This window comes from Panthera onca, chromosome B1 (genome assembly GCF_046562875.1).
Source record: "Panthera onca isolate mPanOnc1 chromosome B1, mPanOnc1 haplotype 2, whole genome shotgun sequence".
In the NCBI taxonomy this organism is placed as follows: domain Eukaryota; kingdom Metazoa; phylum Chordata; class Mammalia; order Carnivora; family Felidae; genus Panthera; species Panthera onca.
In genome coordinates, this window is record NC_138342.1 from 132,944,857 (window position 1) to 133,070,707 (window position 125,851).

The 125,851-nt window shown below is 38.2% G+C and overlaps 1 protein-coding gene and 1 pseudogene across 8 annotated transcripts; one reads left to right on the plus strand and one right to left on the minus strand.

Moving 5' to 3' along the window:
- Positions 1 to 26,185: 26,185 nt before the first annotated feature.
- LOC132693239 (ragulator complex protein LAMTOR3 pseudogene) lies at positions 26,186 to 26,544 on the minus strand (annotated as a pseudogene).
- Positions 26,545 to 39,819: 13,275 nt separating this feature from the next.
- Positions 39,820 to 100,991, plus strand: GUCY1A1 (guanylate cyclase 1 soluble subunit alpha 1). 8 transcript variants are annotated; one of them, XM_060653915.3, is made up of 10 exons: positions 39,820 to 39,899; positions 68,804 to 68,957; positions 70,151 to 70,519; positions 74,083 to 74,144; positions 77,329 to 77,387; positions 78,693 to 79,402; positions 80,807 to 81,292; positions 85,211 to 85,354; positions 89,374 to 89,528; positions 100,097 to 100,991. In XM_060653915.3, exons 3-10 carry the CDS (start codon positions 70,265 to 70,267, stop codon positions 100,296 to 100,298), a joined length of 2,073 nt encoding a protein of 690 aa, XP_060509898.1. In that variant the 5' UTR covers positions 39,820 to 39,899; positions 68,804 to 68,957; positions 70,151 to 70,264; the 3' UTR covers positions 100,299 to 100,991. The 8 variants fall into 8 exon arrangements, with proteins under 8 accessions (XP_060509898.1, XP_060509899.1, XP_060509908.1 ...); XM_060653916.3 differs by lacking the exon at positions 39,820 to 39,899 and adding an exon at positions 40,104 to 40,487; XM_060653925.3 differs by lacking the exon at positions 39,820 to 39,899 and adding an exon at positions 40,580 to 40,662.
- The last annotated feature ends 24,860 nt before the right edge of the window (positions 100,992 to 125,851 follow it).

The following is a 125,851-nucleotide window of genomic DNA, read 5'->3' on the forward strand; positions in this document are numbered from 1 at the left end:
ATTAATCCCAATGCAGAAAACACAGAGAGGGATCAGGTTTTGGAACAAGATGGGAAATCTGTTTGGGACATTTTGAGTGCGGCTCCCTGGAAGGCATTCCGCTGAAAGTATCCAGCAGGCAGGCACTCATTTAGATCTAAAGTTATGGAAGAAGGAAAATCCAAGCCAGAGAGATATAAATACGGGAGTCATCAGGATACAGTTTGTGTAAACTAAGCTATAGAGTGACTGATGTCATCCAGGGTGATGGTATGAAAGGAGAGAGTATTAAAATTTAATGCAGCACAACATATTTTTCTTGTGCAGAGATTTTCTCCGGCCTTTATTGAAAGTGTGCTCCCCATACTTTTATTAGTCCGCTGGTAGAGGAAGGGCCATCGTTCTCTGAGAAGGGCCCTAGGTTCTTCCTCAGGATCGCCCCCAGCACTCATCTTAGTGTGGTCAGACCAATTCACTAGTGAGTCGTGAGGTTTGCGTCTCAGTTCCCAGTTTTGCTCATAGCAACCATGTGTTCTTGGAAAAACCTTTAATCAGCCCTGTCTTAATTCTCTCGTTGGTGACACGTGGGTGCTAACACCCCTATTCCACACTAAGTGAGGTTGTCAGAACGGGCAAAGCTGAATAATATAGACGAAAGCTCTTTGGAAGCTGAAAAGTACCTTTTCAATAGAAACTGGTATTATAATGTTCACTCTAGGAGGGGAAATTCCTAACTCTATTTCGAGGTCTCATAAAATACGCAGAAAATAGAAAGTTCTTTGCCAAACCTCATAAAAGAAAAATTGACAACATTTCTGACATGACTCATTCTTCCTTTGAAAACCAAGTATCAGATAAGGGTCAGCTCCTTTTAAATAGAAACTGAAGGAAAACAAAAGTTTTAGGAAGTCTTTTCCATGTGAGACTGCTGTTTTTCACGTTGCTCGTTTTGGACGTGTCTATTACTTCTATATGTGTTGCCCTCTGGCCCTAACCCTAACCTTAATCTTTGTCTTTTCCCCCCTCAGGCAGATACGCTTGAATGGTGGATAAAATAGTTCCATTTTCCAATTACGTTACCAAATCTTCAGCAATCTTTCCTGTGGAGCTCTGTATGAACCAAAAACTTTGAACACCATCGTACTTATAAAAAAAATTAATTCCAGAAGACTTGTTTAGAGGCCAGAAACCAGGAGTTGAGTGTTTGCACCCCCAATGGCCCAGTGAATGTGTTTCCTATGACTTATATTTTCCAACAGTAATTACAACCTCCTTTTCAACAATTTTTATTTATTTAGATTAGAGCCAACCTTCACTATCGTTGTTTATATGTTTTGTTATTGTCAACTCAGATGTAAAAACTCTTTAGTACCCACTATCCAAGCAGTTTATAAGAAAGTTTGGACTCTTGGTTGTATGTCAAGTGTTATTTTTTAAAGTGTTACTTTAAGTATTCTGTCAAGAGTAGGATTTATGCTTTCAGTGTACTGTAATCTCTTTGTTTTATTTTCACAAACCCAAATTGCCCCAAACCTGAAAGCAATCTGAAAGTTATTTTATACCACGGAAAGTATTAAGTGTGATTTAAAGAGAAAAAGAAATAAAACCTTCACTATACATACAATTAAAGTTGAGTTTTGAGGAATAAAATGCTAACTATATATTAAGGGATATATAATTAGAAATTTTGGTCTTTACGGTTCATTTCTAATGTAATTTAGCTCTAGAAATAATATATATTAAGTATATGGGCCATCACCCACCACCCCCACCCCCAAAGTCACTAACTTGTCATTATATATCTTCTCAAAGTGTCCTCAGAATTTCTCTCAACACAACACAACAGGCAGCCACTACCAATCACTTAGAATTGGCAAAGAAGAGAAACTGATTTGCCGCTCTGAGACCAACAGTCTAGATAGTGGTAAACACCGAAACATAAACGTATTTCATCCTACTGTATAGTAGATACATCTTGTATGTAGATACAATCTTTGAGTGTAAAAACAAATCTTTCTTGTAACTTAAATTATGCTATAAGCGTGAAACTCCTATACAACTACTTTTTACAGGTATTAACACGACTTATGGAATATTGAATTATTACTTTTGGCCAGTATCCTCTCTGTCACCCTTCACTGCCATCCAAAAAGAATGAAGTGCTTGCTAATTGTTAATCATTAAATGCTCATCTAACAATTATCACTGCGCTCATTTCAAGTAAACTGTTATTTTAGAAATGGAAGAACATGTTGACTTAAAATCTTATGCAATTTATCACTGCCATGACTACAGCTTATTTTTTCATATTTCAGCTTATCTTTTCATTACTGTTTGTAAAGCAATAACAAAATGGACACTTATTATGCACTAATGTGGAAAGTTATCATTATTCTTCTGGAATACATCCTTTTGCTTCTTATTGAGAGGCGTTTGCCTCTTTTGTACATTATTTTAGGCTCTTTCAAGCGAAACTCCAGTAATTGCATTGAAAATCACATCAGGTAGCTTTTAAGATCATGCGGACGTGTGTTGACAAAATAGCTATTCCAAACTATGTACATTGCCTTGAAAAAAGTGTTTTAATGACTGGGAAATGAGATTTGTTAAAGAAAATGAGTTGACTGAAGATAAGCAGCTGTTTCTGTTTTAAATATTCCACCTGTTGAACCACATTTTATATCTGTCCCTTTTTCAAGTCAAATTTTCAACAGATTCATCTTTTAGTATTTATTTAACAATACATGTCTGATATTTATAGTTTATGATATATATATCATAAAATATACGTATAGTTTATATATATATGTATATGTATATATATATGTATATGTATATATAAACTATATATATAGTTTATAATATATATATATCAAGCTGTGTGATGAGAGTTATACTGGACCTCTTGGCTGGGGTTGCTTGGAAACTTTATTACAGTGCACAGTTCTTGGTTGACAGCATGAAACAGATTTCCAACTGCCATGGAAAAATGCAATAATATCTCATTGTCCATAGCATCATAATGTGAGATCTTACCTAAATGTGAGGCAGGAAACCATCAAAATCCTAGAGCAAAACACAGGCAGCAACTTCTTTGATCTTGGCCAGAGCAACGTCTTACTAGACACGTATCGGAAGGCAAGGGAAACAAAAGCAAACCTGAACTATGAAGACTTCATCAAGATAAAATCTTCTGCATAACAAAGGAAACAATCAACAAAACTAAAGGGCAGCCTACAGAATGGGAGAAGATATTTGCAAATGACATATCTGATAAAAGGTTAGTATCCAAAATCTGTTAAGAACTTGTCAAACTCAACACCCAGAAAACAAATAACACAGTTAACAAACGGGCAGAAGAGGGGTGCCTGGGTGGGTCAGTCGGTTGAGCATCTGACTTTGGCTCAGGTCATGATCTTGCAGTCCTGGAGCTCGAGGCCTGTGTCAGGCTCTGGGCTGACAGCTTGGAGCCCGGAGCCTGCTTCAGATTCTGTGTCTCCCTCTCTCTCTGCCCCTCCCCTGCTCATGCTCTGTCTCTCTCTGTCTCAAAAATAAAAATAAACATTAAAAAAATTTTTAGAAAAAAGAAATGGGCAGAAGACATGAATAGACATTTTTCTAAAGAAGACAGCCAGATGGCAAACAGACACATGAAGAGATGCTCAACATCGCTCATCATCAGGGAAATACAAATCAAAACCATGATGAGATACCACCTCACACCTGTCAAAATGGCTGAAATTAACAACATAAAAAATAACAGGTGTTGGTGAGGATGTGGAGAAAAAAAGAACACTCTCACACTTGATGGGAATGCAAACTGGTGCAGCCACTCTGGGAAACAGTATGGAGGATCCTTAAGAAACTAAAAACAGAACTACCCTATGATCCAGCAATTGTACTTTTAGGCATTTACCCAAAAGATGCAAAAACATAGATTTGAAGGGGTACATGCACCACAATGTTTATAGCAGCATTATCAGCAATAGCAATGTTTATAGCAACATTATCAAACTATGGAGAGAGCCTAAATGTCCATCAACTGACAAATGGATAAAGAAGATGTGGTATATATATGCAATGGAGTATACTCAGCCATCAAAAAGAATGAAATCTTGTGATTTGCAATGATGTGAATGGAGCTAGAATATATTATGCTAAGTGAAACAACTCAATCAGAGAAAGACCAATACCATATGATTTCACTTATATTTGGAATTTAAGAAACAAAACAGATAAACATATGGGAAGGGGGCAGAAATAGAAAAGAGAGGGAAACAAATGACAAAAGACTCTTAGTGATGGAGAACAAAATATGGGTTGATGGAGGGAGGTGGGTGGGAGATTGGTTAGATAGGTGATGGGCGTTAAGGAGGGCACTTATTGTGATGAGCACTGGGTGTGATATATAAGCAATGAATCACTAAATTCTACTCCTAAAGCCAAAATTGCACTGTGTGTTAACTAACTAAAATTTAAATTAAAAAAAATTTTAACTAGCATGAGATCTTAGAAATGTAGTTCCTTAAAAACAAATCTTAATATATTGGCTTTGTAACAATACTTAATATATTTCTTTTTAGACAGTCCACATTTAAAACTCACTTTGAATCAACTTAATAAGTCCTTGCTATGAAAACCTTTTATGGCTACTTATCAAAGGATCTTTAGGTAAAAAATAATTATAATTATCATAAATTGTTATTTATTTTTTTTATTATGAATATTGTATGATTGTGGGAGTATAATCATTAAAACACATTCAGATCATGGGGCACCTGGGTGGCTCAGTCGGTTGAGTGATTCTTCGTTTCAGCTCAGGTCATGATCCAAGTGCAAGGCCCATGCTGTGCTCTCTGCTGACATCATGGAGACCGCGTGGGATTCGCTCCCCCTCTCGTTGCCCCTCCCCTCCTCTCTTCTCAAAAATAAAATAAAATAAATATATGTAAGTTATTTATACAAATCACTACTTAAACATCTAAAATAAATGGACTGATTCACTCAATATTAAGTGATTTTTTTATTAGCAGTATTTCTTAAAAATACACGTGCCTAGTCCCACATAGAGCCAAAACGTCAACCACGTAACATACACCTTTTCTTCTGCCAGATTTAGAGACACACAGATAATAAGACGCAGTCCCTGTTTTTAAGGAGTTTATAATTTGGTGGAGCTTGAAGTCAAATAATCAGTCTGTTAAAAAAAAAAACAAAAACAAAACAAACAAAAACAAAAAAACAAAAAAACAAAAAAAAACCTTGAGCAAGATTTATTCACCTACTTACCTTGTCTGTTGACAAAATTAATTGAACAAATCACCGAAAAGAAATTTTTTTTAACAAATCATCGGCTGTAGTTTGTTTGTTTGTCTTTAATAAATTATAGGAAACTAATCTGGTGAATGCACTTGGAACTGTCTGGAATGCATTACTGGTACATCAGGGATCTTTAACTTGGTAATGACATATCACATAATACCCTGGGAAGGTCCACAGAGACTCCACGTGCAGCTACGATTTACATGAGTACAGGTGACTGGTATGCCCAGAGCTGTGCAGTATGCAATGTGTACAATCTTCACCTGTCCTGAGAGCCTGCAAGTGGCTTGGTATTAATGTTTTGATTAACAGGTTGATGATTAATATGATTCTCACTTTTATGTCACGATTGGCCCTACGTTTGCTAAGAGAAAATTTACTCTGTTCCATTCGGAGTGACTGTGTTAAACGAGACAGAAGTTCTAAATTACGGTTTGTTAAGATTGAATTGTGAACCGCGTTCAAAACCTGACCGATTTTTAGCAAAATCCTCAAGTACGTGCAAGCTTTGCTTGAAAAATAAAAGTAGATTCAAGGTTATCCCTAGAATAGTGTCACTCTCATTTGCATCTCAAAGTGCTTTCTGGAGTAGCTGGTGAGGAATGACACCATAAGTGAGCACCTCTAGGACTGTCTAATCAGTGCCCCCTTCTGCCTGTACCACAGTCCCTACTAGAGGTGGACCCATGGGAATGTGGGGCACAATGTGTTGGGAAGACAAAAAAAGAGGAGGCCTGCTCTGAAAATGAGTTAGATTCACAAATACAGTCTAGTCAAGATGAGGTTCCGACCTTTAAGAATAGGAAAGTGAAAACAAACAAACAAACAAACAACCTTGAGACCCAGAGTCACAGGCAGCAGATTTGCATTGGCAGCTGTTTCTGGCCCGACTCAATGCCCCCTTTGGCCACCTTTCCATGGTTATGGCAAATGAAGACTTTCTGCTGACCAGGCCACTCGTCTTAGGTAAAGCCTAAAGGGAATGAATTCAATGTCAAAGTTCTAATTCTCTAGTAACTACATAAGCTTTATTTTACTCATCCATTCAACAAATATATTTATTAATTTCTAATGTATAGAAATTCTTTCTCAAACAGCTCATAGTCAAGTAACGCAGACTGTTGTAAACAAAATAGTGCAATATAACATCCTAAATCCTAAATCCATGTACGTGCAAAACAAAAAAGAAGTAGGCTCGATCTTTCTTTAGGGTTTGGGCATAGAGTGGGAGACTTCGCAAGCGACGGGAAGTTAGAGCAGCAAGGGGAGGAGGACCCATAAGAATGTCAGTGCCATGCTCGGCTTCTCTAACCTCTGGAATAGAAGAAGAAATCTCCATGGAAGAGTGTACAAGGGGCTGAGGTCGGGGCTTCTTCACAACAGAGCCAAATTCCCCTGCATCCTGCAGGTGGTAATGTTTTCTGAGAAGAAATACAAATTTATAAGAGAATAGAGTACAACATGGGTCCAAAGTGGACATGGAGATCAGAGAATGTGATCTCTGACTCCCCCCTGGACTACTGCGCTTTGAAACACAGATCAAAGTCAGAAGGTGTTCTTCTACATTGCAAGGCCACCATGTCTTTCTCTCTGCCATTTCCATACCAGCTACCTACACTCGTCTCCCTTTCGGTTCTTCCACCATGCTTTGTTTCCTATCCTCAGGGCTCTTGCATATACTGTTCCTTCTGTCAAAAAAAACACCCTTCCTTCCCCAGCACTCCATGAAATTCCCAAGCACAGATCACATCTCAGCTTCAACTTCACTTCCTCTGGGAGGTCCCTGACCACCTATCCACCTCCCATCTGAGAAAATCAGATTGCCCCTTTGTAAGTTCTCATTCTTCCCTGTTCTTTGTTTTTTTCATAGCACTTAGGCTGTTTTTAATTATATGTTTGGCTATTGTTTCCCACCTCACTGAATATGGACAAAATATTAAACTGTTTGGCTCCCCACTGTATTTTGTTAACATGTATTTAGTCTAGACTTTAGTTAATAAATAAAATATATGCTTAAATATATTTGAAAAAGTTATCTTTGATATACTCCTTTGTTATGACTCCTTCAGTAGTACCCTTCATTTCTGAATCTCAACATAGACTATTCAGATCAGATGTTTTATTTATTTTCCATTGCACCTTCTAGTATATAATCTCTAATTTTCGAAAAGGAAAATTATCTTTGCTTTTTCAAAAGTAAGGCTTAAGGGAAAAATCTTTACTGTCCACTTTTTCATTTTTGCTGTTCTTTTGATACATCTAACTTGGCAGTTATAAAAATTTTCTTCTGAGAAAGAAAAGACCTCTGAGCCACAGGCCCTTCTAAAGTGAAGCATAGGAAATTTCTGTTATAAACAGAGGAAGTTGGATGTTTCCTTTTCCATAACTTCTAAGAAAGTTATTGCTAACATCTATTCCCACCTAGGAATAAAAATAACTTAATAACAAATCCAAGAAATCCCTCGCACAGAAATTTACTTGCTCCTTCTAAAGAAATAGATACTAAACAACATTCTTATCAACTTGATGGGAATATTTGCTGTTTGTACCTAATATAGGTAAGTATATTTAGTTATTGGCAAGTCTACACTATTTTCTGTGAATGCAGGATGATTTTATATTTATCAAATATTTGAATATGGTAATGACAACTAGATAATGAGTCATTGTAGATGAAACAGAATACATTATAGTCAAACACTTGCACAGGGCTCTGTAACTGTAGGTTCTCAAGTTTCCCCATACCATGTATAGTCCAATTCAAACACTTTTGTGATGGCAAGAGAATGCTAACAGTAAAATTAAAATTATATAAATATAACTTTCAAAATGTTTAATTTTTTCTGATAAGACACTTTTAGTATATTGTGGATTTTTTTTAAAAAAATACATCTGTTTTCAAAAGTATTTTCTTCTTAAAAGTAACATATCTGGGGGCACCTGGGTGGCTCAGTTGGTTAAGCGTCTGACTCTTGATTTCAGCTCAGGTCACGATTTCATGGTCGTGAGATCGATTGAGCCCCAGGTTGAGCTCTGCACTGAGCATGGAGCCTGCTTGAGATTCTCTCTCCCTCTCTCTCTCTCTCTCTCTCCTTTTGCCTCTCTCTCCCACTGGTGCTCTCTCGCTCTCTCTCTCTCTAAAATAAAAAAGTAACATATCTATATAAATTAAATCAAAGTGATATTTTTAATCTTTTTTTTTAAACGTTTATTTATTTTTGAGACAGAGAGAGACAGAGCATGAACAGGGGAGGGGCAGAGAGAGAAGGAGACACAGAATCTGAAACAGGCTCCAGGCTCTGAGCTGTCAGCACAGAGCCCGACGGGGGCTCGAACTCACGGACCGTGAGATCATGACCTGAGCCGAAGTGGGACGCTTAACTGACCAAGCCACCCAGGCACCCCTTTTTAATCTTTTTTATACTGACTACTTTGAATGTAAGCTGAACTTTTAGCTTCAGCTCTGACATGTAAAGAGCTAAGAAGCTGTCACTCCCTGTTTTCACAAAAAGAAAAATTCCAATAAACAGAATATCAGCTATTGTTTTAAACTCACCAGAGAACTGAGGTGGCACGGCAAATCACAATCCCCAAATCTAAAGAGATAGGAGAATTGGGGGATGACATAAACTGGTAGAAACATTCACATGATCATTTTGATTAATCACCAGATGTTGAGAATGGTCTGGGATGAGAGTGAGAAACTCCTGAAGGCCACAGTCTAATAAGGGTCCCCATACATGTGGATTTTACCTCCAGGCATCTCTTCATGTTCTCATAGTGAGGATCTGGGAAAAATAGTAGAGGGAAAGACAGAAATAATTGTGAAATATGCCCACTGCCTCCTCCATGACAAAAACCTATTCTCTGGGGAAAAAGTTTTGCCAGAACCTTATCTTTTCTGGAGGAAGGCATTCCTCCCACTCCAACCTCCCAGTATTATCTAAGGGAGGGACAAATGCAACCACTGGAAAAACACTATCAATGTCACATCCTAGAGTCACAGGCCCACTGACAGACTGAGATTCAATCATAAGATTATAGAACACTTTCTCATCTTCCACATCTCACCACCACACCGACAGAGCTCTCGCATAGCAGTAGTGGATCACAGCTGACATTGCCACAATATACAAACTCGGGGAAGCCCAGAGTCAAGAGGAGACATGAAAACAAAAAAAAAAAAAACTAAAGGAATTTGAAGCCTCGGGCACCTAGAGCTAAAGCAAACATCAAGCACCCCAATGTCTTTCCTAACATAAATTTTCACACTAAAGTCCTATTTTCTTCAATTTCTATTACACAGTGTAATATGTACAGCTCTCTCCAAAAATTACAATGAAAGGAAACAACAATGATAAAAACAAGCAAACAAAAACCCCCACAGTCTAAAGAAACAAAGCAAGTTGGGGCACCTGGGTGGCTCAGTCAGTTAAGCATCTGACTTCGGCTCATGTCATGGCCTTGTTGTTTGTGGGTTCAAGCCCCCTGTCGGACTCTGTGCTGACAGCTCAGAGCCTGGAGCCTGCTTCGGATTCTGTGTCTCCCTCTCTCCCTCCCGCTCATGCTCTCTCTCTCTCTCTCTCTCAAAAATATATAAACATTAAAAAAAATACAAAGCAAGCATCAGAAGCAGACTCAGGTGTGACACCAATGTTGGAATCATTAGACCAACTAATTTTAAAACAAAATTAGTATATTGAGGGTGCTAATGAAAAAAGTGGACAACTTGCAAGAACAGATGGGTAATATAAGCAGAGAGATGAGAACTCTTAAGAATGAAAAGAAAATGGTAGAAATAAAAAATAGGATAATGGAAATGAAGAATGACTTGGACTGATTTATTAGTAAATAGGACTCAGCCAAGGAAAAAATCAAGAAACTTGAAGACAGTTTAATGGAATCTTTACAAACTGAAATTCAAAAACCAAAAAAAAAAAAAAAAAAAAAAAAAAAAAAAGAACAAACAGAATAGAACGTTCAAGGACAATGGGAAAATTTCAAAAGGTATAACATAATTGGATTAGTAGAAGAAGATAGAACAAAAGAAACATTTGAAATAATAATGGCTGAGAACTTTCCAAAATGAAGGACAGCAAACCACAGATGCAGAAATTTTAGGGAACACCAAGCAGGATAAACACCAAAACAAGCAAACAAACAAACAAACAAAATTAAAAAACAAAAACAAAAACACCTAGGCATACAATATTCAAGCTGCAAAACTACAAAGGCAAAAAGAAACTCTTCAAAAAAAATTGGAGAGTGGTTGGGAGGGAGGAAATACTAACTGTAGAAAAATGAAGAGAAGAATCATACTGGACTTCTCATCAGGAACACGCAAGAAGAGAGTCAGATATTTAAAGTATTAAGTGAGGGGCACCTGACTGACTCTCAGAGGAGCACGTGACTCTTGGTTGCCACTGAGATTGTGAGTTTGAGTCTCACGTTGGGGGTAAAGATTACTTAAATAAACTCAAAAAAAAATAAAGTATTAAGTGAAAAAAAATCCACCCACCAACTATTACATATCCAGCAAAATTAACCTTTATAAATGAAAGAGAAATAAAGACTTTCTCAGACAAACAAAAACTGAAGAGATTCATTGCCAACAACCAAGTAAGAAATGTATAAAGTTCTTCAAAGAGAAAGACCATGATATAGGTCAGAAGCTTGGATCCACAAAAATAACATGTTGGAGAAACAATAAAAGTATTTTTTCTTTTTCCTATTTAAGTTTATGTAAAAAAAATGATTGTTCCTTTAAAGTAACAATAGTAAAAGTGTGTTGAGTGATTATAGCATATGCATAAGTGACATGAATGACATCAATGTCATAGGGATGGGAATAGGAATAGAGAATATTCTAAGTTACCTACACTACATAAGAAGCAGTCTAGCATTAGTTGAAGGATAACTTGTATTAGTTAAATATATATATATGTATTTATATATATGTGTGTGTATATATGTATTTATATTTATATGTGTATATACATATGTGTATACATATGTATACATATATACACATATGTATACATATACGTATATATGTATATATACACATATATACATACGTATATATATATTTAACTAATACAAGTTATCCTTCAACTAATCTTAGACTGCTTCATATGTAGTGTAGGTAACTTAGAATATTCTCTATTCCTGTTCCCATCCCTATGACACTATGTCATTCATGTCACTTATCCATATGCTATAATATATATATATATATATATATATATATATATATAGTTGTTCATATAATATTATGAACAACTTTATATATACAGGGGGGTGCCTGGGTGGCTCAGTTGGTTGAGCATCCAACTTTGGCTCATGTCATGATTTCATAGAGTGTGAGTTCAAGCCCCACATTGTGCTCTGTGCTGCTAGCTCAGAGCCTGGTGCCTGCTTCAGATTCTGTGTCTCCCTCTCTCTCTGCTCTTCTCCCACTCATGCTCTGTCAATCTCTCTTTCAAAATAAGTGATATTCTATTATATATATATTAGAGAGTTTAGGGAAAACCCTAATTTTTTTAAAAACAAATATAACTGATATGCTAAGAAACAAGATAAAACAGAATCATGAAAATGCTCTTTAAAACCAGGAACGGAAAAGCAGGAAGGAAAAAGAAACAATGAACAAATGTAATGAATAGAAAAAAGTTGCAGGTGTGGTGGATATTAGCTATACCAATAAATACCTTAAACTGTATACATACACTAATTAAAAAAAGATAATTGTATGAGCGGATTGTCTACAAGGAACCCACTTTAAATATAAATGGAGAGGCTAAAAGGAAAGCAGTAGAGAAAAACGTACAATACCAACACTAATCTAAAACAAACTATAGTAGCTGTGTGACTCTCAGACCAAGTGGACTTCAGCATAAAGAAAATTATCAGTATACAGAGTGGCTTTTGACAATAATAAGGTCAATTCTCCAATAAAGCATTACAGTCTTAATGTGAATGTGCAAAACAACAGAGCATGAAAATAGGCAAAGCTGAACTGAAAGGATAGGTAAACAAATGAATCCACTACTATTGTTGAAGACGGCAACATCTCTCATTTAATAATTAATAGATTAAGCACGCAGAAAATTAATAAGGATAAAAATGACCTGAATAGCTCCACTAATTAATTTGATCTCATTAATATGTGTAGAATAATCCACCCAACAATAACAGATTACACATTCTTTTTAAGCCCATATGGACCATTTGCCAAGATAAACCACATTCTTGGCCACAGAACTCACATTAACAATTTTAAAAGAATACAAATAACATTAACAGATTTAAAAGAATACAAATCATAGGACATATTTTCTCAGATCACAATAAAATTAAACTAGAAATTATTAGCAGACAGAGAGCTGGAAATTCCCCAAATATTTGGAAATTAAACAATGTATTTCCGAATACGATGGGTCAAAGAAGTCTCAAGTGAAATTTAAAAATATTTGAGCTAAATAAAAGTGAAAAGTAATGAAAGATACTGAGAGGGAAATTTATAGTACTCAATTCATGTATTAAAAAAGAAGAGATGTAAAAATAAAATCTAAGCTTCTACCTTAGAAAACTAGTGAAAGAAGGTCAATTTAAGCCTAGATAAGCTGAAGAAAAGAAACAGCGAAAATTAGTGCAGATGGCAATGCACTTGAAAGTAGGAAACAAAAACTTGAAAGTGAACCCAAATGTTGATCATGTAAAAAGATAAATAAAATTGATAAATCTCTTAGGTGAATGACGAAAAAAATAGAGAATACACAAATTACTAATACCAGAAATGAGAGAAGGGTTATCATTACTGATCGTATGGACATTAAAGAATGAGAAAGGAATATTATTAACAGCTTTATGCCCATAAATCTGATAACTTGGATGAAATGGACCAATTTCTTGAAAGACAGAAGTTACCAAAACTCACACAAGGAAAGATGAATAGTCCTACACCTACTAAAAAAATTGAGTAAAAAATTAATAACCTTCCAGAAAAGAAATTGCCAGACACAGATGGTTTCACTGGTGAATTTTACCAAAACTTAAAGGAATAAATGATAACAATTTCCAACAATCTTTTTCAGAAATAGAAGCAGAAGAAATATCTCCTAACTCATTCTATGAAGTGAGTATTACCCTAATATTAAAGCCAGAGAGACATTACAAGAAAGAAAACTACAGACCAGTGTATAGTATAGAAAGAGAGCATGCTCGATGGGATTCTGAAAAAAAAATAAAGTACACTATCTCATAAAAACTAAGGGAATATTATTAGTCAATAATAATTTATCATTATTGGTTTATTAATTATACCAAATGTGCCATATTAATGTAAGATGTTAATAATAAGGGGAACTGAATGTAAGGTATATGGGAACTCTGTAATTACTTCTGAAGTTTTCTATAAATATAAAACTGTATCTTTTAAATAAAGTCCCTTTAAGAAATTGTGCTCTACAAAAGACACTATGAAAAGAATGAAAAGTTGCATCATAGACTAGAAGAAAATCTTTGCAAACCATATATCTGATAAAAAATTATGCCCAACTATACAAGAACTCTTAAGACTCAACAGTACAAAAGCAAATAAGCTAATTTTAATTTTTTTTTTAACGTTTATTTATTTTTGAGACAGAGAGAGACAGAGCATGAACGGGGGAGGGTCAGAGAGAGGGAGACACAGAATCTGAAACAGGCTCCAGGCTCCGAGCTGTCAGCACAGAGCCCGACGCGGGGCTTGAACTCACAGACCGTGAGGTCATGACCTGAGCCGAAGTCGGCCGCTTAACCGACTGAGCCACCCAGGTGCCCTGCAAATAAGCCAATTTTAAAACGGGTAAAATATCTGAATAGGCAAAGAAGATATGCAGATACCAAATAATCACACGAGCAAAAATGCTCCCATTATTTGTCATGAGGGAACTGCAAGTTAACACAAAATGATACTCTAACACACATTATAATGCCTAAAACCCCAAAATCTGGCAATACCAGTTGCTGGTGAGAATGAAGAGCAACATGACCTTTTATTAGCTGCTGGTTGGAATTCACAATGGTACGGCCACTTTTTTTTTTTTTTAAGTTTATTTATTTTGAGAGAGAGAGAGAGAGAGAGAAGGAGAGTGCAAGCAGGGATGGGGCAGAGAGAGGGAAAGAGAATCCCCAGCAGGCTCTGTACTGTCCGTGCAGAGCCTGAGGTGAGATCAGGACCTGAGCCAGAATCAAGAATCAGACGCTTAACCAACTGAACCAACCTGACGCCCCCGAATTTTAGTTCTTCCTGCTTTAAAATTTTTATTCCATTCTCAAAATAGCTGTTGGAAATTGACATGACACATTTTCAGATGTCAAACAAAAGAGTGGTAGTGATGGACCTCTTTAAATGGCTGTCTAATGATTTAAATGGTCTATCAAAGGCACAGCAAAGAGGCGGTGAAAATACCTGGCATGATACTATAATATATGTCATAATACATGTGTCCAAAGCCAAGAGTGAACCCTAGCAAAACTGTGAACTTTGCAGATGATGGGTAATGTTGGTTGATCAATGATAACAAATGTATCACTGGGGGGGGGGGATGTTGATAATGGGGAGGCTATGCATGTATAGGCGTAAAGGGTATGTGGAAAATCTCGGTAGCTTCCTTTCAACTTTGCCGTGAGCCTAAAATTGTCCTAAAAAAGATAAATCTTTAAAAAATTAATTAAAAATATTATCACATTCAAACTCTAAAATAATAAAATTTTTATAAAAGATCACAATGGTTTGCTAAACAAGTATAGATTATATGTTACTAAACATAAATGGCCTCTTAAAATTTTCAGTCAGAATTAAATATATGAGATAAAGGCATTTATTACTCTGAAAACAAAATTACTTATTTTTATTATTATTTAAAAAAAATTTTTTAATGTTTATTTTTTTTTGACAGAGAGAGAGACACACACAGCATGAGCGGGGGAGGGGCAGAGAGAGGGAGACACAGAATCCAAAGCGGGCTCCAGGCTCGGAGCTGTCAGCACAGAGCCTGAGTGGGGCTCGAACCCATGAACCGTGAGATCATGACCTGAGCTGAAGTTTGACACAATTGACTGAGCTACCCAGGTGTCCCAAAATTACTTATTTTTGAAGACTTAATTTTAATGGAAGGTATTTTTTGGATCTAGTTACATATATAGTCTCTGAAGATATGTCTTTGCAATAGTGCTGTCCCCTTTACATCCAAAATGCCAGTTTTTATATGTAAATATGACTACCAATTTTTAGGGGATTTGTCCTAAGTCCATCTAAAATTCTTCCAATAGCATAAAACTAGTCAACTTTAGATTGTTTAAACCAACTAAACAATCTACTTGGAACAAAGTTTATTCCTGGAAAGTAAGTTTTTTATGGGATTCATTTATTTTCCATTTAAAATAAAATAATATTTTTTAATCTCATGGGGAAAATTATATTTTAGTAGTACAGATTTCTTGTACTTGATTACACAATAGCATGTCGGTGAGGAAATGTGTACTGCAATTTAGCCAGACAACAAAATGTTATCATTCTCTTTTTGAGAACTGGTCCCCATGGAAGCTGCTTTCTAAAAAATCCCTTACTTGGAGTTCTAAAATTCACAAAATCATCTTTACCAGCATTATTTGATTTTATTCTTGAAGCAATCCCTTTGAAGTACAGGTATCATGTTCTTCACTTTATATATGGAGAAACAGAGGCTCAAATGGTGACTGGTTCAAGTGCGAATTAAGATGTCTGCAGTTTATTGTCCTCTACACCACATTTACTGAGCTCCAATGGTGTACCCATGTTATGCCCCAGCTCTCGGAATAAACAAGGCATGCTATTGGACCCTTTCACGATCTATGGTCTCTCCATCCTGTAATTAAGGATGTTCTTTACATTGGGCTGAGGCAAAGCCCAGAGACCGCCCATTGGGCAGGTAGAAATAATACCAGCTTCTTTGGTGATAATCAGGTCAGGCTGCCAGAGCATGCTTGCTCCTTCACTCACCACCCAGTGAGCTGGTGTTTGCAGTGCTGACATCGTGACCTTCTCGCGTCCACGTGGTCATCCTATTCTTGTGCCTTAGTCCTATGCCTGGGTCACATAAGCGCATGAATATCACAGGACAGCCTTTCTCCACCAGTATTCCATGAAAGACTTAAGCCCTATTCTCCAATGAATGTTATATAACTAGTATCGGTCTAGATGTATATGAGAAAAGATAATTCATCAAATAATATTTATTTATTTTTGAGAGAGAGAGAGAGAGAGAGAGAGAGAATGAGTGGGGAGGGGCAGAGATAGAGGGAGACAAAGAATCCTAAGCAGGCTCCAGACTCTGAGCTGTCAGCACAGAGCCCAATGCAGGGCTCGAACTTACGAACTGTTAGATCATGACCTGAGCCGGGTCGGACACTTAACCAACTGAGCCACTCAGGCGCCCCAGAAGATTACAAATGTTTAAAAAACTGGACACAATTTCGAAATGGCAAGGTTCATATGAATGAAATAAATACGTCCAGAGAGTTTTACAAATCTGTTTTATTTCCTTTTTAGTTATCATATGTCATTCATCTTATTTTATAAGAGTTCCAAAAACATAGGGCAGACTATGTTTTATTCCAAGAATATTGAAACTCCCATAGGCTTTGAACTTGTTCCATTTTTTATATCCTCTGATGGCATATGTAGAAATACACTGCAGCATTTCACACAGCATGGATTCTGAACAACTATTTCTTGCCTTGGTTTTATTTCAAAAATTTTTCTAATTAATTATATGTTTATAATGGCAACACTATTACACCTGATAATTGTGCTTCAGTTTCCCTATGAGGATCGTTGCTAATGCTAGAAGAAATAGTTCTTTCATAAATGTGTAAGTTGTTTAAAAAACATCTATGGCTTGGGGCACCTGGGTCTGTTAAGCGTCCAACTCTTGGTTTCAGCTCAGGTCATGAGCTCACGGTTTGAGAGTTCAAGCCCTGCATTGGGCTCCATGCTGGCCGTACAGAGCCTGCTTGGGATTCTCTCTCATTCCCTCTCTGCCCCTCCTCAGCTCGCACTCTCCCTCTCTCTCTCCCTCTCTCTCTCTCTCTCTCTCAAAATGAATAAACTTAAAAAAAACAAACAAACATGGCTTAAAGACAATAGTAATCTTTGATTCAGCAGTTAAATTTTGGGGAATTTATCCTTAGTAATTACCTATTAATGTTTAGAAATATTTAGAGTACTTAATAGCAAGGAGAATGTAATGTCATTTTAAGAAAGAAAATATGACTTGATTGCTGACTTGAAGTTTAATGGCAGGCATATGAATGAATAAAATAATAAGAATATATCTGCCAAAATATTACAAAATGGTGAATGTTACATGAAATTTTAATTTTAATTGTTATGTTTCTCTATAGTGATCATTTCTTTCTTCCGCTAAATTTGTGTTGCATTATTATTAAATAATAAATAAATGAATGCTATATGAAATTCAAGGTTATATTGAAATGATGACGTAGCTAATCTCCATTATCACAGTTACAGAATCTCAGAGATGGAATGGGGTAAAGTAAGATGTCACCTTCCCTAAGTATCTTCCCAGCACAACCCAGCAGCCCTGACAGAGGGTGAATCAGCATCTCTTGGTAATACTTCCAGGGAAAAACTGTATGGCTCTGTGCTCTTGGGCTATGATTTTGGATTATAATTCACTATATGAGAGATTTTTCACTTCACTAGGAACCACTTTGTCTAGAGAGGTTCTTGAAAACGAATTATCCCAATATAAATAATTAGTATTTAAGTTAGAACGTTTTTGTATGTAACAAAAGATATTAAAATAAGCAAAAGCAATTCAAGTCACCTGCTTTTTGGCTTTCCTAACAAATTTAATCTTTTATTGGCATATAAAAGTTGCTGTGTATTTAAAAGAGGTAATGTAACTACTTAAAAGTTGAACAAGAGAAGTTTCAAAAATTCACTTTAACAGAGGTGATCAATTTACCACAACTCTGATTATAAAATCAACTGTTTGATTATGACTGCTATTTAAAGTGCAGAGAAAAATGCTAGCAGCCTAAAAGAAGGCAATATGAAAGAAATAAATCATTAGTCTGGCTCTCTGGTAATACACTGAGAGAATATGCTTTTAAACAAGAACTATTAAGAAAACTATTAGAAACTATTGTAACCAGGAAAAAAGTTAAAAGGATACTTCAAAGATAATTGCAGAAATATACTTTAAGAAATAAGTGACTAAAAACCATTCTGGCAAAGCTATAGTAAAGTTTAACATTTTATTGGAGAAAATGTTAATTAGACACACAAACATATACATACATATATATATATATATATTACATATATATGTACAAATATGATATAGATATGGAGTTATATATGAATATACAAAGTTATATATATTACATATATTGAATTATATAATGTACATTTAATATGTTTTATATAGAGTGTGTGTAGAGAGAGAGAGAGAGATAAACAGAGGTGGAAAGAAAGACAGAGAAAGATAGAAACACACACACAGAGAGTGAGCTGTGAGTCCAAAAAGGGATTTATAACAAGTGGTTTGGAAATGAAATATCAATCAGTCTATGGTGAATACAGTATCACTAGTTGATTTCTTTATACTATTTAAAAACTAGCAAATGTGGCAAAATATTTATTATATATAAATATATATAATAACAAATAATAAATATATAGATCTATCCTGATGCATGAAGAAACATATCAATATAAGTAGAAGCCTAAGAATAAACCAAACTTTGTTGTAGACAAATTCTTGAATATGTATTTTTAATAAGAAATATATTTTAGGGGCACCTAGATGGCTTAGTTGGTTAAGCGTCTGACTTCAGCTCAGATCATGATCTCACAGCTCATGGGTTTGAGCCCTGTTGGGCTCTGTGCTGACAGCTCAGAGCCTGGAGCCTGCTTCGGATTCTGTGTCTCTGTCTCTCTCTGGCCCTCCCCCACTTTCTCTCTCTCTCTCTCTCTCTCTCTCTCTCTTTCTCTTTCTCTTTCTCTCAAAAATAAACATGTAAAAATTTTTTAAAGAAATATATTTTAATAATTAATATGTTCATTTTAAGCAAAAATTGGTCTTTCACTCATTTTTAATTTTGTAACCCTTGTTGGAGGCTGGTTGATTTCTTTAAAATTATGATACTCTGTGAGACTATCTTTTAAAATGACATTGATCTTTCCAGTGGAAAAATAAACTAGATTCATTGAAAAGGAAAAGATAAAGAATAGATTTTATTTCCATTGTTTGGATACAGCACAAAATGAAGTGATAATTTTATGAGACTATCAATATTGCAAATGGCATAATGTAATCATTATCACAGTATCACAGTTACAGACTCTTAGAAATGGATGAGGTACAGTTGGAGATCACCTTTCTTAAGTTCCTAATTTCTTGTGTTTATGACAAGATAGTCCTGAAATCCTTCACCAAAACTTCATGCAAACTAGAGTTTACATGAAAACTGTCCAGTTGTTAATAACTCGGTTGTAGTGGGTTGAATTGTGGCCCCTTAAAGATAGGTCCATCTGCAACCTCAGAATGTGACCTTAATCGGAATAAGGGTCTTTGCAATGTGATTAAGATATGGATCTCAAGATGAGATCTTCCTGGAGTAGAATGGGCTCTTAATCCAATGACAAGTGTCTTTATCAGAGACAGAAAAGGAGAAGACATGGAGACACAGAGGGGGAAGTCCTGAAGATAGAGACAGAGATGGAAGTGATGTAGCAACAAGCCAAGGAAGGCCAAGCATTGCTCCTTCTCAGCAAGGAGAAGCTCTGAGAGAGGCATGGAAGGGGTGCTCCCTCAGAGGCTCCCACCTTGGAGCCAACACCTTGACTTCTGACTCTTGGCCTCCCGACCTGTGGGAGAAGATATGTCTGTTGTTATAAGCTACCAAGTTGTGATAACGTGTTATGGCGGCCCTAAGAAATGAATTCATGTGGTGATTCTCAGAAGATGAATGAAGGGGAAGATGGTCTACAGATTCAGGGTTCTATAGCCCTGTCTTAGGTTACAGGAGTATGAGTATAGCTGAACAATAATAAAAGCATAGCATCAAGAACGTTTAGTTTGTTCTCTTTTTTCAATATCTAAAACAAGAGTATGTTCTTAAGGAGATTTGGAATTATCTTAAGGCTAATGCTCATTAAATTTATTTATTTTGAAATTAAAAAAATAATTAATTCCAGAGGCACTTGGGTGGCTCAGTTAGTTAAGCATCCGACTTCGGCTTGGGTCATGATTTTGTTGTTTATGAGTTCGAGCCCGGCATCGGGCTCTGTGCTGACAGCTCAGAGCCTGGAGCCTGCTTCAGATTCTGTGTCTCCCTCTCTCTCTGTTCCTTCCTGCTCATGCTCTGTCTCTCTCTGAAAAATAAACAAACATAATAATAATAATAAAATAAATAATAAAAATTAAATAATTCCAGTATAGTTAATATACAGTGTTATATTTGTTTCAGGTGTACAGTATAATGATTTGACATTGATTAAATTTAGTTGAGTAAGATGAATGTTGGGAATCTGAGTGAATCGGTTTTGTTTTCTAGACAGGCTAAGCTTGTGGATAATTCTGATATCTTCCTTCTTGTGTTGTGATGAATAAACTTTGCCTCTCAATATGGTGAAATTCATATCGTATCACCTAAAAAAAGAGCTAAGACCTTCTGATAATTGTTTTATCACCACAAAAATATGCTCTTGTGCCAAGCACTCACCCAAACGTCCACAATAAAAATAGCCATTTATACAAATACATTTATGTTTTCACTATGAATTTCTGACAATAAGAGCAGAAAGTGGAGGTGCTGAAATGAAGAAGAAAACACTGGAAAAGCTGAGCTATTGTCTTTCCCAAAAATAACAAAAACCACTTTTTCTTACAGAAGTTAAGACGTAAGTAGAAGACGAACTTTAGTGCTTTGTATAACTATTCAATTTACCAGGAAATTTAAATAATTCTTGAGAGAATCCAGCTTACAAGACGTTACATTCACTGAGAAAGTTTCATTCCATGTAGTTATGGAATAAAATCAAGGCTAAATTAAGCAAGTCCTAAAAATAAAGTTTATGCTGAAAGAAAATAAAATTCAGACTAAATTAAGAGTCCAATGTTAATGTTTTACTAATTCCAGGTAATAGTTCCTGCAGTTTTGCAATGTTACAGAAAGTTTAAAACACGCTTCTTGAATTATTTAATGTCCACAGTAATCACTGTTACCTGAAGTGAGCTTTTCTCTCTGCAATAGAAGCATTAGAGAAGGTGTACAAAGTGTTATCCTATACTGTTCAAAGAAAATCTGGTGGAAGAAGCATTACCTACACCTAAAAAAAATCGAATTGTACAGCAAATTTTACTCCATCAACCTTAAGTGTGCCCCCAAACCATGCTTCCAAACTGTCATGGGAACTTGAAATCCCGTACTCTATTATAATATTCATCTAAGAGAGTCGTATTTATTTTTTTATGAAACTCCCTATTAGCAAGGAGAATTATGAAGTATTTCCCATTTTTAAAGGACACCTCAATGTCTTTCTAGGTTGGTTGAGTTAATTAAAAGGAGATGGACGGGTTAATAATCAGTATATTAAGTGTCATAGAGACGGTGAGCAAAATTTTCTCCTGAGGACAAACATGGTTTTATAACTAAGCGAGCAAGTAAAGTTTTCTACAAAAAATTTAATGTTCTCAAAATTGTATCTCAGTTGTGTATATTGAAACATATCCTTCATATAATAAGACCATTCTTCGCTTCTTTTTGGGAATACAATGAAAATGAAACAGCTTTTGGACATAAGACACACAAGAGGTATAAATTATACTTGTTATATGAACACAGGTGCACACATATTTTCTAGCTTAAAAAAGAAAAAAAAAAAAAGCATTGTTTACCCAACCCTTTGCTTCACGTGTTAAAGGACTAGCATCGCTAACTGTTTAACTTCTGTTAAAGGTGTTTGTTTTTGAAGCTTTATCTTTTCTTGTCAACCTAATTTTAACAAAGGTTAAATTACAGGCATTTAAACTTACAATGTTTATTTTCTACTGAATAGAAGATTTCTTCTTTAAATTTCTGCATGCCTATTTCCAACACATACAAAAGAAATGAAAAAGAATATACTTTTTCTGATTTTCATCCCAGCCCTTTAAATGTCCTCACAATACTCATGTGATAAAAAGCTCGCAACCCAGGAGGGTCTATGGAGATGATTCAGCCTTACTCTCACCCCACCTCCAAAGGAAAGTGAAAAACACTGGGTGCTGGAAAGCTTATACTTTGCTAATAGTCTCATTGCCAAATTGGTGTGCGTGCCCTAGGTTGAGTTACTCACCATGATATAGTTATAGATAAATGCTCACAAGAATAATTTAAAATTTTAAAATTTTTGAGAAGTAACTGAGCAGCTCAGTGTAAAACACAGATAATTTACTGGAAATTAATGCGTATCTGAGAAGGGTTAATAGCCAGCAGCAGCCCAAATTACAGTAGTCTTTTTATTGAAGCAACAGAAGATAAAAATTACAATCAAATAAAATAAGTAAAATACTAACATTAATAATACGTTAACAGTTAATCTACTGCACTGTGATTTACCAAGACCAGAAGGAAGTCCAGATATCAGATTATATCATGTTTCATTTGCATAACCACAAAGCCGTATCTGTTCTTCACTCTCTTTTTTATTGTTTTTCTGGTATCTTTAAAAATAACCTATATGGATACCTTTCCTTCCTTAATATTACACAAAAATCCAATCTCCTCTCTCTTTTCCTGACCCACAACTCTGACTTCAAACATAGAAAATCCTGTTCTCCAGAGACCATTGTTTTCTGTTCCTCCATCTACCATTTCCTCAGATCCCTTTACCACAAAGCCCCATATCTCTGTGAGCCACATTTATGTAGTACATGTAGCTGCTGCTAATTTGCTTACCGCATCTGACAGGAGAAACCATAGGCAAGAATAATATGGCCAACCAGTCCATCATGACTTGGACATTGTAGGGTTAGGGGAAGACGTCCTGAGTAAGATGGGAGATGAAAGAACCCTTCCTGATAAGACTGGAGAGATGGCAAACTAAGAAAGGATTCCAAATTTGCAGCATCTGACAGTCTAGAAGAGAATATGGGTGGTGGGAACAGAGGATTTGTGTTCAGTAAAATGTAGTACCTTACAATCCTACCACACTGTAGGGGGTAGGAGGTGAGGCGCCTAAGAGTGTTATGGGGAAAGAGATAGAGACAATTTCCCCGGGGGAAATTCTTGTTTTATGTCCATTATCCTAACGTAATAATTGCTCTTATCTTTTTCATTCTCATAAATGGCTCAGTTTAGATAAGTCAGCCTTCCAACCTTCAGACCCATCACCAGTTCTGACTTTTTAATAATTTAATATAGCCAATATAGCCAGGCCTTTTTATTTGCTCATTATAACTGACTTGTTTTGCTCATTTTCCATACCAAAATGCCAGATAAAGTTGATTACTAAATATGTTAAATTATTTTGCATTATAAATTATTTCTATATTTCAGCTGATGGTCTTAAAGTCCTTAAAAATAGTTCTATTACATGTACCAAATTAACTTTGTACAAAGAAAGAAAAATTAAGCCATGGCAATTTTGCTACTCTTACTGTTTTTTCTATCTAGCCACAATTGTTCTTTAACATATCAAATTTCTAGGTACTTTAATTTACCCATTTTAATACCCAAAAGAAAAAGTTATTATTTGTAGAAGAAAAGCGTATAGGTAATAGGATAAAAATGCTCTTGCTGCTCCATTATAGTTAAAATAATTAATTTACTTGAAAACTCGTCAAAAGTGCCTGGACACTTGCTATTTACTTTCCATGGTCTCTAGGCTAAAATAATTGTTTTGTAAAAGCAATAGTCTGAGTTGGTTCTTATATTTTTGATCTCTAACTTAGATTACAAATTTACAGGAAAAACAGAGAGTATTTGGGAATTCTTAATAGCATTTGTTGAATTACATAAAGCCATAATTAAGATGTATGACTGTAGTTGTGAATTTTCTTGAAGGTTTCGCTTGCCTTCTTGGTTCACCTTGTTATGATCATCTAACATAATTATGTAATAGACCCTTTAAGCAGGTTCTATTTCTTTATTCTTTTTTTTATTACTGGTATTGTTTGGTAGGTTATTATCACAATAAGAATGTTGTCTTATTTCAGTTTTTTAAGTTTATTTATTTATTTTTGAGAGAGACAGAGACGGAGCAAGTCCAGGAGGGGTAGAGAGAGAAAATCCCACGTAGGCTCTGCACTGTCAGTGCTGAGCCTGAGGCAGGGCTCAAACTCACAAAACACGAGATCGTGACCTGAGCCTCAGTCAGAGGCCACACAGGTGCCCTGAATTTTGTCTTTTTTTTAAAAAAAAAGTACATCACGATTCTTTCAAAAAGAATCTGAATCAAGCACTAAGCATTTTCTAAAATTTGAAAATATAAACCTTAGAAAACTTCAGTAAAGTCAGTAATACCCTCATCCCCATTGCTCTGGACACTAAATCACCCTTCACCCTTCCATCCATTCAATAAATATTCATATTAGGAGTCCCTGTTCTGTGACCGACACTATGCCCACTGTATGGCTTCGCAAAGTTAGCCTCTCAATCTTCAAGTCTTGGTCTGTAAAATTGGAATAATAATTTATACTTCCACTTAGAAAATTACTAGCCAGCCCTGACATCTCAATTCAAACATCATCAGTTCTTCAAATTGTTCATGACCCTTCATGGAGTCCTAGAGCACTCTCTGAGTATTTCTATCAGAGCATTTGCATTTCTGCATTGCAATTATCTTTCAATTTTCCTTTCCATTTTTAAACTGTGAACTTCTGGAGGGCCATAATTAGATCACTTTTGTAAAAAAAAAAAAAAAAATCCCAACAGTTAGGTTAATAGGCAACTAATGACATATTATTGAATCAAGTGAAAGAATTAATTAATTAATTGAAGCATTATTATTAGTGGCATTAGTTTATCTCCTGAAATGGTAGAATGTTTCAATGTGTGAAATCAATGAATAAATCTGAAATATAGCTGATTGAATTAAATTTCATATTGCACTTCATGATTTAGATTTTCTTGGTTTACCAAACAGCTCATAAAGGGCATGGCAATAGAGCTGTCCTTTGCTGTCAGCCTTAGCCCCATCTCCCCACAATGTTCTCTTCTGGCTTGCTCTTTTTCTCCTTTATTCTTCTTTCTTTTCTTTTCTGTTTTCCTTTTCTTTCTTTCTTTCTTTCTTTCTTTCTTTCTTTCTTTCTTTCTTTCTTTCTTTCTAGTGGTTGTACCAATTCTATTACTTTTACTAAGTCATTTTATTTTCCTCACATTCAATGCAAAGAAATAAAACAATATAAAGAAAAATGTGTCCTCGTTATTATTCACAATAAAAAGGGTCTGCTTCCATTCTGCAGTCCTGGGCATATTCTATAATAAGCAGCACTTAATGGCCCATGTGGATCAAAGCACCATTTTGATTCTGACCCGCTGAATAGAACCTCGTGCATATTTGGTGACTGGACTAACTTCATGGGAGTTGTGATGTATTGAACTATTTCTGTGGTATCCCCAGATCTCACTGAATAAGAAAAGACCCTACACACACACACACACACACACACACAATTAATCTGTCTATAAATTACATCTTTTGGCTCTTTTCTTTAGTGTAAGGTAGAAAAAGGGGCCCTTTCTTGAGTACATGAAATTCAAGTATTATTGTCGTCTAAAGATTGTTGGATTGCTATTGCGTCTGTTATGATGAAAACAGGGTGTACATCAAAACCACTGCCAGATTAAGAAACTTCCACAACTTGTCCCAATTCTTCAAATAACGGAGCAAGTTCCTTTTCTAAGCTGACAATTAGTTCTGTACTGGCATTGCTGCTGGCTATGAAAGTCACAACCAACTGTAAATGATCGAATTGAACCACCTGGTGGATGATACTTTTATTTTTTTGAAAGAAGTTTGCTCCTTTGGTCTGTTGCCAAGGCAAAGGTAGATAAGAAACCAGTTCTCAAGGCATGCTCGGGAGCTTTATTTTTGGCCACTTAAATAACAGGAACTCCATCTCTATCTGACATAACAATTGCATGGAGTCCTTCAACACTTGGTAATTTTCTATACAGGAATCACTTTAGGCCATCCGCCATGATGAACCCCTTTCTCTACAGAATCAATCTCCACACCTGGCTTACTGGGCTGCCGTGTTCTCTCCACTGTGAATTCAGGAAGAGCTTCAAAGAGAGTCTCCCCTGAAAGCCGTGCTCACAGGATTTGTACCTCCTCTGTGCTCCAGGAAGCACTTCCTCTGCCTTTGAGGCCCGGTGACAGAGGCAACCTGCTCTTCTTCTAACCCCATCTCCGTGCCCTGAACTTCTGGCTAACTAACTAAAAACTGGTGGGTTTATTTATACCTTGGATGAGCAAATTCAATGTCCCATAACAAAAATATTGCATAAGCTAATAGGACAAAAACACACTTATGCAGTTTTTGCAATAATAAATTTATTTCAAACTTTGTTGTTATGCCAGTCTTGTAAACTGAACATCAGCCCTGCCCCTTCCTGTATTCTTGCAATGCAAGGATGCAAGCTGGAACATGGAAACTACAGTTCCCAGAATCCCTCACCCACAGGATTTAGTTTGAATCGTGAGCTTCAGATGGCAGAGAAAAGGAGAAGTGCCATTTCCCTCTGGCAGCCGCAGGCACCTGCATTGACAAAGAGACTCTTGAGATTTGTATCAGCCACATGCATGCCACACGCAGCTAACATCCTCAGTGGTATCTTCCTCTGATCTGTACTTTCCTCCTCAGGGTCTTCCGGGAGTTCTCCTAACACCTCTTTCTGCCTGAAATGCATGATGATTTCTGCTTTCCTGAAGAAAAAGATTCTGACATAGTGGTTATGCCAAAACTTAGATATTTGATAGCTGAGATATTTTTTTTTTTAAATCTTCTTGGTTGAATAGTTGAACCTCTTCCTTAGCACCTCACCTCCATCTTCCTTCTCTGCTTGATTTTTCTCCATAGCACAAAATCACTGTCTGACACCCTGTATCTTTTACTTTTTAATCTTTTTAATTGCCCGTCATAGTAAAAGTGCCATGACGACAAGGACCCTTGTTTATCATACTGTTGAGTCCCCAGTTTCTAGAACAGTGCCTGTTATTGTGATTGTTACTCAATACAAGTAGTTAAATAAATGCATGAATCTGAGGGAGTGCTTTTTCATTCTTCCTGAGTGTCAGTAAACAGGAAAAAAAAAAAAAAAAGGAGAGAAAGCCCAACTAGGGTAAGAAGAAACAAAGCATGCATGTTTTAATTTCAAGCAAGTTCTTATCCTATTTGACTAGTCCTTCAGCCATGTTCTTCCTTCATTGTCTACTATGGTCACCATAAGTTTTAACTCACTTGAAAAGGGTAATAATCAGCCCAGCACTGAGTAGTGTTTTTCTCATGGTTTATCATTAAATTCCATTGTGATCTGGGGCACGTGGGTGGCTCAGCCGGTTAAGCATCCGACTTCGGCTCGGGTCATGATCTCATGGTCCGTGAGTTCGAGCCCTGCGTTGGGCTCTGTGCTGACAGCTCAGAGCCTGGAGCCTGCTTCCGATTCTGTGTCTCCCTCTCTCTGACCCTCCCCCATTCATGCTCTGTCTCTCTCTGTCTCAAAAATAAATAAACATTAAAAAAAATTTTTTTTAAAAATTCCATTGTGATCTATAGTTGCTTATAATTTTAATCAAGAAGAATTCAATTTGGGGTTGATAATTTTGATATTTCAGAAGAATATTCTAAGTATATAAGCAGGTCCTTCACACGAATTAGGAAGAAAGCACTAATACCTCAACCAAGGGCAAAGGGCATACACTGACATTTCAAAAAACAAGAGATAATGACCATAATAATGACCACATAAGTATATAAATAAAGTATTTAAAATCGTTTATGAATAATAATTAAGATTATTCTTAATTATTCTTAAGATAATAGATTATTCTTAAGATAATTAATAATAATTAAGATAATTAAGATAAAAGATTATTCTTAAGATAATTAAGATTATTAATTATTATTATTATTATTATTATTATTTAATTATTAATTAAAATCTATGTATCTTTGGTTGGGTCATTTCATCAAATGCTTTATAAGTGGATTTTTAAAAACTGCATCTATCCTTTCTGAAAATTGTTGGACTAACAAGAGGATAGGACGATGGGAATTAAATTCTGGAAAACTTTATCAATTGTCCCTTTTAATATCCTTTTAAATACCTTTAAATATCTTTTTAAATACCTTCTACTAGATGTCTATTCCTTCTTAGTAGTATCTTCACCTGTCCTTTATATTTTTACCCAACTAATTATCTAAGTTGTGTATCTAATTGTGTATCTAATTATCTAAAATTATCTAGATCTATCTAGATCTATTTTCCAGTTTATTAGTATTCTCTTCACTTTAATCTGCTATTTAACTCTCCCAGCAGAAGAATTATTTTCAATCATTATATATATATATATATATATATTTTTTTTTTAATGTGTTTTTGTTTTTGTTTTGAGAGAGACAGAGTGGGAGCAGGGGAGGAGCAGAGAGAGAGGGAGACACAGAATCCGACGCAGGCTCCAGGCTCTGAGCTGTCAGCACAGAGCCCGATGTGGGGCTCGAACCCACAAACTGTGAGATCATGACGTGAGCCACAGTCAGATGCTTAACTGACTAAGCCACCCAGGTCCCCCTCAATCATTATATTTTTATTCCTGAGAGTTCCTTTTGGTTCTAGTTTCAGACTGGTCAAGTTTATATTCTGGTCTCTTTCTTACACAATGAATATATATTATTTTATAAAATATATTAAACATACTTATTTTATATTTTTTGAATAATTTCTCTTTGTAGGTCTGACTTCTAATTTATTGAGTTTTTTCTATAATATGGTTGTATTTTTCCTCATGTATTTGGTGACTTCCTTATTACAGGCTCAGTTTTCTTAGGGCTATATCTGTAGAAATTATTTGAAAACTTTCTTTAAAATGGATCCCCCCCAGGGGGGGATTTGTGTCTGCTTCTGCCAGGTTCCTTGTAGCATTCCCAATGCACGACCACTTTAAAATACAGGTTCTGCCTGCAGATTTTCAAGCCACTGAATTTGTATTAATTTCCAGTCCCAAACTGGCTTGGGATCAGGAATACTTAGGAGAGACTTGTTTTCCACCCACCCCCACCCCCCTCCATTCTGAGTCAATACCTTATGAGAGAGAGTTACCTTATGAAAACATGGCCTCCAAGATTCCTAGTAAGTGTGCTGTCACTTCCTCTTTGCATTTGGTTTTGTCTTCTAGGTCACATGTTGTCCAACAACCCAAGCTCTGGCCCAAGGTGGATAAGCACATGACCATTAAACAATTGCCAGCTACCCAGCTACTGTGCTTGCCTCCCAGGGAAGTCTTTCTTTCTCACTGTATCTAGCTTGGGCTTGTTACACTTTCCGGACATCCAGCCTGGTGAGACCTTAAAGTCTTGTTTAATTTTTTATCCAGCATCGTCTAGTGTTGTGTCCCAGGCAGGGTTTCTCTGCACATCTGCCATAGTGTTGGAAAGGGAAGACCTGTTTTATTACTTGCGTTACTTTCATAATCAGACCCAAATAGACTATTTTAACAAGTAAGAAGAGATTTGGTAAGGCACTATTTCCCTTAGGTACTATTGCCAACTATTTAAACACATAATTTTATAAATATAAAAGCAGCAGCTATAACTGTCATCTTCACAAAATGAGATTTCAACAAGTCTGCCTGTGCATAATTTGCCTATTTTTTTTTCAGTGTCAAAACAGAGTTAAAACAGAGTTACTCTGAAAGTTGAATTCGTCCCTTTTTTTAATCTGTGGCACAGGAGATGCCTTTTGGCCCCGTCTGGTGGGACTATCATTCAAGAGCATCTCAGTCTCCTTGGCTGCTTTTTCCAGTTTCGAGATCCATGTGCTCAGAAGGAGAAGCGTACATAAAACACTCTTACAAACAAAGCTCCAAGAAAACATCTTGGCTTTGGAAGTAAATTGCAAACCGAAAGCAAAATTGATCCCATTCAGCAGATTTTTTTTTTTTTTTCAACGTTTTTAATTTATTTTTGGGACAGAGAGAGACAGAGCATGAACGGGGGAGGGGCAGAGAGAGAGGGAGACACAGAATCGGAAACAGGCTCCGAGCCATCAGCCCAGAGCCTGACGCGGGGCTCGAACTCACGGACCGCGAGATCGTGACCTGGCTGAAGTCGGACGCTTAACCGACTGCGCCACCCAGGCGCCCCGAGCAGATGTTTCTGACACATTAGTAGAACTCTCAATCTAGCTCATTAGTAGAACACATCACCAGTTGGTGAGTGTCCTGTGTTAGAATAATGAAAACAACTGGGGACACGGTCACACTGGGCTGCTTAGTGAGAGGCATATTATGCTTCTTATACCATATTTTGTGGCTTTGCATTATAATAGAGTAATGCAGGAAGCAGCAAAGTTTTTATGTTACAACACTTAAAAGGAGAGAGGATACCTTTACTGACTAAAGTATACTTTTCATTTCATTTACCATTATTTAAAAAATTAAAAATATGTCTTTGCACACAGAGGGCTCTCTTTTCTATGGGTCAGTAGGTCATGTTGCCTTGGAATGTTTCTTTTAACATTGAAGGATTGATAGATGTTCACATATTTATATTCACATATAAAAATTATCATTTTGATTAAATGCTCTCCTTTATAAGTAATATTCTATTAAGACTGTGATATTTTTAAACTGTATTTTAACCCAGCTATACGGGAACCCCTTGAGATAGTGTTGTCACCCTGTGGAGCAAGATTTCTTGGGAGTTTCACTTACAGGAGCTCTGGGGTTGTTTATACATATAGTGCCTAGAGATAAAAAGTGTTAGAGAATTTTCAACTCTCTGTATAGTGCATTCATTTAATCGATGATTATTTTTTAAATGTTTATTTATTATTCAGAGAGAGAGAGAGTGGGGGAGTGACAGAGAGAGAGAGAGAGAGAGAGAGAGAGAGAGAGACCCCCAAGCAGGCTATGCATTGTTACCACAGAGCCCAATGGGGGGTTTGAACTCGTGAACAGTGAGATCATTACCTGAGCTGAAGTCGGACGCTTAACCAACTGAGCCACCTAGGTGCCCCAATGATTACTTTTTTTTTTTTTTAACGTTTATTTATTTTTGAGACAGAGAGAGACAGAGCATGAACGGGGGAGGGTCAGAGAGAGAGGGAGACACAGAATCGGAAACAGGCTCCAGGCTCTGAGCTGTCAGCACAGAGCCCGACGCGGGGCTTGAACTCACAGACCGTGAGGTCATGACCTGAGCTGAAGTCGGCCGCTTAACCGACTGAGCCACCCAGGCGCCCCACCAATGATTACTTTTTAACATACCTTGCTTCAAGAGAAAACAAGAAGAGATCAACCTTTATGACATTTGAAGGATTGGGAGAAAATTACCCAAGTGTGTTTTCCTTAATAGTTTCTTCTGTGAGATGCTTTGCTTACCAATATACTCCCAATGCTTTGCCTACCTCTTCAGCAATCTTCCTAGCTCTGTTCTTCCCTTCCTTCATTCCTTCTCTCTCTGTTTCCCTTTTCTTTCTATAAATACATAATTCATAGAGAACATACTACCCTTATTTAATTAACCAGTCTATTAAAAAATAGAGCTATTGACTTTTGTTCCCCACTGCTTACTTGGTAGCTTAAAACTAATGTCAAGCAAAGAATTTAAGAGAATATATACACAGTTTGAAGTGCAAGTGTTGAAAATCCAAACCTATTGCATAATTGTGTCAGGAATATGTCCCTGTTCAAAGAATTCTCAACACTACCTTGAAATATTTGTTTCTGGGCATCATACTCAACCATCAAAATGATCCACAGGTGTTTGTTAAAAAGCAGGTTTCTGGGACCTACCAGTACCCAAAGAAACTGATTTTTTTTTAAATTTTTAAATGTTTATTTATTTTTGAGAGACAGAGTGCGAGTGGGGAAGGGGCATAGAGAGAGAGAGGAGACACAGAATCTGAAGCAGGATCCAGGCTCTGAGCCGTCAACACAGAGACCGACTTGGGGCTCGAACTCAGAACAGTGAAATCAAGACCTTGAGCCAAAGCCGGACACTTGACCAATTGAGCCATTCAGGCGCCCCATCAAAGAATCTGATTTAATACATCTGAACCAGGGTTCTTTATTTTGCATAATTAAGAAGCTCTTTGGAACATAACCAGAGTAATTCACACCTCAGGATTATGAACCAGATGGCCTGAGTCTGAGTCCTGTTTCTGTCACTTGTTAGCTGTGTGCTTTTGGGAAAGTTACTTAATCTTCCTATACCTCAATTTGTCATGTGTGAAGCAAATATAATCATAGTGCTTACCTCAAAGGATTACTGGAAGAAAAGAATGACCTAATGCATGTAGTGCTTTGAACTGTGTCTGGCACATATTTAATATCTTACCATGCCAACTATTACGATTCTTCTTGACAACTAAAATGTTAGAATCCCAGAAGTCATCCATTCTTCTTTTGATAACTTTGGTTGTTGTTAATGTTTTCAAATCAACTTTATTAGACAAATGTACATACGATAAAATACACTCATTTTAAGTATGTAGTCCGATAAGTTTTAATAGATGTATATACCCTCAGAACCACCGCCACAATCATGACATAAAACATTTTCATCACCCACAGAGTCACCTGTGCCCCTTTGCTGCCATCTTCCCACCCTGGCCCCAGGCAACTACTTACTAATCATCCCTCTGTCATTACGGATTAACTTTGCCCTTTCTAGAATCCCATACAAAGGCAATCATGTAGGACATGTATTCTTTTATGTCTTCCCCACTTCCCCCAGCACAACGTTTTTGAGATCTATCCTTGTTATTCTTTGTATTAGTCGTTTCTTTTTTTTTTTTCTATTGCTGAGTGGTATTCCATTATATGAATATATCATAATTTGCTCATCCACTTATCTGTTGCCGGATATTTGAGTTGTTTCCAGTTTGGGGCTATTTTAAATAGTCCAGATAACCTTTGCTAGAAGCTGGCACTAGTTTTTCTATTTAAAAAAATAGTAAAATAAGAGGCTCAGAAAACAGAATCTGTCTTTATATGGTCAATTATTTTGGAAAGTCTAGAAATCTTACAAAGGCATGGTAGGGAATGGGGACTTAGCTAGAGAAGAAATAGCAATATTGAAAAATAAGTGTGTTTTGAATTAAGTTAGAATGATAGCTTAACCGTAGCTATGGACTTTTTGTTTTGTTTCCACAGACATCATATCTGTGTATGGCTGAAATGTTCCTTTTACATGTGTCAGTTTTTACTTAAATGAAATATGTTTTACAAGGTGAAGAGTTACACTCAATAAATATCTTTGAGCAAGTGTCTCAAGTGTTTCCTTTGCAGTATTCATCAACACATTCATCTTAAGGACTTCTACATCACTGTCTCCACTCTACATTTTCTTGTCAATTTTCTGAAGTCAACAGCAGTAAATATATGGAGGTCTGTAGGCTACGACGTTGGCCGCCTTTTGAAGCGCAATTCATCGAATACTACTGGTGCTATGTAACGATATTGGGGCTAAAAGAGTCAATGTGACTAGTACTTTAGGACATGAGCCTAGAATCTGGGGATCTGTTGTATCAGTATGTTCAACAGATTTTGCAAATATGAGAATCGAGAAAGCCGCTCCATGGCACCAAAGTACAGGGACATTACACGGACCTGGAAAAGGGTGGAATGGCATCTGTTGCAGTCTCGATGAACTGAGGATGTCCGAAATCACCAATCCGGGTTCCGTTTTGCTTCATAGTTCCTCCTTTCAATTTCTCTTTCCTCTCACATTTGATAATAAGCAGCCAGAAAAGCCCAAGCCACGCGTTCAACACTTTGCTTAGAAATCTCTGCTAAACGTTCAAATTCATTCTTTCTGCAAACCTGCAGACTCCAGTTCAGCTAAGTGTCCTGCCAGTGTATAAGGATAAGCCTTTCCTCCAGTTTCCAGTAACGGATTCGTCATCTCCATCTATGTCCTCACTGGCAGCGCTTTTAACATCATAATTCGACCAGTCAGATCGCGACACGTTAAGTGCTCTGTAGAATGCTATAGGCTTTCCCAACCATGCTTCTACTTCTCCACCACGTGGGGTCCTCACTAGCAGAGTTAACAGCCATGTTTTCACTAACAGCTCATTCAAAGCAACTCAGGCTTTTAAAAAATCATATTCAATAAAATCCTTGCAGGCTTTGCTGATGCCCCATTTCAAAGCCACTTCCCCATTTCTAGGTGTTACCACCGCAGTTCACTCTCCAGTACCAATGTTGCCCACTGCTGCTGCAACAAATACCTGCAAACCTAGTTGCTTGAAACAAACAAACTGAGACTCTGAAATGAGTCTCATCAGATTAAAAATCAAAATATTGGCAGGGCTGCTTCTTTTCTGGAGGACTTCAGGGAGAATAGGATTTCTTACCTTAATCCCGTTTCTAGAGGCTGCACACATCCCTTGGTAATAACCCCTTTGCATCTTCCAGCCCAGCAATTGCTGGTCAGGTCTTTCTACACTGCATCCCGCTGACTCTAACCCTGACTGTCTTGTCTCCATTTTTCATTAAAAAATATTTTTTTAATGTTTATTTATTTTTGAGAAAGAGAGAGACAGAGTGTGAGCAGGGGAGGGGCAGAGAGAGAAGAGAGGGAAACACAGAATCTGAAGCAGGCTCCAGGGTCCGAGCTGTCAACACAGAGCCCAACGCCGGGCTCAAACTCATGAGCCATGAGATCAGGACCTGAGCCAAAGTCGGATGCTTTACTGACTGAACCACCCAGGCTCCCCTCCAGTTTTCATTTATAAGGACCCTTGCGATTACAGTGTGTCATATGGCTCATCTAAGATAATCTCCCCATCTCAAGGTCAGTTGATTAGCAACCTTTTTTAAAAAAAAATTTTTTTTCTTTTTCCTTTTAAAGTTTATTTATTTATTTTGAGAGAGAGAGAGAGAGATACAGCAGGGAGAGGGGCAGAGGGAGAGAGACAGAATCCCAAGCAGGCTGCACGCTGTCAGCACAGGAGCCCCATGCATGGCTGGAACTCATGAACCATGAGATCATGGCTTAAGCCGAAATCGAGAGTCAGATGCTCAACCAACTGAGCCACCCAGGCACCCCAAGCAATCTTAATTCTATGTGCAACCTAATTTCCCCTTGCCATATTGTAACATAGTCATAGTTTTCAGGGATGGCATGGGCATCTTTGGGCAAGGAGGGCACATTATTCTGCCTACCACCCTATTTACTGATAACAAACACCATCTGAGACAACATGGTGAACATTTCTGTCACCATTAGAATCTCTTGGAGTCCAAACTGCTTCATGAATGTCTATACCAGAGCTGGAAATTTAGGGACTCCAACTCTACATGGCCTTTTCCTAATTAATACTTCACATTCTAAAAGGGACATTTTGGAGTACTAACATGGCCCCCATAATTACAAGTTACTAATGTAAAGTCTGTCTAACTAGTTGTATTTCAAATGAATTGAAAGTAAATAAGCATAAATAAACATTTAAAAAATTTAGGAAGTAAATAATCTTAAGAAGGAAGAAAAAAAGAGTAATAAAGGGGAAAAAGATAATGAAGTTATCTTTCTTGTGTTTGACAAGTTATCCTGATTTGATAAACAGTACAATCAAGTAGTTTGTTTGCTAAAAAATAAAGTGAAGCTCTGCCTGTGACATATATTTAAAAAGGATATAAAATACAAAAGTATACAATGTTTCTCATATCTTCCCTCCTGCCACATTGCGCCCGCCCCCCCTCATTTCTCTCTCAATTCCCTTTGGTTTATGAAGTTGTGTTTGGTTCTTAAGTGGACCAAGAAGCCAGCAGAGATGACTTAATTAGTCTCATTACTTTATTTAAACTGACTTGGTAATAATATTCCAGAAAAAAAAAAAAAGATGCTCGTTCTCAAAATTCCTAGATTTCAACAGATTCATGCAACCTGTTTCTAGGTCTAGCATACTTAATGCATTGATATTAGATCAGGGCTTCTCGAACTTTAATATGCATAAGACTCACCTGAAGATGTTGTGAAATGAATATTCTGATTCAGTAGGTTTGGAGTGAGGTCCAAGGGTCTGTATTTCTGACAAGAAGACAGGTCATGCTGATATTGCTGATATCTTGAGTAGCAAGGCGTTAGATCACATGTCTGGTTGCCATTGTCATTTGTAAGTGTGCAAAGAATACACATTTAAATGTTTCTGTGCTATCATCAATTGTGGATACAGGAAAAACAAAGCATTTTGAGAAGAAAAACTTGAGCTTTTCTGCCAAAGCTGACAAGAATACCAAGGATTGCTTTCAACCAAATATTTGTCCTTGTTAACATTTTTATTAAGTTGTCATGACAACTTTCTGATTCTCAATAAAGTGGAGACAAGTAGGCTTTAACCTACACATTATAAGACAGAAGAGCAGACCTGGAAGATGATGAAACACTCATATATGCATTTAGCCACTCAATAATTATTTTACTGAATCCCTCTTAGGAACCGTATACATTGCTACGCACTTAGCTACAAAGATTCCTTCCATAACAGCAGGGAACTCTTAACCTTTTGTCAGGGCGTATCAAACATTCAGATTAGAACATGTTTTTCACAATCACCCGGCACCCTAGATTGGCTGCTTTTCCCACACACCCCATTGCCTGGAAGTCGTAAAAGATGGGAGAAGGAGAATACAAGCTGAGAGTCTACCCTTGGTAAAACTGGTAGGCCCCTGCAGAGAGGACTGAAGTTAAACGTACTATGGATTCTGGTGTGCTATGGGATACCAGGATGGTAAAGGCAGAGAAGAATGGGTTAAGCAAGTCGTGTTCCAGGATGAAAGGAATATTGACAAGAGTAATGCCAGTAAAGGAACACAAAAACACAAACGCTGTTTTTATACAAGTCTTCCATGCAGCAACTAGAAGACAGGCCAATGAGATCATTTGGCCCCAACTGATGTTTCCACTTTATCTTCCTATACTTTTTTTTTTTTTTTTTTCCCATTTGCTTGGCATTTCTACCTAATGGCATCACTCTCTGTTTCTTGAATATTGGTCTTGATGCCTTCCCACCTCCATGCCCTTCTTCACAAGTTTCCCTTGGCCCAAAAACAAAACAAAATGAACAGACATTTCCTGTATTTCATCTTTTCTTAAAGATGACCAAACTTTTAAGGCCTAACTCTAATGCTGCTCTGTTAAGAAGTATTTCTCCTGTCAGAAGATAGCTGTTTGTCCTCTGAGCTTCCACATCATCAAATTTATTTTTTAACAATTATAGTAAGGGCCCTCTTCTAATGATGGTGTCCACTGAAAGAAAGCCAACCCCACAGTAGGTTGTCTTACTGAGGACTATAGCCTGGGACATAGTATTTCAGATTGCTCCGAAGAATTACTTCAAAGCTTGTTAGCTACAGAGAATTATATATACAAAAGGGAAAGGGGTACATGTGCTCACAAGTACTTCTCCAGATACCTGTACATCATAAGGTATAATTCAGTTGTAAAAATATGTCTATACAGTTGTAAAATATAATGTAGTTATAAATGTAATATAGTTGTAAAAATTAAGGTTTTGTGCTTTCTACATAGACACAATGAAGATCCTTAGTCATCTCAATACATTATGTATCTATCATATCTGGTTGTGTAAAAATATTGTTTGCATGCCTCTACCTAACTGGTTTTCCAGTTCTTCCTGTTCTTCATTTCTCCTTGAGATCGCTTGAGACAATCACACAATGCTAACAGAGTCACCTACTGCAGTTTTAGTGAACAATTCATTACTTGGTATTTATTTTTATTTTTTATTCTAGGTCTTAAATTCTAAGAGCACTGAAGACAAAAGCCCTACTGACTTAAGACATTTTCATGGGTTGGTTATAGGGGAAGAGAAGGTTTCAGATATGGTAGAACCAAAAAAATTCAAATTTATAGCTCTGAACTTTTTGCCTGATACTAAGGCAAAGTTTATTTAAATGCCTTTTTTAAAAAAATTAAATGACTTTTTTTCCCCTTCTTTGCTTATTCTGACTAATGTCTGCCACGAGGAGAGCATAGTCGACAAGGCTGGGAGAAAATTTTGCAAATGTGGTGAATCTAACATGAGACCAGATTATGTGGTGGGGTTTGGGAGAGATTTAAGAATTGTAGATAACCAAGAGCAATGTTTCAGAGTTACTGAATTTGAAGAAGGATCACACGGTAATCATGATTAATTATGAATTCACAACGAAATAGCATAATGACATTTTTAAGTCAGAAAATTGACTCAAAATCAATATCAGAATTTATTTTTCTGTGCTGGGATACACACACACCCAGCAGAACTAAATGCACTGAACCAAGCTGTATCAGAACTCTATTGGGAAGATGGTATATACTGTGCAACCATAAGGTTGCATTTGCAAAGGCGTAGATTGTTTTTAAACCTTTAAACCAGGACAGGAAAACCATCTGTGCTGAGATTAACTTCTCAGCAGAAATGTTGGAGGTTTTAACTCCTGAAAACGACAGATCTTCCGGAACAATGCATGGTGGAGAAGATTTGGGGGGCGGAGGGGGGAGCAGATTTTCCTTGAGTTCCCTCCTTTTGTCTTTGTTTTGTTTGTTTCTCTTTCTTTGTCCCTGTCCCTTCGTCTCAGTCTCCACACAGTAAGTGCTGGGATGGCGATGTGACGGCTGGAGAGGCCAGGACTCAGGTCCCCAGCCCTAGTCTGGGCGTAGTGGGTGGGACTCCAACACTGAGCTGATTTTCCAAAGCAGGTTTTTTCGAAGCTTTCCGACAGTTTCGCTGCTCTCGATCCCAGGCAAAAAGCCGAGAGCAGCTTGGGAGCCGCCCTAGGCGACCCATACCTGCTGCAGGCTGGGTCGGGGGAGAGGGGGCGGGGAGCGTCACGAGCCTCGGCAGGACCCAGACCCTGAGTGACCTCACCATGGTGCGTTTTAGTCGCTACTTTCTTTTTCAGTCTTTCGGTGCAGAGAAGGGGAGGGATTCTGAAAAGAACTTGAATGCAGTAGGGAAAGGGATTATAAAGGGATCCTTCGGGGTCAGCAGACAGATACGGAGACAGGGAGGGACCACGGCCAGAACCGATTGAGTGTTTGGGAGCAGCGCGGGGAATACGGTTTGCAAGGCACGTCGCGTCCCGCCCAGCCTGTTGAGCAGGTAGACGGGAGTGAGCCCGAGCGTGAGTACCGCGGTCGCCTGTGCCGTAGGTGCACTCGAGTACGGACTGACAGGTGCCGCTGTAGGGTCCCCTCTCCCGCTCACCCTCGCTGGTTCCTGACGCCCACTCTCTTTCTGCGTTGGCAGTGGGGATTTGCGAGGCGCGCCCAGGAGCTGCCGGAGATCCCGAAACGCAGCCGCGAGGTCTGGGAAGCCAGCGAGTAAGTGGTCGTTGCGTGCCCACGCGGGTCGGGGCTCCCCAGAGGGGCACGCCATCTGCCGGGGCTCCAGGGCTGGGTTCGTCCCCCTTCTCCTCCCTGGGGAGACTTCCATGCGCTCCCAGCTGCTCAGCCCCCGGGGGCCGGGGCGCGGTTCCCACGCTGGGGAGGAGCGAGGGAGCAGAGGAGACGGCGCCCGGGGGCCCGGCTCAGGGCCCGGGGGAGCTGCGGGGCCAGAGGGAAGAGGACTGAGGGGGTAGGCGCCGGGCCGCGCAGCGCCAGCGGCCGGGCTCGCACGGCCGGGGCGTGAGAACGCGCGGGGCGCGCTGGGGCCGCTGCTCTCCCACGGCCGGGGCGCCCGGGCCTCCGGCGCACGCGAGGTTCAGCTGCGGCAGAGCAAAGGGCGGCGAGGACCTCAGAGCCGGCCGGGGCTCTAGGCCGCGCCCCGGCTTTACCGCAACTTCACCCCGCCGGCTGCTGCGTGGGCGAGCCAATCGCCCTTCTGGAGAGCAAACCGCGAACGATTGCTGAATTGCTTAGACAAAGCATCCAGCAAACTTCCAGCCGGGCTGCTCGGGGCTCGACCGAAGAGTAAGTGTGTGCGTGTGCGTGTGCGTGTGTGTGTGCCCGCGCGCGCGCGCGCGCTCGCGGTCTAATTTGGCAGTCTAATTTCTGTTTTCATTGTGACCGCCGCGCTTCGGGGTAATGGTAAGCAGGGGATCACAGCAGCCTCTGCGCGTCGGGTCTGTGGCTGCAGCCTGTAGTGGTGAGCTGAGCAGCTTCGCTGTGGCGGTCGGTCGTGCGAGGGGCTGCGGTGCATCGTGATCATGTGATTCAGGCTATGGATTTCGTGCGTCTTTCTTTTGCTCGCTTATTTTCTTATGGTTCTTCCTTCATTTTGCACTTGATAAAACAGTTTGTGTCTTCTGAAATAAACCACAGTGAACCTCTCACTTAATGGTAACTGGTCAAAGGCACCTTGGTTTACAATATATTGAAAATCCGTCTAAGTTTTAAATAGAAGAGGAGCTCTCTCTCTCTCTAGATATCTATATACATATGGGTTTTTTTGAGCTTTTGTTTTGTATCAGTAGTGATTTTTTTCAGGCTCAGCCCTCCATTGGTGATATCATTAAAGGTCTACCTACTTACTTGAACTAGTCTTGGTGGGAACGTCATTAACCCTCTGGTGACAGATACATAAACGTTGAAGCACTTAATGGTGGAGATTTTCATATCTTGGTTCATAGTGCAGAAGTAATCTGTTGCTTTTCCGAAAATGGCTATGTTTTCTTTTCAAGAGGGGTCATTTCAGGTGCTATGTTATGAAGAGTGGTAAAAATCAAGAGCAACAAAAATATCACAACAGTATGAAAATCTAAAATTTCGAAGCAAACTTTAATTTGTCAAAAAGCCATATAAACTCTATTACTTTTTTTGTGAGATGGTCTGTGTTCTGTTTAGTTATTAACCAACTCAAGTCTGTATATCTGCTTCAAAGGGTCATGCAGCCCCTGATACTGTATTTAAACATTTGAGTCGCTCTATTTTTAGGTGGTAGTCCAGAGGGATCTTTGACTCAACAGAAAAATAAGAACTACAAAGTTAAAATATATAAGCTTTACTTCTTGTCACAACAATAGGCTTTCTACATAAAGACTGCAGACATAAACTAGGAAAATTCTAAAATAATTAGCGTTGTAATATTTAAACATTTCATATAACACTTGCATGTTTTTAAATGTATCAGGCAACTTAGGTTGGTGAAGTTTGTTTAGTAGAAATTTGTGATGAATAGATAGGTACATTCTGTTTCTTCTTGTACTGGGAGATCTCTTTCTAGTGTATGACATAGAAAATAAAAATTATATTTTTCTCTATTTGGAACCCAACAAAAAGATAAAGTGCTTATACATGGTGTGGTGTTTCAAAGTATGTGAATATAAATAATCTCTTAAAGGCCCTTCCAGGTATAATATATCTAAGATAGTTTTCTGTCATTTAGAGAATGTGAAAGAAACTGTAAAGGTATTTGACTTATATCTGGCAACACCAAAGGAGAAAGAAATGTGGTAAACTTCAAAAGCCTTAGTCCTTATATCTCTTATAACTATGGTTTATGAAACAATTTTGTTCTAAGGTGTCATTTTGAAAAACTGTTTTAATTAATATTGCACTAAAAGCTAAAGAAGTGATTAAACCATTATCATATGATTATGAATATGCCAATAAGATATTTTTGTGCCTAAATGTTAGCTGTTTTGTTGCAGACATTTTTCAAACAAAAAAGCCTAAAATCTTTAGTTAATATCATTTTTTTTTATAAATTAAGATTAGATAACCTTGAATTTTGTCAGAAACCATGTCAGGGAAATTAAATCTTATATTTACACTTATACATTACATTTGCTAACAATTCATAATGACTATAGAGGGGATAATACTGATTTTTTTTACAAGTTAGTTTAAAACAATATAGATACCCAAAATGTCTGTAGTTAGTATTTTTTCAAAAATAGAAAAAAATTCAAATTAGCCTTAATGAATTTTTCCAGGTAAAGAGAAGTGGAAAGCTAAAGCAGTATTTGAATAAAGCAAAAAGCATGTTATTGATGGGAAAGTATTTTGGAGGAAATTAGTTATTCAGAATATTTTCTATATGTCAGATTTGCCAGGAAGTTGCTTAGCTTTTCTATTTCATTTGCTAGGATATATAACTTTTATGGCACTAATTTTTACACCATTTGATTATAAATATTCATCCAAAAGTTGTTTAAGCAACTTTTCTTAAACATCACTACTTATTATTTTTCTGCATATTTGCAGAAAGATATTTTCTTTGTAAAATATTAATAATTGCAATAGTTTTTAGTCTCCAGAACATCTAGATTTATTCAGTAAGTATTTATTAGGTGTTTATCCAATAAGTTTGTTTTGACCAATAAGTTTGTTTATCTCTATCTTGACCTGATACAATAAGAACTTTGGGCAATTTTTAGGGCTTTCTATGAACAAGTTTAGTTGTTCGTAGACTAGTTGACTTATTTGGGGTTGGGATAAGTTTTTGGCTATCCTGAATCATATTTGCTTATTTTATTTCTTTCAAACAGTTTGGAAGTGTCTGACCTATTTCATATTTTTTTTCTCTTTCCTGGGTTCAAGCCAACAGATTTTATCTTCCTATAGCCATGAGGGTTATTGAGTATGAATAGTTATTTGCAAGGAGTGAAGATAGGCCAGCTTCTTCCTCAGCCTACAGTAGAAGAGAATGATTATCTTATAAAATCTGAGGGTCTCTGGTCATGATTCCCCCTTGTTACAAAAATGTGATTTTAACTGCTTGTAGTTACTCATGTCAATGACCTGAAATGCTTTCTGGCAATTCATACTTTTTTATAAAATGTACTCTCCCTTTCAGAAAATCAAAGGCAGCTAAAATTAATTAACTCACAGACCACCTCCTCCTCCTCAGTGTAGTAGGAATTAGCAAGAAGCCAACAGAAGACGATGGCTTTGAGAGGGAGCACCCTGGGGAAAGGAAGTTGGGCGAAGAAAAACTTCTTAATCCTGAAATTTTTTCCAGGTCTGACCTGTCTACATATATATCTCCTTTGTCTGCATCACACTGCATTAAAAATTCCTGTTAATATGTCTGTATTGCCTACCAGACTCCCATCTCTTTCAGGATATTCAAGCGTTGGATCCACAGTGCCTGGTACATAGTAGGTGTCTAATAAGATTAATTATGTTGTCTTTGTAATGATTGAATTAAGGTTTTTTTATGTCTTGATGCTATAAGTTATTTTGTTTAAGGATATAATTTTTTAAAAAATATATTTGTTTTCCACTGACCTTCTGTGGAATATTATGGTCTTCATCATCCAGAGACACTGCTGTGCTTTTCTCTCATGGCATGCAGTCTGTTCAGAACTGCTTGTAAACTGTTATTTCTTTTATCATCATCCAGTTACCCTTTATCTTTTTTTTTTTTTTTAAGTTTATTTATTTTTGAGAGAGAGAGACAGAAAGCAGGGGAGGGGCAGAGACAGAGGGAGACAGAGAATCAATCCCAAGCAGGCTCTGTGCTGTCAGCCCAGAGCCCGACACGGGGCTCAAACCCACAGACTGTGAGATCATGACCTGAGCCGAAACCAAGCGTCAGACACTTAACCGTGTGAGCCACCCAGGTGCCTCTACCCTCTATCTTTTTAAATTTACATCCTTCACTCATGTTACCCTCGCCCCATTACCAGTGCTTTTTGATATCCTGAACATTCTCCTTTCCTCAGGAATCTAAAATAATGAAGGGTTTTCATCAGCTGTCATTGTTCGAAGACTCATTCAACATCTACGAGTCTGGCTTTCACAGCACCTTGGCCTGTTCTACTTCTGCTGGTCTCCTGGAGTCTGCTGGTATTTACCCATCTGGGTCTTCTCGTTGCTCAGGATTGCCCCAGCTGAACAGAAAGCTAAGAGTTTCGTGTCCTTTCTTCCACAGCCTCTTATCCTTCCGATCCTTCCACTCATGCACAACTACCCAACATCCTTCTCTCCCGTTATTGTTCATTGGCCACGCCCAATTTGCGCATGTTTTCCTCTCTTTACTCACCACACTCATCTTGGACAGCAATGTCAACTCTGCTGCAGACTTCAGATCTCTAGCCACTGTACCTACCAGAATCTAGTTCATTCTGACTTCAGCTTAAGGGATGATTAACAGTGCTAGGAAGTTCTTTTATCCTCTCTTGGATAATTCCGTATCAAATTCTCCATCGTGCTTGTTTTAGATGTTTCCAGGTTTTCCAGCCCACCCACATTATCCTGATTTTTTTCATTCTTAGTGGATGACCTTATGTCCAGATTCACAGAGAATAGTAAGATCAGTCTAGGCAAACTATTTGTCAGGAATTATCTGGAACTTAGGAGGCATTTCTTTATTTGACCCATCCTAAGCATAAGAACTATTTTATTTTGTTTTATTTTTAATTTTTTAATGTTTCTATTTATTTTTGAGAGAGAGAGAAGAAGAGAGAGAGACAGAGCATGAGCAGGGGAGGGGCAGAGAGAGAGGGAGACACAGACTCTGAAGCAGGCTCCAGGCTCTGAGCTGTCAGCACAGAGCCCAATGCGGGGCTCGAACTCGTGAACCGTAAGATCATGACCTGAGCCGAAGTCAGACAATTAACTGACTGAGCCACCCAGGTGCCCCAAGAATCCTTTTCTTATATTGAATGAAACTATTTAACACTGCAATATTCGTATCCTGATTTTTACGTCTTACAGCACTTATACAAAATGCTTTTATATATGACAACTCCTGTGTCTCTATGGTAATATCCGGTTCATTCAACTCATCCTTAATTGACACGGTTTGTAAGTCTTATCATCAGGGAATTTCTCTTTTGGATGCATTCGTGTTTTTCTTAAAATGTGGTGCCCCGAGCTAAACATGGATGAGTGGACGGATATCATTGGATATATCTGATTATCTCCTCTGGATACCATATAGTAAATCATCCTAAAAATCGAATCTGTTTTTCCCCCCACTTTTTTTTACATCCACACTGTACTGTTTAATTATACATCCTTTTATCCATACTCTTCTGAAGATACACTTCTACTCAGTTGTACATTTGGCCACTTAAGTTGGGACTTTTAAAGATGCTGCAATTAAATTTAATTTTTACCTTTAGTTAGCCTGTTGTTCCAGAAGGTCAAGGTATTTTTGGATTCTGATTCCTTGATGAAGATTAGCCATTCTTCCCAATTCAGAGGCCATAACAGATTTGATTATGATACAGTTAATGTCTTCATCCAAGTAACTGTTAAAAATGCTAACTGGAAGGACATCTGTCACGATCCTAGATACCTTCCTCTTCTTTATATGAGTCCGTGAGTTAGTAGTCCTCTTTACATGGATGTCCAACCAGTTACATCGTCAAGTAACTCTCTTTCTTTGGAGTTTGCATTCCTTCGTGTGGCCCAGGAGTGACAGGTGATAGACTTGGTCAAACTTCTTTCTAAAATGCATTTCCACTTTCTGCAGAATAGATCCCAAAGATCTTATTAAGAACTTTTAATATTAAAATCCCAAAGAACTTATTAAGAACTTATTAAGATCCCAAAGATCTTATTATTATTAAGAACAAAAGGAAGGGGCGCCTGGGTGGCTCAGTCGGTTAAGCATCCGACTTCGGCTCAGATCATGATCTCACCGTGCGTGAGTTGGAGCCCCGCATCGGGCTCTGGGCTGACAGCTCAGAGCCTGGAGCCTGCTTCAGTTTCTGTGTCTCCCTCTCTCTCTGACCATCCCCCATTCATGCTCTGTCTCTCTCTATCTCAAAAATAAATAAACATTTAAAAAAAAAAGGAAATAACACTAGATCAATTTAGAATGATATGCTCCTTGAGACACTTCACTAGCTTGTAGGTAACAACACCTCACATTTTGAGTTGCCATACCGTACCATAGATTTAAAAATCTCTTGGGAATCATGCCTGGAATGAAATGTCAAGCTCTCTAGGCTGTAGTTGGTGGAATTCACCTTCTCTATTTTGAAAATTGAGGCAATGACTGGATTCTTTGTTCTCTATCAACACTCTTCTTCATTGTAATATTTTTAAAGATGATTTTAACTCTCCCCTTCTTTCTTTTTTTCAACGTTTTTTTTTGTTTTTTTTTTTTATTTATTTTTGGGACAGAGAGAGACAGAGCATGAACGGGGGAGGGGCAGAGAGAGAGGGAGACACAGAATCGGAAACAGGCTCCAGGCTCCGAGCCGTCAGCCCAGAGCCTGACGCGGGGCTCGAACTCACGGACCGCGAGATCGTGACCTGGCTGAAGTCGGACGCTTAACCGACTGCGCCACCCAGGCGCCCCGTCTCTCCCCTTCTTTCATCCGCAAATGCTTTCAGTACGTTGTAATGCAGTTTCTTCAAATGAATGGATTTAAACTCATTTAGAATATTTACCATCATTCCATATCTTGAACCTTAAATTTGTTATTTTGATTTTGGTCTTACTTTTGCCAGTATGAAAATTATTTTCTTGAGGAATGGGGATGAAATGAAAGTGGAGTAATTCTGCTGGACCAGTCATGTGCCATCATTTGAATTTTCTCACAACCCCCCCTGTCTTTGAACTCCTCATACACCTAATGCAAATGCCATCATCTCCACTTGATCTGGTAATAATAAAGAATTGAAAGAACTTTTTTTTTTTTGAATTTGTAATTTTTGGAAGCTTCGGCTTATTTTATGTATTACGATACTCTTCTCAGAGGCTCAGTCCCTTTTTTGTACTTCTCACAATAAAGTTTATTATGGATTATGGTTGTCACTGTGGGACATACAAGCACAGTTTATGACACAGCCCCCGACTTGAGGGAATTTAAAGTCTGCCCGTAGAGATAACAGAACCCAGAAATAGTCTCAGAATTACACACGTCAGCACTTAGCAATGAGCTTAATATTCGTGGTGCCTTTTTAATAAGTTCTGAAGAACTTGAAAGAGAAAGCGCTTTGCAGGATGGAAACATTGAAGGCTTTCTAGAGAGGATCTGGCTCTTAGCTGAGATTTTAAAAGAGGACCCATGTAGGACTTTGCAGGACCCGTAGGACTTAAATATAGAGAAGCGTGGGAAGAGTGTTCTGGGCAGAGGAAAAGAGAGGCGCGGTGCCGGAAGCAGGTGAGTGGGATGAGTGCGGGGTGCAGGTGTGCATGTGCGTCCACGTGGAACCGGGGTGTGAAGGGGGAAAGGGCACACCGAGACTTCTCAAGCACAACTTGGCAGTATTCCTTTGTGGAAAATCCTTCTACTCCTCCCTCTGCTTCTAGATCCCTTTTCCCTCTGCTCAGTTATCGAGAGGCCCATACCTACTCATCCTTCAAACCTCAAACTAGGCTGTACTTTCTCAGAAACTTTCCCTGACCTTCTGAGTCTCTGTGGAGTGTTTTGTTATGTTTTCCTTCAAGGCCCTGCACTTGCCCGTCATATGATCGTATCGTCCTGTAATTGCTTGCCGAATTGTCTGTTTTCACCATTACACTCCTTCCTATTCGGTGGCCAGAGGCGCCATTGCTGTTTAGTTCTCATTCTGTTCACAGACACCTAATAGAAGTGTCCCATGGATCATAAGCACTCAGTAAAAATGTGTGATGTGAGAGGGGCCTGCTTGGAGTGATGAGGCTATGCGGGGACTTATTTATAAAAAGATTTAAGGTAAAGAGAGGTTAGATTACAAAAGGCCAGGATGTCAGGCAGAGTTTTCGCTTTATTAGGTAATGTAGAACCATTTTGTTTTTTGAGTCTGGGGACAGGATACGGTATATTCCTGACTTTTAATTAGACCTTCATAAATCAATTAAAACTATTCAAAGCTTGATATGCATTGCTAGCTTTAACGAGGGATTATTTGGCTCCTTACCTTGCATCAGGTGTTTCCATCTGTGAGGTCGGGAAACCCTGTGACTTTAATGCCGTGTGTTTTATTAGAGAAGTTTTGTTATTTCACTAGTCTAATTTTGTTTGTAGGAACTGAAATTATTAGCTGCTAATTGTGCTCAATTTTCAATCATTTTGCAGCTTCAGATACTTACTATTATAAGTAGTCAAATGTTCTTTGGTTTATATTGTTAACACACAGGACAAGGGATTTCAATGTTCCACTGACATAATATAAACATTTAAGTTGTGTATTTGTGAACCTAGAGTTTAATTGATACAGCACAATGGGCGATTACAACTGTAGCATGGAAGAGATTTGGGTAAACACATTAACATTGTCAATACTTGATATGTAGTATTTAAAACAAGATATTCTTACACCAGATTAACATTCATTTGTAAATGTGATTAGCAAAGGCACTTTTCTCAGTGAAGATTCTTTGGGTAAAATTCCGTTTTTTAAATGTTTTAAAATATTCACAGTCACTAATTGTAAGTAACATTCCTCTTTCTCCACTTCTACCCCAAATAATAATTTAATATGCCATGCGTCTATTTCTGGTTCTTTTTTTTGTAGTGACTGATTTACAAGTAATTCTTAAGCTCATGTTTTGTTGTCTTATGCTTAAAAACATGTATATTGGCAACAGTATATAGAAAAGTTGTGATATTTCTTGCTAGAGTCTGTTCCTTGGGTTAGATACTAAATTATACCTAGTAGAATTTGCTGTCTTTCCCCCTCTCTTTCTTCCCCATCCTTGGAAGCTATAAGAATTTATCTTGACTTAGACTGGGTTACCACATGCAACTCACCTGATGGCTTGGCCAAGGGCAAGAAGGTTGTATAAGAGGTATGTATATAAGGGGTATCATAAGACCATCTACCACAAAAGTTTTTCTTCCACTTGTCCTATACTCGGACAACTCCTTTGGATCGATGTAGTCCTTTGGATTTTATTTCTAGGAACCCTAGAATAACTTTGTTACTCAGAAGAGGAGTATAAACTTGTTTGCCCAATACCAAAAGTCACATTTATTATGTTGCCTTCTACCGTCAATCAAGAGCATGGTTTCGTTGATGTAGACTTTTAAATATAAGAGAAAAAGAAAATTGAAAGACGTAGCATGCATGACATAAATAAGAAAGGTAGATACCAGTAGGGGACATTGGGTGGCAATATGGTGCTCAAACAGGAAGAGTAAGGTTAAAAAAAGTAAAGAAGGTCCTGAAAAGAGTTGTTGCTTCACACTTTTGTTTCCTGTCCGAACTGGGGGCAGTTAGAACATCTCCCTCGCCAGCGTGTTGTGGCCTTGGTTATCTACACAAATCAAACCAGAGTAATATTGGTTGAGTTATTTTTATCTTAACATTGGATCTGTTTCAGTACATAGTGGAAATGGGTAGTTGAATGTTGTCTTAGTCTATTTTACACACAGTGAAATGGTACTTGGCTATGTTTCTTTACATTAACTGTCCTCGATAAATAGTCATTGGTCATTGTATGAGTATTAAGAATTTGCTGCATGCCACGTGTTAAAAGCCATTGTAAGTGATGTAAAAACATGCAGTGTTCATAATTTCAAGCAGGTATTCTGACAACCTAACTTTTCTGTCTAACTCTGCTGTTCAGTGTTTGATTATTCTCTTACTTGAAATCTGTGTTATAGCCATATTGTCTTTGCTGTAACTGGACACCAAACTCTTTTTTTGTTTCTGTCTTTGTCTTTCGAATGTATTTTTCTACTCCTTGGAATACCTTTCTTGTTTTCTATGCCTTATTATTTCTTACTTATTCTACAAGACTCAACTCTTTTTTTTTTTTTTTTTTTGACGAAGCATTTACCAATGTACCATGTCAGATTTAGATGCAGATTTTCTGGGTCCCCATCACTTGTCACATGAGATCACATTTTAATTGAATTTCTGTGTTTTTATTCTGTCCACACCCCAATCCCTACATGACACATTCCTTAAGGATCTAGTGGTGTTTTGTTTTTGTTTCTTTTTGTTTTGAATTCTTGAAACCTCATGTCTTAGAATGCAATGATAAAGGTGCTTAATAAATATTTCCAGGATATATGAACACATAAATGAATGGTTGGATGGATGAATGGATACATTGAGGGATTCTAGTAGAAGAAAGAGTAAAGATTTTAAGGGAAGATGAGGTAATTATAAAGAATTACCCTGGAGAAAGCATGTTGCTTTAGAGTCTAGAGCCATGCATAGACTTTGAAGAGGAAAGACATTGTCTTGTCCAGTATCACAGGGAAGGATCCACTGGATATAGAATTAGTGTCACATTAAGGTACAGCCTGTGGAAGAGTAAAGTGGTGTTACCCAACTGATTTGTGAGATATAAACCGAAAGTATATTATTTGTAAGCACTAAATGTGCATTTGGTATAAGAACCCACAATAATTATATAATTGTCTGAAATAAAAAGTAATATTTTCTTAATATGAAAACAAAATATATAATTTATTATATTAAAACATATTAAAATATATTAAAACAAAATATAAAACAAAATCAGGTTTTTTGAAGTATATGAAAAAATTCCAGCCTTACTCTGGTACACAGTTGAAAAGGGAGGAGTGATTTAATAGTGTTTTCAGATAATTGGGGGGGAGCCTGAGTGGCTCAGTCAGTTAAGCATCCGACTTTGGCTCAGGTCATGATCTCACAGTGTGTGAGTTCAAGCCCCACATCTGCGCTGACAGCTCAGAGCCTGGAGATGCTTCAGATGCTGTGTCTCCCTCTCTCTCTGCTCCTTCCCTGTTCATGCTCTGTCTCTCTCCCTCTCTCAAAAAATAAATCAACATTAAAAAAATTTTTTTTAAAGATAATTGTAGATTTTTCTGGTGTAAAAAATTTCAAAATTTGAAATGATCATAACTTAAAGGTTACTTGCAATATGGGATACGAAACCACTAAGATCTGTGTTCTGTGAACGGATCCTTTATTAATATATGATTTTGTAACATCATGGTCATTGGAAAATACGGGTTCACTGAGCTTTTCAGATCTTCCAAATGTTGACACACTTTGCATTTTATCAAAAAACCACATTTGTTAATATCGCCGTGGCTGTCATCTGGAAAGAGTTTTAAGTATTGGGAGGATGTCAAGTCCACCATGGCAGGCGTAGATGGTACATTTGTGGCCTGAGAAAGTCTTCCAGTGTCATCTTTTCAAGCCAAGAGTGCATCCTTAAATATATGAAAGATACAAATACATTTCCCTTTAAATTGAAATAAATATTATCAACTTCTAAACTAACAGCTGAGTGAAAATTTAAAATTTAGAAAACTTTAACATAATTTAATATTACTACAAAACAAAACAGCAGAGTATAGTTGCTTTTTGTGTATACATGTAGGTGTAAGGAAGACTTGGGAATTTTAAAATAATAACACTGCACAATGATGGGGGTGCAGAGATAATAGCGAGTGTAACCAGTGATTGCTGAGAAGAGCACAGTGCAAGTTCTAAGAACAAACTGAGTTAATCCCTGAACACACATATATTTGTACACTAAATCCGCTACCTTAGAGAGTTCTTCACAAGCACACATTCCATTAGCTGGGAGAATGAGGACATTGTTAGATGTTGCATAGTTGGTGGAAAGCTGTACTGTGTGCCTTTGAGAGAATGAGAATGAAAAGCGCACATAATATCTCAGTACTGTAATGAAAACAGCTCTGATCTTACACACCCTTTAAAGGGTCTCGGGGGCATCCCCAAGAAGTTACAGACAACACTTTGAGAACTACTGTGCTGCTGCCTTAGATCAACCAAGCCTTGAACAATGTAGCAGAGAGGTGCCAGACTAATTTTGTACCTAATTTCAGAAAATAGGAGTCAACATTTTATTAAGCACATACTATATTCTAAGCACTGTTAAAACGGAATTAAAACGAAAACTTTACCGAGCCCCTTGAGAAATGTCCTACCTTATCACTTAATGTCCAGGTGACGAAATGGAGTCAAGAGCGGAAAAGTAATTTGCCTTAATGTCATACCTTCAGTTAGTGGTGGAACCAGTGTTTGTAGCTAAGCAGTGTCCATCCTCTTAAATACTATGCTTCACCATCTTTCCTGGATATATATGTTTTTCTGGTGGTTTGTAAATGATTTTGCATATGATCAATAGCATATTTGCTTTTACAGGGTCAAATGAGACTCTAGACTTAGGTTTCAAAGACCTGTGAACTTCCAAATTAAGGCATGAAACAGAAAATTAATGCATTTGAAAGAATTTTGATAGAAATTCAGCCAAATGAAAATAAAGTATCTTTAAGTTTTCCATCAGTCTAAAGTTATGATTGCAATAGTCAGGCAACTCTTTTCTTCACATATATTAACTCTTGAAGAATATTTTGTTGGATGTATAATTTAAGGGAAACAGGTTTGTTTTTTGTCTGTTTCCTTTCCTCAGTCCTTAATTTTTTGTTTCATTATTTGCTAGTTTCCATGATTCTTTGGCTGTTTTTTTTTTCCTTTTTATCTTTGAATTATGGAAGTTTGGTAACAATATGCTTAGGTGTGATTTTCTTTGTATTTATCGTGCATGAGGATTTGCTGAACTTCTTGGATCTGTGAGTTAGTGCTTTATCAAGCATAGACTATTTCTAGCTGTTTCAAATATTTCTTCTTGTATCCCCACTCTCTCCACCCACCCCCCCTCCCCGCCAGGAGTCTAAATACATGTATGGCAGACATTTTGACATTGTTCTATAGATGTCAGGTGCTCTTCTGTATTTTTGCTGTTTATTCTGTTCTTTTGTGGTTCTGTTGGAGTTGTTTCTATCAACCTGACTTCAAGTCCACTGATCCTCTCTTCTGATGTTAAGCCAATTAAATGGGATTCTTTGTTGCAGATTGTGTATTTTTCATTTTTAGCACATTTCCAATTATTTCATTTTCTTTGCTTTCTGTTTCTCAGTGGATACTCATGCACACATGTACATTAAGCTGCAAGTGCAGAAGACTGAGTCATTATAAATTGTGGGGCTTCTCCGGATTCTAATCTGTCATACGGCAGTTAAAAGTTTGATAAACAATTAACCAACTTTTCTTGACCCCTGCCTGGGGGAGATTCTGTAACCTTCCACTACTTCATCTGGGTTGAAAATAGCCCCTCATCTCTCCTAGACCCTTTATTTACTTATTTATTTACTTACTTATTTAGGAAGATAGTTCATTGAGGTGTATCTGAGTCCTTGACTTTAAAAAAAAAAAAACTTAACCAATGTATAACTTACATACAATAAATCCCACATATGTAAAATACACAACTGGACTCTATTTGATAGATGTATACACCTGTGAAACTACCACCAAACTCAACATAAAAAAAGATTCCCATCACCCCTTAAAAGTTTTCTTGTGTCTTTTTCCAATCAATTCCTCCCTCTTCCTCTGTCCCCAGACAATCACTGATCTGCTTTCTGTGCTTACAGGTTTGTTTGCAGTATCTAGATTTTATCTGAAAATGAGATATTCCTGTATGTGTGGTCCCATTCACACAACATAATGATTTGGAGATTTAGCTACGTTGTTGCATGTATCTGCTGACTAATTAATAGCTCTTTACATGTATGGCTATACGACATCTTTCTTTATTTGTTCACATGAACAAAGACATTTAAGTTGTTTCCAGTTGTTGGCTATTACAAATAAAACTGCTGTAAATGTCTGCATACAAGTCTTTGTTTGAATATATCTTTACCTTTCTTTTGGGTAAATGCTTAGTGATGGAATAGCTGGGTGGTATGAGAAGGCATGTTTAACGTCTTAAGAAACCACCGAACTGTTTTCCACAGTGGTTGTTCCTTTTTACATTCCCACCAGCAACATATAAAAAAAATGCCAGGTATCTCACATCATCACTAAGTCTTGACATTGGCAAACTTTCAAATTTTAGACATTCCAGTGGGGTTTTGCCTCATAATTAATATTATTGAACATAGAAACAGACATTTATGGGCTATTCTTATATCATTTTTAGTGAAATATCTGTTCAGATCTCTTGCCCATTTTTAATTGAATTGTTTGCTCTCTTATTTAGTGGTAAAACTTTATATATTCTGGATTTAATTACTTTGCTGATATATATGTGGCGAATGTTTTCTCCCAGTGTGTGACTTGTCTTTCTGTTTATTTAATGGTATCTTTTGAAGAGTAAAATATTTAAAATTTTGATGAACTCTAATTTATCATTTGCTTTGATGTTTCATGATTTATTTTTTCTATTTAACCATCTTTGCTTTGGGGTACCGGGGGTGGCTCAGTCAGTTAAGAGTTCAACTCCGGCTCAGGTCATGATCTCATGGTTCATGAATTTGAGCCCCACGTCGGGCTCTGTGCTGACAGCTCAGAGCCTGGAAACTGCTTCAGATTCTGTGTTTCCCTCTCTCTCTGCCCCTCCCCCGCTTGTTCCCTGTCTCTCTCTCTCTCTCTCTCTCTCTCAAAAATAAATAAACTTTAAAAAATAAATAAAAAGTAAACATCTTTGCTTCATACAAGGTAAAGATTTTCTCCTATTTTCTTCTACAAGTATTACCATTTTAACATCGACACTTATGGCTGTGATCCATACAGAATTAATTTTTGTATGTGGTGTGAAATATGGGTCAATGTTCATTTTTTTCCATATGCATATCCAACATCATATGTTGCTCCAACATCATTTATTGCAAAAAAAAATTTCCTCATTGAATTGCCTTGATATGTTGGTTGTATAAATGAACATCCAAATCTGGATCTGTTTTTGGATTCTCTAAGAGTCCATTGATCTCTGTGTTACTCTTTCAAACCAATATCCAACTCTCTTGGTTATGTTAGCTTTATAATAATTTTAAAAATAAAGTGTATAAATCTTCCCGTGTTGCTTTTCTTCTCTAGTATTGATGTAGCTATTCTGTGTCTTTCATTACCTCTTAGTATCATTTTGTCAATATCTACCAAAATGATTCCTGGGATTTTCGCTGGGATTGCATTGAATCTGTAGACTGTTTATGAAAAATGGATACATTAACAGTATTAAGCACGATATACCTCTCCATTTCTTTGCCTTCCTTATCTTATCTTACCAGTGTTTGTGGTTTTCAGTATAGAGGCCTTGCAAACCTTTGGTTTAGATTTCTTTCTTTCTTTTTTTTATTAAATATAATTTGTCAAATTGGTTTCCATACGACACCCAGTGCTCATCCAAACAAGTGCCCTCCTCAACGCCCATCACCCACTTTCCCATTAACCCCCCATTAACCCTCAGTTCATTCTCAGTATTTAAGAGTCTCTTATGGTTTGCCTTCCTCCCTGTCTGTAACTCTTTTCCCCCTTCCCCTCCCCCATGGTCTTCTGTTAAGTTTCTTAGGACCCACATATGAATGAAAACATATGGTAACATATGTCTTTCTCTGCCTGACATATTTCACTTAGCATAATACCCTCCAGTTCCATCCACGTTGCTACAAATGGCCAGATTTCATTCTTTCTCATTGCCAAGTAGTATTCCATTGTATATATAAACCACATCTTTATCCATTCATCAGTTGATGGACATTTAGGCTCTTTCCATAATTTGGCTATTGTTGAGAGTGCTGCTATAAACATTGGGGTACAAGTGCCCCTATGCATCAGTACTCCTGTATCCCTTGGGTCAATTCCTAGTAGTGCTATTGCTGGGTCATAGAGTAGTTCTATTTTTAATTTTTTGACGAACCTCTACACTGTTTTCCAGAGCGGCTGCACCAGTTTGCATTCCCAACAGTGCAAGAGGATTCCTATTTCCTCACATCCTCTCCAGCATCTATAGTCTCCTGATGTGCTCATTGTAGCCACTCTGACCAGTGTGAGGTGGTATCTCAGTGTGGTTTGGATTTGTATCTCCCTGATGAAATGTGACATTGAGCATCTTTTCATGTGTCTGTTGGCCATCCGGATGTCTTCTTTGGAAAAGTGTCTATTCATGTCTTCTGCCCATTTCTTCACTGGATTATTTGGTTTTTGGGTGTGGAGTTTGGTGAGTTCTTTATAGATCTTGGATACTAGGATGGTTGGATTTATTTCTAAGTACTTTATATTTATTTATATTATTACATATAGGTTTTTAAAAATGTTATTTCCCAGTTGTTTACTATGAGTACAGAAATTACAATGGAGTTTTGTAGATTAGCATACATAAGTACATAGGTATAACTGCAACCTTGCTAAACTCACTTCTTAATCATAGTTGTTACAGACATACCTCATTTTGTGTTTCACTTTATTGTGCTTCACAGATCCTGTGTTTTTACAAATTAAAAGTTTGTAGCAACCCTGAATCTAGCAATTCTACTGATGCCATGTTTCCAACATTTGCTCACTTCATACCTCGGTGTCACATTTTGGTATTTATCATGATATTTCAAGCTTTTTCATTATTGTATTCGTTACGGTTATCTGTGGTCAGTAATTACAACTCACTGAAAGCTCAGATGATGGTTAGCATTTCTAAGCAATAAAGTACTTTTCAATTAAGGTATGTACAGAGACATAATACACATTTAATGTACACTTAATGGACTACAGTATAGTGTAAATACAACTTTTACTTTTATTTGTACTGGGAAACCAGAAAAATAATTCGACTCACTTTATTGCAATTTTACTTTATTGCCATTGTCTGGAAATAAACTTGCAATGTCTCTGAGACATGCCTATATTTGGTAGATCCCTTGGGAATTCCTATGTGAACAGTTATATATACATATAGCAAACGGGGACAGTTTCACTTCTCTTTTTTTTTCTTTTATTATTAATTTTGAGAGGGAGAGAGACAGAGTGTGAAGGAGGGAGGGGCAGCACAGAGCCCGACCTAGGGCTCGAACTCACGAATCATGAGATCGTGACCCAAGTGGAAGTTGGGCCACCCAACTGAGCCACCCAGGTGCCCCTTCACTTCTCTCTTTCTAATCTTTGTGTCTTTTATTTCTTTTTCTTAACTTATTGCAATGGCTAGGATCTAACTTCAATGCAATTGATTAGGTGTGGTGAGAGGAGGTATCCCTGCGTAAGTGTTAAATCTTTAACTTGGGGTATGACTTTAACTGTAGTTTTTTTAGATACCCTCTGATAGGTTTTTTAAAACTATGATTACGTAGTGTATCGAGTTAGTTCTCATCATTGGGGCTTGAGTGGGAGTCTCTTGTGATTTTCTACAACCTAATCAGAAGTGAAGACTCCGTACTGTGACTTTGAACTAACTTGATACAGTATGTAGTTAGTTAAGTATTTCTGTTTACAGAAGACTCTGTACTGTGACTTTGAACTAACTTGATACAGTATGTAGTTAGTTAAGTATTTCTGTTTACAGAAAACTACCAATAAACATAAACAAAGAACAAAAGATTTCATATTCTCAAAATCCTTCTTTCAAACTTGCTGTTTTTCAGTGTAATCTGCAATCAGTTACACTGTAGTATTTCCTCATCATAACCCATTGTTTTCTTTACTTTTACCCTACTATTCTTATTGAAAATTGTCTCATAAAAATTATAATTTTTTTTTAATCTAAAAGTCAGATGATATTTTCTCAGTCCTCCTGGTGTGGACTGAATTGTGTCCCCACCAAAGTTCCTATGTTGAAGCTCTTAAAAATCCCCAATGTATTTGGAAGTGGGGCCTTTGGGAGATAATGAGGCGTAGATGAAGTCATGAAGGTGAGACCCTCATGATGGGATTAATGCCCTTATAAGACGAGGCAGCTTGCTCTTCAACCATGCTGACACCTGACCTTGGACTTCCAGCTTCTAGAACTATGAGAAATAAATGCCTATTGTTTAAGCCACCCAGTCTGTGGTATTTTGTTGTGTGTGTCAGACTGAGCTGACTAATACACCCCCTTCCCCTCTTCAGACTTGCAAAATGCACACTTCTTTTTGAACATGTGTTCTCTTTTGTTTCCATTCTCATCATAGTTTTCGTAATTTTTTTTTAATGTTTATTTATTTTTGAGAGAGAGAACGAGTGGAGGAGGGGCAGAAAGAGAAAGACATACAGAATCTGAAGCAGGCTCCAGGTTTTGAGCTGTCAGCACAGAGCCCAACATGGGGCTCAAACCCACGAACCACAAGATCATGACCTGAGCTGAAGTCATATGCTTAACCCACTGAGCCACCCAGGTGCCCCTTTTGTCATAGTTTTCTGATTGCTCCTTCTCCATCTTAGTCATAATGTCCTTCTCCAACTCTTAAATAATGAATGTTCCCCCAGAGTAATGAGTTTGGCTATTTTCCCTCTCTACTTGCATCCCTTTGACAATGAACAGTTTGAATTAAAGTCGACTTTAATAGCTTCCTCAGTGTGGCAGACCACACACTCCTATCTCTAATCCTTAATTAAATATTCCAGTTTTCAAATGTATCTCTGCATAGATGCCCTGCCAGCAGTTCAAGATGTGTACAAAACAAAATTCAACATCCCTTCTCTCCAGCCTACTTCTGTTACATCTTTCTATTAATGGCACCATTATCTTTCCAGATAAAACCTCAGTCATCTTGTTCTTCAGACCTAGTCATTGGCCATGTGATGCCAACTTTAATTTTATAATATCGCTATCACCCATGCTTTCCTGCCCTTTCCCACAACTTCCTTCACTCACATTCACTTATACTGTTCTCCCTCTCTGGCATGAGTTTTTACTAATGACTTTGTGCCCAAACCCTAGTCATTTTCAAAACTAAGCTCAAATTTCCTGCATTCCAAGAAGTTTTCCCTGATCACCGTTTTGCTGCTGTTGCCTAAAAGCAATGTTTTTTATAAACATCATTAATTTTCTATCTCTACCTATTCTCCACCTTTTATTTTAGCCATTTAAGAAAATGTATATCACCCATACTAGACTTTGAAAGAAATAGTTTTATCTTTTTCAGAAACTTAGTGAATATTGATTGAATAAGGTTGATTTATTAATAGCTCATAAAACTTGTTTTCAAGAGGCAACACATTTTATATGTTCCAATCTAGCCTCATTTTACTTCTATTTTATACTTTCTTGTCTGTGTTTTGTCCTTTATATTGGTTATAATTAATAGCCTGATAATAGCGTATTTTATTGATGAAAGAGTTCATATTTATTGAATACCAAATAATACGTGATACTGTGCTCAGTGCTTCTGATAAAGCAGTGAGGTATTGGACACATGTATGGTTTTTCATTTAGCTAACTTAACAGAGAAGTGGACAAAGAGCATAGGCTCTTGACCAACCCCCTGCCCCATCATGTCCCCAGGGGCTTCCAGAGAAACATCTTTCTTGGGGTCTTCAGGGTGGAAGTTTTGAGGGAATTGTAGAAGATGGAGGTCTTTTTCAAAATACAGCCATTACATGCCCTCCCCAGGGATGCTATCCACCTAGCATGTCCATGCATTCAGCATCTAAGAAGCTCTCCAAAAGTCTGTTGGTTAGGAATTTTCATGGAGACTTCATTAGGTAGGAATGATTAACGAAATCATTGACTGTTAATGATTAATTCAATCTTCGGACTCTGTCTTCTCTCCAGATACCACCGTGGGATGGAGAGTTCCAACCCTCTAATCACTTGGTTGGTTCCCCTGGCAACCAGGCCCCATCCTGAAGCTATCCAAGGAGACTTATCACTTTGGAGATTCCTTGAGTTTTAGTAGTTGTGTGCCAGGAAACAACAGGCAGAAACCAAATATATATCCCTTATTCTGTCACAGCACGGCTGTGTTCCAATGAAACTTTATTTATGGACACTGAAATTTGAATCTCATATAGTGTTCGAGTATCGTGAAATATTCTTCTTTTGATTTTTTCAAACGTTTAGTGACGTAAAGACCATTCTTAGCTCTAGGGCTGGACAAGAAAGGCAGCAGGTTAGATTTGGATCACAGGCCATTTTATGCCAGAGTCTGCTTTAAAGGGTCCGAAAGGTCCAGTGCGTTCCTGAGTGGTGGTTTGTCTTTGTCTGCCCTTGCCAGCCCTGGCCCAGTATGGGCATCTCCTTCACTGCCTGAGCCTTTACTATTGGTATATCTGTTCCTGTTCTTGTGTTTTCTCTCTTTGTTGAGAGAAAAGTGCTGTATTTTTATGGCTTTATTAGTTTGTGGCCCTTTTTCTCAAGGATTTTGAGAAAAGTTTCAAGGGCTGGAGTAGAAGAATCATGAGGGTCACTATTGTGTCTTCCAGAATTTTCTCTCCAAATACGACAAATTAAAGCCCAGATAAGTGCACTTTTGTCTACCATAGGGTGAATTCTGTGCCGCACGGATTACCCCTTTATTCCCTTCAAGGATGAGGCCACTTTGATATCTCCTCATTGTTGAAATGTTAATTCAATTGCTCTGCAGGTATGACCGTGAAAACCAGAATCCACTTTATTTACTCTTGCTAGAAACCTTGTCATCTCCTATTTTAATCAGACTTTGGGTGACTTACCTAGATTTCACAAATATCCTAAAATTAACATTGCTGGTTAGTGTTTCATATCTTCCTGCCCATCTCTTAAGCCTTTATACAAAATAAGTAAATATTGAGGAGATAAGTACATAAAAGAGTTAACACTGAATCAATATGGAGAACAGTTGGCTTATAAAAGCCACGATTGGAGGCAAGAGTGTTTGTGTAACAATACTAATCATTTGTCAATCTAACATTCTAGGAAAAGAAAATCAGATACCACAGAATTTCTGTTTAAGCTCGGTTGTTATGGGTTTATTTTGTTTAAAAATGTTTCCACATTAGAAATAGTGTGGATTTATGGAAAATACTATGTACTCCACTGATGTCAGGCTTGCCTGATTTATTTAACAGGTTTGGTTTCATGAGTGGAAAAAGAGATTTAAAATCTAGCATCGTCCTTCAATTTTTATTCTAATATCATATTAAAGAAATTTGACATGCAACTTATTAGCTAATGGAATTATATAAGATAAAACCAAATTAGAATCTTACTAATCTGGGCTGTGCTGTAAACTCTATTATTTTGTAATTCAATAAAATAAACCCTAAGTATTGACATAGATGTTATTTTTCCCTGGTATGTATTAATGTATTTCAAGGGGAGAATGTTTTCCAAATTTGTAGAGTACCAAGCACCTGCTATATATTAGTTTCCTGAAACTGGTTTTGACAAGTTATTCTATATTTCTGAGAAAATAGAATAAATTTGTCATTCTTCTATTTAGTGACTTCCTTTAGCATGGTTTACATCTTGCATCTTGTACAGTGCCTTTGCATAGATTTTTTTCTAATCCTTCCTACATCTCTATTTAATCTTTTTTTTTTTTTTTTTTTTTTTTACCATTTTACAATCGTGGTAACAGAAGCTCAGTGAAGTTAAGAAACCTGCCCACGGGGCACCTGGGTGGCTCAGTCGGTTAAGCGTCCGACTTCGGCTCAGGTCATGATCTCGTGGTCTGTGAGTTTGAGCCCTGCGTCGGGCTCTGTGCTGACCGCTCAGAGCCTGGAGCCTGTTTCAGATTCTGTGTCTCCCTCTCTCTGACCCTCCCCTGGTTCATGCTCTGTCTCTCTCTGTCTCAAAAATAAATAAACGTTTAAAAAAAAAAAAAAAGAGAAACCTGCCCACTGCCGCCCTCCTTCTAAATAGCAATTGAGATAGTCAACATTAATCATTACATGTTGGGTCCAGGTGCTTATTCTAAGTCCTTTACTCTTATCCGTTTGTTTACTTTCACAACACATTTATGAGATAGTGGCTGTTCACGTCCCTATTTTCCAGATGGAGAAAGTTGAGGTGCAGTTACGAATCTAACTAAGGTCACAGAGCTAGTGGAGGGTAGAGGCAGGGAGCAGACACAGACCATCTGGTCCTTGGTCCTGGAGCCTGAGCTCATCACTGCTGCACTAACTCCACTATCTCAGGGCACACCTGTGCGTGGCACCAACATTTGTGTGAACTGATCTTCCCAACCACCAAGTCTCTATCACACTAAGTATCTTCACAGTGATACAGATAATGAGTAAACAGAGAGTCTCAGACACTAAAAACAACCCACCGTTGCAGGAGAGGGAAAATAGGTATGTCTGTGCATGTATGCAGGTTTATCAAGTCGAACATGTGCTTCCAGGTCTTCCTGACTGACCAACGTTAAAAAGAAAAGAAAAGCGAGAAGTAATGATGTTAAGATAGTCGAGAGTTTTGTTATGCTACTTAAACGAAATGTACCAATCAGCCCAATTGTTTCATCATCATGGACGTGTTTTCATTTTAAAAGTTTCATCCAGTTGTAGTACCTAGATCATAATGGAATCTATAGCGTCCTCAAGAATGCGGCCTCATTGGGTGTGTTTTCCAAGTAGTTATGTCCGCTTTTCACCTTGCAAACTGAAATCAAACATTGTCGAGAGCACAGGCATTTCTGAAACAACACATTACATATGTTCCTGAAAAACCTCGCATGCTGCAGAACCACACTAAAAATAAAAGGACTTGTGGGAAGAAAATGTGTTAGGGTAAAAACCAGTCGACACCCTGAGCGCCAACAAAAGCAGTAACAATCATGAAAACTGTATAAGCTTGTTAAGGAGACCAGTTGAATTCTGAGGAATCCTGCACGAGAGCAATTATAAGCCTGACATTAGGGGGAAGGGTGAAAGCAGTTTGATGGGAAGGGGCTATAAGAAAGTGCTGAGCCTGCTGAGTGTCGGAGACCGGGAAAGAAATAGAGGACAAGCGTAGTAAGTACTTCCGAGATAGGACACATGGTCAAACGGAGCTAGGAGGAAGACCATGGGGTAGATGGAGACCCAGCATGACTACTCCTCTAGACCGACTTTGTTCACCTCTTTATGACTGTGTCTGAGCCAGTTCACATCACAGAAATACACAGTATTTATCTGAAAACAGATAAAAAACCAAAATGGCTTTTTATGGGGTAAGAAGGAATTCCATTTCTCATTTCACTCCTTTCACAATAATTGTTATATTTTCAGTAAATATGTTTTTAAAGGACCAAGCCTCTAAGGAACTATTTTAGTAAAAAACAAAACAAAACAAAAAACCCCAAAAAAACTATGATGGCAATTACAGAAATAGCTGCAGGAAATTGTTTTATATATCACAGGAACAAAAGATTGAAATGGTTATCTGATTTCCTCATGACTGACATGACCTGCCATCAGTGGTAATGATATTGAAGACATACTAACTGCGTGTATTCAAGTTTCGGTGATAATCACACTAGAGAGTTTTAAACATAGAGATTTAGGATTTATAGTCCCAAAACTTTTGCTGTATAAAGTATGCTGTAAGCATTTTGCTATAAAAACTGAGAATCCCATAATGCTAATTCTCAGAGATAAAATCTCCCTACTAGAGTATACTAAACTCTGCTATCACTTCAAAGATGTCAGAGAATTGCTCCCTATTCCAATGAAAAAAGATTGTGAATCACACCCCTATTATTCTTAATAAAGAATTAATACAGTTTGTTAAACTGTAATTATCAGTATTAAATACAATTGTGGCAATTATTATTAAACATAGTTTGAATCGGTACCGTGGCTCTGACGAGGTAGTTGCTATCAGGTGAAGGGGGATTTCTGGCATTTTGGGCCCTAGCATTGACATGGCCATTGCCTTTATTTGGGATTTTTCTTGTTTCTTGAGATAGGCCTGGATTGCGATGTATTTTCCTCTCAGGACTGCCTTCGCTGCATCCCAAAGCGTCTGGATTGTTGTATTTTCATTTTCGTTTGTTTCCATATATTTTTTAATTTCTTCTCTAATTGCCTGGTTGACCCACTCATTCTTTAGTAGGGTGTTCTTTAACCTCCACATGGCCATTGCCTTTAGAGTTGATTTCTTTGTGTTCGTGCTGCTGAAGCGAGCACTGGAGTTGACTTCTTTGTTGTGGGAAGATTAACAGTATGGGCTCTCTAGTTACAAAAATTCAAGGTAAGTATCCCCTACTCTTCATCCAGATAGAAGATGCACCTTACACTTGCATGTAAATGCAGTCATGGAAGGTGAACACTCTCTGCTGTGACATAAACTGGAGTCAGCTTTCCCACGTCTGGGCTTCTGAAGCAGGAGAAATTACTTTCCAAAAGGAGATTTTTAGCAAGAGAGTTGGAGCATTCTGACTCCCACAAGGTGTTATGTAATAGTGAGAACCCAAAATCTGGGCTCGGTTATGATTGAATAACCGATGTTGTGGGAAATGGATTATGGACCCTTGATTGCTCCCCATGGGGCCTAGAGTCTTTCCTGGGCTGTGGTATTGAGAAGTAAGATCAGAGGAGTATGTCCTCACTGTCCTTCAGACCCCATATGCAGTCAGTAGCCAAGGGCTGTAGATTTTTCTATCTGAAATACTTCTGGAATTGATCCACTTTTTCATCTTCAGGGTCACTATTTTAGTCCAATCCAGATCAGCCACCTGTCCAACTCTGCCACATTTCTCATTCTCCGTTCCAAATAATCTTTAAAAAATACAACCTAATATGTTCACATCCTTACCTCTTAGATTTCAGTTAGTTGCCCTTGGAATAGAGTTTTCCTTTGTTTAGCAAGGTTTGGAGAGCCCTCCACAATTGTGACCTCTCACTGTCTCAGCTCCCTCCACCGTCACCCTGCTCTCCCTGACCCCATGCTCTAGCCATTCTGGAATTATTTCAGTTCCTAGAACATGGCTAGGTCTGTCTTGACCTCCAAGAATGCTGTTCTTTCTGGAACTCTCTTCACCTGCTTCAGGGTCATAGCTCAGCTCAGATGTCTCTTCCTCCTGGGACTGGGTTTGGATCCCTGATTTGCACTCCTAGAGCACTATGCACTTCCCCTTTCATTAGCACGCATCACACATGGAACTGATGTGTCAGAAATGGTTCTCCTGCTGGATTGTAGACTCCACGAGGGCAGGTGATGTCCTTCATTCACTGCTCTGTCCCTGCGTCTGTAAGAATTCCCGACACACAGTAGGTCATCCATAAATACTTGTTGAATAGAATGAAAAGTGAATGCAGTAGAAGGTAATCCGGTGTATCAAAGAATCTGTGGGAGTGGAGATTATAAAAAAGAAAATGCAAATAGCATTGGAGAACTCAAGTATGTTACAAGCCAAAAGGTTCATGAGCTTTAACTTTTCAGAGGTCGTCGTTGACTTGAGCAAGGTGCATGGCAGTAACCCAGTGGAAGCAAAGGCCAGGGAGTTGTAGACTTAGGAATTACTATTTTGTAAGGAAGTGAACCCAGCACATAAGGCCTGATCTTTTAAGAAGTGTGACCATAATGAGCAGAGACAATGGCGAGGCGAAGGAGGCATGGTGAGATGAGAGAGTCTGACATTTGCTTGCTTTTTTTGTTTTTTTTTCAAACTTAGTCCTGGAGTAACTTGGACATTCTCAACCAGTTTTTCTAGTACTTTGTCCTGCTTTCCTGATATATCACAGAGGAATGTCCTATAAATATTTCCTACTGCAAAATGAAAAGAAACACATTTTGAAAGTTTGACTTACGGAGTTTTAATTTTTTTCAATTTTTGAAGAACAAAAACTGAAGATTGTCAGCCTACCTGCAAAGTAAGCTCTTTCCTTGACATCGGTTTATGAACGTCATGATTAGTTTGTGCTGCTGTGTGCAGACTCTACCCTTACCAGGGCACTTTGTGTTTCGAGCCTCTCTTCTCCCTTCAGGTAAACTTAAAATTTTGGACTTTGGAATTTGATCTTAAAACACTTATATCTCCTTAACCCCAGATTTTGGCACGGCCAGGTCCTCGGCCTGATATTGGACACTCGATGTAACTATTGACTTCTACTAAGGAGACTTCAATTCTTAGGCGCCCCCTTCCGAAATTTCTAATTTGAAACCTGCTCTTTACGACCTGCTGTTCTATTTAAGTTGCTGCAAAAGGGGCTTTCTGTGTCAGAGTCCTTACTGTGAGTGTTTTCCCTCAGGTCTTTGATAGGGAGAAAACAAGATTCTTGTGTATAACTCTGGAGTTTAAATGACGGACAGGCCCCTTACCTGAACAATAATGCATCCAGGTTATTCATATGAGGCCAGTAGCTGAGTCCTTTTTCTCACTATAGAAGAGTTAATCACTTACTAGCTAGAGGGAGAGAGCATTCAATATGTTCAGAGGCTGTTTAATCATTAACCTTGGGGATAGCAAATAACATCTCTGGGTTTCTGAGAACATATATCCCACTGCTTGCCAAGGCCTTGTCACCAAGCTTATTATTTTAATTAATTTGTTTTTCCCTTACTGTGTTACCCTCATTTCTATAACCAGCTGTGGCCTGAGTTCAGCCATTGACCAAACCACTTCCGAAGTCACTGCTAATGTTACACATCAAAATCACCACTCGTTTAGTCGAAGAACGTATTCTGTATTCCTAGCAGGCAAACACAAGACAAACATAGGTTTCCAAGGTATCAGCACTGAGAGCATCTGTTTCATAATTTAATTTCATCGGTTGAACAGATGAAGAATGCTAATTAGTTTGTTTATACATATGTGATTTAATGAGACTAAACACTTAGCTGAACTTAAAGTAAGCACAACTTGTTTCCTGTTGCTGTTTTTTCTTAATAAAAAAACAGCATTAGACACATTTTCTGGAAATTATAGTGATGTGCAATACAGGAGAAGAAAGAATTTCAAGGTTGACTGGTCAGTTTTATCCTTCTGCAATGAGATTTAACAGGAAACTGAGAGTCAAAATGTTGGGTTCAGAGACAAGTGTTGAAATCCAACATTAATGAGAAGGTTAAACTTAATGGGAGACTTCAGGGCACCCGGGTGGCTCAGTCGGTTAAGTGTATGACATCAGCTCAGGTCATGATCTCAGGATTCCTGAGTTCAAGCCCCACATCAGGCTCTCTGCTGTTAGCACAGAGCCCACTTTTGATACTCTGTCCTGCTCTCTCTCTTAACCCCCCTCAAGAATAAAAAAAAATAAACATTAAAAAGAAACTTAATGGGAAGACTTTATCATAAACTCTTTTATGTCAAACTCCTAAATCCCAAACTAAAATTCTAATATGTACCAGAATTACTTATTTTAGAAGTTCTGTACCTTCATCAGATCCAACCTAAAATCTTCAAATTTTTTTGGCTTTTTTTCTTTTTTTGTGTGTACTCTCTTCTTCTAGTTATATTTTGATATGACTGAAATCATGGCATTCAGTTAATATAGCTCTTCTTCCTGAAAATTAACATAAAGTAATGTATTATAATTGTTATAGTTATTTAATATTATCTTCTACACTGTCTTTTTTACTTACAAGTTATACTAAACTAGATTCACATGGGCTACTATATTTTGGGAGTGGAGTGGGTGGAGGAGATGAGGAAGTGACTCTGGTCCTGTAGTCCAAATTATACCTGGATTAAAATGCTTCAGTTAACCTGCTCAGCTTTTTACGACCAGGGGTCAGCAAGCCATGGCCTGATCCAAATCAATAAGGCCATTCTGAGGGCCAAATCCACAGCCTGTTTTTGCAAATAAAGTTTTATTGGAACACATGCATACCATTCCTTTGTGTATCAGCTGTGGTTGCATTCATGATGTAATGGCAGGAGTTAAGTCACTGATAGAAACTTGCAAAGTTGAAGTTATCTACTCTCTGGCCCTTCACAGAAAAGTTTGCTGCCCACTGATCAAAAGCATGTATGAGGACAGGAGTGAGTGAAGAGTAATAGTTATGTTCGGATGCATTAAAGACTGAGAAACATATATTTGTGGAATTGAATCAAGATAAGTGTGCTTGAGAGCCTTGGAGTTTTAGGTCTTTCAAAATCAAAGTAACCATTCACTCTATTACCAAATTACCTTTGGGTCATTCTAGCCTGCTGAGATAGATGCTTCTTTTATTCTGGCAGGAAATGGCCTCTGCTTGTGAATATATAGGATCTTCCTTGTGTCTTCTTGAAGATTCATAAATTACATGTGATCACAGATTTGGGGGATTTTAAGTAACAGAGAGTAGCACCCGCTTCTTCTGGCCTGTCAGCATCCATAATCTTCCCCCATACCTAATACCTCATGACGCTCCCGAGGGCTATCACGTGGTGAATTTAGCTTCCTTATTTGCCCCAGTTCAGAAAATGAATTGCCCATTGTTCTAAACTTACTAGAGAACATATCTGTGTCAAATTACAATCTGTTGCTGGTGTACATGAAGAACATATTAAGAGCATTAAGGCACACAGAAAAGAAAAAAATAAGTAATTGAACTCCAGTTCTAACGACTGAAATATAAGGTTTTATCCTGGATGATTCAACTACCACCAACCAACGAGCAGGAGAATTATGTTTTTGTTTGCTTTTTAATATAAACTTGCAAACCATATCTTTACTCCTAGTTTATGAACAAAGCCTGATTATTTAGAAACTGGCCTAGGAGTTTGGGTTGACAGAAAACACATTGGTTCTGATGTCAGATGGACCTACTTGTGAACCCTGGCTCTGTCACTTTCCAGCACATCAAATGAAAGAAAATAGCCTAAACTTTTGAGCCTCTGGATCGTTGGGGATTGTGTCGTCTGGCTGTTGGGAGGATCGATGGAACAGTTCCCGTGAGGCTTGACTGTAAATAACAGAATCCCCAGCCCCGTGCCAGGCACGTCGTAGGAAGTAAGTAAGCTTGGGCTCTTTTGCACTCTTTTTGTGTTTTTGCTTTTCAAAGAATGAAGATGGTTGGTGGACCCAGTTACTAAAGACTTAGTATTGCTGACAGTTCATGAGACCATTTGAGCGACAAATAACTAATTATAAATGGGTTGTAAACTGTGGGTGGGAGGATTTGCAGTCACGCGTCGGCAAAAACAAAAGTATGAAGGGAACATGCTGAAATAGCCACGTATATGATTTCCGTGGGCCCCTGAGAGGTTTACTCCAGTGTCCTCTAGATTTGGATCCGGAGACCCCTGCAAATCCAGTGGCATGTGCTTAGGGATCAGGAGTTCTTGGAAAAAAATATTATTTTCTTACATTTTGATAATATTTTAAAATTATTTTGCTATTTATAGAAACAAGTGTCTTCTTTTGTAGAAATCATTTTTTTAAATTTTTTTTAACGTTTATTTATTTCTGAGACAGAGACAGAGCATGAGCAGGGGAGGGGCAGAAAGAGAGGGAGACACAGAATCTGAAACAGGCTCCAGGCTCTGAGCTGTCTGCACAGAGCCTGACGCGGGGGCTCGAACTCACGGACCGTGAGATCATGACCTGAGCCGAAGTCGGCCATTTAACTGACTGAGCCACCCAGGCGCCCCTGCAGTAATCATTTCAGTTAATTTTGTTTTCCTCTAAAACTCAGTATTTCAGCCAAAAACATATATTTGAGCATCATCACATACTTTTTTTTTTTTTTAAGTATTGGAGACACTAGTTTCTGCTATTCTGATTTTTCAGGAAGGGAAACATAATGAGAATGTAGTAAGACTTAGCACTAAGACACAGATTTATACTTGGCTTCTGTCATGAAACCATAAAGTTCCACTCTTGTGAAATCAAACTTAACGAAGTGGGCTATCTATAAAAATGGAAATCAGTAGTTTGCGGTAAGGACATTTTGGAGAAGATTATATTCCATTTGAAGAATACAAAACCCGAGTATTTAGTATACTAAAATGCACACATATTAAATTAAGGTCTTTACTAAATGTTTCATCCATATAGTAGCTGACATGTCCACCAGAATTTTCTTTTTACTTGAAAATGGCATATGGACCTGTGGTCTTTGCCTTTTTTACACCTGTCTTTTCCAGTTTACACAAGTACACGTCCTCACTTCCCTTTCTCTTCTGACTCTCCATTACCCATAGACACCGCAGTCACCAGTACCTTTGATCTGATAGTGGCTTCTGTTTGTCAGTCCCGCATAAAAAGAACAGCTCATCGGGAGGCTATCCACAGCAGGGCGAGAGGCTACCAACACCATGTTCTGCACGAAGCTGAAAGATCTCAAGATCACAGGAGAGTGCCCTTTGTCCTTACTGGCACCGGGTCAGGCTCCCAAAGAGCCCGCAGAAGAGGTAGCAGGAAGCTCAGAGAGTGGCAAAACAACTCTGCCCATCTGTCAGGATGTTCCTGAGAAGAAAGTACCAAGAAGTCTTCCTCAAAGAAAGACCAGTAGGAGCCGCGTCTACCTTCACACTTTAGCAGAGAGCATTTGCAAACTGATTTTCCCAGAGGTGAGTGCTTGCTCTTTTGAGATTTTCCTGATATTTTGAATATTGTAGAAGAGCATTTTTTAAGGGGAATGTAAACACTTGCTTTCTCACTTTCAAGGATATATGTATATAATAGATGTAGAGTATTTCCTAGAAACATCTAAAAACACTTCTTAAAAGCAAACATGTTCTTTTTTAAAAAATATTTTTTCTTAATGTTTGTTTATTTTTGAGAGAGTGAGAGTGAGCAGGGAAGGGGCAAGAGAGAGAGACAGAGAACCCAAAGCAGGCTCTGTGCCAACAGCAGAGAGCCCAATGCAGGGCTCGAACTTGCAGACTGTGAAACACTTAACTGACCGAGCCACCCAGGCGCCCCAAGCAATCATGTTCTTCAATTGTGTTTATTCTTAAATGTTTAAGATTTTGAATTCTTTTCTAAAGGATCCTGCCTCGATGGCCTTTATGACTTTGAGCAAGTGCTTAAGCCCTCTTATCCTCAGCTTCCTTATCTATAGTACCTACTGCCTAGAGTTTCAATGAGCATGAAGTGAAATAATCCATAGCTCTTGCCATACCTTAAGTGCCTGGTAGTTGTTAGCTATTATTTTTAAATTAAATTTCTTGAAGAATAACTTATTTTCTGCCAGTTTTCTTCTAATTCCAAAGAGCATCGTAGGTTCCCTGCCAACTTGTTGAGGTGGGAAAATCTCCCGTTTCCTCCTCTGGCTCTGAGTGTGACCCAGAAGTCTCTGTTCAACCCAGAGTCCTTGAGCCAGAGTCATGGCCCTGTGCTTGCAAATTACCTCTGACACTTCTCAGTATAGCTCTGTGAGCTGTGTAGCCTAATGCCTCTTCAAGATCTGAAGCACCTTCTGTTCATCCACCTATAGGAGAACCTTGGGGCCAGGGCAAATATCTAATGAAGTCACATATTAGGAATCACAGAGTATATGGAGAGCTCCTCTCCCCCTGGGGGCTAAAGAGAAGAGCAGCTGAAAAGGTCTTCATGATGTCTTTCTCCTTCTGGCAGTGTTTACAGTTCTATGTAAACTCACTTCATCTGGGAGATTGGCCATTGATATAATCTGACTCCAGCTATAATAATCCGTTGAAAATGTTTAATTGACCCAGCACCAACCCTCTGCTTTGTGTGGAGCACTGAAGAACCACAGATTGCTGACTTTTAGAACTTACTGGAACTTTAGAAGTGATTTTGTCTTACTCCCAGGAAGGATTAGAGAGGTTAAGTGACTTGACTAAAGTCACCCAACTTTTGCAGGGGTAGAGCAATTACTGCTGTCAACAGTATGCCTAGAGTGACTGTGAAAGAAGAGACTAGCACTGTAGCTTGAAAATGGAGAAAGCAGAATCAGCAGAAAGTTGAGGGAACTTACTTCAAATACAGTATTAGCACAATCACGCCTTGGTTAATGGCCTTTGAAATGGGAATACTTCATTATTCTCACCCCACCCAAGTCACTAGACAGCCAGTTTTGGCTGGGATGAGCGATGTCGCCTTTCTCAGGGTGCTGGTTGGCATCATAGTCCGGGAAGTGATTGAGACTCTTATTTCCAAGAACTGAGTGAGATGAACAGATGGTGATGATGGGGATGCTGGAGAGCTTCCATGCTCTCCTTGGGTCCTGTCATTACCATCCTGGCTTCATTATTTTGTTTGATAAATTTTGAATTCCTGCCATAGAAGTCAGACACATTTTGGAATCTCTTTTAAAAACATTCTGAATACCAAATATAAATGATATTTTACTTTTTTTTTCTTTTTCCTTTTTCTAGAATAATCTGTGTTGTTTGTGAACTCATAGGAACAAACACCAAAATTTGACTGTAGCATCATGTAGCAAGGAAGGCAAAGCTATAGGAACTCTAGAGGGTAAAAGAGGTACATTTGGCATTAGCAACTAGAATTCTGACAACTGAGGCCATTTTGCCTTATAACAATAAATGTCCCAGTGCTGGATGCATTTGGACTGTCTGGTGATCAGTGTAGATTACTCCATCAGCCATCCAAATGTCAGCATGTCTTTGATCAAATACAGCATTTTTTTTTGTTTTTGTTTTTACTGATTCTTTTTTGAGTGGACAGATTTAATGCTTAGCCTACTGTTTAGTTTCAGTTCTACCAGGGACCCAAAGGGGAGACTCAAAACAGCATTTGACAACATTATAGCTCTTGCTTTTTAGATAATCCGATTTAACTCCACAATCATGGCTTTTTTTTTTTTTTTTTTTTTTTTGGCAGGGGGTGGGACACAGATCCATAGCAAATTTAGAGTGGGGAGGTGTCATTCCAGAATAGTAGAATAGAAGGGCCTGGAAAGATGCTATTGCTCATCCAATGCAGACTTTTCATTTCTGGTTTGTTTTTTTTTTTTTTCCCAATAAATTCTAGATTTGTTTCTAAGCTCTATATGCATTTTAAAACTGGAAGTCCTTTTCATAACTCATTTTATTGAAACATAAGCTTGCTCTATTTTGCTTAACAGTGCTGCCTCACTTGACCAGTGGAAACTCTAAGCGTGATATAAATAGTTCTTAAGGAAAAAGGAATTTCCTAACTTGGAACATAACCAGAAAATCTTTCACTTTCCTCTGGGCAAACTACAGAAAGAGTCAACAATGATATATACACATATAGATACATATGGTTTTTATATGAAATGGAAAACAAAAAAAAATTGGCGGTGCTGCTATCCAATGTTGTACTTGCCACTTACGACCTAGTTAAAGAAAACAAGCTGTTAAGAGAGATTAATTGATAGGCAGGTATTTACAAAGTATGGAGACTTACAGAAAAATAACTTGCCACGTAGGGAAACTCATGAAATACTCAGAAATCTAAGAGAGTAAAAGTGTAAGTATTTGATGAAAATTAGTAGTTCTAAGAAGGGAACTTAGTACACGTTAAGGTAAATCCGAGATTTGTTTCAAATCAGTGACCAACTGACCTTGGTGAAAGCTTGGATTTAAGGGATTAGAGAATTAGAGAAGTGGGGGGTGGGGGGCGGTACAGGGATAGCTTCAGAGTTTTCTAGGCCAGGACATGTAAATGAAATAGGCAACATAAATTCCCATTTGTAGTTGAGGGCGGGGCAAAACAGTGGGGTGGCTGGGTGTAGGGTTTGCGAACAGAACAGAAATTTGCTTGGCGAGAGCCATACTGAGATTGAAGTGTTGGCAGCACATCCAAGAGGATTTCCTGACCCAGAGGAAGAGATCTACAATTTCTCCTTGGAAGACCCGGCGTTACCAAACTGGAGTCTGCTGTTTGGATTTCGGTTCAACTTGACCTTGTGTTGTGGCTGTCAGGGAGACCACCCACAGAGGGCAGAGCCCGTGAGCCACAGCCCACATCCAAACTCAAATTAGTCTGGGCTCGTCGGTTCTTCTAGGCTTGAGAAACTTCTAGAAAATCAGTCTCTGTTTCCAAAGCGTAAATTCGCCACACTTAACAGTAATCGTGTTTTTGCTTGAGAAGAAGCTTACAGTACAAATGTGTAAAATCCGTGTCTTCAATTAAACTATTATTTAAGAGAACGTTTAAAAGCTTTCTTTTCAATTTTTAGTTGGAGCGGCTGAACCTTGCACTTCAGAGAACATTGGCAAAACACAAAATAAAAGAAAGCAGGTAAATTGAACCACTTACTTTAGCTGTGTGAACTCCCCATTACAATCACTGATACCATTGCCAATGGCCATCACTTAGTAAATGCATCACCGTGTTTCGAATCACTGCCAGAAACTGGATTAGGTGTTTTAGCTGCTGCTAATGTGAAAGGAAGTGTCTTAATTTTTCACAGTTGATACATCTAAGCTCAGATTTATGTGAAATGTTTAGGATTTTACAGCCGTTTAGGAAAAGGCAGATCTGAGTTGCAAGCCTGGGTTTTTCAGAGCCTGTGGCTTTAACCATGTTGCCATATACCGCTGCTTTTGACAAGTCATTAAACCTGTTCTTTCCTACTAAGAGGTAATCATCCCCACAGTACTTAACATGGAAGGCATGGATCCCGGATGCTCAATACAGACTCTGTGCCTGAAGGATACTGCCAAAAGGTAGAGCAGGGTCCCAGTGGCCCTTGCCTCCCACGGGTTCAACTTTCAGCTGCTGGATCAGGAGGAGATTCAAGAAGAATCAAAGTTGGGAGGCTGTTTAAAGGGATGGGTTGCCTCAGGGGGTTAACAGCAGCGACAATTTATCAATCCTTAGGGAGGTGTTTCCATATTTTCATAACCAGTTGGGTTATATTTGTGTGCACTGGCTGAGTGTCCGTTCCTTTTATACTTTTTTCTTGTAGTCTGAAAATTTTTTAAAGAATGCTTTCTGTAAAGGCTTAATATATAACGTGATTTTTTTTTTTTTAGAAACCTGCTTTATATAGTTGATTTTTCAAATATATCTTGGCACATCCACTACTGGTGGATAATTTGATTGGCTTTTTTATTCTTTGATTCCATGCAATCTCAAGGATTATTCCTTTTGCAAATAATGGAATAAGTACTCGTATTCAAATTTGCAGAATTGAACATTGCAGCTTTGCAAACCAGCACCATTGTTGGGAATGTTTTATAAATTCATTCATCCGTCTATTTCTCATGAGTGGATTATCTGCCCATAATTTTCCTTGTTGACTAACTGGTCCCAAACTGCAGGCAGCAGGCAAGCCAAGAAGGGGTCATGAGGGGTCCAGAAGGAGAGAGTGTGAATCTGTGTGTCTGACAGAAGCTTTGTTTACACGAGTGATGGGAAAAGCATTCCAGAATGCCTCTGACCTTAATTCTCAGTCAAGCTGATAAGATAGCCACAAGTCATTGTAGCTATGCTACTGTGCCTGTCTCCTTAAGACTTTGGCAGCCAGTTTGCTCAGAATTTATTCTCAGGGCTTTGTGTTCTGAAATGTTCCTAAACTAGATGCAGGGGTTCAGTTAGGATGTACTCCCAGCGTTCTATCTCTTTAAAAATTAAAGAACTTAAAACAAAGTCATTTTCTTTGGAAATCTTGAAAAATTTTTTATCCCTGCCGTTATTTCTTCAAGAGCTGATCATACTTTTAAACTGTCCTAATGATAATTACTCAGTTGTTGAAATAAAATAACAAACCTTTTTTTCTCATGACTGCCTGCTCATATGCTAAATGGCTTCTCTCTGCTTTGCTTTTTTAGTTTTTGGATTTCTTTTTTGTTCCTGTTTCTCCCCCATCTTCATTTTGGAAAGTCAGCTGCCATTTCTACTGTTCTCAGCTTGCCTGACCATAAGTTAACTCTTTTTTTGTGGAACGTTCAGTATCTTGTGTGATTTGAAAAGCAAAGAATAAATATATTAAAGAATAAGCTGTCTTTAAATGAAAGACTGGAGCTCCCTGTACCCCACCTTTTAAGTAAATGAATTTTAGTACAGTCATTGTGATATCTCTCTCGGTTGGTTTCACAGAGAGCTTTTGCTTTGTTTCTTTCCCTGGGATCTTTTGACCACATCATCATATCTGTGCATGGCTGGTGTGTGTGTGTGTGTGTGTGTGTGTGTGTGTGTGTGTACAAGCACATACACATTTGCTGGTACATATGCAAGCTTACTCCTTTTTTTTTTTAAGTTAAAGATAGCAAACTTATTTTTAATTGCGTTATGTGCTATTTGAACTAAGTTTTGCTCACATCGCATATCATGGATGCTGGGAACTGGCAGAATTAGAGTCCCCTGAGCAGAAATGCTCTCATTCTTTAGGAAAAAGAAAAGAAAAAACAGAGATTGCTTAAATGATAAAAATAAGCAAATCTGAAGAGTGATTAATATAAAATAATATATAACAAGAGGTTATAAAATTATGTGAACTAAATAGAAAATTAGATAGTGACCCTCAACCAGTTTAGATAAGAAAGTGTTTCTCCATAACATTTTAAACAGTTAAAAGCAATGTACCTTTATGTGATAAAGTAGTGGACTGAGCAGTTTTCCTTCTTGAAAATATATCCTTTGGAAACTTTTCTGCATGTTTTGTGTTTTATTGGAATCTGTCTAATATTTAGATTTTTGCCTGTCTGTAAACTTGGCTTATCTAATGGCAAATTGAAGTACAAATAGAACTTTGGGTGTCTTTTAAAATTTGTTAGTAGTTTGGCCAACTTGGTCAGAAATCAGTCACTATCAGAAATCATAAAAAAACAATTAGGCAAACATAAATCAATAAGTTATCCAGTTGAAATTGCCAAAACTTTTTGTCATTCAAAATGTATGCTATGATATTATCAACCTCTATGTGATAAAACTGAATGCGGTAATTGAATGAAGAATAGATTTCTTTAGTTACTAATTTTTATATGTGGATAGTTAAATGTAATAATGCCTGAGAGTTAAATGTATGGAACCTTAAACTCAGAAGCAAGACATGCTACGTATTTGCTTTGGAAAAAAGATGGTGATACTTAAAAAGTGAAATCCATCAGTATGTAATTTTTTTCTTTTTGGTTGTGTTATCAGACGACCCCTTGGCTGATTTATTACCATCCCCTACTTGGCCACTTCATACTTCTGGTTGGTTCCCTGCCAGTGTAAATACCCACAGTATTAGCCTAGGTAAAGTTAAGTTAAAAGGTAAATATGCTTCAGAAGATGATGAAACACTTCAAATCAGGTATAGTTTGGGGTTTTCCAACATTGTTTGGGTTGGCTCCTTTCCTGTAAATTCAACAGTCAAGATTCACCTCTGCAGAAAAGGTAGTTTAAATTATTTCCCATCGTCATGTTTGTATGTTATAATCTGAAGTTGTAACATCCAATTTTCAGTTTATAATTTAAGATGTTGACATATTTTCAGGAAATCTTTGGAAAGAGAAGACTTTGAAAAAATAATTACAGACCAAGCAATTGCAGCAGGTAATAGAATTGTTTAAGTATATGTAATGAAGGAGTAATTATACTTACAGAACTAATATTTTACCTATAAACTAATATTTTCTATTAGTAGAAAATATTTACCTGTAGAACTAATATCTTCACCTGAAAGGTGATTTCCAGTATGAAGTGTTCAATATTATGTATTGTGTTAACTTAAAGAATAATTTGTGTATTTTTGTTTGACCTAAAACGTTTCCTCTTCTTTATGTGTGTCTGCTGAGAAGGAGATAAGGCTGCATGGGAAGCTGACTCATAGACATTTACATGCTTTGGCCTTGAACTTAAACTAAGTATTCCTCATTTATGCATGAGAAATTTTACTCAACAAACTAAAATAAAGAATTTTGTTTAAAGGTTGGAAACAATCGTGGGAAAAAGGATTAACAGAGTTCTCGTCTTAATGAGTTTGAGGAAAACAAGTAGATGAGTAACTTTGTCATACTGGCCTTTTCAAAATTGGAGTGCATGGAGTAACGGGTTAAATCTTTCTGAAGGTACAAGGTATTAAGAATTTAAGGATGATGATGGTGATGGCAAACATCCTGAGCCCTTCCTGGGAGCCAGGCAGTATTCTAAACACAGTCCCAACACATCACCACGGTGCTGTGAAAGGGCATTATTGTCTTTGCAGTTACAGAGGAGAAAAAAAAAAAAAATGACACACAGAATTTAAAAAATAAGAGATTGCGGAAGGAGAAGTTACAGGAAGTAAATATATTCCAAACAAATATTCTTCCAGGTAACACTAAACAACAAGAATGCTGTTTTGCTAAAAAACAAAACAAAACAAAAAACAATTACTTTCTGTCATATCTAGAGAAAAACGACAAATTGAGTTTCATGAGCAGTGATTTTAAATTCCTGTCTGACGTTCCTACTTCTGGGGGCCCTCCAGGTGGGACGGTACCCCCTTCATCAAGACATACTGTTTTTGCCATTAACAGAAAGGTGGGAGAGCTTTTTCTGAAATGAACTTGATTCTGTAAATTCTAGGTGTTCTTTTGTAAGAACCATCTCTTAAGGGAGATTAAAAATTATGTGTTAGACTTAACTGATCATTCTTGTATAATTAACTGAGTGGGAAGTTTTTATTTGGAGCTACCAGGATTTTAGAAACTAATCCATGTAGATAATTTGAATATAGGTGGTTAATTTTGGTTGGAACTCTTGTTACCAGACTTAAAGGGAACTAAATCATCAAACAATGTTAAAAACAGTAGTAATGGTACAGCTCTTCCAAGAGGATCTGTTTGATATGGCAAAAAATGTATTATTTACTTTCAGGAGTTCCAGCAGAAATCATCAAAGAATCTCTCGGTGAAGAGCTTTTTAAAATATGTTATGAGGAAGATGAACACATCTTAGGTGTGGTTGGAGGAACCCTCAAAGATTTTTTAAATAGCTTCAGCACCCTTCTGAAACAGAGCAGCCACTGCCAAGAGGCAGAAAAGAGAGGCAGGTTCGAGGACGCTTCCATTCTATGCCTGGATAAAGATCACAATTTCTTAAATGTTTACTATTTTTTCCCTAAGAGAATCACGTCTCTGATTCTTCCTGGCATCATTAAGGCAGCTGCTCACATTTTGTACGAAACCGAAGTGGATGTGTCACTGATGCCTCCCTGCTTCCGTACTGAAGGCAGCGAGTTCGTTAATCAGCCCTATTTGTTATACTCGCTTCACGTCAAAAGCACCAAGCCATCCCTGTCCCCGGGCAAGCCCCCGTCCTCGCTGGTGATTCCTGCCTCCCTCTTCTGCAAGACCTTTCCTTTTCATTTCATGTTCGACAAAGACATGACAATTCTGCAGTTTGGCAATGGCATTAGAAGGCTGATGAACAGGAGGGACTTTCAAGGAAAGCCTAATTTTGAAGAGTACTTTGAAATTCTGACTCCAAAAATCAAGCAAACGTTCAGTGGAATCCTGACCATGTTGAACATGCAGTTTGTGGTCCGAGTGAGGAGGTGGGACAACTCTGTGAAGAAATCTTCCAGGGTAAGGAGAACGGAATAGTGTTTTGAATATGAAATAAGTCACTTCTTGTTTAAGGACTAGAATCAAAAAGGTAAAAACATATGCATCACTTCAAATGTATTAATAAAACATTTATGTTTAAGGCAAGTCTGACATAATTTTAAGGCTGAGATCAATTTAAAGCAAAATCCTTTTTGCAATCATTGGCTTGCTTACTTGATTTATTACTTCACAAACATTTATTGAATGCAGTGTACCTTTTAAAATCCTTTCAGAGTATTTTATAAACCAAACTAGATAAATATGTATTTAAACATATGTTTTCAGTTATCACCAAATAGCTGACAGTTTGGAGTAATAAGAAGCATTATTCTACAACAAATACACAAAAACTACTTGTTTCTAATTGGAGGTGACTAAACGGGTTTTTTAATCAATATTTAATAGACATGGAGAATCACTAACTTTTTTAATTGTTAGAGGAATGTTGGGAGGGTTGTTCTGATGGTAGAGAACTTTGGTAAACATTTAGTCTAAGGAAAGAGTTTGCAAAATCATAGTTGAGGGTACGTAAGTAAAGCCAACAGTCAGGCTTATGATGGATATCACTTTGAAACATGCATAATTCCAGGAGTTGTGCATTTTTTTTTTTCCCAAAGTGAAAACAGTTTTACTACTTTTTATCATAAAAAATAATGCCGGTAGATGTTCAAAATAGGTAATACTTAAAGATGTTCATTGCAGCAAAAAAAAATCAAAGACGTTAATTATATACATTTTTGGGATAGATCAAAACAAAATCCTACTTGCCACTTCCTTTTTCTCGATAAACAATATTTGGGGCATTCTTCCATGTCAGGAGGTATTGGTCTATTTCACTTTCACAACGGCCACATAGAATCCCATTGTATGGTTATCCTCTACTTTATTTAGCCAGTCCTATCGGAGGACATTTGTGTTGATTTGGACTCTTTGCTGCAGTGAACACACATATACATATTTGTTCACCCTCATAAAGTAAATCTGGTGTCCCAGGATGACCACCTAAAGCCTCAGCTCTCTCAAGGCTTCCTTGGTACAATCCTTCACGCAATCTGCTACTATCAAAGGAATATAATAGCAAAAGCATCAGCATTCCCCCTAGTGAGAACGCCTTGAGGCAAGAATTTTTTGCACTGCTTATTGGAAATCATGATCTCTGTATAGAGTTTCTCCAGTCTATCTGTTCTTCAAATGTCTGCATGCATTTTAGGACGCACAGTAAATGAGAACCATAGAAAGCATATTGTTCCTTCTCTGCAAGTGGTAGCAATCAAGTTTAAATGCAAAGGGAGTGTCGCTGTATCTAATGCCTTTCCTTTTGTCTCAGAAAGGTGTTGAAAACTTGGATAAACCATGAGAGTTGGCTTTGCCTTTGCTTCACAGGTGATGGACCTCAAAGGCCAGATGATCTACATTGTTGAATCCAGTGCAGTCTTGTTCTTGGGCTCGCCCTGTGTGGACCGATTAGAAGATTTTACGGGACGAGGGCTCTACCTCTCAGACATCCCGATTCACAATGCACTGAGGGACGTGGTGCTGATAGGGGAGCAGGCCAGGGCACAGGACGGCCTGAAGAAGAGGCTGGGCAAGCTGAAGGCCACCCTTGAGCAGGCCCACCAAGCCCTGGAGGAGGAGAAGAAGAAGACCGTGGATCTCTTGTGCTCCATATTTCCCTGCGAGGTTGCACAGCAGCTGTGGCAAGGGCAAGTCGTGCAAGCCAAGAAGTTCAGTGATGTCACCATGCTCTTCTCAGACATCGTTGGGTTCACCGCCATCTGCTCCCAGTGCTCTCCGCTGCAAGTTATCACCATGCTCAATGCACTCTACACTCGCTTTGACCGGCAGTGCGGAGAGCTGGATGTCTACAAGGTAGGGGTGGAGGAGCGCAAGGCCCGTTTTACAGGCAAAAGTCACTGAAAAAAAAGCTCTGCAACCAGGTCTCGAGTTACAAGGCAGACGAAGGGCTTTCTCTGCAGGGCTACACATGCCGCGCACCCTGGGAGCCGGCATTGTGCATTAATCATGTGGGTGTTCTCCAGCCAGAAATAGCTCTGAATCTGCTCAGAAACAGAGATTGTTATTCCACGAAAGGACTGACACATTGTCTTCTCAGATAAGAGGCACAGAATGTAGGGGTGATTGACTGAGTGGAGGATGGGGTATAGGACCCCTGAACAGGTACAGTTTAAGAATCAGTGAACCTGGGGGCGCCTGGGTGGCTCAGTCGGTTAAGCGGCTGACTTCGGCTCAGGTCATGATCTCGCGGTCCGTGAGTTCGAGCCCCGCGTCGGGCTCTGTGCTGACCGCTTAGAGCCTGGAGCCTATTTCAGATTCTGTGTCTCCCTCTCTCTGACCCTCCCCCGTTCATGCTTTGTCTCTCTCTGTCTCAGAAATAAATAAACGTTAAAAAAAAATTAAAAAAAAAAAGAATCAGTGAACCTGGTACTAGACTGTGGCAACTGAGTTAAGTTATTAGGCGAGAGATGATTCTTAAATATGACTTGTATGGGGAAGATTTATCCTTTGTAGAAATAAAAGTATAGAAGAAACATGAGTATTATATGATCTTTAAATAGATTAACTCACCCTGCTTCGGACTCTATCCTAACGGCACGGAGCCTGCTTGGGATTCTCTCTCTCCCTCTCTCCCTACCGCTCCCCCACTGTGCATGCTCTCCCCCCACCCAAACTTTTTCTTTCTCAAAATAAATACATAAACTTAAAGAAATAAATAGATTAACTAAATACAGAGTTAACATGATAGTTTGCATGGCTGATTAGGAGGGGAAAAAAACCCCTACTTAAGGCATTATTGAAGAGACCAAGGGCAGAGATGTCTGAAGAAGAGAGTCTGTCTTCAAATCTTGTTCTCTACTTGCTTTGTAAGCTGGGAAAGTCAAGTAGCCTTTCCCATTTCTTACACAGAGAAAGTGATATCCGCCTACAGAGTTTATACGCATGAATAACATACATTATGTCCCATTATCTTCATGAACAAGACTGTTCTAAAGATTATGGAAAATAACATCGGTTATCCACGATGCAGCGGGATTTCTTGAGTGCTTACCACGCATCACTCTAGGCACAGGGAGGCACAGTAATTATCCCTAATGTGTAATGAACTTTTTAAAATGTAACTTTATTAGCAATAAGAGAACTAATAAAGTGATTTGGGGTTCCGTGTTTTTAGAATTAAAACATATTTTTACTAATTTAAAGTATTTTGCATTATTTTAGCTATTGGCATTAAGAATCTTCCTTCCCGTTTGTGTGGCTTGACTCACCTTTTAGTTGCCCGTTAACAACCTGGCATTTCAGAGCTTTGCCCGACAAGAAATAAATACAATTATTGAGGAGAAAACAAATACCATTTGTGGGAATACATAACTTCTGCTTTGTTACAATCTAGATGCGAGAAGTAAAGCCTTCCTTTTTAAAATATCTAGCAGGAAATTCCAGACTGAACCATGATTCCCTTGGGAAAAAAAGAGGTCCATGTATAATTACAGATATAATAATTGGCTTCAGTTAGGTTGAGCTTGACGGCCTCTTGTGGAATTGACTGTATTTGTTTGTAGACAGTTTCTATCTTGATATTGTCTCCTCTCGAAACTGTGAGAAGAAATTCTTGGTCTCCTTTGCAACTGCTGTGATTGCTTGCAGGAGTAGCAGCCCTTTTCTACAGATTTCGAATTGTTGAAACTGAAACACTGTAGTTATTCCACCTTTTCTACAAATTTCGAACTGGTGAAACTGAAACACTGTGGTTATTCCAATCAAGTTTTCAGGATCTCTGCTCCTTGCTCCAAGGATAGTAGCCACAGAGTTCCCTGGTTAATCTAACCACAACCCAAGCTAGATAGGGAACCATCTGCTCTGCCCTTATTTCCACCTTCTCTTCACTTCTGATTTTGCATGAAAATATCTGAAGGCAGCGGTGAAGACATCAGGAAGGGTCTTAACCGTGAGATAAATGTAAGATATACAGAATGTATCGTCACATGCTCACCTGTGCGTGTGATGGCTTCCAGGGAATAGTTGAACTTTTCTTTTCCAGGACCTGTTTGTTTCAGGACTTTATTTAATTTCATTTGCTTATTGTCCTTCAGCCTTTCGTCCATTTTTCAGTTGATTCAGTATTCATTTATTGGTTGTTTTAGCAAATATTTCCTGTCATCCAGCATTGGCCAGCATGAGTGAGAATATCTCATATGTGGAAGGAAAGGAGGGTGGGGCTGACCGATGCCCGATCTCTATGACCTGGTGAATGCCCGAACCCAAACACATGTGGACAAGGTGCTATAATAGCATAGAGAGTAGGCATCGAACACCAAGGAGTGAGGGCACCGCTTTTTCTGATTAGTGACACGTACTGAGCACCGGAGATACGTTAGACATTATTTTAGGCACTTCTTATGTATTCACTGAGGAAAATCTTATAAGAGGCACTACCGCCTGGTTCATTCATTAGCAGATATCTGGGTGCTGGTAATTCAGGAGTTAATAAAACGGACAAACTCAGAGAGCTAATATTCTACGGGGGGAAAGACAGAAAATAAACAAATGAGTATATTTTATAGTATTCCAATTGGTGTAATATTCTGGATAAAGTTAAAGGAGGAGAAGTGCAGAAGATAAGGGGTGATTGCTACTTTATAGAAGGCAGTTGGGACAGGCATTTCTCAGATGGTGATCGTTTAGCAGGCACTGAAGGAAATGAGGGACATGCCAAGTGAGTATCTGCAGGCAAAGGAATAGCAAGCAGGGACATGTTTGGTATGTTTGAGGGATAACATGATAACTTTGTCTCAATGGCACTGAGACAAAGTGAGCAAGGGAGAGGATTAGGGAATAAAGTCAGAGATTCGCAGAAAAGCTAGAAGAACTTTGGAGGTGTTATAACAGTTTCAACATTTATTCTGAGGAGATGGAGAATCACTGAAGATTAGTCTCCCTTTTTTTTTTTCTCTCTCATCTCCATCCCTCCATATTGGAGGGTTTGGAGAAGAGGAATGATACGATCTGATAAGATATCATAAATATTTAGAGGAGAAAATGCAATGATTAAAATTGGGTGGATGGTTTGTAGATTTAAATTAACTGGTAGCTTTGTCATCAGCATCACAGACATAAAAATCACTTCTTACAACAACAGCAATGACAATGATAATACTCGGAATTTATCAAACAGCTTAATTTTCAGTAGCCTTCCAAGAACCGTTATTTGACATCTTTCTCGGTTTCTATACTTTGTGATTAATACTCATGTAGACACTTAGAGTTGCTATGAGAACCTCCAAATCCTTTAGAAAAGCTAAAATGTCTCCGTTTTATGTCGCACATTCTTACTAAATTCATATGACATTGATTGAGTAGTGACTGTTCAAAATACTTCAGGCTAAAAGGATATAAAATCAGCAAGTGATTCCAATGATCTTTATCTCTGTTATAACCCAAAATATCATTTACATAGCATCACTTGCCTCTAAAGAGCCATTTTACGTGGTGAGGGGGAAAAAGGTGAGTTGATGGATGTACTGACTCAGCAGCAAGTCTGGAAGTAGAAGCCACCTCCTAACGTTGGGCTCGCAGGACCCCACTGCCCTTCGGAGCAGTGCCTGATATAAGGCATCTAAACTTTATGAATTTCCCGAAAGGGAAAGCCATTGCTGAGTGTATCTGATTTACTCTGATTTCCTATAGGACCCAAACACTGAGATTTTCTGCTCTCTGATGTGCACTCTAACTCTTTCTGAACTTGTAATAAGGAATATCTGTTCTGTGTAGGTGGAGACCATTGGCGATGCATATTGTGTGGCTGGGGGATTACACAAAGAAAGTGATACCCATGCTGTTCAGATAGCACTGATGGCCCTGAAGATGATGGAACTGTCTGATGAAGTTATGTCTCCCCATGGAGAACCTATCAAGGTAAGGCAGATAGATACTGTCCGGGAAGTGTCACAGAGAGTGAATGCTTTTTAGGTACCCAAAGAATAGTGCATCCCTCAGGGGGATGCTCTCAGGATTGACGGAGGGCAAAATCTCTAACTTCTGGAAGCGAGAAGGAACGTACTCGGGGGTATCGAGTGGCTTACAGAACTATCGAGAGAGCTAAAGAAGCCATCTCTACATTAAACCTTCACAAAATGGCTCCCAAAGCGGCACTTCAGAAACCATTGTTTTTCCCAGGATCAAGAACCTGGCTCCAGCACCATACCTCCACAGCCACAGTCAGGAAACTGCTGTGTTCAGAAAGCTGCTGCCTCCATTATTGGCTGCAGAACAAAACTGCACTTACTATAATTTGAATCAGTAACGTGGAAATTCTGCATCATGACCCTCACAGAATGAATGACGTCCACAGAATAAAGACGTCCACAGTTGTGCGTGCACTTGGAGGCCGTCGCAGCAGAAATTCTGGCTTCCAGACCTCTTGTGAGTGTATCAGATTCACCAAACCTCAGTGCGCCTAGAAAATGCAAGGGCGTTGGGAAAGTGTAATTTTTGGTTTTCCAGTCCCTGCAGGGGAGGCCGTTACACTACAACGAAAATCGACCGCTAATCCACCAATATTTTCCAAAGCCCGTGACACTCTGAAATTTCTAAATTATCTCAGAATAATGTCTTACTGCAGGTGAGAACCTAAAATTACCATGCTAGGCATTGGTTTAATAGAACACAAGAAGATTACCTTTATTTGTCCTACTTACATTGAATCTGCCACTTAATTTTTATTGGACGGTCCTTAACTGATGACCTTCAGAAATGGGCCTTTGAAATAGTACAGAATCCTGTCTGGCATGCTATAAGATATAGAGAAAAGAAAGAAAAATGCAAAATACAAAAACATAGTCTTGGTGCTCTTCGTAATAGAAGCCATATGTCTGAGCCCAGCCCTTTTCTCCTCCTTGCCCTGCCACCCCATGGATTGGAATCAGAGTGAAAGAATAGGAAATATTTCCTTTTTTCCCCTCAAGCTCTATGTGTTTCTCCAGCATGCCATGTGTATAAATCCTCTATCGCTGTTGATTTCCTTACTGACACCCCTCAACTCTGGCTTAGAAAACTGCAGGTGGAGTGTTGATAGAAGCCAGAGCGCTGAATGTGGCAGGGAAAGTCAGTGAGTGCAAAGTGAACATGGAAACAGACTCCTGTTAACCCCCTTCCTGTTCCCAGATGTCCATGATGGGACGTGGGCTGCATCAAAAGTGGTCCCCAAATGGAAGATGCCCCCAGCAGGTTTCCAGTCAGGGCTTGATATGCATCTTAAATTTGGGATCATTTACTTGTGCATTTGAAATGAATTTGTGAATTTGCTTGTGAATTTGAAAAGTACCCTGATAAGAAAGCTGTGGAGTTAAGAGTGAAATTCAGAACTGGAGAGGGGGAGAGGGGGAGGGAGAGCAGCATGGGAGGAACTGGGTATTTATCCAAAGGATACAAAAACGCTGAATCGAAGGGGCACATGAACCCCAATGTTTATAGCAGCACTTTCAACAATAGCCAAATCATGGAAGGAGCCCAAGTGTCCATTGACTGACGAATGGATAAAGAAGATGTGGTGTACATATACGATGGAATATTACTCAGCCATCAAAAAGAATGAAACCTTGCCATTTGCAACAATGTGGATGGAACTAGAAGGTATTATGCTAAGGGAAACAAGTCAGTCAGAGAAAGATAAATATCATATGATTTCACTCATATGTGGAATTTAAGAAACAAAGCAGATGAACATAGGGGAAGGGAAGGAAAAATAAGATAAAAACAGAAGGAGGCAAACCATAAGAGACTCTCAAATACAGAGAACAAACTGAGGGTTGCTAGAGGGGTGTTGGTTGGGGTATGGGCTAAATGGGTGTTGGGCATTTAGAAGGGCACTTATTGGAATGAGCAGTGGGTGTTATAAGTAAGTGATGAATCACTACATTCTGCTCTTAAAATCATTACTACACTATATGTTAATTGGCTTGGATTTAAATAAAATCTGTGAAAAAAAATTTTTAAAGAAGAAACTAGAATAATTAAGTACACAGAGAGAAACTGGTTTAACCAGAAGAGTGCCCAAAAAGAGCAGAAACTTCTTGATTGAAATATGCTAAAATTGTGTTTGACATTTATACACAGAAAATAGCTTTTTGTTCATATTGATCAGTTGGTAGATGTGTAAAACCATATTGTCCATAAAGAAGAAAATGCTAGAGGTAACATGTCTAAGTTTTGCTGATTAAAATGAGACTGACAAAGAAGGGACTGTAAAACTAATTCAATCCTCTATTTTATGGATAAGGAAATAATAAGAGGGAGATAAAGAGACTTACAGAAAGTCAGACCGTCAGTTATTAGCCAAGTTTGGTTGAGAATGCAGATCTCCTGATTTAGAATTTGGTGCTTTGTTTGAAAATTTTGCAGAATTCATATTTGACACCTTCTGAACAAATGATTCTAGAATGTTGTTAGCAAATACCAAAAATGTGTTGCAAAACTAGGCAAAACTGGAGTCTTCTTGAATAACATCTAAATTGTTGAGTACTTGGCCTTTGTTTAAAATTCATCTATAATGTAACCTTTGTTTTAAATGGTCAACTAAACATGGGACTTGAAAATAATGAACTGATTGTGTCTGATTGTGATATAAAACATCCCCACTCGAACTTGCTGAGTTGTAGCAGCAATTTAAGAATTTGCACATCCTCTAAGATCATCAAGAATTCAGATCTTCTGGAAGATGCAAGTTTAAGATACTGTTTTAATTGTTCTCCAAATCACTGGTAATCTTCAGAATTCCTAAATTTTTACGCCAACATTTCCCGGACTGCACCTCATATCTAGATATGGCACAACTCTGGTTTTCTGTGCGTCCAGGCGTGTTTAACAACAGTGTTGATATAGTCACTGTGATGCGGGCCTAAGCAGCCCCCGCTCTGCTTCCTCTGTCATTTTCTATGAAAACATCACAGTGCCTTTCTTGTTTCCTGTTAGTCATTTGAACAGCAGGGTAGTGTTTGTCTTAAAGTTCTTTTTATTCTTTCTTTTCTAAGAGCTGGCTTCTCTTGCCCTTCTCTGACAGTGCATTGGGAAACAACACCTGGGGTCCAGGAATTATGTCTGTCTCACCTGATGGACAGAACAGGTTCACGTAAACTGTCCATAGACCCTTTGTCTTGTCACTCTGGTGACTGTGATGGGTATGTGTGGAAATGTGTTTCAGACATTGAAGGCAGGTGCAAGATGCCTTGTTTAGACGTAGGTGCTTAATGGAGAAGAGTTGAGAAGTGTGATTGATTTTGCACTAGTAATTTTTTTTTATTTTTTTTAAATGTTATTTTTGAGAGAGAGAAAGAGACAGGGGGAGAGAGAGAGAGAGAAAGGGAGGGAAAAGGAGAGCGGGGGAGGGGCAGAGAGAGGCTCCGAAGCAGGCTCCACACTGTGAGCGCAGAGCCTGATGTGGGGCTCAAACTCAAGAACCTTGAGATCATGACCTGAACCGAAATCAAGAGTTGGCCGCTTAACTGGCTGAGCCACCCAGGCGCCCCTGCACTGGTATTTGGATGAGAAAAGAAAGAAGTTGGCAGGAGGTGTTGCCGAGGGAGGAATGGTGTAGCGACAGCAAAAGGCAAAATCATTCAAACAGCGTTTGGGGCACCTGGGTGGCTCAGTCAATGGAGTTGAGTGTCTGACTCTTGATTTGGGCTCAGGTCATGATCTCATGGGTTTATGAGATCGAGCCCCATGTCAGGCTGTGTACTGACAGCAAGGAACCTGCTTGGGATTCTTTCTCTCCCTCTCTCTCTCTCTCTGCCCCTACCCTGAGTGCTCATGTGTTTTCTCTCGAGATAAATAAACATTAAAAAATAAATAAATAAATAAACAGCATTCGTACAATACCGACTAGCAGGAAACGTTTTTACCAACAGTGAGGACCCCGTGTTACTTTTTGCCTTCAGATGCGGATTGGACTACATTCTGGGTCAGTTTTTGCTGGAGTCGTCGGCGTTAAAATGCCTCGTTACTGTCTTTTTGGAAACAACGTCACCTTGGCAAACAAATTTGAGTCCTGCAGCGTACCACGGAAAATCAACGTCAGCCCGACAACGTACAGGTACTGTTTGCACTGAATGCCTAAAATCTATTATTTTTATTGATTCAAAGTTGTTGTATTTTTCCTTGGTTTCCTTCATCCTCCATGACATTTTCTTGCTTAGATAATCTTGCAAGGAAAAGGAACGCAATGACTTTATCATCCTCACTTTTTCTAAAATTACCCATTAGCATCATGAGAACAACCCTCCTGAGATATTTGTAGCCCAGCTGTAATCCTAGATGCACATCCTGTTTTCCCTCGCTATTCTTTTCGAAGCATGTGTTAATGCTCTCCGTGCTTTGACGGCTAATCTGACCAGTACAGTAGCTAACTGCCAGAGTTAGCATGGTCCCCACAAGTTATAGGGCATGGTCCTCAACATATCCTTAATTCAGGTGTCAGACAGGGATACGTTTCATCTCATTTTAAGAATCCAACCATAGGGGGGCGCCTGGGTGGCTCAGTCGGTTAAGCGTCCGACTTCAGCTCAGGTCACGATCTCGCGGTCAGTGAGTTCGAGCCCTGCTTTGGGCTCTGGGCTGATGGCTCAGAGCCTGGAGCCTGCTTCAGATTCTGTGATTCCCTCTCTCTCTGCCCCTCCCCTGTTCATGCTCTGTCTCTCTCTGTCTCAAAAATAAATAAAACGTTAAAAAAAAAAATTAAAAAAAAAAAAAGAATCCAACCATAGGGACGCCTGGGTGACTCAGTCAGTTAAGCGTCCAACTTTGGCTCAGGTCACGATCTCACAGTTCATGAGTACAGTTCATGAGTTCGAGCCCTGCATCTGGCTCTTTGCTGACAGTTCAGGACCTGGAGCCTGCTTCGGATTCTGTGTCTCCCTCCCTCTCTGCCCCTCACCTGCTCACACTCTTTCTCTCTCAAAACAAATAAACGTTAAAAAAATTAAAAAAAAAAAAAAGAATCCGATCATAATGAAAATGCTTGAATAACAAAACGCTTTCCAGATATGTGTGGTAGCTGATTTATCAAACTACACCAAGCGAGTTGTCTTTTCTATTCTCAGAGACAAATATTTTATAGCATCTTCTTTCTCCTTAAAACCCCACAACCTTTCCTTTCCGGCCCTAATTCTAAGTTGATAACTTCACTTCATATTTCACAGGAAAAGAAAAAAAATGCAGTCAGGTAAGCACTGCACCACCTTCCCGGGCAGATCCCATCAGCCTAGCTGTCCCGGGTACCCTGGTCTTAGGACTTCATTCCGGTAGCCAGTGACTGTGTACCAGCTGCCCAGCTCCTTTCCAGATGATCCCTCCAGGTTTGCTCTGAGTGCCGCTGCCTCTCGTCTTCTCCAAAACTTGCCTTCTGAAAATACCTGCTCTCCCTCTATGATTAAATTCTCAGGTGAAACGATTATTCCCATCAGAATATAGACATATCACACTATTAAAACTCTTAAAATAGTTGCTTCCTTGTTTCCCAGTGTATCTCAGCTACTCCCCTATATTTCTGCCCCCTTTTCCAACAAAACTCCTTGCGAGAGCTGTCTATGTTCACGTCTCTACTTTTTTACCTCCTGTTCGCCCTTCTACTCACTCCGATCAGTGTTTGTCCCTTGCACCCCACTGAAATGGTTCTTATCAAGGCCGTCAGGGTTGCTTGCTAAAATCGTGGTCGATTCTCTCCCCTTATGTTCCTCAACATCTCTGGCAACTGAAGAGCTTGAGAACTCCTTCCTTTAAACATTTTCTTCCTTAGGCTGTGACACCACACTTAACCGGGTTTTCTTATTACCCCGTGGCTGCACCTTCTCAGTGTCTCATGTCGGTACTCTTTCCCTACCGAACCTTCGAATGTTGTAGTGCCCAAAAGCTCTGTCCCTATTCTCTTCTTTGTCTGAACTTTATTGACTCACCTTTTCTCTTCTCTCTAGCCCATCCCACAATTCTCCACCGAGCTACAGATTCGTGTATCATATTTTATATTTCTACTTGGATGACTAGCCGACACACTAAAATTAACATGATAGTCTTAGAACAAGTGATTTCCCACACACTCCAATCTGATGAAATGAATTCACTTCCCACCCCGCTTTATCAATGTCCTTAAAATGGCACCACCGTCTATTGTGTTACCTAGACTATAAACCTCAGAGTGATCGTCGCTTTCTCCCCCTTACAGCTCACCACCTCCGCCTACAATTAAATACCCCAAATACATCTTTTTTTGACTTACTTCAGTACTACACCCCAAGGCAAGCCTCCTTCATCTGTCCCACCTCAGCCAACCAAGGATCGTCCTCACTCTTTGGCTCACTTTCTTGCTCACCTCCTCCCCGCAGTTCATCCTGCACCCAGTAGCCAGACTATCTTTCTAAAGTACAAGTCAGATATCATCATTCCTGTGTTAAAAACCCTCTAATGGCTTCCCATGGCAGCCGGAATGAAATTTAAATTTGTTACCACAGACTAAAACGTCCTCTTTGATCAACATCCTGCCAGCCTGTGTCACTTGATTTTCTTCCATTTTTTCCGTCACTCTCTGATACCCGGCCACCCTGGCCTTACTTTTATTCATCAGACTTCCTAAACCCTTTCCTCAATCGAAGATACTGGCTATTCCTCTGCTTTCCACTCCTTTCCTAGATCATCGTATGTATTCTTCTTTCTCATAATTAGACCTAAGTCAAATATCCCCTCTTCAAAGAGACACTCCTGGGGTGCCTCAGTGGCTCTGTCAGTTGAGCATCGGACTCTTGATTTCGGCTCAGGTCGTGATGCCAGGGTCATGAGCCCACGCTGGGCTCCATGCTGAGTGTGGAGTGCTTATGATTCTCTTTCTCTCTGCCCCTCCCCTGCTCATGTGCACCACCCCCCCCCAAAACAAAAGACACTCCTTCACTGTTATACTTAGAGGAACAACTTTCACCTCACACACCTCACATTATCTTATTTTTTTCATCTTCTCAGCTCATATCTGTGTCTGAAATGTTGTTTTCTTTATGTGTTTATTGCCTGCCTCCCCTTGTAGAGTGTCAGCCTCCTGTGGTAGACATTTTCTCTCCCTATTTCCCAGATCAATGCCTGGCACACAGTAGTAGGAAAGTATTGATTGATTGACTGTCCACGCTTTGATACGAAAATGAGTCACTATCCATGAGAATTGGAAAACTTCTTAGGGATTATTGTAATGGTAATAGACCTGTAGGCTTCCCGGGTAAACCAGGAAGGGATGAGAACTCCTGTCCTCAGGATTTGACTTTGCTTTCTTTGGGGGATTGGAGAGTAAGAATCCTGTGATCACATGACTCGTTGCTAGTCCAGTCACTGCTGGTGAGTGTTCAATAACGTCATACATGTGCATGTGCACGTTGAGGAGTCCGTGTGTGTGTGTCTATCCTTAAAACCAAACCTTTGCATATAGAAAAAGTGATTTTCTGTTTCTTCTGATTGTTTTTAAGCAGCATAAAAGAAAATCTTCCTTCGTTTCATATCTCAAAGTCTGGTTGTCTTGAATCTCGATAGTAAACATTGATATCAGCTACTCATTTTACTCCCAAAACGTAATATAGGATCTCTTGTCTTCCACAGAGGATCATGACATTTTGATATACATATTCGGTAACAGGTTAAGGTCCATAGCTTCAATCCTTAAATTCAGCATGTTGGCCATGTTACTAGACTTACTAGATGTGCAAAAACAGGATTTTACACTACAGTGTTACCTTTTATGAATAAAATATCTTGTATTATAATAGTAACCTATGCTTATTTTAGAAATTTTTTTTCTAAAAAATTTATATTTATATATATTTGCATATATATGCATATTTGCATATCAGAAAGTTATATTTTCATATCAGAAGTTATATTTGCATATCAGAAAGTTACATATTTGCATATCAGAATATTACATGTTTGCATATACATAAATAAAAATAACTCATAATTTCAGTATCCAGAGACAGTAACTATTCACTTTTTTGTTTTTTTTAAATTATTTCTTAGTATGTGTTTATATGCACATATATAAATGATAATGAAAACTTAATCGATACTGAGCATCAATGCATTTGCTATTTTTATTTCTATCTGTTATAAACAAATATGGTATGCTTTTTTTTCCTTTTTTTTGTTTCAAGTTTTTATTTAAATTCTAGTTAGTGTATAGTGTAATATTAGTTTCAGGAGTAGAATTTAATGACTTATCACTTACCTGTAACACCCAGTGTTCATCACAAGTGCCCCCTCCCTTTTTGTTTTTAAGTGTATTTATTTGAGAGAGATAGAGACAGCATGAGTAGGGGAGGGGCAGAGAGAGAGGGAAAGAGAGAGAGAGAATCCCAAGAAGACTCCGCATTGCCAGCATAGAGCCCAATGCCAGGATCAGACTCATGAAACTGCGAGATCATGACCTGAGCCGAAAACGAGAGTCAGATGCTTAACCGACAGCCACCAAGGCACTCCAGAAGTGCCCCCCACCTTAATACCCATTGCCCATTTAACCCATCCCCTGCCCACCTTTCTTCCAGCAGCCCTCAGTTTGTTCTCTATAGTTAAGAGCCGCTTGTGGTTTGCCTCCCTCTCTGTTTTATCTTATTTTTATTTTTCCTTCCCTTCCCCTTTGTGTATCTGGTTTTTTTTCTTAAATTCCACATGAGTGAAGTCATGTACTATTTGTCTTCCTCTAACTGACTTATTTCATTTAGCATAATACACTCTCGTTCCATCTACTTTGTTGCAAATGGCAAGATTTCATTCTTTTTGATGGCTGAGTAATATTCATATATATATACACATATATATGTGTGTATATATTTGTGTATATATATGCATATGTATATATATATATATTTATCCATTCATCAGTCGATGGACATTTGGGCTCTTTCTATAATTTGGCTATTGTTCATGGTGCTGCTACAAACATTGGGGTGCATGTGCCACTATTTTTCCTTTTTCAATTTACTTACCTCTCAATCTTATATAGGAAATATTTATGTCTTACGTAAAGGGCAAGTGGCAGTTAAAATGCTTTATGTAGGAAAGAACAAAATATTTAACATGAAGTACCTCTAATAGCATTTTAAAATGCTTTCTTTTAAAAATAGTTTATTTTTTTCCAAATGATAGAAAAACTTAAAAAGAGAGTAATTTAAATTTCAATAAAAAGTCCATGCTTTGTGAAATTTAATAAGTGGATTATAAAACAGAGACATAATTTCAGTTCCATCAAAGTTGGGGACAAATAGTAGAAGCTATTAGAAGTTGTACAGGGGTGCCTGGGGGGCTCAGTTGGTTGAGTGTCTGACTTTGGCTCACATGGATTCAAGCCCCGTGTTGGGCTCTGTGCTGACAGCTCAGAGCCTGGAGCCTGCTTCATATTCTGTGTCTCCCTCTCTTTCTGCCCTTCCCCTGCTCGTGCTCTGTCTCTCTCTCTTTCAAAAATAAATAAACATTAAAAAAATTAAAAAGAAGTTGTACAAATATAGGGGTGCCTGGGTTGCTCAGTCGGTTAAGCCTCCAACTTCAGCTCAGGTCATGATCTCACGGTTTGTGAGTTTGAACCCTGCATTGGGGTTCTGTGCTGACAGCTCTTGGAGCCTGGAGCCTGCTTCGGATTCTGTGTCTCCCTCTCTCTCTGCCCCTTCCCCACTCGTGCACCATATCTGTCTCTCTCTCTCTCTCTCTCTCTATCTCTATCTCTCTCTCTCTCAAAAATAAATAAACATTAAAAAATTTTTTAAAAGTTATACAAATATAAAACCTATTTAGTTCCTTGGGAGAACTTTATTGGTAATGCATTGAATTTTAGGGTGACATTTGTCAAAAAATAAAATAATATCAGATGTAGCTTCCTTGATATATTTATGAAACACTTATACGTTTAAGACACAGAGTACACACCCACATGCACAAAAAACCCTTAACCTCAAATCCTTATCTTTCATTTCCAGTTCTAATCAGTAATTTAGAATGTTGCTGTGTAATGACCGTTATACATTCCTTTATTCTAAGTGTCATGAGGAGTTTATTATTGGGGACAGTTTTCTGCTTTCCTGTTAGCTGTTACTGAAGTGCAGAAAACGGAAATATTGTCCAAGTTTCAGGTCAGTGGATTAATGAGATCATTAAAGACAAACATGGCAGGTGGGGAATATAAATGGATACTGCCCAGTATAGGCAGGTAGTAGACCTCGGAACTCTTATTTGCAAGAGAGCTGGGAACTGATAGCAGGGAGACAGGGCTTGAATTCTATAAGGGGAAAGAACAAAGAGAAGAAAGAGAATGTGGGAGAGATGACAGAAAATAGGATAGTTGATGCAGCATTTTGAGGTAACTGTTATCTGGTCAAGAAGGAGTAAGGAAAACTCCCATGACCTGCCTGAGCCCGTTGCTGCTTTTCATGTGCCTTAATTCCTTCAAGCTTTCATTTAAATGGTTTTATTTTTTCCACCTGTTTTCGTTAAAAATTCTGATCTTTTCTTAAAGATGATTTAATGAACATTCTAACTCCATAACATTCTAATTGTGTTTATCTGTAAGTTTCTTTAAAAAACATAAAACTTGGGGGCGCCTGGGTGGCTCAGTCAGTTGAGTGTCCGACTTCAGCTCAGGTCATGATCTCGCAGTCTGTGAGTTCGAGCCCCGCGTCGGGCTCTGTGCTGACAGCTCAGAGCCTAGAGCCTGTTTCAGATTCTGTGTCTCCCTCTCTCTGTGCCCCTCCCCTGCTCATTCTCTGTCCCTCTCTGTCTCAAAAATAAATAAAAACATTAAAAAAACATTTTTTAAAAACGTAAAACTTGTATCCAGAAGACACGCCATACAGCCCCAAACACAGAGCTTTCCAGATATCTCATCTTGAGCAAGGCACTTAATAAATTCTAATGATATACTTTAAAGCCACTTCTAAATGCTGAATATTTTATAGAAATTTACATACAAAGTTATGATTATAATTACCATATTTAAGGGGTGCCTGGGTGGCTCAGTCGGTTGAGCGTCTGACTTCAGCTCAAGTCATGATCTCACGGTTCATGGGTTCCAGCCCCACATGGGGCTCCGTGCTGACAGCTCAGAGCCTGGAGCCTGCTTCAGATTCTGGGTCTCCCTCTCTCTCTGCCCCTTCCCCACTCCTGCTCTGTCTCTCTCTGTCTCTCAAAGGTGAATAAACGTTAAGAAAAAAAAATTAATTACCATATTTAACAGGAAATGTTGGGATAATGTGGACAGAAAAAAAGAAAGCCCTTAATCACTTACAATTTTATGTTTTTATTTATCAAACCTTTATAGTTTCGGGCATTTTTATAATTATTTTTTAAATATTTCAAGCATACAGAAAAAAATCAAAGAAAATATGATACCCATGTGGCCAAAGCTAATATTTAATAAATGTCAGCATTTTGCCATATTTCTTTTGAGATCCCTGTTTTATTAAAAAATTAAAATATTCTAGGCCCCGGCCCCTGCTGTCTGACGTGCTGGACTCTGTTCCCCTTAGGGTTTGTGGGAGTTGCTGAGAACATGTATTTCCTACAGACGGACAGGCTCCCAGAGAGAAAGGCAGGAAGGCACTGAGAAGAGCATGTTCAGCAGCTTCTCCCAAACTCACCAATAAGACACATTGCTTCTAATTACCAGGAAAGAAAGTGGACAGAGAGAGGCCAGGAGGCTAAACTCTCATTTAGGTACCTGCAGGTAGAAAAGCAAAACCAGAGAAAAATTGATTCCCATTCAACCTGCCCCTATCCTTTCACGACTTGCCTTAAATCTGTTGAATACTATGTTTTTGAGATTTTTTTTTTATGAAATGTAAATCTAGTTCATTTATTTAAACTATTCCTAATGCAGTGGTGTGCTGGTAAACCAGCACTGGGGCGGTGGGGTGGGAGGGTGGGGTGGAGCGCGGTAAAGTGGAGAATCTCTACCTTTTTAGCATTTACCAATTTCTGTGGTGTACCTACTGCTACCATAGCAAGTTTCAGGCTACAGATGGTTTCATTGGCTCATAAAATTCCTGAATGCGTAACAGTTGGTCCTCATAAGCCAACATGAGCTAGATCTAGCCTGGCACTATATGTGCATGTGATATAATATGTATTCTAGAGTATGAATAAGCCATGTACAGCGATCACATACCTATAAATTGTATTCCCAGATCATAAGCCATATCCAGTTCAGCTTTGCTGAGCATCCATTAGCTGTCCAAATTGGTCTTGTCGATTTATATTCCACCAGCGGTATATGAAGGTTTCTATTCCCGAAATGTTACCAGTATGAGTGTTGAGTGATAGCTAATTGATGCTTAACCAGTCCTGTTTAATCTGTTTATTTGATCTTCACAACTGTCCTAAGAGACCTGTACTATTATTCCTTTTCACAGGCTAGAAAATGGACACTTTTGCTGCTATTCAAACTTAGGTCTACCAGACTTTGAAGCCTATATGTTTAATACTATGGAATTCTGTAACTTTTCATTATATATTACCAAATATTATGCTTTATAAATAATACACACTTAAATATTTCTGGATCATGACTAAAGCATCATTTCATTAATTATTTTTCAGATTGCATATTCATTGATGACTTTCCAAAAATGAGCTAACTGAATACTCACATGTTCTTTTCTGCTGGAAGACTGTCATTTGTGAGACCTAGGTTTCTATTCAGTTTTTTTTTCCTTCATTGCATAGAACGGTGTCACAGTACCAAATCTAATGCAGCACCATCATCCAGTTGCATCAGGACATGACATCACAAACTAATGAGTAGGAGGCCATGGTCTGGTTTAGGGCCCAGAACTGACAACATCTTTTCATCCATTGCCTGAATAATAGATTAGAAAGACGCTTATTAAGTTTGCATTTGACAGAAAGCTAGGGAAGCAAGTAGAAAGAGGAGCCAGTAACTTCATCAGTAGGGTTGGAATTTAAAATGAATTGAACTCATATGTGGAAGAAACAAAACAAATGAGCACAGGGAAAACAGAGAGAGGGGCTGGGAACCAAGAAACAGACACTTGGGGCACCTGAGTAGCTCAGTCAGTTAAGCATTCAGCTCTTGATTTGGGCTCAGGACCTGATTTCATAGTTCACGAGATCCAAGTCTCTCATCGTGCTCCATGCTGTCAGCAGATTCATGGTCTCTCTGTGTCTCTGTCTCTCTCTTTCAAAATAAATAAATAAACTTAAAAAAAAAAAAAGATACAGATGCTTCACCATAGAGAAGAAACTGATGGTTACCAGAGGGGAGGTGGGCAGGGGGATGGGTGAAATAGATGATGGGGATTAGGGAGGGCACTTGTGATGAGCACCGGGTGTTGTATGAAAGTGTTACATCACTATACTATACACCTGAAACTGATATAACATTGTTTGTAATATAAACTGTATGTTAACTAACTGGAATAGAAATGAAAACGTGAAAACAAATTAAAAATAAATAAATAAAATAAAATGACTTTACTGTACTGGACAAATAGTAGTAAATAATAAAATTTGGTCAACAGATAGATATAAGAAGAAATATTTCAAATACCAGGTAGTTAAGAAGAGTGTCAATTTGTACAATTAAATCTCCTTTTAGTCCTACTAACCTAGAATTCATATAAATTCTATTGAGATTCAAATGTTATTCTCACATTATTGGCACGTACCTTATATAGAATTTTTCTTCTATAATTTATTGCCCTTGATTGCTTCTCAATAGTATTTACAAAAGGAATGAATTGCTAAAGGGACAATGTTATTTGTCTTTCAACTTAGGAAGCCTTATTCTATAACATGATGTTTCTGCATGGGCTTGGGGTTTTCTTGCTATTATTAGACTTTTGGGTTATTTTGCATTTTCTCCCAGTACTGTGAATTCATGGTTAAATGAGTTATTGATTATATCTTTACAAAAATATTTTATAATTACTTTTCCTAATAAGAGTGAATATATTATTTGGTAGAATTGTTTTAGTTCTTGTGAACTGATTCTTCATTGTTCTTCTGTGAAGATGTTTGTTAACATCATTAAGGTCTGTCAATCATACTGAAAATGGCTGCTTTATTAATACAGACAGTCCTCAGCTTTCAATGATACAACTTAACGAATTTTCAACTTTACGATGGTACAAAACCTACATGCATTTAGCACAAACCATAGTTTGAATTTTGAATTTTGATCTTTTCTCTGGTTTACCAGTATGCCACATGACCCACGTTCGCAAACAGGGGTATAAACAACCCATACACTTACAACCATTCTGCACTCGCACAATCATTGTTTGTCACTTTCAATAAAATATTTGATAAATTACATGAGATAATAAACGCTTATTCTAAAACAAGCTGTGTGTTAGAGGATTTTGCCAAACTGCAGGCTAATGTAAGTGTTCTGAGAACATTAAGGCAGGCGAGGCTAAGCTATGATGTTCTGTATATTATGTGTACTAAATGCATTTTCAACTTACGATATTTTCAGTTCATGATATTTTCAATTTATTAAGATGTAACCCATCATAAGTCAAGGAAGATCTGTATTTTCAGGAATATTCATTTTTAGGTTGTCTTTTCTTGCGTAGACAGTTATATCGGTAGTAGATTTTAATATTGATATTTTTATCTTAATCTTTTCAGATTACTCAAAGACTGTCCTGGTTTTGTGTTTACCCCTCGATCAAGGGAGGAACTCCCACCAAACTTCCCCAGTGAAATTCCTGGAATCTGTCATTTTCTGGAAGCTTATCAACAAGGAACAAATTCAAAACCATGGTTCCAAACGAAAGATGTTGAAGATGGCAATGCCAATTTTTTAGGCAAAGCCTCAGGAATAGATTAGCAAAATGTAAACCCGGTTATTAGGCTTGGGTTTTGACTCCTACGAGCATGTGTGGAATCTCTGAAAGCACTTTAAGATTGCAGATGACTAAGAACAATATTCAAATTTCAGGAGCTAAGTCACCATCTACTTTTTCTTCCATTTAACGTGACAAAAATGTATTCACTTCAATACTTCCAAGTCTTCAGAGAAAAAAAAAAGGAAAGAAGCCTCAAAAATGACATTTGGGGGATATTTCTGTTACTATAACAAACACTTATTACCTGTACTCAAAACTCAGCACCTTGTACATATATCCGGTAATTGTAGTGACCTGACTTGCACAAACTGATGGGGTTACCTGCAGTGTGTGCCCTAGTGGAATGGTTGTTAAAGTGTATTTGTGATAGTGTTGCCTTAAAAAAGCTTTCTGAATAGAAATGATAGTCTTTGATACCATAAGCTCTTTGAACCTTTCAAGTCTGCCTTTTCTTACATTTCTTCATTTAACTGTTAGCATAGATAACAAAATAGGTTGAGTATTTTTTCTGTTGCACTGTTTCTTCTCCATTTTTTAAGAAGATAAGCAATTATGGGTTAGATGCAATATGAATATAAAATAGTTCATCTATAAATATCAAAGACTGTTTTATAAAAATATCTGCCATAACATAATGTGTCATATCAATAAATATCGACTTTTGTTTGACATTATTCTGCACTTTGGTAAAGGCTATTTTCATTCATATTAGCAATTTAATTCCTATTAATTCATTTTATGTCATAATATCCAGGATACAATAGGCTTATAGCCAATATAAAAATGCAGTAATATCATTCTAATTTAATTAGAAGTAACATGGGAGTAATGTAAGGATCAGAGAATATACCATGAAGTACAGAAGTAAAACATTTAAACACACACACACACACACATGTAGAGTGATTTGGATCTATTTCAGCAGCCATTCTGCATTGCCATGTTGAGTTCTATAAAGTTCCAGTGAGAAATTTAAGTTCAAAAGTGGGAAATGAGACTTGTTCTTTTTGCCAATAGCTTATTTTTTAAGTATTTGTGTTGGACACTTTGGTGTGTATGTATATCCTAAGAATCATCAAGTTTTTTTTGTCTAATCAAGTACACATCTGTGAATTTTTCTATTCTATTTGAGATATCGCAATGTTATTTTTTAAAGAGAATGTTAGTATTGATGAAAATGATTCTGCGACTTCATTATGGAAATTCGTAAACATTTTTCTGGAGCCGGAACTTTTTTTTTTTTAATGACATTAGCCTAAGCTCTCTGAAGAAGAGAGTAATCTACAGAGTTTGGTTTTGGATAAGGATTTGATTTTTAAAAGAGCTCAGTTTCAAAGCAGGAGAAAGACGAACATTGCAATCTTTAAATCAGTATTAGCAGAGTCATTGATACACTAGCCTGGTGACCTCAGGAATAAAAAGTCACCATTCATTGACCTCTAGCATCCCCAGTTTTCTACTACAGATATGGCAATGATTATCATTTATTAAATGATATCCCAACATCTTGAAGCACTGATTATATCTCACTAAATACCAATCCTATTATTGGAAAGTATCACAGGTCTTGGGAAAACAGAATTTTGGAATGAACCCTTATTATAGCGAAATAATAAGAATTAAGGGATTAAAGGAAATTAAAAAGCATAGAATAAAATGTTTTCTTTATCAAAATTTTAAACACACCCCAATCTTTTAATAATTCATGTTCTAAGTTTGTAAGTTAATTAAAATTCAAAAGTATTTTCTTGGTATACACACACACAGAACCAATGGAAGACAATGTAAACAATGTGAGTAAAAGCTATATGGGAATTCCTTGGACTATTCCTGTAACTACTCCATAAGTTTGACATTTTACCCAAATAAAAAGTTATCAGAAATGTATTTTCATGGAGAAATTAAATCATCTGTGATAGATACCAAGCCCAGCCTACAAAAGCACATTAATTACAAAAGATTACCTTGTGGATTATAAGTAAGATGAACATACATTTCCATGATAGAGTGTGTTCAAAATTCACAGCGTGGATGGCAAGAACATTAAGGAGTCCCTTTCTCTTTCTTATCCATTTTGGGGGGTAATGGTTATGGAGACATTTTCAGATCCAGACCACTGATGGAAACCAGAGACCCAAGAAAGTAAGTTTTCAAGGAAAGTAAGGGATCAAACTAGCACCTCTGAGGTTAGGAGTGGAACTAAGGATGAAGGAAAAAATGGACAGAGAGGGCCTATGACGGGGTTGGGGGCTAACGCTTCTGAATATTGTTGCCAGTTCAACTATTGTAAAAAGTAATGTGGGTCCCAAGAGGGCTTCCCAGTCAGCCTGCTTCTCCTAACTCCAGGAATGCCAGGAACTGTTCCTTCAGTTCTGGTTTTACTGTCTCCATATGTGGCTTCTTATTTCTTCTGTATCTCAAAAAATACCTTTTCCTGGGTTTGTACACATAGTTATGAACTGGTGCGGCAGGCATTGGAATTTCATATTACTCTAAAGGCCATTAGTCCTTCAGAACCTTTGGTGGAAAGGAAGGAAAAGTTACTTCAACATTTTTTAACCTTTTCTCCAAATTACTTATCCCTCATATTGCCTGTCATGCCAAGGCCGACCTTTCCAGTATTGTCCTATGGTTAAGTTAAAAGCAGTCATAGGATGGAACAGGATGTTCTCTGGTGGGCCCAGCAAGCTGAAGAGGTGAACGAAGGGGAGTGTTTACTCCACATAGTGTCTGGGGTATAGACATGGCTCCCTGAGACTCCCCAGCTGGGAAAGTGCCAAACTGGAGTTTTACATGCAAAACCCCAATGAAGTCTAGGGCTATACAATGCTTTAAAGCAATTTTCAAATCCCTGTTAAAGCAAGAGTTAGTAGTCCCAAAAAGAATAAGTTAATGAATTATTGTAGTAGTTTTAAGCATGTGGATTTTACCTGGATAAATCACTATTAAAAAGTGAAAAGAAGAGGTGCCTGGGTGTTCAGTCAGCTAAACATATGACTCTTGATTTCAGCTCAGGTCATCATCTCAAGGTTGTGAGATCCAGCCCCACACTGGGCTCCATGCTGGGCAAGGAGCCTGCTTAAGGCTCTCTCTCTCTCCCTCTCCATCTTCCCCTCTCTTGCTCATGCATTCTTTTTCTCTCTCTCAAAAAAAAAAAAAAAAAAAAGTGAAAAGGAATCTCTCATACACATTCATTGGGGTGGCTTGAGAGGTCATTATCTTTCACTGAACAATACAACATAAAACGTGTTTTGCCTGATTGTGCACTTTGGTGGTATTTCACTCATTAGATGGCTGTACATGGAAAGTTACACGAAGGCAGATTTGAAAGGTGGAAGGATTGGGGGATACGGCCCTGTGGGAGGTGGGAGGGCAGTACTGGAAGGAGCTAGGCAAAAGGTGTTGCAATTCCTTTGTTGAAGGACTTACCATCTTCTGCAATGCAAGAACTGAATGCTACAGAAACCCTAGATAAGTTCAATCCTCTTGTCTAAATACAAGCTAAAAGCAGGGACAGCTTGCTTTATTGAGCAGAGAACACCAAAATGTAATTTTTAATCAAAGTTTACAGTGTTAAAAATGTACATTTGCGGTTAGGATTCTTCCGAAAGCCTGGGAAATCTTTGCATCCTCTAGTGAGAAGGGGAAGCATCACTCCTGTCCCGAAAAGCATAAGCTTATGGAAGTAATTAGTCCTTGGGAGTCTTTGTTGCACTCAGCCTTCTGCTCTTAGCCACCACTGCTTCCAGGTTTTACATAAAGTGCAAACTTCCTTTTAAGTGCTTCTTTTATTGTGTTGTTGATATGCACTCATTTGGTATTGTTACTTTAAGGCACCTCAAACATTTTACATTTTGTTGCCATCTATACATTTCCTGTGAAGCGGCTTTGCTCTGAACCTGTCACACCTACATCTGTTTTGACTAACTCACACAATCTACACAGTTTTTCATTCAAAGCTCTTCCCCTACCTACCCCCATTTCTTCTATTCAATGCCTGAAAAAACAAAACAAAACAAAAACAAAAAACAAACAAAAAAGCATAGGTTTTATAAATGCATAGATTCTGATTTAAAAAGAATAAAAACAAACTAAGCAAAAGGAGAAAAAAGGTGATATTTTAAAAGCCATGCTTCTTTTATCATCAGTACAGATTCTTTTTCATCATAGTGAATTTACATTTCAGGAAAGTGTTAATAATTTAGATTTAAATACCAGGGTAGAAATCAGGACAAAATTTAAATGGCAGATCTAGGACTTTTCAGATATTTTGGTAGAAGATTTTGGATAAAGTTGTGCTGCTTTTCCTTTTTTTTTTTAGTATTTAATGTCAAAATATTACATTGCAAATAAACCTTACAGATTGTGAAGAAATTTGCTTGGCAGAAAAATGACTTTGCATAATGTCTAAACCTTAAAGTATCTGCTAAGATGTTTGTTACATCTGAAATGTTGCCAAATCCATTTGTATTGAAGAAAGAACTCTGAGGTAGTCTCAGAGAAAATTAAAGCAAAGCGAAACAAACATACAGTTACGGGAGTTGGACAAGCCCACATAATACATTGCAGAATAGAAGGGGCAAAACTGAACTGGTCGAGAAAGTTATAGTGATAATGGTCATGGAATTCTGTGCCTTCAGAGAGAGTGATGACCAGTGAAGCAGGGATATGCAGCATCTAGGCACAGTTCAGTTACAATAAGCCGACTTTTTCCCCAAACAAATTGTGTCTTGGAAATTTGAAGTGAATAAAAATATATTAGTATTTGAGAATATACTGTTCCTTCACCTCCTCCCACATGTTAATTAAAGATGCCTTGCAAAATCTTATGACAACTTAACATTCACTAATCTAGAGCAGTGTCCTTCAATCTTTGGAGTCCTGTACAATATTAGTAAGATATTTTGGTACATGGACAGTATATTATCAATACATAAGCATAAATGTAAATATTACAAAGATTAATGATTTATAAACATAATATGCTACCCTCAATCTGATATACTATGGTATAGTGGTAAAGCTTATTTTATTTTTTGAATGAGCATGAATATAAATAAAAATTCTAATATTTTCTTCACTTAACCCGAGTGAATCAATCATCTTTATATTTTACTTTGGAAACTGCTGCAATAGGCTAGTGGGTCTTCATTTTCACTGAGTCCTGTATCACTATGAGAACTAGATAAAAGATGATAGATACAGACCATCATCCTTCCAAAAATGTGCATATGACCTTATACCCTAAGACTTACCTGTATTTCCAGAGGGCTCCCTGGATTCTATTCCTAGGCCACTCTTGTTAGGTAGCATAACCTTCAAACTGAGAACTTACTAGAAGAGAGGAAAAAATAGTAAATAATGTTTGAAATGAGAAGTGTACAACCAGGAGAAATCAGTGACTTTTGGTTTAGATGAAACCACTTTTGATTTTTGAGGAATAAAGGGAATTAGTTTATTTGGTACTATTCTGTAGAATAATTCATGGGGCTTCACATATAGGCAACTAACGTTTCTTTTCAGCCAATATTTAACATATCTCTCGACCTATTTTTCTCTAGTTTTTGGTAAATGTGTATGCTAGAGGTATCCCAATTTTTTTTTTCTAATTTAAGTACTTCTTTTCACTTTTCCTCTATGTGAAATAGAATCACTGTTGGACCTTGCATTGAAAACCTTGATACTAACAACACTCCTTTTATTATTACTTTCACAGGTGATATTTTAAATAACACATTTATTTTGAGTTCTGCCTCTGGCAGAGTTGCAAAGTCTATCAAAAAGTGATCCCGTGTCTCAGAAGCTTGTTTGTGCTGCCACATAAATATTGTAACAAAAGTGTTAAATAAAAACCTTTTTAAAATTTAAAACTAGTGCTGTCTAAAAAGAAAAATGAACTGTTGAATCAAGTGAAAGCAATGCTGTTTCAAGCAGCACAAACACATTTGTTCTCATGTAGGTCTTGCTGCTACAGATAGAGGGAACCTCCAACACAAGAGTGTGGAAAAACAGGACTGACAGCTATTATCCCTTTTCAAAAAGTTACAGTTAATGATGGTACTAATGTAACCAAGATACGTTTCATTAGGTATGTAATGCTTTTATTTTCAACAGAACTCACATCCAAGTTTTTCAAGTCACCCATAATATCAAATTATTTTTTAAACCTAAACTTAAGAATAAAACTGTGCTCTGACTACCCAAGTGTAATGGTTAGTAGCATAAGCTTTGGGGACAATTTGTTTTAGGTACAATCTGCTAAAAAAAAAAACAAAAACAAAAACAAACAAACAAAACCAAAAAAATGCTTTCCATCACTGCCTTTGTATTTTGTAGAGAAACAGGAGTACAGACTGCCTTTGTTCTACACTATCTTTTCAGGATGCTTGTATAAGAAATCATCTTAGAAAATAGAGATGATGTTTTCCCTTGAGCAAAAAGACAGGCATATTTAGTGGCCATTATAAAAATTTCTGTTCCTAAGCTCAGGGCTTCTTTTTTATAATGCAACTCGCTGTGTGTACAGGGGTTCTCTCCTCTTTGTCCTGTGGAAATTGGGACCCAGGGAACCAGTGCAAGATAAAGCTGATGTTCTCTGTCTGCTATCATAGTTGTGAGAAATGAAGTCTTTAATCTCTGACCCAGGAATCTTGTGTCTTCTGGCTGCATCCACATAACTGTGGCATTTTAACTTGTTAATTTGCAAATGGTGTAAAATCTCACTCCTCATAGTTATCAACAGTTTTGGCAAAGAGGATGGAATGTTGACAGAGACATGGCTTCCTGGAAGAGAGGGTATGAGGGTCTTGTGGGCCGATTTAACAAGGTTTGAGGGACGAGTCTGTAGGAATCAGGGGCAAGGATGGTGACCAAATTGTATGTTCGGCAGGGTGATAAATGGTCCTCCATTTTGTTGTCTGCTAGTGAGGAAGAATTAGAGAGGAATTTGCATGTCAAGTATCAGAAAGAAGGTTCAAAGCCAGTTGCCTGAGCAGCAGCTTGATTGTTGCTTACACTCCCCTGGGGGAGAAGACTTCCTCTCTAGTCAGGCTGCCAGCTCCAAGTCTACCTCAATATCATAAATGGTAGAAAGAACAATCCCAGGTTAAAAGAAGTTTCCTACCCTTTTCAGACAATAGTTACTGAAATATACATTTGCACTCAAAGCAAAGGAAGGAAATCTGCATAAACCAGGTGAATTATTAAAATTTCAGATTGCTCACTTGGGAGAGGAGCATGCTGGATGCACAATGCTCGTGAAGGAAGGATGGCAGTAGAGGGAAGTCTTAAGGCTTAACCCTTCCTGCAATCTTTCATGCTAACCTTAGATCTCTTCAGAGATGACAGTTAAAGTTCTTGATGTTCTTTTCAATAGTCCTGGCTGCCATAGGGGAGCTTGGTTCTTTTGGGGAGATTTCCCTGAAACAGACAAACTCCCATGGGAAACCACAGTAAGGCATTGTTATGGGTTGGACTGTATTACCCCAAACTCATGTGTTGAAGTTCTAGTCCCACTACATCAGAATGTGACCTTATTTGGGAATGAGGTTGGAACAGATATAACTAGTTAAGATGAGGTCATACTAGAGCAGTTAGGCCCCTAACCCAATTTGACTGATAACCTTATAAAGAGGGGAAATTTAGACACAGACAACACAGGGAAAATGCCATATGAAGATTAAGGCAGAGATCAAGGTGATGACTCTACAAGTCCAAGGAAATGAATTATTGCCAAGAAAAACTAGAAGCTAGGTGAGAGGCATAGGACAGATTCTTTCCCACAGCCTCACAAGGAACCAACTCTTCTGACACCTTGATCTTGGACTTCTTGTCTTCTGTACTGGGAGACAATAAATTTGTAATGTTTAAGCCACCCAGATACTTGTTTCAGCAATCCTAGCAGCTAATACAGACATTGGCCTATATTTGGACTTTTAATGCTCTGAATTGGATTTACAATGCTGCTCAAAGTGACTCACTGGAGAATGAGAGACTGAAATAGATCAATTATTGAAGGCAGACCTGCAGCCTTGGAAAACTCCCCTAGACCTTACATTTAAATTGGGCAAGAATTTAAAGATATTTTCTTAGTAATGAGGCAACAATTGCCCCGGACTAAGGTGATCTCCTTAAGAAGTTGCTGTTGTCTAAGTCAATCCCTTGTCAGCTAAAGCAGGCAAACCCCAAGCCCCCAGTTGGAATACAACGTTGCTGTGGCTGCTGAATCAAGGGATGTCCACCTGCTAGAGTGTTGTGCAGAGTCAAAGACTTTGGAAGTTCATTTTTTCAATCCATGAGCTACCACCAGGTGCTCCAAACTAATAGTAGATGTTCCTTGCTTAGTGGATTAGAGCCACTCTTGGCCTCTATACCCCTTGACCTACCCTTTCTTCTCTACTCTGACCTCAGTTGCGTTAAGGAGAAAGACTATTATGGGTGGGCCAAGGAAAATCAAAGGTAATAAGCTCTTGCCTAAATATCTGGAGCTGGGAGGCCTTTGGGGAGGAGTAAGGAAGGAAATCAAATTGTATACCTCTGTTGTATACACATCATCATCCTAGCTGTCCTTGGTGGGATGGGGCAGTGAATTAAATTAATGGGATTTAGGCAGGAATCATAGTGGAGAAGGGAGGCAGACATACCTTGTGTTTGGGGCCTTTTAGATTAATTCAGTGCATTGTTGTCACATCAATATCTGAATGTATATTAAGATTTGATGTGTTATATGCTTGTGCTTCCTTTTTCCCTAAATGCCAGAAGGAATTCTGGAAGGAAGGAAGGAAGGAAGGAAGGAAGGAAGGAAGGAAGGAAGAAAGGAAGGGCAGCATGCTATTAGACTCTTGTCAAAACTGAATGCCTTACTTATAAGGGTCTTGTGACTGTCCAGTCTGATAGTCCCATTTCAGGGTGGGTTGACTCGGCCTCAATAATTAACAAGGTGGGAATGGTCCACAAGCTTCACTAGGTAAATAGAAACAGGATATTCAAGCAGGCAGCGAGCCTTACATGAGCAGCATCTCCACTTTATAAGAAAAAGTGACAGCTGTCACTGTGGGGTAAACTTTATATCCTACTCTGCTGCTTAAAGGAAAGCTACTGGCTCAGTGGAGGCATTGGGTGACAGAGGTTTCCCACCTGTCTGGGCCTGGTTCACTGATGGTTCAGCTAAGCTAAAACCCAGTGGTGCCCTGTTATATTTTTACCTATTCTTGGGCTGTTGCTAATGTCCTGGCTCTTTGGACGGCTACATATTAGCAGACTAAAGACACCCCTCTCTGGGGCCATGAACAGTCAAAACAAATGACAATTGCTTAATCATTCATGTAAATGCCTGCGATGAGGATCTGTTCTCTAACGATACGGGATGGAACGCAGGGACTGAATGAAACTGCACCATTCAGATTTCCACCATCACTACTCTGGATCCATCACTGTAGCTAACATAGCAACACATTTGTCATCATAGGTCAGGCATAACAATGTGTTTCAGACCTTTGACCCTTTCTTGAAGCATTGTCGTCCTTGCACATAAGCTCTATATTGTTTTAGGCTTCTTGGAACATTTACAGTCTAACAATGCTGTAGTTTTTAGTGCAAAAGCCACTCACCAATGTGCTGAAACTCAAATTTTCTTAAAAAAATTTTTTTTAATGTTTATTTATTTTTGAGAGAGACAGAGACAGAATGCAAGTGGGCTGGGGCAGAGAGAGAGGGAGGCACAGAATCTGAAGCAGGCTCCAGGCTTCAAGCTGTCAGCACAGAGCCTGACGCGGGGCTCGAACTCATGAGCTGTGAGATCATGTCCTGAGCTGAAGTCGGATGCTCAACCAACTGAGCCACCCAGGTGCCCCTGATACTCAAATTTTCACCTCCATGCTTCCTACCGTCCTCAAATACTTGTATCATTGACTATTAGAATGAGCTTCTCAAAAATTGACTACAATTTTTTTGACAGTATACCCATCACCTTCCTTAATAAGAAAGTTTGATTACTGAATGCAGTTGTCTGAAGAAAGGAATCATCTCTTCTAGGCTGCTTCTTGGATAATGAACAGAATGAAAGGGATAAAGAGCTGTTAAGTAGACCTAATTTAAAAATTTGGGATTTTGCCCTGACTTTTCCTGGACATGATGCTTCTTTCTGTTCCTAACAGAAAATCCCAGGCCAGCATAGCTCTCCAGCCTCTAGGTTGGCACCCCATATACAATGGGACCTAGAAAATTCAGGCTTAATTTGAGTTTAGCCGCTTGGATTCCCTTGTTGTGTTAACATGGTCCTAAATCATAAGGATGACCTCTTGATTGACTGTCATTTTTATTGAGTCCCCAGATAGGCCAAAGTGGGGAACTCAATCCATTTTTCTAAATTTCATTAAAAAATGCCCTTGTCTTTCACCATCTAACCTTTCTAGATAAATGGTCTGGGTGCAATTAGAGGAAGATTTTAAAAAGATGAAGTCATAACTACTAAAATAAGACCCAGATTCATGGTGGCGAAGCAGGAGCAATAACCCTGGCACCCGGGGAGCAAACACTTTGAACCCCAGGAGATGTGGCAGAGGGAAGAATATTGACGATCTTTATCATTCGGAGCCACTCCTGGATCCTTTCTCATAAAAGAAAATGCTCTAATATGGCTCTAAACTGTTTTAAATGCCTTAACTTTTGCTGATTACTGGCCTGCCATTTCCTGTGAAGCAACTCTGAACATGAATTAATTACCCCTCCCTTAACTTTACTGAATCTATCAGACAGGAGATGGCTATAGCACATGTGCATCCTACACAAACTACCTGTGTTCTCCAACCCATTCCTGTGACTGTTGCTCAGTCATTTCATGGACCCAATGAATACCATTGGCTGGTGGCATGGATCTACAGCACAGCTTGGGCCATCTGCCCCCAGTGCCTCCACGAACAAAGACTAGATTCATGTATTGAAACAGAACTGGGCACCCCAATGTCTACTAGCTTGCTGGGAAGCAGCAGACGAGGCATTATCAACCTGTGCCCCCTGAATAAAGCAGGATCCACTTGAGAGATCCCAGGAATGGTAAACAATGCCATTTCCTTTCTGGGGACACCACATGCGACCTGGGACCCTATTCCCTATGTGGATGCACAGCATTAATTTTCATTCATTCTGAAAACAAGTGATTTGTACTGTAGGGGTATGGAGGAATAAGGAAGGAACAGGAGACCTTCAAATGTTTAATGCAACACCCAGAGTAAACAACTGCACACAGCTACAGAGATCTCTCCAGAGTGGGGCCATCCTTGATTACTCAGGGAAGCTTCCTGGAGGAATAACTGACTGGCTATTTATGCATACACTGCAAGCAGTTGTTCCTGTGATGGGAGTCATACAGTTAGAATGGTGCAATTAAAATTTCCCCACCTTTCGCTGAAGTCAAAGACACTACCTAGGCCCTCCAAGGCATTACACTCAGCCTCAACTGACTGATCTGGGTGATTGTGAGTGATGATAAAATTGCCCTAGACTTTCCCCTTGCAGGTCAAAGTGGAGTCTATGCAATCTCTAACATAACCGAGTGGAGAGGTCACTACAAAAACTTGACAAGAAAGCCACCTGGCCTTCTAAATTAGATCTGGTGGTTTTGGGGGCTTGTTCAGCTGTCTGGGACTCTGGGGCAAGGCTGAGGTCAGTACTTCATCATGGCCTCATTCTGTCGCCCAAGTGCTGTTGACACTAGCTATAATTAACTGTTGTATGAGCCAAATTGAACGGATTTGGACTCAGCTCTTTCAATTAGATTAATCAGAGTGCTATACTTGTAAAATTCACCAGAATCCAGGATGGTGTAGAAACAAAGGATGAATATGGTTGGGAGATCATTTTCCATGGACCCCTCATATTTGTGTGGGTCTTATGACCAGAGGCTCTGACTGTCTTTTTCCACACTATCTTTTTCAAGGATGTTTGTATAGCAAACTACTTTGGAAGATACAGATAGTATCTCCCTCTGGAGCAAAGGGAGGCAGCCTTACAGTTCAGGACAAAACACTTAGGTTCCCTAAGGTCAAGGCTCCTATCTTTTAACCCACTGCATACACAGGTGTCTCCTGGCCCACTTTGCATCACCCTGTGGGAATTGGGACTCAGGAAACTGGCTATCGCTATTGTTGTGAATAATACAGTCCTTAGTCACTCTCCCGAATCTGGAGTTTTTTGCCAGCATCGTTGGAACTGCCTCAGGCTGACTTGTTAGCTTGCAAGTAGGCAAAGGTAGGACAGAATGCCAAAATTCAAAAATTAGATTATTTTGCATAAAAATCTAGTTATAGATCTCGCTAAGGAATTTCAGTGTATTTGGCATTATTGGCCCACAATCTATCCTGTCGATGAAAGGCTGTCCCTGAGTAGCAGAGGCCTCATTGGGGCTGGAAAAATACTAGTTCACTGCATTCCCCAACACTCTCTTTTATCTTAAATGTATTCAAACTGCCTCATCACTTTATATTACCTTCCCAAACCCAGTGGGCTTTAGAGACTGTGGCTCTTGCATATTTCACCAGGATAGCAAACCTGCTTTACGAAAATTATGAGAAGATGGAATGTTCACTGTGTCAAAAGAGTCTTTCCTTTATAACTCTTAGCTCATTTTAGGATTTCATTAAGTATCTACCCTTGGTACATCTAAATGCGATTTGATTTACGGTCTTAAGAACTGCATGTAGTTGTCAGGAATACAGCTTCTATAAAGTGAGATTTACTTTAATACTGTTCTCTCATCGTTCTGCTACGAGAGAGCTGTATTTATTTTATAGATGGCACAGGGTGGTAGGTTTGTGTTTTGGAGCTGGCCCAATAGTACAGACATTCACAGCTTCGGGTCCCTAGAGGATTGTTGTGTCAATACCTTGAATATTATGACTCATGCCAAACCTTCTGGCTGATGATTTTGAGACCAGATAAAGTCGCAGATTACACCTTTGCTTCCTGTTTACGGAAAGTAGTCCTCTTAACTGGAACCAAGTTCTTTTTTTAATTTTTTTTCTTTTTTTTTTAGTGTTTATTTATTTTTTAGAGAAAGAGACAGCATGAGCGGTGGAGGTGCAGAGAGAGAGGGACACACACAATCTTAAGCAGGCTCCAAGCTGTCAGCACAGAGCCCAACATGGGGCTCAAACTCACAAACTGTGAGATTACGACCTGAGCCGAGGTCGGACACTTAATGGTCTGAGCCACCCAGGTGTCCTTTAACTGGAATCAAATTTGTAACACAAGGACAAGGCACAGTCCCACACTCATTTGGATGGACAGAATATAGGGGAAACAATTTCCTCAAGTTCCTGTCCCGGGAAAGCTGTATATGGTACCCTATTACCAGGGTGAGTAATCCACTCTGCAAGGCCCTCAGCTAGTCCTGTGTTATTTAAGGTAGGCTAACCCTCAAATAAATAAAACCCTGAATGTTTGTAGCCCACATGAGCTATTTATCTCTCACCAAACTAGGGATGGGGAAGAGTGGTGCTTCACCATTCATTCCGGGCCTGGACAGACAAAACTTTATCTTCAGCAACATCCTGAGCATGGATACCCATTGGGCAGATGGGGAAAGAAAATGGGAATGTTTATGTGGCAGGTTGTACCCATGTCCCTTTGGTTCACATTTTGTTAGCTTAAACGAAGTGACGTGGCCAGCTTCACTGCAAGGAAGGGGAAGTAATTGATCACTTGGCTGATCAGTGCAGTTCCTGGCACAAAGATTTAAGGAAGACGTACCTGGGATCAGGCAGTGCTTTGTACTTTGTGCCACAAATCATTTGGCAGTTCTACATACTCAGGAGACTGGACGCTTTTGGCCAGATCAGGGCCATCTTCAAGTCTGGAAGCCATGTAGCACTGAGAGTAGGTGACAATGAAGGAAGAATCTTACTGTGGCAATGCATCTAAGCCTCTGTGGGGATAGCATGATGTGCCCTTTTCCCTCTCCCAGATCAGAACAACCATTGATGGTGCTGTTTGGATTTTGCCCATCATTTGCTGAGCCTACTGGACCAGAGCCCAGAACCCGTTGTCTCCAGGGAAAGATGAAACACATGTGAGTTAAGAGCAAAAATTGCACTCCCTATTATAAACCTTGGTGGTTCCCAGGTGAGGCAACAGGGCACCCCTAAAAAGAAATAATGAGTCTTGTTATAACCTAACAAAGGCAAAGAAATGTCTCTTACTTATAGATTGTTTATGTGGATGGTGGGTGCCACCACTCTTTGGCTATAGTATGAGCTATGAAGTTACTCTGGAAGCATTCATTAGCCAGATGCTCTGACCAATCAGTTCTTACATGCTGGTTCTCTCCCCACCAGCACACTGAGGGCAGTTTTCTTCAGGACACGTTTTACACTAAGCGTAGGAGCCTTACAAAGCAATCGCTAATTGGAGCCAATCACTGCCAGAGCTGGAAAGAGTCTGTATAGAATTTTCTTGTAGCTGATCCAACCTGTCTAAAAATGTATTATAGTTTTTTTTACAGGGTGTTCCCTGCACATTGGATGTCATTCATTTTTCAACCTTGACAAGGAATAAGAGGAGACCAAGAGTACCACGCATTAGACTTCATCTGAGAACCAGACAGTGGAACCCTAAATGTGGGCCACTTGCTTTAGAATCATTGGAGGTGGGTGCCTGGGTAGCTCAGTCAGTTAAGCATCCAACTCTTGATTTTGGCTCAGGTTATGATCTCACCGTCCTTTGGAGCCCCACGTTGGGCTCTGGGCTAGCAACACAAAGCCTGCTAGGGATTCTCTTTCCTTTCCTCTCTTCTCTCTCTGTCTCTCCCCTGTTTTCTCTCTCAAAGTAAATAAACATCAAAATAAAAGAATCATTGGAGGAATAGGATGCTTGTTAAACTTGCAGAATCCAGGGAAACAATCACAGACGTAACAGTTAAAATAGCAGGACTGGGGTCCAGGGATCTGTATTTTACACAAACTTCTCATGAGATTTTTATCAGCATTTTCAATCCCAGTAACCTACTATAGCTCTTCTCAAAGTGTTGGAGTAACTGTTAAGGTTTTACCCAACAGGTGGAAAGACCTGCTAACAACTAATATTTCTCTAACTACGTAGATTGCTTGGTAAGCATTTCAACTCACAGTTCCCCTACTTTCTGGACCATGGTGGTATTTACAGAGGTAAGGAACATGCAGCTTCCTTGGATTCCTTCCATCTTGGTTATTCCTAGCTCTCCAAGGCTCAGTATGTTAGGCAGATGATATGTACTGTCCAGTACACTGAGTCTAGAGTAAAAGGGACCTTAAAATGCTAGACCATACACCATCAGATTACATTTGGGACCAAGACTAAATGACAGATATTAAGAATCTGTGCCAAGGAGTAATAGGGAAGTCAGGAACCAGAAGATGAAATAGTAGAACTGAGACCTAAAAAAGCCAATCAATTGGTTTACAGGGGTTTCACTGCATTTTTTTCTCAAATACATTATCAGAATCTTTAGCTAAACCCATGATAAATAGCCTTTTGATTTTTATTCTCACACTCATCACTGAAATGTGACTCATCTTCTGGGGATTTTTTCCCTACCCCCAAGATGATTAGTTTCATATGTTGCTCCCCTTTTCCTTTCCCAGCCTTCTAGTTTCACTGTTGGCATTTTCTCAAACCTTATGCTCAACTCTCAGGATGAACTACCTCCCTCTACATATTCCTGATGTTCAAGTGCGATTTAGAAAAAAGGAAAATTAATTAGTGTTGGGAAACAGACCAAATATTTTGGTAATAGTGGAAGGGAGAGCACTAAGAAAACAGGCAGGAAAAAAACTTCAGACCCTATAAGGCAGCTACCAGCACAAAGAGCAGAGATATATTTTTTAGTTCCCCAGATGAAAAACTATTAAATAAAACTATCTATCTTCTTGTAAAGAGGAAATGTCCCCAAATCTACATGTTTTTGTAATATATACAATACAGATGACTCAAATCAGTATCTCTTGGATCACTCTTCATGCAGGAAATGAATAGAATTACACATAATTTATGTTTTTCCCACTATTTTTCCAGTCTTCCTTGTGATTCTGTGAATTACTCAGTATTCATGTTTCCTTTTGTGTTTAAGTTAGCCATAGCTAATTTATGTTGCTTGCAATGCAGAACTTGTACTGATGGAAAGACTAACAATTTCTGTGACAATAATTCTGGGGAAAGATCATTCTTTCAAAGAAGGCTATGGTTAACCATGGGAAGGGGGTCCACCGGTGGTCCTACATTATATATCAGCTCTATCAGTATGATCCTTTTCTCAGTAAACACAACATAGCCAATGGCAGGACAAGAGATCTATACACATAGTGATAGGATATGCATGGAATAGAGTGGAAGATGTGCTATTATTACCAACATCTCTGAAAGCTCAGTATAGAAATATAACTTATAAGTCTGTCTTGGTCATCTTAGGCTATCATAACAAAATACCATAGACTGGGGTGGCTTAAATATCATACTTCTCACAGTTCTAGAAGCTAGGACGTCTAAGATCAAGGTGTTGACAGATTTGGTTCCTGGTGAGGTCTCTCTTCTTGGCTTGCAGGTGTCTGTTTTCTTGTTGTGTCTTCACATGGCTGACCTCTTCCTCTTCTTATAAGGACACTAATCCCCTCATAAGGACCCCACACTTATGGCCTCATCTAAACCTAATCACCTACCAAGGGCCCTAATCCCATCACATTGGGAATTAAGAAATGCTTCAACATATGGATTTTAGGGGATATAAACATTCAGTCCCTAACAAGGTCTTCAAGAGATCTCAGAATTTGGTTCAGAAAAGATACTGAAAAAACTGTATTAGTATTTTATTGCTGCTTTAACAAATCACCAAAAATTCAGTGCCTTAAAACACAAAGTTATTTCCTTACAGTTCTGAAGGTCAGAAGTCCTAAAATCAAGGTGTCAGCAGCGTTGCATTCCTTCTAGGGGTTCCAGAGAAGAATCCATCTTCTTCCCTATCTAGGGCCACCCGCATTCCTTGGCTCATGGCTCTTGCCTCAAATCACTCCCGCCTCTGTCTCTCTCACCACATCTTCTCTGACTCTGATGCTCTTGTCCCTCTTTTATAAGAACCTTTGTGATTACATTAGACCGACTCAGAAAAATCCAAGAGACTCTCCCCAAATCAATATTCTTAACTTACTCACATGTACAAAGTCCCTTTTGTCGTGTGAGAAAATAGCACAAAGGAGATAGGAGAGTGGGATATGTAAGACTGCTGGCATTTGGTTCTACTGTGGACCAGTTACTGAACTGTCTAAAGCTGTAAGATTTAAGGCAATTGTGGAGATGGAATATGATAATATATGTAAAGGACATATCACAGTGCGTGGTGCACAGTAAATACTCATCATATGCGAATTTACAATCCATTTAAGAAATGTGTTTATAAAAATGTACACAGTTTATTTTAACATGAGTTAAGAAAACACTCATGTTCACCATTCATATCAAAGAATCATATAATAAAGAGAGCAAACACAACGTGCATTAATTGTACTGTATATAAAATGCATTTCTTTGTATTTACTCATCTGATCCCTACCAAAATCCTACATAAGGCATAAAAGTTACTATTTATAATGTCTTTGTTTTAAAGACAAGAAAATTGAGGTTTATGTTAGTTCCTTCCAATTTACATAGCTCATTGCAGATAACTTCTCTTTTGATTTGATTTCTTTTTACTCTATTAGGCATTATAATAAACAAACACCAATTGTTGATTTCTCCAGACACATAAAGGAAAAGAATGATGCCATAAGGAAAGAGCTATGGGTTTGGAATCAATGATCTGCCAAGGGATCAATGAGTAGAGCCATTGCCCTTATCATTGTATGAGTCCCTCACCCTTTTCGCCCTTGGGTCTTCACATCTAAAATGAGCAAAACCATCTCCCTCATAGACAAGGGGATAATGTGCTTGCAAGTACTAGGTGAATGGCAAAGGCTATTTAGAGGCAAGATGTATTTAAAAAAAAAACCTAAATAGCATTAAAATCATTCTAGTAGAGCAAATGTTGTTTTGCACTCTAATTTTTTCAATAAGGTATTGATGCTTCTCAAGTGAAACATCACTGCCAGCTCTTTGAATCTAATTAAACCAGTTTAGGACTGTTTGCTTATTCATTCTAGTTTGATGTTCTTTGTTATGTGGGGAGCCATCATATAGAGACACCAGAAATCATAGTTAAAGAGCATTCAAAATTCATTCTAAATGATATTTTATTAAATACTTACGTTTTGTAAACATACTTGTGATTACATTCAATGCAATTGGTTTGCTTTAAATGTCAATTAAATGATTAATATTTTATCACATTTTAACCTTTTATGTTGCTGATAAAGTACTCATTCAGAAAAAAAAGCTTATTCTCTGTGTAAATGGATCAGTAGTCAATTTACTTTCATTTCATTATTTTTACTCATGTTGTGTTTGTTAAAAATGCATAACATTATTGTATCATTCCATTATGTTTGGACTTTATTTTTAACAAAAAGCTAAAGAACAGCAAATATGAATGTCAAAGGTGGATGCCGCTGTTGGGGAGAAAGAATTTACTATGCCCTCAAGATCCTTCTAGCTGGACTAAGAACTGAACTGACATAAGACAGATTAATAGGAGAAAAATTGAATTTCACACATATGAGGAATCCACATAGACATGAAATCCCAGAGACAGTAAGGCAACATGAGGCTTATGTGAGAAGGAGATGGCAGGAGTCCAAGGATATAAAGATGAGAAAGACCATTAGGAGGAAGTTGAGAGATGTTTGGAAAACAAAGGGTGCCCCTATTATACAAATAAGTATCTTAGATAAAGATGAATCTCTGTTAATAGCTCTCTTCCTAGTACCTGCAGGCAGTTGGGAACAGCTAAAGAGCTTTTTCTGAATCTGTTGGGTTTTGGGTTTGGTTTGTTCTTATACACATATATTTTTTTAAGTTTTATTTATTTTAAGAGAGAGAGAGAGTGTGTGTGTGGGTGCGGAGGAGGGGCAGAAAGAGAGGGAGAGAGTGAGAGAATCCCACTCGGCACTCTGCATTGAGGGCAAAGCCCAATGCGGGCCTCAAACTCACGAGATCATGACCTGAGCTGAAGTCAGACACTTAACCCACAGAACCCTCCAGGCACCCCAGGTTTCATTTGCTCTTTACTCAAAACAATGTTTATGCCAAAGTGGTCCATCTTGGGGCAGCCTGCCCTTGGCCTCTAACAAAGTCAAGAGATTGTCAGATTGTCACTTGTCACTCAGGGCTTCTTATGTGAGTCTTTGGCTTATTTAGTTACTAATTCCATACAATCAGTAACTCGGTGGTATAGTTCTTTAGGGTTTATGGAGAAGCCTTCAAACACGTCTCATTTGATTCTCCTTGTACCTTAGTTTAGGAAAGTGGGCCAGGCAATGTTATCACCATTGTAAAATGGGGAATTTGGAGCTCAGGTTAACCTGCCAAGCAGTAACTGACAAGGCTGGTTGAAATCTTCTAAATTGCCGTGTTCCAGCTTTTCTCGTCATGCGTGCAATGCCAGTGGACCTATGACATATCTGGGATGCGAGGAGTTGACTCATGTTAATGGTTGATTGTAAAAACCGCAATAACAGCAACAACTTCAAAAAGGGTATTAACTAATAGTTTCTTAGTACTTAAGGGTGCCACTCTTAAGTTTTAAGCAATACATTTGCATTAGCAATTTGCTATTCACAATAAACCTGCGAGGTAGGTAATATTTTTAATATTCTATTTTTCCCATTTTAAAAGTGATGAAACTGCACTTCAAAAAATCAAGTACCTGTCCAATGTTACACCACTACTAAATGGTAGGGGCAAAAGCAGTCCAACTAAAGAATCTATGCAATTAACTATGACACTATATTGTCCTCATAGTTAATAACCCTGTTCTTTGTTGTTTTTTTTCCAACCAAAAAAAGATAATCAAACAAATATTCAAACAAATGAATTAGTGGCTCATTCTCTCCTGTTTCCTTTGATATCAGTAAACTCAGTATATAACTGAACGTAGGCTAGAAAAGATCAATATTGTAATGTGATATCCAGAGGCTTTTAAGAATTGTGAACTGTTTTGGAATAGACACATGCAGCTCAAGTAATAGACTCCATCTACCACTAAATGAGACTATGGGAAAGTATATTTAGCTCTAATTTCATGGGAATCTTAAAATCTTTCAGGGCTTCTGAGGCCAATAACCTATTACTTTACTAATTACTATTTTTTAGCTAAGGTTTTAATTTTTCATTGTTCCCCTAACAAAGCAAAGTACATAAAAGGTTTCCTGATATGGAAAAATAAAGTTTTACTAAATGGCCTTTAAATTATCTTTCACTGCTCAAAGTAGATAAAGCTTTGACAAAGTCATGGTAGACCTATTCTTATAAAAAAATCTGACAATCTCTCCCAGTCATTGTTAGTTTTTTGTTTTTGTTTTTGAGACCAGTTAGTTTTTATTTTAATCAGTTTGGCTGAATTAGAGCTGAATCTTGTTTTCATAAAGTTTTCTCAGAAATAAAACATATTTTTATTTAATTGTATATATTCCAATATAAATATAGGTAATGGGTTGATTTACCCCAATGCTTCTAATTCTAAAGCCATCAATAGTAAGCATTATCCTTCATTCTTTTTTCATTTCTTTCCATTTATTTACAGAGTAAATAACTTTATATATATATATATATATATATATATATATATATATATAGTGCTTGACTATATGTGTGTGGGTGTTTATGTGTGTGTGATTATTTTTATTTATTAATTCTGATGACAAGATAAACATTTGAACAAATCTGATACAAACATGGTAACTTTGTATGTGACTACACTCATAATTGATTTGCAAATTCAAAGGAAATCTGAATGTCACCTCTTTAGGAATCTGAACTATTGAATTTTTTCCATTGATCCAATACTACATCATCTAATGGGTCATTTAGAACCCATTTGGTCATAATGGGTCATTTTGGCTCATAAGCATTCTTCATTCCTGGCTTTGAAGTATTGAAGTGACTGTATTAGCAAAAATTACAGCAACAGGTGTGATTACTGACTACCCATCCAACACTAGGACCAGAAGCTCCATGGAGACACATTAATCGGGCTTTGAACCATGGAGATTAAGAAGTATACAAATACAAATCAAATCATTGTATAAGGAATTATCGAACTTAAAGAACATGCTGTTCCATGAAATGATCCAAAAACAGAAGCTCTGATTCCATGGTAGAAAAAAACTGGCAAAACATCAAAACCTTGAAAAACACATGCACAGACCTGAGAACACCTTCCAAAAATGTGTTCCTTTTTGTCACTAACCTAAGGTTTATTATTTTCACATCTCTTGAAAAGCCTTGAAAGCAGTAGTTAAAATACCTTTAATATTTAACTTACCTAACTAATTCATTTTTGTTACCTGAAAATGTGAGTCATTTCAGCTGATATTTCTGAAGGCCACATATTGTCTTTTTATATATTTATTTTTCATGCACTGAACTGATCTACATAGTGTTAACTTTAGGGCTGGCTACGGAATTCCTCAAGATCTTCCTATTCCTACCTAAGGAATTCTTCTCAGCATGGGGTATACAGAGAAGAGGGTGTCAGGGAGCAAGAAATCCTGTCCCTTTAAGGATCCTTCTAGCTGGACCAAGAGTCAAATTGACATGAGACAGATGAACAGGAGATAGTCAAATTTAATAACGTACATGCAGGGAATCCACACAGACATCGGGATTCCAAAGACAATCAGGAAAATGAGGCATATATGTCATCCTGAATTAGAGAAGAGGGTATTAGTCTAGGACTTAAGAGGAAAGGAATGCACTTCACAGGGTGATATAGAGAACAACAAATGTTTCATAATTAGATGTTTGCCCTGCGATGCAGATGGACCACTCAGATAAAATTTATCTCTATTAACCCTTAGTCTGGAAAAAAAAAAAAATCCCCAATTTAGATTTTCCTATGTAGTAAAGGGAAGGGCAAAAATTCCTCATGAGACTACAGGGTCTCAATTGCCTTCAGGTCAAACAGTCTACATGCCAAATGGCTCATCTTGGGGAAGGCTGCCCTTGGCCCCTACATTCCTTCCTCTGAAATTTCAGGGAAGTTGACCTGGTATATTGTTTCATCTCATTGAACTCGTCCCTTACTCCTGACAACAAGTCAATTCAGTTCAATTCATTTCAGGAGGCAGTGATACAATTGTGTTCTCAAAGTCAGGCCTATGGTTCAAGGATTCAGGTATTAAATGAGAGGTATTTCTTTAGAAACAAAGGCAAAATAACAGTTACTGATTGGATCAAATTATAAACCAGTTTCTGAGTTCTTAAAGGTAGCCAGTTAAGATTTCTAGATGTCAGGCTGCAAGCATTTTCAGATAGAGTGAGGACAGGCAGGGATAATCTGACAGATTGTCCTCATTTGTAGTTTAAATGTCTCTGGCCATCTTTTTGAGTGGACCACAGAGTAATACACACAAACATCATCTATCCGTGAACATTGTGGCAATTTCTCTGACGTTTACATCAAGTTGTTTATAGTCAGTTTTCAGGGCTTTAGGAAAAAGAATAATTTTAGCTCTCAAATGATTCCAAGTTGAAAAGATGGGGAAAAAAATCAAATGTTGGTTTAGAGGTTGTAGCCAGGCATTGGAGGATTCTAGAATAAATAGGGATTTATTCCAGTTTATAACAAATAGTATTAAAATCTAATATCTACAAAAGTGTGCTATTGAAACAAATTTTCTGTCTGTAATCACTCTCATTTCTACCAAAGATAGCCAAATTAACAATAATTTGCAAAACAAGTCTAGTTTCAAAAAACAAAAACAGAACAAAACTTGGCCCAATTACTTGCATAAGCGCTGTGAGAGTAGTGATGTACCATATATACTCTTTAAAATCTATTTCACTGGAACTTTTCATTAGGAATATCTAGACTGAACTTTGAACAGCCTCTCAAGGACAGAAGCCAAGCCAAATACTTGCCATCAGACAATGCCTGCAATATGTATACATTTGGGTGAATTCCTTTTTTCCGAGGGCCTCAAAATATTCTGTTTCCTGCACCTGCCAGGAAGTGACCTTCTTTACTCAACTGGTAAGGCTTTGGGAAGTCTGTAAACAAATTACCAGGCTGATATTTCCAAGGGGCTTAATTCCTTAAAGCTGGTCATAGCTGAGTCTACCCTAATTCCTTAAAGCTGGTCATATCTGAGTGTATGCATGTCTCTCTTTGACATTCCAGTCAAAGTTTTGGTAACATAACCTACGTTTTCAGTTGTGTCCTGTCATAAGAAATACGAGTTCTTATTGAACTTATGCAAATAAATATACTGCCATAAAAATATAAGAGTACTAACTGAGAGTTTCTGAGTTCTGGAGGGTTCAGGTAGGGAGAAAACAAATGTTTCAATTTGTTCACAAAAGTATATTTTATCAAATTACTATCAGTTTGCTTAGAAGTTTTCTTAAATTAAGAAAAACAAAACACTTTAAAAAGTCAGCAACGTTACAAACAAAAAGTTATACAATTTATAGCTCCTTAGTTTATACAAGTCTCATGATATTAATTCTTGTTCTACTTGAATTCAGTTTTTCTGGTAGAACCAGAAGTTTTTACCTAGTCAGTTTTATGATCTTAAAGCTATCAGAAACCTGTACTCAGAGTTCTTTCCATGAGTCTCGCTAAAGATGAAACACATCTGCAGGAAACTTTTATAAGAGCATCTGAGTAAAAGTATCACTGTCTGTAAATAATAAAAGACTTAAAAAATGGCCGTGATTAAAGAGCTGATTCAAGTTCATTACAATGCAATTGACAAGAAAATATGGCTAGTTTGTGACACACACTTCAAGATAATAACACCAGCTTTCTGGGTTATTATCACCAGCTTTCTGGGAACTTTATACAATTTTTAGAACACTTATTTTAATAACATATCTCTATGAATATAATCTAAGAAACTTTAATATCACTTATCTGACAATGCTTCCCCTGTAACTTAACATACAAAATAAGCCTAATTAGTTTAATTTCTCACAATATTATTGTTTTGAAATGTTTCAGGAGCCACTGGAAATTTCAGTTAGACTGTGGTCAAAACTTTTCATTTTAGAATTTCATTTGGGGAAATATGTCAAAAAATATGAAAAGGTTTGAATATTTGATTAAACATGAACAGAAATCATTATGGAATAATAGTGAAATATCCATTTAATGAAGTGACAATAAAAGATATCAAAGGCAAATAAAGAAGGTTACATAGTTGTGAGCAAAATTTAGCTCTTTTAGTATTAATATTACACTGTTTACATAAGTAATCAAGGACTATAATAATAAATTATCTGTAATAAACATAGCAAATTATTTTGGCAAAACAGAATCCTTTTTTTTTTTTTTAGGCAGATAACTTAAAAGGTAAAGAAACACTTTGTTTCTATTTTCGTATTAAAAGCAGACTGGGGTGCCTAGGTGGCTCAGTCGGTTAAATGTCTGACTCTGGATTTCAGCTCAGATCCTGATCTCAAGCTTGGTGAGATCCAGCCCTGCGTTGGGCTCTGTGCTGACAGCTTGAAGCCTGCTTGGGATTGTTTCTCTCCCACTGTTTCTGCCCTTCCCCCTCTCACTTACACGTGTGTGTGCAAGCTCTCCCTCTAAATAAATAAATGAACTTAAAAAAAAAAAAAAAAGAGCAGACCTATATTTGAGAAATATTTGTCCTTTTAACAAAGAGAAAACAAATATTTTACACTAGTGTACTTTTGATGTTAAGTCATTTGTTTACTTAAATTTATCTTAATCTTAGCAAGCGTCAACCACACATGTAACTCCTCTCTAAAGATTCCTCCTCCACAAATCTGCAACCTTTTTACATTTAGACTTTGTCCTAAGTCTTCCTAAGTCTTTGTCTCACTTTAGGACAAAACTGCTTTCTTCTCCCCCCAGAAACTTTACTCTCATTCTTCATACTTTTTTTTACTGAAATTACAAATCTTAGTTTCCTTGCATACAAAGTTGTTTCCCTTACGATTTCCAGTAGTCATCATTACACTGGTCAGATTTTTTAATGCTTAGAAACCTTAATTTCTAGCAAAAGCTAAGTAGTAAGCAATTGTGAACTGTTTGCTACACAAGAGTTCTTTATTTTGGCAAATATATGACTGTATTGCATAGCTCTTAGAAACTCTTTCACGGGAATTTTTTTTCAATAAAGCATATTTGCAAAAAGACACAAATTTATCTTTAGTTTTTCTGTAATAAGACAAAAGCAGATACCTAGGTTTAACACTTAATGTTTCGTTATTTATCTAATTTGGAAATGACCTAGATATTCAATAAATTTAACTTAACTCATTTAACTTAGCAACACTGTAAAGTTTTAGATTACCAAAGATTTGGAGAGCTATTTAAAAGTGTATCCACAAAACTGTTCACTTATTTATATCTCTTTAATTTATTTGTTCTTAACAATTATGTTTATACTAC

Coding starts and splice junctions, on each gene's coding strand:
- GUCY1A1 (XM_060653915.3), top strand. CDS start 70,265: ATGTTCTGCACGAAGCTGAAAGATCTCAAGATCACAGGAGAGTGCCCT. Junction 70,520..74,082: donor GCAAACTGATTTTCCCAGAG/GTGAGTGCTTGC, acceptor TTCAATTTTTAG/TTGGAGCGGCTGAACCTTGC. Junction 77,388..78,692: donor AGACCAAGCAATTGCAGCAG/GTAATAGAATTG, acceptor ATTTACTTTCAG/GAGTTCCAGCAGAAATCATC.